General features: G+C 38.3%; 2 protein-coding genes, 1 non-coding gene and 1 pseudogene across 3 annotated transcripts; 2 read left to right on the top strand and 2 right to left on the bottom strand.

Annotated features, from left to right (window-relative positions):
* Nucleotides 1–31,132: 31,132 nt before the first annotated feature.
* Nucleotides 31,133–45,774, bottom strand: LOC134658494 (uncharacterized). The gene is made up of 2 exons (XM_063514181.1): nt 45,755–45,774; nt 31,133–31,550 (listed from the first exon to the last, which is right to left on the bottom strand). Exons 1-2 carry the CDS (start codon nt 45,772–45,774, stop codon nt 31,133–31,135), a joined length of 438 nt encoding a protein of 145 aa, XP_063370251.1.
* A 9,640-nt stretch (nt 45,775–55,414) lies between these two features.
* Nucleotides 55,415–62,577, top strand: LOC134658495 (uncharacterized; annotated as a pseudogene).
* A 3,421-nt stretch (nt 62,578–65,998) lies between these two features.
* On the bottom strand, nt 65,999–86,815 carry LOC134658496 (uncharacterized). Its single transcript, XM_063514182.1, has 12 exons — nt 86,580–86,815; nt 86,095–86,235; nt 84,238–84,291; nt 82,815–82,949; nt 81,817–81,897; nt 73,719–73,847; nt 72,395–72,449; nt 71,754–71,865; nt 70,265–70,350; nt 68,828–69,146; nt 67,586–68,468; nt 65,999–66,098 (listed from the first exon to the last, which is right to left on the bottom strand). The coding sequence occupies exons 1-12, from the start codon at nt 86,779–86,781 to the stop codon at nt 66,019–66,021; spliced, it is 2,277 nt and encodes a 758-aa protein (XP_063370252.1). The 5' UTR covers nt 86,782–86,815; the 3' UTR covers nt 65,999–66,018.
* Nucleotides 86,816–97,019: 10,204 nt separating this feature from the next.
* LOC134658555 (U6 spliceosomal RNA) lies at nt 97,020–97,123 on the top strand. Its single transcript, XR_010097706.1, has one exon. It is a non-coding gene; the product is annotated as a U6 spliceosomal RNA (small nuclear RNA).
* The last annotated feature ends 12,861 nt before the right edge of the window (nt 97,124–109,984 follow it).

The raw sequence follows: 109,984 nt of genomic DNA on the forward strand, positions 1-109,984 counted from the left end.
TCGACAAATTATATCGTAGTAGGCGGGAATCCACTATCGCACTTCTGAAGCTGTAAGGGTAAAAACACCAGAGCACCATTTATAACAATATTTATTAGGGAATCACAATAATAATCAGAGTTTTGGACTTAGGTAATACGCGACGCCGCCTAGGCGCAAAAACCGATCTTCTAGATGACAGACAACAGACGTCATAGTGTTGTCGCATTCCGGTTATTGTAATGATGTGAAGACCGCTAAATTACGATACCGCCTTTTAATAGTAATTATAAAAAAATATAATAGTACCTAATAAAATAAAAAACAAAACAAGCAACAAAGCACCTATGCATAGTGATCGCGAGTCTCTACCAATTCTTCATAATGTAGAGTCTATAGAAGTTCGTCTACGGTTTGTAATATACGCGTATGACTGACAGAAGGGTACCCGTAATGTACGCCACGTTTGAGGTGGTAATGTTATTCTACTGAAATAAAAGAAAGTTTAAGGCGTATGTTACCGTGAAGTATTCCTTTGAAGCCCTTGAGCGGTAAAAGAGCGAAAATTGATCAATAAAACACCCGAGACTTTATATGTAGGTACCTAATTGTATTAAGAGTCACACGAGCATAGCCAGTAAGCTGCAGAGATAACTGACCCCCCTGCATACAAGTTGCCATACAGGGAGGTCAGCTATCTCTGCAGCTTACTGTACACCCAAGAGATAGAAATTCAAATATGGAACGTCTATTGGAACACCATTCACACAAAGAGACCCAACGCACACCAACCCAAAAAGCCGCTCCCTCATACAATCGAGGTGACGCTCTCGGTATAGCAACATATAATTGTAAGGCCTGAGTGGACGCTCGAAGCGGAGCGTTCGGCGGGGCGTGCAGCGTGGCGTCGGGCTCACAAGTGATTTGAGCAGCGTGCACTAAGGCCGCTACTATACGCTTGCATTTGTTTAACATGCACGCCGCACGCCCCGCCCCGCTGCACGCCCAACTCGAGCGTCCACTCAGGCCTTACGCTAATGCTAACTTGGAGACTATTGATATCACAATGTACCTATTTGAATTGGTCTCACGGCACACTGTAGGTATAGTCCGTAGATTTGAAGCTGGCCCCGAAGAAATTGCAAATTATTTTTCCATTTGTTCATTTTGAATCTTATTCCAATTTCCATAGGATTTGTAATTCAATAACCAGTTAAAGAGACTGGACCATTTTTTATGCAGAGCCGGACACCGGGACCGGGCCGGAGCATCCGGCGCTTCGTTTTCTATGGACAGCATCACGTGCAGCCGTCACAGAAAATGACGTGTCGGACGCTTTGGCCCGGGCCCGGCCCGGTCTAGCGTGAGTCATCCTTAAGCCGTTCGGGGCCAGCTTAAAATCTACTGACTATACTGTATACATACATAGTTACCTAATGTTATTGCTCTTGTGTGTACATTAAACATCACGTTGGCATTCAGACTATTGTTGTTATGTGTGGAAGCAACCGAACATGTCCATTAGTGGAAGTGTTGCGAGTGTCTTATCGCGGCACTAGCGTAGGTAATATTAATAGAGCCATTCATATCGTGCTCGGTTGGGTAAAGGCGAGCGCTCACATGCGCCGATCGTTGCCGATACTTAGCTAATACTACTCGTAGAGTCCGTCCTAGTTAACTTTGCTTTGTTTTTTTAGTGTTTAGTTATATTTATAATATGTATGCTAGTTTTAAGGTATTTATGTATGGGCCACTAGTTGCCTGAAATAAAGATTTCATTTCATTTGCACCGACTTGATTAGAACAAAGTGAAAGGGTCCTTGTAAACGTCATATTTTTATATAAATAAACGACATTGTCACAATTTGTTATTGCAAATGGCATTTATTAGTTAGCCCGATCCGACTCTAACTTAATAAAAAATAACTAAGCAAAAACTGTTGTGTCGCCATAATGATTTTTAATTTTTATGATCCTATGTATGTTAGTCTGTAAGTTATGTCTACGGCCGTTTATTGCCCGACATTAAATGGTTTTTGGTTTAAACTGTCACGTCAAATACGGTACAGAGGAGACTCTTGGTCCGACAATATATAGTTCTCCATATCGTATCCAACAACGCACGGTGGTTCGGCTTGTATGGAGAGAGTGTCAAAAATCGATTTCTCCAAAAGTATCAAAGATATGTACAAAATAAAAATACGTATATATTTGTTGTTTTAGGGTCTAATAAAAAAACAGTAATAAGAAGTTTTACTTTGTATATAATATCATTTAAAAAAATCAAATGATAACAAAAAAATATGCAGAATACATACAATTTTAAAGCCTTATAAAAATACAATAAAAAAATATATTACAACGTATTCTTCAATAATATGATAAAACTAATACTTAATATTAATTATAATGTAAAAAACATATATTTAAAATTAAAACTTATATATTTACAGAGATACAAATATCGTACAAATTGTGCAACACAAAATTTTATCACGTCACGTCTCGGCCACCTTAAAAAACTAATTTAGACTAATCAATACTTCAAAATAATCTAAAATGTTATTTAAACAGCCAATAAACTAAGTACATATTGTGACAACGATTGTTTTTTCTTCTTAGGTGGTTTCCCAAGGCCCAATCATAGGGTCCGATAGGAGACGATTTAAAAGATCCGTATTCGTGTTGGTGCGTGACATCTTCCGAGTATTGTTAAGCTTGAACTGCTTAATATTTTTATTTGTGGACTCGGCAGCTTCTTCTGAAAGCTCTCTACTATTGGTAACATCACGTGGTTAATCACTGTAGCTCCATGAACGATTACTTTATGAACAGAAGCTGGCATATAGTACCATTCATATTCTTCTATACTTTTCCGGGCCATTTCTAACGCATAATCATTGTATTTCACAGAATTTATTTTGTACCCGGAATTAATACACTTTAAAATTGTACCAAATCTATCAATAGGCTCTTTTTAATGCCTTTTTAACTTATTATCTAACACTTTCTGTGGACGAGGTCGTACCTAAATGTAAGTCTAACTTTTTTGTTTTCGTTTAATATGGATAATTTCGGAAGATTCACACTTTCTTTTTCACTCAGCCACTTGGAATGTTTTTTTCAACACGGTGCTTTTTTTTTCGAAATGCAGATTTCCATAAAACGGTAAGTCGTTGGCAAATATACTTGATAACTTCTCCAAATTGGCAGTATCTATGTTTTCTGCATCCGGCACCATGTATATTAGCTGTTGTAACACTTGACGGCGTTTTTCTGCGTCTGAACCACTCGAAGACTGCCATAGTTCAAATATAAAACCCCTTGAAAAGGTTCCGATGTACTGCATATCTGAAAAAATAAAACAACATCAATAAACATAATCGTAAGGTTTGCGTAGCGTTGCTACACTTAGGCCTACGCAGGCGTAGAAGGCCTGTAACTAGACACTCTGCAAATTTCCGCAGACAATGAGTTATGGCCATTAGTCTAGACACATTTGACTTCTTAATTAAGAAAAAAATATCATTATTCATCATTAAGCACATAGTTAAAAGTTTGAGTAAATTACAATTTTGAATAATTTTTAAATAAAATAATGTCATGGCGTAGACCCATCGTTGTATCTATATTTTTAATAAAAATGACAAATAAGTAATATAATATAAAACAACATACCTGATTCTTGAAGCTCCATTATTATTAATGGTCACTTTTATCACAAACTTCTAAAGATAGCCGCTAATGAGCGGTCACTTAATGAGTCACTGATAGTAAACGAAAGTTGTGTTCACTTTAGAGTTTCCTTAAGGAATGAAAACAAATAGTTATGCGGGATCTATTTATAGTTAATTATAGTACATTTATGAGCCAATGACATGACGGCATTCTATATTTGAAAATGAAACCTGCATTTTTTTGAATTATGAATACTAGCCAGACCACCGTGCAACGGCGACATTTTACAACGTTCTCCGATAAAATCATAAGTATTTGGCTCGCAAAGCCGAACTTTGTTTTAAATGTCCATGCACCGTGCACAATAAAGCTGCCCTTGGTCGTTTAGGAAGATGATGTATGCGACAACCTTAATGCGGGGGGAGCCAGCTAATGTGATTGTCCAATCCGCCGCCGTATCTGCCCATAAATATCCCGACAACTTGCGGAAAGACGTCCAAATTGCGGATTTTGTTTATTTATGCGACAGCGGGAAATATGACTAATGTGTTTATGAATTAATCATTTTATTTCAAATAATTCAGCGATTTCTTTTCCTCGGCAGCGGCATAATGACGGGATGCGGGAATGTGAATCAAAGGTTATGCGAAAAACAGAAATCTTAAAGGGCCTAGCAACAAGCACTTATGAATCGTAACATATATAGAATAGTATAGAATAGAATATAATTTATTCGTAAGCACAGACAATACATAATATGAAAGAAAACACAAAATAAGATTAAAGTGCCACGAAATGGCCTCATCTCAGCATGTTGCTGGTGGCTTCCAGCGCTGGTCTTCCGATGAGACCATAATCTATACCTATAGGTATATTATCTTAAGCTAATTATCAGAGCAATTTATTGATGTTATTATTCCTTAATAATATTGGATTATTATACAAATCAAATTTAACACAAATTTAATTTAAACGTCATATTTTTATATAAATAAACGACATTGTCACAATTTGTTATTGCAAATGGCATTTATTAGTTAGCCCGATCCGACTCTAACTTAATAAAAAATAACTAAGCAAAAACTGTTGTGTCGCCATAATGATTTTTAATTTTTATGATCCTATGTATGTTAGTCTGTAAGTTATGTCTACGGCCGTTTATTGCCCGACATTAAATGGTTTTTGGTTTAAACTGTCACGTCAAATACGGTACAGAGGAGACTCTTGGTCCGACAATATATAGTTCTCCATATCGTATCCAACAACGGCGACATTTTACAACGTTCTCCGATAAAATCATAAGTATTTGGCTCGCAAAGCCGAACTTTGTTTTAAATGTCCATGCACCGTGCACAATAAAGCTGCCCTTGGTCGTTTAGGAAGATGATGTATGCGACAACCTTAAGTCGTGGGGAGCCAGCTAATGTGATTGTCCAATCCGCCGCCGTATCTGCCCATAAATATCCCGACAACTTGCGGAAAGACGTCCAAATTGCGGATTTTGTTTATTTATGCGACAGCGGGAAATATGACTAATGTGTTTATGAATTAATCATTTTATTTCAAATAATTCAGCGATTTCTTTTCCTCGGCAGCGGCATAATGACGGGATGCGGGAATGTGAATCAAAGGTTATGCGTAAAACAGAAATCTTAAAAGGCCTAGCAACAAGCACTTATGAATCGTAACATATATAGAATAGTATAGAATAGAATATAATTTATTCGTAAGCACAGACAATACATAATATGAAAGAAAACACAAAATAAGATTAAAGTGCCACGAAATGGCCTCATCTCAGCATGTTGCTGGTGGCTTCCAGCGCTGGTCTTCCGATGAGACCATAATCTATACCTATAGGTATATTATCTTAAGCTAATTATCAGAGCAATTTATTGATGTTATTATTCCTTAATAATATTGGATAAATAAAATCTTTATTAATATAAATTACTAAAAGACATAGAATATAAAACTAAAACTAACTACAATTAAAATAACTAAAACTAAAAATTAAAAATACCTATCAAAATTTGGTGCCCTCGGGAGGGTGCCCAATACGCAGGCAGCGTTCCCGCGCTGGATATTGGATTATTATACAAATCAAATTTAACACAAATTTAAGAATTTCACAAAAGGATCGTCAAACATGAAAAAAAATACAAAAAATACTAGTCTAGAATGTTTCTAGAATAAAATCTAAATGTCAAATAAATACATAAAAAAAAAACAAAGAATATCAATATTAATTTCCTCATCATTAATCAAATATATACTTGGTCAACCAGATCTTGACAGTAGAAAAAGGCGGCAAATTTGAAAAATGTAGGCGCGAAGGGATATCGTCCCATAGAAAATTTGAATTTCGCGCCTGTTTTTACTGACAAGATTTGATTGACCAGCTATACCTAATAAATAAATAATAATTTCGAATAACAATTAATCCCACGTTGTTTTAACATTCATGTAGTCTTACGAGTAAGATCCTTTTACTTGTGTTATAAACGAGATGGATAGAAACCTAAATCTATGGTAACGCAGTGGTATTTTCTTTAGGCAACCTATAGCTGGTCAACCAAATCTTATCAGTAAATAGGAACCAAAAAACTATACTCATCCTTTTCTTTTGGGTGCTAGTACTAGGGTAAGACAAAGATAGTATGAATCTCTCTGTCTATGTTTGAAATGGAACAGTCCTTTGACACACTATAGAAGACAAGTTATTCAAAATAATATCTTTATACCAGAAAAATTATATTTAGTAAAATCATGCTACTACTGCTTATTTAGAAAGTGCCGATTTTAATTTTCTCGTCGATTTTTCTTTCTCGTGAGATTTTGATAAAGATTGGTGGATAAACAGAGTTCCCTATTATGTACCTAATAGACAGAGTTTACTATTATGTACCTAATAGGTAATTTGGTGAATACCTACGCCAAAAAGTGAGAACCGATTATTTTTCTGATAGAAACCGAATTGCACAATTAAACTAAAGCTTCTAAAAGATGGTTTACATAATAAACAAACTTGTACGAGAACTCGTAATTAACTTTGCATTTTATTTCGCTTTTGTGCTAACATATGCGAAGAAACTTCCCGGAACAAGAAAAATATGTAAAATGCGGGGTTTTAGATGTTTTCTTTCAATTTAAATAATTAATTTTGTGTAAATATAACGTTTGTAATATTTTTCCGAGCGTGTGTTTTGGTTTCTTCGTAATGTGGTTCAACTACCTAGGTTTAATTGTGCGTTTTGGTGCCAAAAGGCACAATTATGCTACTGCCATAAAGATTCCATTAGAAATGTGCCTAATTGACACATGGTACCCATTGAATTATTATTACTATAGAGAATTAAGCCATACCATACAAGAATTTGTCGCAATCACAACCTAGGCTGTACCACGCGACCAAAACGTCGTAAGCGTCGAAAAATTCATGGCGCTTACGCGTTTAGGTCCCGTGATTCGCACAACGATTCTATGGTTTGTTGTAAGCATCAACTCATGGCACCAAAATACTGGTTCTGTGTGCCGGTTCCATACGTTAGTAGGTAATAAATGCTGGAACCTTAAGTATAATCTAGTAAAATCTAAAATGGTCACATTTAAAGTCAGCCATTGCAAAATCTTATAACACCGAGCCTACTAAGGACGCTTATTGAGAAGTGGAAGATTTCATTAAAGAATCAGTTTTGCTGCTCCGCTGCAAAATGGCGGCATTACCGGTTGCTGTTCGTAAAGATAACCCCTGCGTTACCGCACAAAAACCAACGTTGTAGTAGTAGAGTTATACCAGGCCTATGGATCTCTCCGCGCGAGTTCTGATTTATGCCTAAGAATCTCGTCCCGCCGGCGGTACAAAAGCCAGCCAGTTGGTTGTCAGTTGTCACACGCGCTCACGCACTCACGTCACCGCGCGCTCCGCGCGTATTTTTACGACAGCTAAATATTACTGAATCGCGATTAGAAAGGGATTGAGATAGCTGTCAATCCATATTGATTTTGACGTAAGTGTATGGAAATCTGTTATTTCTAATCCCTTTCTGATCGCGGCATGATAATACTAGCTACGTAGGTACTAATGAAAAAAAATAAGTTGTAGGAATTGTAGGTAATATTTTTTACGAGACATTTATAGTTAGATATCTAAGACACCAAAGTGTTTGAAATAAGCGTAGTCAAGAGTTGTGTCGGAGCTCGCGGTGCGGGGAGCAGCGCGTTGAAGGTCACTCCATTGTATTCTTGTGTACCTGTTGAGAGATAATTAGAACTATTATAATTATTATAATCTGTGTTTATACCAAGAAAAGTCTGCAACGACTTTGATAGCGCACGCAGTGCAAGTGTTATCTATATTATACGTCATAGGTAATTTGATAATTTCATAGAAGTTTGACGTTTAAATTCTCGTGTACAAGTCTTACCCCATTGACCTTACCTTACATATTTGTGGTTTCTACTAATCTCAATTTCAACTTACACTAGCGACGACTCGTAAGACGAATCTTCAAATTTGTGTATCGCCAAGGTGCCGCGCCCCGTGCATAACTGCGGCAGTTGCCTTTAACAACTTCATTCTTGGCCTTACGCTCATACATAACGTCGTAAGTACCTTGAAACACCTGTGACATACGTCCTTTAGACACAGAGGTAACTATAACCTAAGCTCAGTTGTATAAAGGCGAAAATGCCATGACGTTTATGAAGTATAAGACGTTTTGACATGATTGAGACAGTAACGGTCCTGGGGAGCACGTGAATCAGCTTTCAGCCGACTATGGCAAAAATGGGCGGTTATTGCGAAGGTGTAGCTTTAGCTTTATCTACATTAGGTAACAAATGTGGTGTCGATCTGTCATTATCAAATGATATGAATAGGTGATCTATAAATTCTTCATTTATTTTTTGGTGTTTATTTTTAGCAATGAATTATAAATAGCTACCGTATAACTCCCCACCTAATAGCCTAAAGGATGACTCACGCTAAACCGGGCCGTGCCCGGGCCGAGGCGTCCGACATGTCATTTTCTATGACGGCTGATCGGTGATCACGTGGTGCTTTTCCATAGAAAACGAAGCGTCGGTAGCTCCGGCCCGGTCCTTATAATTGCTCGAGTGGTTAGCCATCTTTGCCTACTCTTGGTTGTAGGTAATTTAGTAAATTTTTTTGTTATTGTAATTAGTAAAGTTTGTAAAATACATTGAAAAAATATTGTTTATTTATTATTAGTTAAGTAAGTAGGTTCTCTTATGTTCTGCGTATTACGAAAAGTTAAATATAAATACTAAGCCGATAAAAAATGAAACAAAACTGATGATGATGATGACGTTAGGTAATTAACTTTTTATGTATTATTATCATTCCAACTGCTCATGTTGTAGGCAAATTAGACGATCTTGAAGTTAGAAACACCGATAAAAGGCTACTAAGATAAAAAGCTTGCTTATTTAACAATATAGGACAAAGAGGGCATTCAGGACAGACAGGACAGGATTTAGCCGTCTTGCCCTTGACTTGGCTACAGAATAACAGATATATCAAGTAATATGGTCACAAACATGTGTTTACATCGCCCGAGCAAATACTCGGATTATATGCGAGACGCTTGGCAAACAGACAAATTTTGATTTTGAAAAAATAAAAAAAAATCGCATATTTAATGTTGCTATACTGTCTCAGGGTTCATGTTGAGACTTTAGTTAGCTTTAAGCTAGATATATAAGCATCAAATGTACACATGAAACGTAATAAAATATTTTGATTTTGAACAGGCAAATTTATTATAAGTTATCTATCTATCTAATCTAATACCTTTAAACGAGCAATTCTTGTATATTTATTTATATATACCTATATTTCGGGGATCTCGGAAACGGCTCTAACGATTTCGATGAAATTTGGTAGGTATATGGGGGTTTCTGGGGGCGAAAAATCGATCTAGCTATGTCTTATCTCTGGGAAAACGTTAATTTTTGAGATTTTATATGTTTTCCGAGCAAGGCTCGGTCTCCCAGATATTAATTTATAACGTTATACATTTGTACGAACCTGTCTTGCTATTTCAGTCAGTCTCGGTACAAAAGGTACTGAGGTTGACTGAAGTAGCATGACAAATACGAATGTTTCCGAGAAAGTGCGATGGAAAACAATTATGCACTACATCTGTATACCTCTCGCGTCGAATGATGGTATCTATGACAAATGTTTGTTGAAGTTTTTTTGTAAGTTTAGCACATTCGTTTGATTCAAAATGTAAGTTTAAGTACTAATGCAAAAGTCAGTCTCCAAACACCTACCTACCTATGGAAAAAAGCTACATAAAATTTCTCGAAACTTAATCAATATATCAAGCAACATGATTTACTTCGACAAGTTCGACGTGTACTTAAATCATTCGTTTAATGTCATAAACCGTATAGGTCGGATCATATTGCAATTAAGCTGTAGATAACCGATAAAGGTGTCGAAACACATGCAATGTCAGCTCGACTACATTCTGCTTTCTTAATAAATCATCATTTAATTCCAATCAAATCAGAACACACACACAACATTGAATTGAAAAAACAACTGAAACACGAATTACGCTCCAGAACTTGAGTTGTAGATGGAGTTGTAATGACTGCTTAAGCGGGACTGGGTTGGACATGTAGCTCGGAAAGGTGGACCAAAATGGTTGCCAACCCACGAAACACCATAAATGGTAAGGCCGGGGTTGAAGGAGACGAAAAGGGAGATGGCGGAACGACTTGGACGCATTTTATCCTGATTGGCGAGAAAGTACAATACAAATGACAGGGTAAAGTGGAAGAAACGAGGAGAGGCCTTTGCCCAGCAAATTACATATCATTGCACAGCCGGAGCATCCCATTTAAAAGACTTTTCGCACTGGATAAAAACTTCTTCGTGAACAAAGTTTACGATGTTTAAGTGGAGCACTTATTAACATAAAATAAAAACTAAACACAGTTTGAGGAGTACCTTTGGTGACAATTGTCACAGTATCAATGGAGTGGTTGGAGTATCAATGGTGGGGTATGCGGATTTCAATCAAATACTAAGATGTTGAAGTTTAATTTCAGAATCGGCCCCCAGGTCGATCTCGTCAATTGAGATTGATCGACCCTAATTGCTCCGGCTGATGTATTGCTTTCTTTATTATTTTATTTTATTCATCGCTGAAAGTTAAAAGGTTTTTTATTGAGACGGGTCGGTATTCAAGACCAAGACGGAGCTTTTTTTGAATAAAGCGTCGATTAAATACTTACTTAAGAGCAATAAAGCGAGTCAATACATACAATACATAAAAAAGTATCCATTTGGATCTTCACTGTATCCAAATGTTTAAACACATTTTAGTTTAGTTAGACGCGTTATCCCTTGTTGAAACAAAATTTCCTAGTTTATTCTACATAGTTAAAACTAGTTACTTAGCAAAACTAGTGACGAAAACGACACTCAAAATCTCAACAATAACTAGTTCTAAGAAATTGAATCGGAATAACTAAGTGAAAAAATATTTAAAATACAATATTTACCTACACGTAAAAATATTTAAGACGTGAGTAATAAGGATGCACACTGCGCAGGCAGGTACACTGCACATTATTTTTCAATTTCTTAGTAGCAAAAACAAATATTATCAAAACGATTTTCCATAAATTGAAAGGGAAAAGATACAATCAGGCCCGAAATCTTTATACACGGAGGAAAACAACACCCAAGAAATCATAAGCGAAACGCTAGGAAAGTTACCGTGAAAAGGACAGACGTCACCCAAACTACTCTAGTGATGTGACAAACCGGGAAGTTACGAGAATCTAGAGTTTAAGGCTCGAGTTTATTTATCAAAATTGTGGGTTTTTTATTATTATTATAAATGGGCTTACTCATGGCCAGAGACTAGCCGAGGCCTACGATGGAGCGAGCTCGCCCAGAAGGTGCCTGTTCACCCTTGATTTGAAGCTTGCCGGGTTATATGAGCTCGGAAATATAGACGCCCCGGCAAGGAATTCCATCCACAGAAAAGAAGAAGCAAAGCGCTTCGTGAGAATTGGTGGAATATCTACCAAGTAAGGATGGAAACCGACCGTGCGTCTAAAAGTCCGATGGTAGAATGGGGACGGTGGAATAAGCTCGTGTAGCTCTTGAGCACGAAGAATCGTGTCGCGGTGATCGACGCCTAAATACTTGAGTCGAGATAGCCTCGCGGTCGCAAAGTAAGACAGAATATGAGTAACAAAATAATATTTAGAAGGCTCAAGTGTCCTTTGCATCGTAGTTGTAAGTCTTAGGCTACTTTAAAGAGTATTTAGTGGTATTTATAAACGTCTGTCCAATCTAAAATGGTATTGAAATTCGATTATCCATATTGCAATAACGTTTATATTAACACTAAATAATAATCTGATTTAAACTTTCACGATTTTTACACATTATTAAATTGTACAACGCCACACCTTCTCCGAGACCACGGGGACAACGTCGTCCTCGAAACGTCGGAGGTAAATCTAAAAACTTAGATACGCGATTAAGTCCCGTTGTACAATTGAATAATGACTAAATAATACTCTTTAAAGTAGCCTAAGACTCGCTTTTTACTAGTATTTACACCTATTTGAATTTAAGGCTTAAATCAACAACGTATTTCCCTTGCGATACAGAGTGGTAACGCCGCCAGTGTCATGGGGTCCATGCCGCAGTCAGACTTGTTTGATGGGGTGTTCTTTTTATAATTGGTTTATAGGTAGGTAAGTTTATAGGTTGTTTGTGTTTTATTTTATTTTATAGGTAGGCGGTGATTTTTATTTTATTTCTAGTTTTAATTAAAATTTATTGTTTATAATTATAATGTAGAATAAAGTGAATAACAATTGAACAAGGCTAACATTTTCCCAGCACTAATCGCGTCAAGACCAGATATTTATCTGCCATAGTCATAAGTTCGGAGGTATCGTGCTATCGCATTACATAAATTGGAGGGAACGCTCCATTTCGTTGTTTGTCGGAATCGATGTTTTCGTTGGTGTCGCTTCTCAGATATCTTATTGTCATATCACGGTGACGGTGTGGATGTTTTTGTATCAAAATATGTCTACATGTTTCATAGCAACTACGCCCTATGGGCTATGTTACACATAATACAAAAAGATTACATCAGAAGAGATCAATAGTGAATGAAATATGTTTCTCTTGCACATAGCAAATCTCTTGCATTGATATATTTGATTTTAATTTATGTTAATGTAATATAGTTTAGTTTATATTTCATTTTAATGTAATATTAAATATAATATTATAATAATAATATTGATGTAATATTATAGGTAACAAAATGTATACACGTAACTTTCTGATTGTCCTACCTTCCAAACAGTGAAACAAATTGATGACTACTTGTCTTATCCGATAACACTAAATTAGAAATTGATGTTAAACCTATTTTCCAATCTTCTACGTACGTACCCTCTATATAACTTCACACAATACTGTTTGTTTTGAAGACTGGTAAATATAATTTAAATAGGTATGGTTCATAATTTCAAATTTCTTTTTCTTTCTACGGTTATTATGTATGTTAACATTATTTACTGATTAATGAACCTCCAGGTCTGTTTCTTAAGTATGTTAAGTACACTACATTGTACTATAAATCCATTTGCATTATGTGACTGTTTGTGTTCTAAATAAATTAAAAAAAAAAAAATATTATAATGTAATATGATCCTATGTTGGTCGAAATAAATGAATTATTATTATAGCTAATTGTTAATAGCAAAAATTAGGATTATTCTCATGGTTTAGAAACTCTCTTTTAGAAATTCGTTTAAAAATTTGAGCGTATAAGACTAAATGTACCTATTCGCTCCGTGCAAAGCGGGTGGTAGGGGAAGCTGAAACGATCGCAGCGCTTGATGTGGCCAATAATGACAAGATTGGTACCAGTGTTTCTGTCAATTCCCATACTTCTCAGTTATTTTAGCTTTATAATCATACTTACGATAAAAATGGGTCACGATAGCTATTGTGTGGTAAACTGCAATAATACTGGACGAAACAGTAATAGTAAATTTTATATAATATTTTCAACGCCGAGCTAGATATTAGCCTTTTATAACATATAGTACTATTCCAGGCTTAACAACGTAATGGCTAAACGTTTTATCTAGTCTATGTCAACACAGAGTTTTTATTGTAAGGTAATAAAATAGTATGGCTAATACAGTGTACCAACATTAGTGATTGTAATATTAGTTATTGAAAGCCCATCAAAAGCACACTTTTGGCATGTAAGGTTATCTGTCGTCTGTCACAAGTGTCACAACAGACATTGTGCCTATTAAGCGGGAGAACATACATTTTTAACATAAAATGTGTTGATTAAAACCTGTGAAAAAGGTCAAAGTTTTTATAATTGCAAGCATCGTACGTATCCCCAGGAAGAGGATCACTAAGTGAGTCGTCGAAACATAGTGAAACATTTCGTTTTTTCATTGAAACAACAACGAAGGAAATTGATTGAATAATATAAAATACACAGATAATTCTTACTGTTTCACTAAAGCAAAAACCAAGTGTATTTAACATAAAATACGAATAGATTCCGCACATTGTTAAGTACATTATAGTAAATATTTTTAAGGAATAATCTTTATTTTGTTGCGCTCGCTATTTGACAGCGCCGACCACGTTGCGAACGCTAGGCGGCGCTGCCATCGTGCACGGTCCCAATAAATAGACCGTTCGCGAGGTATCGTTTTATTTGAATGTCTGAAATAGAGAATATAGTAGTAGTATGTATTTGAAAACTGAGTTTAAAATTTCATGAGTACCTATGTCGCAGCCTCGCAGTGCAGTCAGTCAACAAGTACCTACTGTGATTTACGAGTATATTTTAAAGTAAAGATACCTCTCGGAGTAAAACTACGAAACCAAAGAAAAACACAAATGAGTAACCGTCGTGAACTTACATGGAATATTAACCTCTTTTTCCTTGAACTTAAGGTTGAAAATCCTGTAATCGAAATACTTAAAGGGCTTGGTCATTAGTATAAATTGTCGGCAAAAACGATATGGAGAAATTCATGGGGCGAGAGGGCCCGTTTGATGTGCTTACGCCTTTACGATGCCATTGAATTTTGATACGCCGCGTTTGCTCTGTGTTGCCATGTACAACGAAGGCCGCAAAAATATCTGACACGATCTTATTTGCGGAGCCATATGAGCGTGTCACATATTTTTGCGGCATTCGAAGAATAACATATTATTGCAGGTGACTGCACACAGGTATATTCAGATATTTTATCTATATGGATATATGTAGGTACTGCAAACCAAACGGAACTACCCCAAGTTCAGAGCCATTCTTCTTCTTCCTCGCGTTATCTCGGCATTTTGCCACGACTCATGGGAGCCTGGGGTTCGCTTGACAAGTAATTCCAAGAATTAACGTAGGCACTAGTTTTTACGAAAGCAACTGCCATCTGATCTTCCAACCCAGAGAGGAAACTAGGCCTTATTGGGATTAGTTCAGAAGCCATTATAAATTATAAACCGTATTGTAGTAATGAAACAAAGTTGATTTTTGTTGAATTATTTTTTTGCAATGAATTTGTTTTGGTTGTACCTAATTGATACTATCAGCATGTGACAGAATCAATACATGAGAGAAACGACATGTGATGTGAGAGAATAAGTATTGTGTTGATTTGACGTAGGGCGCGAAAGTTTTCGTGACCAATCACAACTTTTTATAATTGCCGGGAAACTTTTCCTGTAAGTACCTATCTAAAAAAAACAACGTGTTGCACTCAGGGAGTGCCGGCAGAAGTGAAAACTCAATGACTAGTGCAAAATGCACTATGTATAATTGAGGTTAACGCCATCTAGCGTTAGCGTTAATTACTTGAAACCCCTAAGCACATCACTGTTAGTACTCGAGTTATATTAATACCAGTTAGAGCGAAACAGTAACAGTTTTTCATGTAATGTCATCGGGTTTTTCTTTATTGATTTAAATGCCATCTAAATCTTACGGTCACGTGATCGTCTTACGCTGTCTCGAGTTAAACATTTTTTCCCCACCTCAAAAAGTGCACATCGCCGCTAAAGAAGAAAAATAATAAAAATAGAAAATGCCACATAGAGAAAATATTTTTGAAGATGTGTTTGTAAGAAATATTGATTCAGCATATTTGACACGACAACCCCGGTTGTTTGCCGCGCTAGTGGGTTATTAAATTTTATGCGCTCAAAATTATCATTAATCTTTTGATGTGTTATTTACGCTGGCTGTAAATATTGAGCGCAATTTGTATTCAAATGGTACGTCGGGTTTACGACAAGACGCTATTGGTCGTTTGTCTTCTTAGGGGTTAGCGACAAAATGGTAACGTAGGGGTATCATTTGATTAAAGGATGTTTCACGATAGAACGGTCCGGGTTGAGGCTTCCGACACTTCGTTTTCTATTAGTTCAGTCATTATAGATTTTGACCTGTGAATAAAGCGACAAATTCAAAATTTGATTCTCTACAAGTTTAGTCCTCTTCATTTATGCCGTAAAGTTGAAAATAAACGAGATGATGAAAATATTTTGAATTTGTCGCTTTTTTTCAAATTTAATTTCCAAAATATCGATGCTAGAAGAAAAATTGTGAGAGCCAAACTTGTAGAGAATCAAATTTCCTACAATTTTTGTCCTCACGGTTTTACTGTAAAATCAAAAATGGCCGAGTTATTCAAGAAAAACCGTTTTTCGAATATACACAGGAGCCTGATTCAGTCTACTTTTTGAATTTACACTCCCAGTGACCCCCCCGAGGGACCTACGAAAAAAAAACCAAGAACTGATTATTCACGGGTAGGGTCGGTTTTTTGGATATAATGACTGGACTATATGACGGGTGATTGGTGATCCCGTGATGCTTGCTGTATACTTAATCAAGCTAAAAACGTAGTCGGGCATCTCGGCCCGGACCCGGACACTAACTTTCAGATTTGCGATTGCAACAGCGTTACTTCTGCAGCGTTGCTGTTGCAGTGTTGCATCAATGGAAATTTTGCGTTGCTATCGTTCCCGCATTGCTGTCGCGATTAGAATATTTAAGGATGACTCGGTCCGGGCCCGGCCCGGTCTAGGGCGTCCGACACGTCATTTTCTATGACGGCTGATCGGTGATCACGGTGCTTTCCATAGAAAACGAAGCTTTAACTTTAAAAGGTTTAACTTTAAATAAAACAGAATACAAACAGTATATTCAAACTAGTTCGAAACATAAGGCTAATGATACAAATGGCTATTTTATTAGAGTGTTTACCGATAGTTCTAATTCCGGTCCAAATTTGCTGCATATATATAAAGTTGGTCTGTTTGTGCGTCATTTCCCGCCGGGTCGCAAACTTTTCCTATTTCCATTTGTTGCTAAATTTTTAAGTTCATTTGCAAGTCACAGCGTAGAAAAGCTGGTTTATTGACATTTTATATTTATTTCTCAATATTTATTTGGCTTAGGCCCACTTGCACCATTCCACTAACCCGGGGTTAACCGGTTAAACCTGGAGTTACCATGGTTACCAGTACAATTTGACACTAGGTTAACGGTTTAACCGCTTAACTCCGGGTTAGTGGGATGGTGGATGGTATGGTATTTGATGATGATTTTTATCTGTACTGACAATTAGTATACATATAATATCTGGGAGACCGAGCTTTGCTCGTAAAACTTATAAAAACCCAAAAACGCACATTTACCCAGAGATAAATCAAGCTAGATCGATTTTTCGCCCCCGAAAACCCCCATATACGACGAGAATGCCTTCATCGGCACAGCGGCGGTAGCACGGTCGCATTTTTATCGTTTGTCACCATGCCTGTCACGTTCTAACAAGTGTGTAAGTGACGGGCATAGTGACAGGCGATAAAAATGGAACCATGCTGCGACCGCAGGACATCGTATTTCGTGACCTCGCTGTCAAACATCAGTTTTGTAAGATAGTGACAATTCTGTACATAGTTATTCTGTGAGTCCTAACGAGCCGCATTGTGCGGCGCGACTCGCGACCTGCGACTAGCATTTGTTGAAAACCTAGGTATCACTTTGAAATTGTAGGTAGGTATAGATACAGTCAGCAGCAGAAGTAGCTAAGCGGGCGAGGTGTCCAAAATTACCTTGTATGAACACCTCGCCCGGCGCTTATCAACTTCTGCTGCTGACTGTATGTAGATACTTTGACGTATGACGCGTAGCCAACACGCCAATCGCTTACGCTCCGTAGCGATCGAAACGCAACTGTCACTGTCACACTAATATGGAAGAGTGATAGAGAGACACAAAGCGTTTCGTTGTCGAAGCGATAGCGATTGTAACCTTGGCTAGGCCGGCTGATCCGCTACTTTGATGCTGACTGTGAATCCATTATTATAAGTTACTTAGTTCGGACTGGTCAGCAGTCCAAACTCAGCAAGTTCGGCACTAGTGTAATAACCGTAAGTGACACTCCACGTAAGTATCCGCAGTTTGTCTCTTAACACTCGATTGTTATTATAATAGCTCAAGCCGTCCTGGTCCTGTAGACCAGTTTAAAGGCTGACTCGCGCTAGACCGGATCGTGTCCGGGCCGGATCTACCGGCGCTTACTTTCCTATGACAGATGACCGGTGATCACGTGATGCTTTCCATAGAAAACGAAGCTCCGGAAGCTCCGGTCCAGACACGGCCCGGTCTAACGTGAGTCATCCTTAAATGTGACCCAACCTGAAGACCACAAAAAATACGCACAAAGAGAATTTGTAAAAGTACTACACTGATTCGTGACGATCACAAAATATGTACGGACGTGTACAGACAACAACAACAGCAAGAAAAGATAAGTATGCATTTCGAAATGGACCCAAGCATAATATAAAGCCAGCGCTGGCCCTCCGTAGGGTCCGGTCTTTCGCAGGTAGCGGCACGTGTGGTTTTACTTAATACAATAGACAAAGGATTAGCCGTTCGGGGCCAGCTTCAAATCTACGGACTATAGCTACCGTACCAATGAGATTTTTGAAACTTATGTAAGATATATCATGCCATATTTAGCGCTGAGGATACCGGACTAATCCCTAAAAGTCGTGTCCCCTTTGTCCACAAACGAAAATGATTCATATGAATGCACCTATTCCCCTTTGTGCCCGTCGGAGTCAAATGGGAATACACCGCATTCCACGAAGGCCCACGGGCCTTGGGTAGCGATATCTCTTTAACTATGAGAATAACAACTGGAAGTTCTAGTCGACTCGTAACTTAGACACTGGAACTGTTGCGGCGTTTCTCATCATCATAATTTAGGAGCTTAGTTCTGTTGTTTTAGTAAACGCCATTTTGGTTTTCCTTTGCCACTTCTGGGCAGTCAAACTTTTGTATAGTCTAAGTACAGTCGACTAGAAAGAGATTTTAGATTATAGTTTTTGTATCTTTGTGTTTTTTTTTTTTTTCAATACTATTGTTATTGCGTTTTCTGTAATTCGACATTTAGAGGCTTTATACATCTCTATGTTAGTTTGATTTGATATTTACGGCTTAGTTGTATTTTATAATTATTGATGTGTTTTTTTTTTGCTGTATGTAAATTCCATATTGACGTGTAAAAGTGCCCTTGTGGCCTATTTGCTGAATAAATGTTGATATTTGATATTAGATATTTGATATTACAATGCAGTAATGTGAAAAAGTGGACAGTGGAAAGTGGAGTGAACATATTTATTTGTAGTCGACGGTATTACTATTAATACACAATTTACAAATAGTTCAAAAAACCTGTGGATAGAATAGGATAACAGTCAACTCTGAATGGCAATTTCAATGACAAAATGTAAAAAATTATCCATTTAAATAAAATTTCTATGAAAATATGACGTCCGTGCCTCCTACGCTTCGTTCTATTCAAATCAGTGCAAAGTTAACTTGGACGGTCTCTAGAAACTTAACTAAGTAGTTTAACTATGTGAATCTATTTCCATTTATGATTTATTTGTAGGTAGGAGCACTAGGGAGTAGAGAAACTTAAAAACACAAATCATAGTTATAATAAAATTCGGTTAATTCCCAAGTTAAGGATCCGGCCGTGTCCGGGCCGGAGCTTCCGGAGCTTCATTTTCTGTGGAAAGCGTCACATGATAACCTGTCATCTGTCATAGAAAAGTAAGCGCCGGAAGCTCCGACCCGGACACGGCCCGGTCTAACGTGAGCCATCCTTTAGGCGGACTTCATTTTGGAGCAATTGAAATAACCGCCCAAGAGCAACAATAGCCACATGTAAAGGAAGATGCCGCAGATCTCACAATAGTTCCACAAAATCCCACAATAGTTGACCGCTCCTCTAGCTAGCACAATGCTGCTATTGAACGGAGGGTTTTTACCGTGTAACACCGCAAATGTATCTCCTAAACTAAGACTATAGTAGCTCTGTAATCTGTAGACCTCGCAAACCCTATGGCTCCGCCATATTGAAGATTTTCAAATTTTTGGCGGCCTAGCCAAGGTGACAATCGCTATCGCTTCGCTATCGAACGCTTTGTGTCTCTATCACTCTTCCAGGATATTAGTGTAACAGTGACAGTGCGTTTCGTTCGCTACGGAGCGTTAGTCATTGGCATGCATTTGGCATGTTGTCTACGGGGCCTAAATCGACAAAAAATATATTAGTTAAATTATTGAACCTGCTCACAAAATTTCACGAGAATCGGTTGAGAAATGCGACATGTAGAAGAGAAAGCATTTTTGCCGAAGCTGAAACGGAGACCTTTGTCTTGCTCGTTGAATTACACTTTATCATCTTCCTTGCGTTGTCCCGACATTTTTTCACGGCTCATGGGAGCCTGGGGTCCGCTTGGCAACTAATCCCAGTAATTGGCGTAGGTTCTAGTTTAATTACACTTTATAGTTCCAGAAATTAAATTAAATTATCAATCAATGTTACTATCTCTTTCACTCCTGCTATGGCGATGCAAGTGTGAATGAGATAATTTACGACCACGGTCGTCAGATTGCTTTGCGGATAGAATAACAAAAACAATAAACCACAAAGACGAGTGCAATCTTTAAAGGCACGTCTTTCTTCTTGCAATACGACTTCCAACTATGTAAGAACTGAAATCATAGACTACTTACCTAATAGATGGAGCACTTAAGATGCCTCGCGGTAACAGCATTTATCGCGGTAACGGCCACCTAGCCTTGTCTGTAGCCATCTTAGTAATCCAGCCTATAATGCTGGAGGTACCGGGTACAAGGTAAAAAGCCAGTCAGATCAATCAAGCTAAAACTGCACACTTTGTTCTACACAAACTTCAAAATTAAAATTATGTTTATAATGACACTGCCACACTGCCAAAACCATGGCCACAACCACGGAATCCATGTGTGGCTAACTCGCGGTCTAAATGTGCTCAATCGCTTCGTATATATGAGTGTCACTCGATACCCTCCATTCTGGAGGGTATAAATAAGCGGCAGTGCCCGTCTTGCGACCTGGTCACGACATTGCGCGACTGGCTTCGGCTAAGGCGAAAAGTATAGGTGGGAACGAAAGTTTCGATCGCTGTGTCTTGCTCCAACCTATGGTTGTCGCCTTAGCCGAAGCCAATCGCGCAATGTCGTGGCCAGGCCAGGCCGTTACGACTCGACTGTGACAGCAGTGTCTCGTCACACCGCATCGTTGTGGGATGGCCAGAGTGTCGAGGCACAATCGCTTCGTGGAGTCTAATGGACGGCCGTCTATGACTAGAGCGGATTGGGAGGGGAGAGAAAACAATAGCACGCCGTACACTTGACCGACCGATTACAGTACAATCTCGTAATGGAAAGCATTCTAGTCTGGTCTGTTCCGATGGGCACTGGCTGATCACGAATGGCGTTATACATTAGTGCGCTACAAGCCTCATTCATTTGTCATTTAGACAAATTAATGAGGCTTGTAGCGTAAAATTTGTTTTATCTCTTTCTTATGTACTTATAAGAAAGGGATAAAAGAAATTAATTAATTGACGCTTGTAAATTTTTATGAATAAGGGGGTAAACATGTACTATATGAGTTTTGCCGTCTTTCATTGGGCCTGTTTCGCTGATTGGTGCGCGCAAAATTCACTAGGAGTTGCGTCATTAAAGTGGAGTCCAGACGAGACAATTTTTCGCCAATCTGATGAAATTGTCCGATCGAATCAGGCCGTGCGGACGCAAACACCAATTTGATTCCCCGATCAAATCAGCAGGTGCGGACAGAAAAATGTCAATTTTAGAAGTTAGTATCTATGGAATGTAAATTGGTGATTAAATTGTGTACGTGTGGACGCTAGATGAGATTGGCGCCAATTATTTTCCTGATCAAATCGGTCGATTTGCCCAGCTCGTCTGGATACGGCTTAAACCATCTCACGCGCATTAAGATAATTGCGATATGCATAGTTGTGTCAAAATCGTATCATACAAAAAAATTTAACTGTCGAACTTACGACCCCTAATCGGAACAACCTTCCACGCAGGACCTTACGTTCGCAGAAAGATGAAATTAATACAATCCCCTTTCAGACTAAAGCGAAATCAACACAAAATACCCACAAACCCCTTCAATCTCGACCTTACTGCTATAATAATAAAGCCTTAATCTGTATTAAGAGACCGAGTTGTCGTAACGGGAAATAAATCTTGGACATTTGAATAACAAAAGACGGACGGATGCTTTTTGATTCTGCGGGGAAGCAGAAATTATTTATATTCGGTGTTTATTGGACTTTAGCGGAATAACCTCGTCCAGCCACGGACAGAGTTTAGATTGCTGTAGACGCCATTTTGACTTTTAAGCTTACAATTAGTGTAGATCATAGACTAGGAATCCTCTAGATCTAGACGGAGTTTAGAGCAATTATTTCATGAAACCGATGCTGCCAAAAATACTGGGGTGCGGGGGACGAGGTGAGCGAGTCCCGTGCCGTGATTGGTCCGTTCAAAGACACGGACGTCACACAAAGACACATTGACTCGAAAATGGAGTAAAACTACCGTATATTCGTGGCAGAGGGGGTAGCGCTATCTGTGGTACATAGGCATTAAAACACTCGTATGATCTTATTATGAAACTCACTTCGTTCGTTTCATAAACTCGTGATTTGAGTCTCTGTTCTTTCTTCCCACACTCGTGATTTGAATCTCTTCATTGTGTAGCAGTTACATAAACTGGGCATGTACCCAGCTGTCTCATTTTGATTTTCGAAGTGCCCAAGTTAAACGTGTTTAGGTATTATCAGTAAGAAGTCAATTAATTAAGACTGTTAATTTCCGATCGACGCTGCGTGCCTCAATATTTTTAGGCACGTATTTAACCGGTCAACTAATTAATCGATTTTGGGTAGTTTAAAAAAATAGAAATGGCTACTAAAATTAATAGTTTGGCAACAAAAACGGAGTCTTAAAATATATCAAGCCGTTACAGCATTTGAATATTTTTAGGCAGGTACCAAGTATTTATTTGGCAACTGAATTAATATATTGGAGACTATTTATGAAGCACATTTTAAAGAGAAAACGGCTATCTATTAATTCAAAAATGAAGTTCTTTTAAAATATTTTGTTTGGTCAATACACGGTCAACCTAACACGCTCCTCCTCGCTTCGCTCGTCGTCGCACCTATCTGTTGGCTCTAGCAGAACACAGTGGTAACTATTGAAATTAGTAATTAAAAATTTAAAGATCTAATGGTATAATGGCCATTAGGCGTTTCATGATTAGAAATTTCGATATATAACCATTACTTACCATTGCGTATTAGTAAATTAATTTGAGGTGTTTTGTGTAAAAAGTGACCAATATTCATTATAACTGCTTTCGTGTTAAAATACTACCTAGCTGAAAACGATATGCTCAGTTATGATTAGTTGATTACTTAGGTGTGAACAACTAGATGACAACTAAATTTTATGATCGCTTTACAATATTAGTTGCCAATTTATTATTTTAGATGCCAACCTATCACTTTAAGTTGCCTATAATTTTTTTAGGTGGCTTGATTTTGCTGCCAGTTTTTTTAATAATATGATGCTTATATTAGAGGCTAAAATATTTTTTTTGGCGCCAAAATATTAATGCACAGCTAAATTATATTATTATATGCCCAATGAAAGTTCCTGTTTAATATTTTAGTTGCCCGGTTAATAATAAGCCATATTTTTATAAGTAGATGGCGTTCTTTATTAATTAGATTAGTAAATGCTGAAAGTTTTGCCTTGTGTTGTAATTAATAACTTCAAAACGGGAAGCCGCTGTTGCAGAAAGATACAATAAAAGTATAATAAACTACATATAAAGGCATCTTTATATTATTAAAGTTAAGCGTCATCTGCTTTTAACTTAACGGTGATATCCCATTTAGGTACATTGAAATAAGTACTACCTACAACATTTTAACTAGGTATAACACAATGATTATTTATATCATTGCTATCTATAACATAACAATCGCCAGCATTTCTCATTATCATGTGAACGCCATAGCTGTAACATTTGCGGTCACTGTTCGACAATAATCATCAAATACAAAAACTCTCGACTGTTGAGGTCGTTCCATTAAATCTGTGGAGATTTTACGGCTTGGCTGCTATCCAGGGCGTTCTAGGACAATCTAGCATAACATATTTATTGAAATTGAATTGGTGGGAGTCCAATAGCCACATCAATTCAAGCACCAATTCATGCACAGTACACAAGCCGATTTTTTATACGACGTCGGTGGCAAACGAGCATACGGTTTATCTGATGGTAAACAATCACCGTAACCTTATGGCCTTGGTGCACATACCAGTACATATATATATTCATTTTCTTTTCTTCGTCAGTCAGTTAAAAACTCTCTCTTCATTCTTTAAATTAGTTGTTGGCTTATTTTAGGATGCAAAGGGGAACACATTAAGCCAATATTTCCCAAACTATGGGTCGCGAGGTTTGCCATCCGGATCCGAAATGTATGAAATTATCCGGATCTAGATCCGGATCCGCGGATATTCCCATACATTTTGGATCCGTCGTGCAAACCCTTCGCGACCCAATGGTGGGACGCCAGTGAATATTGAGGGGGCCCTGAAATAGGGCGTTACCAATAATATTTTATGCCCCCTTTTTAAGACGGCCAAGAGGTGGGTCCCGAATTAGGCTGTTTTTGTTAGGTGGGGAGCCCAGTCAACTTTGGGAACCACTACACTAAGACACGGGAGGGCTACGAAACAATGCGGCGAGGGGAAACTTAGACGAACTCATTATGGAAAAGAAATAGGTCACTGAATCCATGGGAGTAGCGCCACAGAAGTGCTCACGGCAGAAAGTACACAGCAAACTTATCCCGCCTTATTAGATTAGAACATTGAGCTTTATTGCTTAATAAGTATAAAAAAGTTTGCTGAATAAAAACGAAACAGCAGGCTCAGCCATACATTTTCGCCGCGCGGTAGAAAGAGAGGGTTACGCCTTACGCCTTACGCCTTACGTTGTCTCGAGTTTAACATTTTTTCCCCACCTCAAAAAGTGCACAGCGCCGCTAAAGAAGTTTTCACTTCAAAAACCCCACCACCACCACACACCACCAGCACCACGTTAAAGATTTGAATCTACTAAGGGTCGGTTGCACCAAACCGTCCGTCACCGTTAAAGCGTTCGCTAAATTTGATTGTATAGGAAGTTTCATACTACACTGCGGATTGACGTTGATCAGGGGCCCATTTCACGAACGATATTAGACTAATATTATTCGTCCACGAACTGTCAAATCGTATAGGTTGTCATGACAACACACTAATAATATTAGACTAATATCATTCGAGAAATGGGCCCCAGTCCGCTAAATGTGGTTAGTGTGGTTGTGGTTTAACTGAGCTGTCATGGCTGCGTGTCTAACCTTCAATGGCCGCCGTTGCCATATCAAACTGGCCACAATTTTTGCCAGCTACTCTGTTGATATCTACGCTGCGGCGAGCACGAAGAAGTTAGTGAATAACTCTTATTGTAATGTTCGTCGCGCCCTATATACGACCCACCATGTAGATGTGGATATAGTAAGATTTCTCCACATGCAAAGCGTAAAAAAATATACAAAGCAACTTTTTTACTTAGCATCAATAAGAGATTATTTTTTTGCCCATAAAAACCTGAAGTATGTACAATTTAATTATATAATTTGGGTCGTACTCAGAGAAAATAACTCGATTCAACACAAGAGCAATAAAAGTCGACAGTGACTCATTTTCACTGTACTAGCTCATATCTTTGTCTTCTGGACTACAATATTCGTCTGAATTACTTCTAATACTCGTAAGTACTCTATTTAGCCTCATACCCGTACTTAAGATTATTGATTATCCTCGGCTTAACCCAGTTCGGCAGAAAAACTAATTTCGCTTACCATAAACCATAAGCGATATTCGGCATCGGCTTGTCATCACTCAAACGGGATCAGCAAGGATTAGGTACTGTGTTCACGTTTTTATCACTTACAGAGAAATAGTCTAAAGGACGACTCACGTTAAAACGGCACGGGTCCGGGCCGAGACGTCCGACGCTTGATTTCTATGATGGGTTATTGGTGGATCAGGCGGCCTGCCAAGGTGACGATCGCTTACGCTTCGCCATCGAATCGCTTTGCGTCTCACTATCAATCTTCCATATTGTGACAGTGACAGTTTCGTTCGCTACGTAGCGTTAACGATTGGCATGTTGTCGGGGCTGGTCACCCCGACGAAGCCATAAAGGGGCTGACTAGTATTTGTGTAGCCCTTGGAGGATATAATCAAACGGAGACGCCATGTCTGTAATTTTCTGTACAAAACAGTCTGCCGATTTTTGCGGGGGAGGGGAACGTCAAATGTATGCGTAACGTAAAAATAGCCATGTCAGATAAACGTCAGTCCATACATTGTGTATGACCGTTGGCCGCCTATTTTCGACAGAGGGGAAAGCCTGTTAATGGCTACTCCGTTTAGTTGTATCCTCCAAGGTGTAGCCATTTAAAATTACTAGTATACTGTGTACAGTATGTTGCCATACGAATAATAAATAAATAACTGGTAGCCTTGAGGCGAACGCTCGGAAAGTGATAGTAAATAGTAACGCATACGGCGCGCTTTCGATACGGGCTCCAGCATCTATCATCACTAGTTTATTCAGATGTTACACAGTTTTACGCAACTGCCAAAGGACGGGGTTGGATTTTATGTTTTTATATGTACTTATATGGTTTTTACGGCCTACAGTCTACCATTACCCATACCGGTAGCGTTTGCCAGATTACAAATAACTCTCTATCATTCGAATACGCAAGAGTGATAAAGAAGCAGATAAAAAAAATTATATTTTCGTTTTTGTGGTATGGCCTCAGATTCGTCTTAGATCTGGGAGTAACACAGGAGTCTGTGCAGAAACAGAAGAGTCGTGGTATGTATACAATACATTCCACGACTCTTCTCTTTCCGAACAGACTCCATATTAGAATTGCTTCCGAAGCCTAATCGCAGTTGGGTTTTTATTTCTTATATAAGTAGGTGGGTATAATTGAGATAGTTATACGTGTTGAATATTATAACAAAACCAAGATAAATAGATAGAAAATGCGCAAAATTCCAGTCTTAACTATAATTTAAAGAATGCATTATTAAGTTTTCTACCACAGCTCGCTCAATTTACCTAACGAAATGATGATAATATTCTAAAAGTTTTATTCGTCTTTGCACTCGTTAGCACGAGTGTACTATGGGAGACAAAATGTCCCGCGTTTGAACGTCAAAATGAGAGAAATTGTCTTCGAGGCTAGAGGGTCGCGACTAGGGTTTGCTCCCGGTACTGAGTTTGGCGACAAGCGCATTTGGTCGAAGTTTTGTTGACTTTTGTTCTAAAAGAAAGATAATTTTCCATATTTTATATTTATTTCATACTACAACACTTTTTTGTTTAAGTATAATTTGAATCTTGAGTTTCATGATCATGCCATTAATATCAAAATTATTATATTTTTTCACAATGACTTGTTTGTTCTCTTAAGTTAAACGAAAATCCGACAGAAAAAAATCTAAGCCTAAGATTGTACGATCACGACCACGCTTTGTAGGCGGGGTTTCGGGAACTCTATTGTAGACCTCCGATACCCCGTCGGCGATGCTCTTGCGAGCTCACCATATAGTTTATAGTTTATAGTTTATTTATTGTAGGTAATACACAAAAGCATTTACAGGGGTGCAAAGATTATCCTAATTATGTACAATTGACAAAGTGTAGGTACCTCAGCTAAAAAATATATATTGTGTCAGATTGCTCTGGTTCCTACACTAGGCTCAGCCTGTCTCGTAGGTAACCCAGACTCAAGAGAGTTTATACAATTGAAACTTAAAGCCAAGGAAGAGGAAATACTAACAGAAATTACTCTTACATTTTTACAATAAATTAAATTAAAAAAACAAATCTTGTGAAACTATCTTAAATTATAATAAAACTAAAATTTACCTAAAAAAATCTAAACTTATCCATCAGCGTGCGACTCAGTCAAGTTAATTGTTGCTAGTGAATGTGTGTTTGTGTTTGTGTATATATATAAATGTATGTGTGTGTGTGTATGTGAAAGGAAAAAGTAGTTATTTATCAACTTTTAGCAGTTCTTCTATGTCCTCGTAGGAAAAGGAGCTGAGCCATGAAGATATTTTTTTCTGAACTTCCCTAACCGTTAATTTTTTGATGAGGATTTTGCTGTTGACTTTGTTGTAGACAAACGGATGGATGAAATTAGGCAGACGTTGAGCGAAAGCTGAAACAGTCGGGGGAACTGGGACTTTGAACGTGCGTTTTTGTAGCATGCAGTCGTAGTTGGAGGACTTCAAGACTTCTCCGTGAATCCTGGACACCACACGGAGGATAAAAATACCACGAACACTGAGGACATCCAGATCGCTGTACACTAGTTTGGTAGGGTATCTAATTGGTTTTCGAAGGGATACCTTGATAACAGCACGTTGCGCCCTCTCCAGAGAAATCAAGTAGGTTTTGCATGCTCCGCCCCAAGCAGTTATGCAGTATGCTAGTACAGATTGGCAGATGCTAATGTAGACTGTTCTGAGCAATGCTTTGTTTGCGGAGTTACGTAAAATTTTAAAAACGTAAATAAGTTTGCGTACCCGATTTGCTGTGGTTTTTATGTGCTCTTTGAAATCCAGCTTCTCGTCAATTACTACCCCAAGATATTTTACGGAAGTAGCCCTGTCGATCGGCTGGCAAGAACAGGAAGACGTTGGTGATTGGGTTCGGTTACAAGTGTGAATTTTGATACTGGGTGAAATAGTAGGAGCTGAGGCTTTTGTTTTATGAAAACATATGAGTTTTGTTTTTGTAGTGTTTAGTGTGAGCAAGCTGCGTTTTAGCCAGTCAGCTATAGCACCCAGCCCTCTCTCTGCGGCTTCGGCAACATTTGTCCAGCTGCGATCGTGGAAAATAATTGCCGTGTCGTCGGCATAGCAAATTATATCAGCGTTGGGTATATTGCCTGAAGCTATGTCATTAATGTAAACATTAAATAATATAGGAGCCAATACACTACCCTGCGGGACTCCGAAACCGATTTCCATATGGTTACTTATGTCTTGGTCTATCTTGACTCGCTGTGTTCGGCCTGACAGATAGCTGCTAAACCATTTCAAGGCGATCCCTCTCACTCCTATGAGTTCTAGTTTTTTTAGTAGGATTGGGATTGAGACAGTGTCGAACGCCTTGGTTAGGTCCAGGAAGACACCGATGCAGCTTTCGTTATTGTCGAGGTATCCTGATATTAACTTTGTCATGAGTACCACTGCGTCTTCAGTCGACCTGTTTTCGCGAAAGCCAAACTGCCGATTTGAGATTATGTTATATTTTTCCAGGAAACTGACCAAGCGTTTACTGACCAATTTTTCTAGGATTTTTGAGAGAGCCCCGAGCAAGGAAATTGGTCTGTAATTGCTAGGGTTAGATTTGTCCCCTGCTTTGTATAGTGGTATGACCGCCGCCTCTTTCCAATCATCCGGAAAGATACCCTCGGCTAAACTAAGGTTGAAAATGTGTGCAAGGGGAGTGATAATGTAGCTTTTGATAGCCTTTAGCAGACGATTTGTGATCCCGTCTAGACCAGAAGAGCTATCTGGTTTCAGGCTATTTATTATCGACTCAACCTCTGATTCGCTGGTTGCAATTAGGAACAGAGATTGAGGCGGAGAAACATTTGATGACATTTCACGCGCAAGGTCCTCATGAGTTTTGTTAGTGGTTATAAGCACATCGTTGGCCAGTCTTTCACCAACTCTTGCGAAGAACTGATTACAGTAATCGAGAGATTCGCCAACTGTACTCTTAATTTGCGTTAGATCGGTTGGCTTTTGTACATTTTTCGTCGTGTAAGTGATATTCTTGATTGAATTCCAGAGTTTTTTTGGGTTATTCTTATTTTCATCAAGCTCGGCTGATTCGTAGTTATATTTTAGTTTCCGTAGAAGCCCGTTGTGAAATTTTTTGTAGCGGATGTAAATTTGTTTCAGGATTTGATCATTTGGATTTTTGCGGCATTTTTGATGGAGATGATCTCTATGCCTTGAGCACCGTATAAGCCCGGGGGTCATCCAGGGCTTAATCGTAAACTTGGACCGGCTAATGGCTACATGTGATGAGTGTTTGGAAATAACGTCAAGCAGCAGTCGATTGAAGGCATTAACGGCTTCTTGCATTGTGAGTGCGGAAGTAACTCTGGTCCAGTCGAAGTTTCGAAGTTCATTCTCAACTCCTTCAGTATCAATCTTCTTCACAAATCGTTTGTTTTGGATTTGTTTTGACGTTTTTGTGCTTATACCTGTCACAATCAGATCGTGGTCTGTGATGTCTGATTTACAAACGACCGTTGCCGCCTGCAATCTTGCAGTGACATGAACGTGGTCCAGACAAGAATCGCCACGGGTAGGCTTGGTCACCGTTTGCTTTAAGTCTAGTTCCGCTAACATACATAGGTAGTTCGCGCATGTGCCAAGTTGTGAGATATTATCTGACAGTGTGTTTATATTTATGTCTCCTGCAACTATCACGCAGGGGGAGCGTTTTATTGACTGTACTACAGTCATAAGCGAGTTGGAAAAATTTGTGGTGTCATTGAACGATGGTGACCGATATATGCCCAGAACATCAAATCGATTTTTGACTGCCACATGTAGGCAATCGGCATCACGAAAAGTAGGCTCAGAGACTTGTGGCATCCAAGAATTATTTACGTACATGACAACACCACCGGCTTTGTTTGTAGATTTGTGTGTTCGGAATCATATCGGTGTCATATGGGGCTGCTCTAGCAGCTTACTCCGCTGAAGACACCTCGGAACACTTGAGGGTCTTCCAGCTCGAAACCTCTTCAGGCGAGTGATGGAACTCCCGACCCATCACCCGCAGGTTCCCGTTAAGGCGGCATTAGCCTTGCTGCGAAGGCTCTTCTCCGCCTACCTGGCCTCCTTCGGCGCTGAGGGAGCGAGTTCGCGTCGTCCTCGCGCGATCGTTCTGCGGCTTCCTTTTGTGTCAGAACGGTGACGCTAAAGGAAGCCACTGCCGCCCATGCCTCTTCACTGCTAATCATTCGGCGTATTAGCGCCGGCAGTGAGAGGTCTCCTCCTACAGCCGCGGACAGGGCAGCGCGAGGCTCCGCCCACGCAGGGCATATCTCGCGTGTGTGTTGTGCCGTGTCCACGGCTCTTCCATCACAATGGTGGCACGCTGTCGTCGGCTCTCGTCCCACCCTCTCACACAGGTACCAGCCGAAGCAGCCGTGCCCCGTCAGGAGCTGTGTGAGGTGGAAGGAGGGTGCACATATTATGTCGCTCCTTAGGTGTTTCCATTCATTGTGGGATATAAACAACACAATCCCGACCTGAATATTGCGATCAACCTCACTTATAATAAGTAAATGCAAAAGTAAATCTGTACCTATGTACAGTCAGCAGCAATAGTTGCTAAGCGGGCGAGGTGTTCAAAATGATCTTGACGCGACTTTATTGTTAAGAGAATAAGAGCGCGTCAAGGTAATTTTGAACACCTCGCCCGCTTAGCAACTATTGCTGCTGACTATATGTTACCTCTTGACGCTTAATCCGCCGAACCGGTTTAGTGACGAAATTTTGTGAAACAACATTCCACAAAGAATGCAAATAATGAATCTGGCAGCTCAACTCAAACTCCACCTCACAGAAGACCACAGCCGTAATACTTACTTTGTAGTGTACGAGTTGGTACTAGCCTAATCCTTAAGTTACGATTCCCACCGACCGGCTGGAGTTGGGCCGCGCCGGAATGATTTTTCAGTGTACCTATTTACATAATGTGTGGCAGAAGCGATAGAATCCGTCCGGAGCCATCCGATCCGCAAGCAGCCGACCGGCTTTGGGCATACAAATATGAAATGCGCTCCGACTCCGACGAATCGTACTTAAATCTGAGTACCTATCTCAAAAAGGTCAAAGTAAATAAAATCATTTAAAGTTTTTGGTAGTATTTATTTAAAAGTCACATTATTTGAGAAGTGTTATCAACACTCGACTGTCCTTGCACGGAGTAGGTTCCCAACTTGAGCCCTTCTATGTCCTCCGTGATGGCAGGAGGGCTGCGGTTAGCAGCAGCATGCTTAGGTGTAGAGAATACCTCCGTGTTTGATGATAGGCTTGTGCATGATTGTCATTCAATCTATCTTCGAAGCCAGCAATGCAGCGGCTAGCCAGCCATAAGGGAGATATGTCGGGGATTAGCATAAGATATTTAGTCTGTAAATAAGATTTAAAAGGAATGTAATTTTTTTGCAAAAGACAACGGAAAAGAGCTTTATGAAGATTGAATTGTGTACGTAAGTACTTACAACTTGACTTCTTCGTAAAGATGGTATTTTGTTAGCCAAAACTTTTAACAAAACGCCAATTATTCGTAAGGAGTTGTATTTTAATGATTAGGTAGGTAATCTTTAGATAATTATAATAATATATTCCAACTTGTAACGACAAAGCGAATCAAATTTTGATTGACAGTATTGACACTGACATTTTCGACTTAAAAATAATATTTGCTATTTCTTATTCTTCATACTGCGAGAAAGAGACAAAGTTATCGTGACTAGGGACGCTCCGTTTCTAAGGCTGACTATTCATTACTTATCCGATTATTATTTTACCGATTCAGTGTTGCCACGAATGAAAAGTTTGTTCCATGTATAAATGGCCACATTGGCTAAGTCGCGCGCGGGATGGCTCTCTCTCGTGGAACTCTTTTTTCTCGATGTGCGAACTCATGCTGCCAAAATCGAGGAATTGACAGATAGAGATAGAAATTTGTGACGGGCGACTGCCGTCTCTCGCGGCGCGAGCTATCCCGCGGGTAATCATGTGCTAGCCGTGCTGGAGTTGGAATAAAAGTAGGCTATTATAGCATTTTTAATTTTATAATTCTCTACTCCCTCGAGCTCGAAATTCAGGCGAAAATTTTATGGACAGGCTAATATGTCTGAGTGAGACTTTCAGAGACGTTCTTCAATACCTTGTTTACCATAAGGGCACACGGGGCCCGTGCCCAGGGCCCCCATCCTCAGGGGGCCCCGAACGACAGACAGTAACAGTATATTTGATGACCCATAATTAATAGAAGATCATAGCAGGGCTTGTTAACGTTACCAATTCACATTATAAAGTAACGTTACTTAACGTTAAAATCATAAAAATACCTTATTACCGGTAGTAAATGGTAACGATACTTGATAACTTAACATTATTATAACGTTAGCTAGTTAACGTTAATTTTACCGGTAATTTTACTTTTTATTGCAGGGCTTGTTAACGTTACCTAATTCACATTATAAACTAACGTTACCAAACTAACGTTAACACTATCATTCTTTAAGCTGATATTTGCTTGTAATTTCATACACAATTTTAAGGCCAGTAGACCTTATTGACCATAAATACGGCAGGGCTTTTGTCAAATTGAAATAGAATCAGTCAAAATACATTAAAGATAATTATGTACGTTAGTAAAACTCAAATTTAATTCTAGTAGTTAGAGTTCATAGTCTTTTGTCATTATTCTTTATGTTTATCAAATGAAAGAGGTGGTATTCTACTTGTTTAAGATCTTTGTCCAATATGCATTGCGTCTCACTCTCTCATTAAGCAAAATGTGAGACGCAAATACACAATGGACCGAGATTGGACAGATAAAATACCACCCGGCTGTGTCGGAATATATTTGCCAAAATAAGAAGGTTGCAAAACGTCATAAATTAGTTTGTTAAATATGATGGTATAGCTAATTCGTTACTTGGTCGGTTTATATTAGGTACAGGCGTCTTTGATATAATATACGTCAAGATTATATAGGTTGGATAATGTCTTGATTTTTTTTGTGAAATATGGAGGTGTTGCTGAAATGTAATTTAGTCGGATTATATTAAATGAGACACCTATTTATTGATGTTACTGCTTGCTTGTAAAATAGTCTGGTCAGCACAGTTCATAATGTATGAGAGCTCTACATGAATTCTCACACCAGAGATTTTTTGAGATGTGATAACCTATGTTGCAAATACTATATTTAAAAAGAAATCTCCACAAAATATGTCACATTCTTTTAATAAATCCAAACTATTATTAAAATACAAAAAATATATCAAAACATGAATCCGACACTCGAGATTTTAATATCATTTTATTTTACATTTCCAATTCCCGTTTCATTTACACCCAATATTAAATCTTTTTCCGTAATAAAATGCGTATATAATTACTGTCATCATCTGTATTTATTTTATTTCTTTAACCCCTTATTCATAAACGCGCTACAAACTTCAATTAGCTAATAATAGTAATAATCGTTTGTCCTTATCTGTCACTTTAACTTATGTATTTGTAAGTAAGGGATAAACATAATTGAACTAAATCAGGCCCGTAAAGTTTATGAATAAAGTGGTTAATCTTTATTGCACAAAAGAAAAACCTTATAGTACAAGAGGCGGACTTAATGCCATAAGGCATTCTCTACCAGTTAACGATGGCTTGTCCTCCGGGCCATTTGATCGATGACCTCCTTTGATTATTTATTTTTAATGGACGCCAAAATCCAGACAGGAACTTCGATTTTGACATTTACCACAGTAATGCAGTCGGTAGCAATGTGGCGCTTCAAAATTGCTGCAGTCGACTGCATTGCTGTAGAAAACGTGAAAAAGGTCATTCAAAGGGTAATAGGGTTATATACACCGCGGTAATAATATTAAATATAAGATTTAAACCAACGATTTTAGATCCTAATTAGAGTATATAAAGTTATATAACACATAGTCCAAAAACCCTTAATTTAAGAGATATTAATTATTTAAAACAAATCACAAGTTAAAAAATCTCAATTCTAACACACCCTTATACGTGACGTAGCCACCAACTAATTTTACACGCAGACGCACTAACTGCATGGTTATTAGCCAAATTCGAACTTCTAACGAAATTTTGTTCTGTTCTCAATCACGAGAGTGCAAACTATTTACCTTCACGATAACTGGGTGATAGTTTGACGAAAATGACGAAATTGATGTCAAGATATGCGCAAGATAAAATCTTTAAATTTGATTGACTGTAATAAATAAAATTCGCCATGCCGCATTATCCTCCGGCTCATTTAGCGGATATTCACTTTGTGTACGGATTTGGAAACCCGAAGAACTATGTGCTTCCGGCACGACGGACCCACTTCAGCCTCGTTCCCAGTTCGTAAATTGGCTAGACGAACAATACCCTGAGAGGTGGATTGGCCGTGGAAGCAACGTCCTAACCTGGCCCGCCCGGTCACCCGACTTAACGCCATTGGTTTTTTTTCTATGGGGAACTCTGAAAGATAAGGAAGGAATACTCAACACCAGTGAAGTCTGGAGAAGAATTATTAATAAAAATTCGAACGGCTTCCGAAGAAATAAAGAACACTTTTGTAAACCTAAATAATGAAATCCGTTTAAAATTAAATCTTTGTGCTGAAAACGGTGGTACACACTTCGAAAACCTAATTCATTCTTCTTCTTCAACCTAGCGTTTTCCCGGTCTAGCGCCAGGGTCCGCTTTCCTGCTCAGCCTTCTCCACTTTGCCCGGTCTTCGGCATCCTCAGGTGTGAAAACCTAATTCATTAAATTAATAAAAAAGCGTAATTGTTTAACATAGTTGTTTATTTTACTTTACTCAGTATAAATCAACACATCGAGAATTTAAAATACGTACTGATAAGCATGATCGATATTTTAACAAAAGGTCATTCATTGATTTTAACAAAGTAATCATCCCTTTCCAGCTGTAGTATGAGTTAAAACAATAAGAGACATGATTTCTTTCGGATATAATCATGGTTAATGGCTTTGGTTATCTCACTCAAAGGAAAAGATTTTATCGCAAAGTTTCAACAATAATAACTGCACTGTACCTACTGTTGTAGTAATTAATAAAGTTTTGATACAATTTGTGGTATTTTGAGGTGCCAATCAATTGAAATAATTTCAACGTAAACATGATCCTAGACATAACTTGACACTTCTTGTCATGGAACACATGTCACTGCATTCGCCGTGCATCGTATGATATCGGAGTGATTCGTGAAATGTCATGCTCGCTCTCTGTTTCTCTACTTGAGATTAATTAAACTCGCTCACTCTCTGAATAAAGGTTTGTTCACAAAGAAGCGGTAAATTAATATGATTTAATTTGTACTGAAATAGTAGTTTAATTAAAATATATAATTGGACCCATGTTGATATAACATTATTTACTTGTACTGTCGTCAAAAATACGTGGTTTAAATCTTTCGGGTTATTAAATCCCGCGGTGTATAAGATGAAATGATGCATTAATAAAACTTTAGTTAACTAACAATATTATATTAAATCATTAACAACTTTGACAGCACGATCTCTTCGCAGGTAGGTGCTCTACACGGAGTTTATATTACAACATTATTTCCAAGAAATAATCTCTCATTATTAAATTATACAACGGGACTTAATCGCGTATCGTTGTATAATTTAATAATGTGTAAAAATCGTGAAAGTTTAAATCAGTGTAATCTCTCATTGTTACGAAAATGTTGGTAGGGTGGCTTTAGGTTACTTTTCGTTCATATCGTCTTGGATATGTGTGAACATGGTGTTAATACACTCAGTATCAATCAACCTGTAAAGATATTGTAGCCTGGCCTTTTCTCGAAAAGTCTTCTAGAAAAATTTACGCTCATGTCGTCTCGGATATGAGTATATTTGGTATCAGTGCATTCAGTATAACATCCTGAACACAAATATATGAGATGACAAGCGCGAAAGTGGTGAGGGTAGTTACTGTGATGCAAAGTTTTTACCATTTTTCTTTTAAACATACCATGTGGGGTACCAAATGAAAGGGCCTTGTGAGTAGATCACAAATATATAACATACTGTAACACTTTTACTACTTAATCCAACAAATTATTTGAAAACGTTCAAAAATTTCACAATGAGTTGATTTCCAACTGCTCTAAATTGACTAAGATAACTTGATCCCAAGTTTCCTTGCAATTATACGTAATCGAGGGCCAGGCTCATACTAGTTCTCATGTCGCGATGCGCTATCGCTAACAAAAACTAAGCGTTACGAATTGCTGACATTTGCTTCTTTTAGTTTCTCTACTCAAGCATCGGATGACAGGATCGTTGAAAAGGGACAAACATATCCTTTGACGTTACGTTACTCTTCTCGTGAATTGTCAAATTTTAAAATTCGAAATTAGCTTTGGAATTTGTCCGGGTGGCTATTCGACGTATAACTTGGTGGACGGTACTTACTAACCAAATAAGCTTGAGATCCAGTATCATAGATAGTTGTAAGACTTTAAGGGTCTATTTATATCTGACTGTGCATCCTGTATTCTAAACGTTTTGTGAATAGATATAAAAATTGACACCTATCATTTTTCACATAAACACAGACACTTTATGCATTGAATTATTAAACCTTAACGCAATGCCATAAGTCATAAGGAATATTTTCCTAATATACCTTGATGCTAATTCGAACTTTGTTATAAAAGATGTCATTTTATATCATTCGCGCGTGCATTTCACTCGTACTAGATGAAATATGTATTGGTGCGAGCGAGACGGTTGGGCGAATGATAACAAAATGATATCTTTTTGACATCTTAAACAAAGTTTGACTTGGCCTCTGTGGAAGCCTGGAAATACAGCATACTTCATTGACTTTTTATGCTGGAAATTGATTTAATTATTGCGAGAAAAATAAGTATGTAGTCTTCAATAACTTGTACAGTTATGTACTGCCAAAAAACTAGAAGTGTCCATTAATTGTGTAGAACATTATTTGCTGTTTGTTTCCAAAATCATGCTGCTATTCTGCGAATATAGCAGTTCCTCGGGCAGATAAATTAAACATGATCGAAACAAATACTATTAAATTAACCACAATAGTAAACTTTTCTCTCAGTGTGGGATATTCTCGGTCATGGAAAACTTACAAAATTATTGTTTTTTTCATTAAATCTATAATTAATATTATTGTCGGGAGAAATTCTGACCGTGTAGTCGTGTAAGCTTCATAGCCCATTCTTCAAAAAAATTCTAGTTAGAAATTACTGTTTAGGTAGTATAAAATATAAAATAAAAAAAAATGTTATTTCTAAAAAACGGGAACAGATATCAAGTTGTTAATTCGCAGACGGGTATTCAATATGTTATATAATTCACCCGTGTAGAAACATTTTACTGTGCAATTAATGTAACTTTAACTTTATATTGACTCCACTATTAGTAATTCGGTATTGTTAGATTACAAAGTAATCTGGGAATCGGTAATCAGATTACAAAGTAATTTCGAGTAATCGTGGAACCAGGAATCAATTACGAAATGCCCATCTCCATTTAAAATGTCTTTGTCTCACGGAAGTTTTGTTATTAAAATTGCCCATCTCTGCTTGAGAGTGAATGAACATTCGCTCGATTGTCAACGATGATGGCACCTATCAGTTAATCAAACGGTAAATAAGCAGCTGTTAACGTTACCTACTAACGTTAACAATGGTGTATCGATACCTTTGACTTAACGTTAGCTCAAATTGACAGCTGCTAACGTTACCATTTTGTTACCGGTAAAGAGTAGTATAACTAACGGTACCTGGTCTAACGTTAGTTACAACTTAACGTTAAATCTGTCACCTTGTGGTAACGATACCAACTTTTTAACGGTATTTAAAGCCCTGGATCATAGTAGAAACATTTAAGTTTAATTTCTTTACTTTCAATAGGGGCCCCAAATTCGTATATGCCCAAGGGCCCCAGCATAGGTTAAGACGGCCCTGGTCGTTCTTGCAAACTATTGCGAATCAGTTTAGACGAACCGTTTGTTTTATAATAACGTTTTATAGGAACCTACTTAATATTAAAAATGCAAAAGTAACTCTGTAAGTTAATCGCTAAACCAATTTAGATGTCCTATTAATCTGGTGTGAATATATGGTTTACTAGCGACCCGCCCCGGCTTCGCACGGGTTAACAAATTATACATAAACCTTCCTCTTGAATCACTCTATCTATTAAAAAATACCGCATCAAAATCCGTTTCGTAGTTTTAAAGATCTAAGCATACATAGGGACAGACAGCGGGAAGCGACTTTGTTTTATATTATGTATGTAGTGAAGTCAAAAGTTTCTTCAACCAGAAACGTCACTTTTGATTTTGACACAGACAGATCATATCCATAACAAACCCAGATCAAATTCAGAACCCGTTATTTCAATCACAATACGCCTCCAGTATTATTCGCCGCCGAGCAAAAATGCACGTGAAAAATCAGAAATTAAATTTAAACCCCGCTCTCCAGCTCATCAGTTAAAGTATCTCCATCCTTTAATACGTAGATCTCGAGTAACCTGATAACAGTTGCAATTACCGCGCCGCAATTAAAACTTACCCCCCCCCTCCTCCCACCACCAACCCCCTACCTGCACCCTCGACTCAAAAAACTTCCCGCAACTTTCTCTTTGAATTGCGACGATGAGCTGTTTCTCGACGTTTGAATTCATTATTACCGCAGACCGTAATTGAAGTAGATTATCCCGACTAGAACAATTACACACCCGGAAACAACGTTATACCGATAGCGCCGCGTTTCCAGAAACATAAAGGGGCCTACTGATTGCCAGTCCGCCGGACGATATTGGACTATCAGTTGTTCGGAACTGTCATCTTTTTGTTCTAACTGACAGGCCGATACCGTCCGGCGGACTGTGAATCAGTGGGCCCCTTAACACTATAAAAAAAAGAATTAATAAAATTGCACTAATGTTCGTGCTTTGCATGTTGTTTTTTATTGGCACAATGCGTTAAACGCCAGTGTGGCTACCACTAGTTTGGCAATTAATTAAACGCTATCGAGAACGTAACTTACTTTCTATGCATCTCGCTCATGCTCGCATATTAGTGCGAGCGAGATGTATAGAAAGTAAATTACGTAGACGTTAGCGTATATGTCAGTTTTGACACTGTTAGTTACTCATGGTACTGGTCGCTGCCAAGTTTTGTGCGTTGTCATTCAAATGTTCAAAAATCTATGTTTACCTTGGTTGTTATACTATTTGGGCCTTTGGGCTGCCACAATTCAGCTCAAATCAAGTGCTGTTTACAGTTCACGTCCCACGCGCATCGAAGAGTTTGCCACCATTTAGTTTCAGAAACATAAACTTGATATTGTCACACCGATTTTAAGCATCAGCGTCCTAGGGCCTAGACCTAAAAACAAAATTTGTTATCTGCCTCTTTTCGATTTTCGGTTTTCGCAGTAGGGCCTCAGTGCTGCCCCCTAGAATTGACGCACGCTTCCCATAGTAGTCTAGTGTAACAACGGTCCGCGACATCTCCCTACACCCGGTGGCGACTCGTCGACGTCTCCAGATGAATATTTATGATCCTGCTTATCAAATTAATGTTTTAAAAGTTCGCGCGTCCCATCAGATGGTTTTATCACCCTTTTTTATTTGACACTTCTTTCGCCTTCTGGCTTTTACATGAAAGTTACTTATTCTCTTTTTGTCGCGGGTGATGATTTACGTGAAGATTTTTCGTCACTTAATTTTTACTTGAATGTCCAACATTAATTTTCTTGTCGTAAATGCGGTCTATGAATTTGGTTTTTACAAGCACCTGCATGTGGTAACCCTGGAGTTTAAATTATCCAAGTATAAACCGTTATAAGTTAAGTAGTTGTATTTTATTGTATTGTATTGTACTCTGGCAAGCCAGCTTAGAAAAACGTAGGCAAAGGATCGGCTCCCATACCTACAAATTATCAATTTCGCACCTTTATTATTATTATTATTTGTATCTCCTTCGATTTCACGGGCCTTATTATTATTTATTATTAACATACTGTATTTACAGTTTGCCTGCAGGTAAGAGTCTCTACTTACACAATGACATATTATATTTTTAAGTACGTATATTATAGTTATTATATTTTATCTAAACACTTAAGTGACACTTGCACGTGTGCATTGTGCAATTATCACTTAAGTGTTTGCAGTAGGTACAGTTTTAATTTAGGTACTTTTAATTTTTTTCTTATTTGGCTCATGCTGTATATTCTCAGGTAGACTATTCAGGAAATACGGAAGTCTTTTCATTAGAGTTCTGTCACCAAAATAGTTACTAACCCGAGGAACTTCAAATTTTCGCGCGGTTACTGTCCTTGTTTTATGTTTATGTTTATGTTCTACTAATATTGAGCTATGTTCTTCATTGCCATGGTTGTTAACTGCTAAAAGGAATTTATGCTTTAAACTAACTGGTAGCAAATTTTGAATGATTTAGTATAATCGTTTTTACAACCGTTCCTTATTCTAGTTGTCAGTAGACTACCGATAAAAACGAAATCGAAATTTCGTTATCAGCTCTATCGCACGAATATGGAATAAAAGAGATAGAGGGACAGATAATGAAATTTAGATGTTCGCTTTTCGCGATAGGCTCTCTAGGTTATTAGAAAGAGACGCGAATAACATGTAACCCATCACTACACCTTATAAAACAAAGTCCTTCGCCACGTCTGTTGTTTGTTCGCTATAAACTCAAAAACCGGCCAAGTGCGAGTCGGACTCGCGCACGGAGGGTTCCGCACCATCAACAAAAAATAGAGCAAAACAAGCAAAAAAAAACAAACAAAAAAACGGTCACCCATCCAAGTACTGACCCCGCCCGACGTTGCTTAACTTCGGTCAAAAATCACGTTTGTTGTATGGGAGCCCCACTTAAATCTTTATTTTATTCTGTTTTTAGTATTTGTTATTATAGCGGCAACAGAAATACATCATCTGTGAAAATTTCAACTGTCTAGCTATCACGGTTCGTGAGATACAGCCTGGTGACAGACGGACGGACGGACGGACGGACGGACGGACAGCGGAGTCTTAGTAATAGGGTCCCGGTTTTACCCTTTGGGTACGGAACCCTAAAAACTACTGAACGGCTTTTCATGCGGTTTTCACCTATTAATAGCGTGATTCTTGAGGAAGGTTTAGGTGTATAATTTGTAAAGGTTTTGAGTAACCCGTGCGAAGCCGGGGCGGGTAGCTAGTCGCTAGTCACTACATAGTCTAACACAAAGTCGCTTCCCACTGTCTCTGTCCCTATGTATGCTTAGATCTTTAAAACTACGCAACTGATTTTGATGCGATTTTTTTCAATAGATAGAGTGATTCAAGAGAAAATTTATGTATAATTTGTTAACCCGTGCGAAGCCGGGGCGGGCCGCTAGTATTTAGCTTTATAAAACGCGAAGAGTTTTTTACAGTTTGCACATCCAATTGTGAGCCCGCGCCCGGTTCGTTAGTTAGTTTGTTTAGTCCCGCGTAACTCAGTAATCCACTAAATGCTAGATGTTTAAATAAAAATCCTCTTCATTAGTGCACAAAGCTGAACATGGGCGTAGGCAGGTACAGGCAGGGGCTGGAGCTCAAATTTTACATACAATGCATGCCCCTATGTGGCCTCTGCCCCCCCCCCCAGGCCTACCAACTCGCCACCCCCTAGTTCACAGGCTGGCTACGCCCTTAAGCTGAATTAAATAAATGACAGAAGCCGTAGCCAAAGTGACCATCAACAAACGCCAATAGAAATGTAAAAATATACCTATCAGGATGACCGAATTTAGTTTGCAGTAAAATCTTCATTGTCCGCCGGAATAGCGATGCTCGTAATCAATCAAATTGTTCCTAATTAGAATATAAGCAAAAAAAAAAATCTAGTCTAGCATGAGTTGCGTTCTCGCGCGCGACTCATACATCTTGCGCGACTTCAAGTATACTGAAGTATGGAGTCTCGTGCTAGACCGTCTGGTTGGCATATACGAATACTCGTAAGTAGCGTAGGAGGTGTTAATGTTTAATTTAATAGTTATTATATATTGCCACTCGGCTTGGCCCGCTGGGCAGATAGCGGGCCGGAAATCAAAGATATGCCTTTGTTTGTTTCATATATTTCCTGGCTTGCGGCCGCGGGTTATCATCGCTTTCCGTGTGGATGCAGTGGCTTGCACTTCCTTAGAATACAAAATATTTTTCACACCACCTATTCGGAAAAGAGCTTTTTCTTCTCTGCTAGGAGGGATCAAAGTGGCACTTTTCCTCCCTGCTAGGAGGGATCAAAGTAACACTTTTCTGTTCTAGCCACTATTTTTACATTTTTTTGCACATTATTTTTTTAGCTTAAATAATCTGTTTAAGCATGAGATTGTATCAACACTAAGATTTTTTTATTTTCCTCATAGTTGATGTGAAAAGCAGTATGTGTCAGTGTCACACGGTATCAAAATTATTTCGTCTTGGGCGTTAACACTTGAATCCCTCATTACGCTCAGGATTCTACTTTAGAATCCCGAACGTAGTGAGGACAATAACAACAAAAGTACCAAAACAAAGTTAGTTTCTACTTGAAAAACACCTTACAACTTTACCAATTGCCTGAATTATCTACCTTATACGCATATTCTCTTGTAAATCGCTTCGTATGGAAGGGCTAATGAGGAAGTTAGGGCATGTTGGTACCCACAAAGAGAAGAACGTCGCGATGCGGGCCCGGGGATGTTTGCGTCAATCAGTGTAGAACGTTCCCATTGGTTATTAGGTACGAGTTGATTCATGCCCAGTGTAGCGGAGTCTGGGTTCGATTTCAGGGTGTCTCTTCATAATCATGTAGTACTTACAATGGCCAATGGAAACGCTGGGAAGATGACATCAAAAAAGTGGCTGGCCCATGATGGATTAGACTTGCAAGAGATAGGGAGAAATGGCAATCTTTAGAGGAGGCCTTTGTCGAAAGACAAGCTGTTGTTACAAAACCCAATCGTCGGAAAAGAAATACCTAACATTATCATCACTTTAGAGCAGCAATAAAGGCTTATTTTATTTATTTATTAGTACTTATCTGCCACCCTGGAATACTTTTACAAATAGGTATAATCAAGGTATAATATTAATATTTACAGTTCGCGGTCCAAAGTTTCTGTCAAACTTGTCAAAGTCAACGCTGTCTTTATAAATAACACATTTCTTTTTGTTTCTTTGTGATCCGATACTTATGATGGCGTATGTACAATTGTACTTATATATTAGAGTTTGTGCGGAAAGAGAAGAGTCGTAGAATGTATTGGGTCCCATACATTTCACGACTCTTCTCTTTCCGCACAGACTATTATAGACTGGTACCTAGTAATGATCCTCTCGCCCGTGATCGGGAGGCGATTGTAATTTCACCGCCCTTATTTGCACCCGCGATGCCAAGTTATCATTAGTAACTCGCGAGCGTTTTCACAGCGATTTTCTAACGGATGGGTGAAAGATATCAAAATGGGCTATTTGGAAAAGCAAATCTTTTACGTTATTCTACTGACTTTCATACACTACAATTTTGTGCATACCGAATTGGCCCCAATATACTTTGACATTTTTGAAGTGAAAACTTCTTTAGCGGTGCTGGGCACTTTTTGAGGTGGGGAAAAAATTATAAACTCGAGACAGCGTAAGGTGATCACGTGACCGTAAGGGGCGTAAGGCGATCACGTGACCGTAAGCCCCGTAAGGTGGCCACTCACAATTTAAATGGCATTTAAATCAATAAAGAAAAACTCAATGTTATTGACATTTACAAATACAACATACAAATACAAATGCATTTATTTCATTACTTTTTACATCAGTTTTACATTTATGTTGCGGACTCCTTTTCAAGACTCTTTACCTATGTTCAAATAATTTGACGTTGTCATGGCAGTATGTAAATAAACATGTCAATGAATAAGTGTGATCTTATTTGAGAATGATAATAATATCATCATCTTCCTCGCGTTGTCCCGGCATTTTGCCACGGCTCATATGAGCCTGGGGTCCGCTTGGCAACTAATCCCAGTAATTGGCGTGGGCACTAGTTTTTACGAAAGCGACTGCCATCTGACCTTCCAACCCAGAGGGTAAACTAGGCCCGTATTGGGATTAGTCCGGTTTCCTCACGATGTTTTCCTTCACCGAAAAGCGACTGGTAAATATCAAATGATATGAGAATGATAATAATATATAATAAATAAATAGAATACCTCCGCTAAACGTATATATCGTGTTACCGGGCGTCGGTAACATAGTGAGGTGAGTTTTCACTTCTATCGGCACTCCCGGAGTGCAACCGTTGTTGCTTGTTTTAATATGATTTCTATGATTGTTGATCATTTTACCAATCTTTTGTTTTCGAATATCATAGCTAATGTAGAATATTTTAATATAATATTACCTACGTTTTGTTTTACTTTATGATTGTAGGTACATAGTTTTAAATTTTACGGACATTTTGAAAAAAAAAGGTGTCTGCAAGAAAAATATTTCTAACAATTTTTGTTAACTTATTTATGGGACATCCTTATCTATTCTTTGGCCATATGCCGTAATCTGCGCTCCGCTGCGGCGCGCCGCGCCGAGCCGCTCCGGCATACCTCTCGACCGGCGCCGCCATTACGTTCAACAAATACTTTCAAAAGAAAGCCCTTCTTTTGTTTACTTTTAAGCGCAAGGACTTAAAAAGACGAAGATAATGAGGAGCAGCACGGCTAGCACATGATGGGCGCGACAGTCGACAGGCGAGAAAATGCCGCGACATAGAGCTCTCTCGCGAATCGGTAGCATAAGAGCCGCGCGACAACCCGCTGTCTCGCGGACAAATGTCAAAGCGACATAATTTTGTGGTTTGACAGTTCCACGCGGGATACTCTCGAAAATCGTAGCACGAGTGTACTATGGGAGACAAAATGTCCCGCGTTTGAACGTCAAAATGAGAGAAATTGTCTTCGAGGCTAGAGGGTCGCGACTAGGGTTTGCTCCCGGTACTGAGTTTGGCGACAAGCGCATTTGGTCGAAGTTTTGTTGACTTTTGTTCTAAAAGAAAGATAATTTTCCATATTTTATATTTATTTCATACTACAACACTTTTTTGTTTAAGTATAATTTGAATCTTGAGTTTCATGATCATGCCATTAATATCAAAATTGTTATATTTTTTCACAATGACTTGTTTGTTCTCTTAAGTTAAACGAAAATCCGACAGAAAAAAATCTAAGCCTAAGATTGTACGATCACGACCACATCAACAAAGCAAACCTTTGGTGGCGAATTGACTGGGGGATAATTAATAGAAACATAAATAATTGATACAAAAATATTACATTGCTAATCCGGGAAACAATTACGTGCTATCAATCAGTGCTAACCCGTTATATTTACACGCGTATTTTTACATGCAATTATTGTTGACAACCTATATTATGTCGCTCCTTAGGTGTTTCCATTCATTGTGGGATATAAACAACACAATCCCGACCTGAATATTGCGATCAACCTCACTTATAATAAGTAAATGCAAAAGTAAATCTGTACCTATGTATAGTCAGCAGCAATAGTTGCTAAGCGGGCGAGGTGTTCAAAATGATCTTGACGCGACTTTATTGTTAAGAGAATAAGAGCGCGTCAAGGTAATTTTGAACACCTCGCCCGCTTAGCAACTATTGCTGCTGACTATATGTTACCTCTTGACGCTTAATCCGCCGAACCGATTTAGACGAAATTTTGTGAAACAACATTCCACAAAGAATGCAAATAATGAATCTGGCAGCTCAACTCAAACTCCACCTCACAGAAGACTACAGCCGTAATACTTACTTTGTAGTGTACGAGTTGGTACTAGCCTAATCCTTAAGTTACGATTCCCACCGACCGGCTGGAGTTGGGCCGCGCCGGAATGCTTTTTCAGTGTACCTATTTACATAATGTGTGGCAGAAGCGATAGAATCCGTTCGGAGCCATCCGATCCGCAAGCAGCCGACCGGCTTTGGGCATACAAATGTGAAATGCGCTCCGACTCCGACGAATCGTACTTAAATCTGAGTACCTATCTCAAAAAGGTCAAAGTAAATAAAATCATTTAAAGTTTTTGGTAGTATTTATTTAAAAGTCACATTATTTGAGAAGTGTTATCAACACTCGACTGTCCTTGCACGGAGTAGGTTCCCAACTTGAGCCCTTCTATGTCCTCCGTGATGGCAGGAGGGCTGCGGTTAGCAGCAGCATGCTTAGGTGTAGAGAATACCTCCGTGTTTGATGATAGGCTTGTGCATGATTGTCATTCAATCTATCTTCGAAGCCAGCAATGCAGCGGCTAGCCAGCCATAAGGGAGATATGTCGGGGATTAGCATAAGATATTTAGTCTGTAAATAAGATTTAAAAGGAATGTAATTTTTTTGCAAAAGACAACGGAAAAGAGCTTTATGAAGATTGAATTGTGTACGTAAGTACTTACAACTTGACTTCTTCGTAAAGATGGTATTTTGTTAGCCAAAACTTTTAACAAAACGCCAATTATTCGTAAGGAGTTGTATTTTAATGATTAGGTAGGTAATGTTTAGATAATTATAATAATATATTCCAACTTGTAACGACAAAGCGAATCAAATTTTGATTGACAGTATTGACACTGACATTTTCGACTTAAAAATAATATTTGCTATTTCTTATTCTTCATACTGCGAGAAAGAGACAAAGTTATCGTGACTAGGGACGCTCCGTTTCTAAGGCTGACTATTCATTACTTATCCGATTATTATTTTACCGATTCAGTGTTGCCACGAATGAAAAGTTTGTTCCATGTATAAATGGCCACATTGGCTAAGTCGCGCGCGGGATGGCTCTCTCTCGTGGAACTCTTTTCTCGATGTGCGAACTCATGCTGCCAAAATCGAGGAATTGACAGATAGAGATAGAAATTTGTGACGGGCGACTGCCGTCTCTCGCGGCGCGAGCTATCCCGCGGGTAATCATGTGCTAGCCGTGCTGAGCGAGGCACACGAGGCAGATAATATCAGAAACCAATAAATAATAAGGACTGGTGACCATAGGGAGTATTACTTCTTTTGATGATTTTTTAATAATTATTTTTTGCTATTTTTATAGATAACTTCTAACGTAATATTACTCGCCTGTATGTAATACATGTATAAATAAGCACATAGAGACAAGTGGAAGGTAGCTGCGTAGCTGGTACTTATAGCACAGGTTTTATAACTAATGTAAGTATCAGCAAAAGATCTTGAACAGAGAATCCTATGTAACATAACTTAAGAAATTATGTACCTATTCGCTAGGTGCACGACTGGTGCTGCCCTCATTTTGGCAGACTTTCTACTTTAAATCTTATGGAGTAAAATTAGTTCAAGCGGCTGCCGCTAGTACTAATGGCGGCCATTCCATAAGATTACCTGTGTTTGTGACGATCAGCGCCACTTTCCCCTCCACCGACTTCGCACCTTGCCAATAAGATGTAACCTTTTGAGCTTAATAAACTTTACTACTGCATTATTTTGCCGCCAAAGTGCAGCGCTAGCGCCTTTAGTAAACCCATGGTATAATAATATGAGTAAACCATAGAGTAACTTATACATACTGTATACCTTAAATTGATTTTTGACAAATTTTCACAGACAATAAAATATGACATTGGCACATCAAGGCGGTTTGTTTACAAAGGGCCTACCGGGAAACGCGAAATCGAAACTCAGTTATCTGCCTCTTTATCGCTCGAATATGCAAGAGTAACAGAGAGGTTAGATAACAAAATTTCGACTCTCTCGTTTGCGGTAGGCCCTTAGATTGTGAGTGATTTTGGGAGTGGCGCCCCCTACGCAGAGTTTCGCGTAATATTCCCTATTGGTGACACCATTTTATTTTTTCATTACCTAGGGCAGGGGCCGGCAAACCGTGGCTCGCGAGCTACACGTGGCGTGGCTCTTTAGACCTGCAATTGAGGCTCTTCCACAACAATTAACTATTAATAAAAATAAATAAATACATTATTTATTCAGGAAGCCAATTTTACAAATTATTATAGTACTATAGTCCCTCTGCCAACAAACTGTTTTGCAGTTTGGCAGAAATATAATTTGTAAAATTAAGTCGTAGTGCTTTATCCTGTCACTGTCACGTCAATAACCGCATCTTATCCGTACCGGATTATCTCCAGTGAAGATAGCCAGTCTTTATTATAGACATTATCTCTGTTAATATTTATTGTTGAGGCGCCCGCTCCTGTCTTCAGGAAATTGCCGCGCTCACAATTCGGATGCCTTTTTTGAGGCGTAATTGCATAAAAAGTGCAATCTCTGAATTCCGTGTAGTTCTTTTACTAAAAGTCTAGCCTCATTAAAGCCGGTACAGTTTCGAGTCACCGAAGTATAGGTTTACAAATTATTATAGTACTATAGTCCCTCTGCCAACAAACTGTTTTGCAGTTTGGCAGAAATATAATTTGTAAAATTAAGTCGTAGTGCTTTATCCTGTCACTGTCACGTCAATAACCGCATCTTATCCGTACCGGATTATCTCCAGTGAAGATAGCCAGTCTTTATTATAGACATTATCTCTGTTAATATTTATTGTTGAGGCGCCCGCTCCCGTCTTCAGGAAATTGCCGCGCTCACAATTCGGATGCCTTTTTTGAGGCGTAATTGCATAAAAAGTGCAATCTCTGAATTCCGTGTAGTTCTTTTACTAAAAGTCTAGCCTCATTAAAGCCGGTACAGTTTCGAGTCACCGAAGTACCTAAGGTTTGTAGAAAAAACATCTAGAACTTTTGATAACAGACGAAAATTGAGATACGTAAAAGAACTACCTACGTAACATAACGGGCATAGTCATTAGTCATGTTAGGTACTCTAATTAATTGTAATTCCAATCTACAATACTAATACAGTAAACAGATAAAACTGTAGGTAGGTACATTGTGTAGTGGATTTGACAGACGTACTTACTAGATGGCGCTGCACAGCCCGGTCGGTATTATAAGTTGGTCTCGGTTCCTCATTACCACCATCGCCACTTTCGAGGTATTAGCGAGGTAAGGCAAGTTTTAATTGTGAAACTTGACTCCGTCTTGCGCTAATTGCCCGGTGATGATCGGATCGAGGGCCACGCCGTGTATCCATATTTGTAAGTACCTATAGCTTCAGACAACAGATTTTCAGTTGCCCCCCAAGTGAGCCGACACAAAGGTACCCGTAGTTCTTTTTTCGAAATTTACCGCAAATTTCCCTCACTTCCCCCGGCTAGTTTGGGTTTCGTGACTCGCTGATTAAAAAAGTTCATCAACGCATCTCTTTTTAGTTTTTCCAGCAAACGCCTTTCTCCGCCGCAAACTTTGGTAATAAAAAGTTGATAAAAGTTATACACAGATTAGAGAATACCAACAAGATCAGATTCGCCATTATGAAGCATCGATCGCAGAGAAGTTTAAACGGCGTTGACGCAGTAGATACCTAAGTAGGTACCTAATTAAAAATATATTCAACACATTATTTAATCAGACTACATACCATCAGCTGTTGCACATTTGGTGATGCTAACTTAAGACATGCCTATATGTTTAGGTGTACATAGGTACTAAACACAATCACTACCAGCGACCCGCTAGGCAGGTTCTCTGATCGTAGGCGCTTTTCGCTACGTAGGTTATAGGTACCAATGCGCTTTATCAGTCACGCTCGTAGCGTGTAGCTCACGCTCGCCAGTGTTAATTAGGTACCTCACATCAGGTTGGACTAGGTACGTCTTGGACCTAATGTCTATTATTGATGTTTAATAAAATAAAATAAAACATGCATTTATTTCAGACGAATAAGGGTCCATAGTTTGTTAGTAACAAGATAATACTTAAGTAGCCGTTTTTCCCCTGTCCAACTTTATTTGAAATAGGTACTTTGACAAAAAATTGTATCTGTCTTTGATCACTTATCATTGTGCGTGCTGATAATAACGTACATACATATGTGATTTTTTTTTGGGAGTAGCATATCTTTTAGATTTTAATGTAATCTGTGTTTGAATGCTAGAGCGAAGCAAGACCGGAGGCTCCCGACACCCGCATACAATGTTATAATTACGTAATAAATAGGTATAACTTGGTCAACAGATCTTGACAGTAGAATAAGGCGGCAAAAAATGTAGGCGCGAACAAGGCGCGAAGGGATATCGTCCCATAGAAAATGTGAATATCGCGCTTTTTTATACTGACAAGATTTGGTTGACCAGCTTATATGTCAGGTTTACCCTGACAAACATTATTGAGGTAAAATGTGCAAAGCTTAACACAGATGACGCTAGGATGATTTACTTCCAAGTGAAGTATTTTTCGTGAGTTTCAATCAGGTTTCAATACTATTCTTAGTTTTCAATATTGGTGAATTTCAATATTGGTAGTTTTTAAATGAAAATACCACATTTTAGTAAAAAATACTTTAAAATTGTATACTTTTATTATACTTTTAAAGATATAAATTAAAGTTACTTTTATTATTCTACCTTCGCTTACTTTTATTTTATTTGGCGTCCCTAAGCCCCCATTCGCACGAGAGCTTTTTCAACGCGCGTTAAAAAAGCGCTTGAATCTGTCCGCACTCTAAATTCGATTTGACGTTTAAGGCTTAAAGTCGAAAATCCAAAAACGCTTGATAAAAAGCGCTACCGCTGTCGTGTGATACACATATATCCATTTGTGTCATTCAAACGCTTTTTTAATGCGCGTTGTGAAAGCGCACGTGGGAATGAGGGCTAACGGACGTAAGGCGGACCACCCTCCACACGATCGAACTGGCGTCACTCCACCCACTCACACACTCCTCACTGGACGGGATCAAGGTTGAGGTCCGGTACGCCCGTCTGTTATAGCTTTACGATCCGGCTGTGCACACTTTAGCTGTATATTGAAATTTGATCCATCAATGTGTCAAATCTAACGTCACTGTCAATGGCAACCCAACTGTCAATTTCATGTTCAATGCAGATGTTGTGCCGGATTATCCCGAAAATAAATAAAATAATCACCTTCACAAAGTTAATTAAACCAGAGTCAGGGGTAAGCTGAGCGAAAGGAACAAAAGCAACGTGATTTGGAATAAGTTTCAACGTTTTATGATGTGTCTCTATAGAGAATAATAAGCCTATAACAAAAGTAACTACCATTATATTTTCCGATTATTAACGTAATAACGCTTGTGGATATAGTCGATAGAGAACGAGTGTGGTAAGTACTTACCTGTCCACTGTTTACTTACATGACTACTAAAGAAAGCCTTATTGAGCTTTCTGCGAGAGGGCCTCCTTTTATACACCATACCCCTGTGGGTTTACCGCGAACCACGTTCGACATGTTGTTTCCTTGTCACACTTACGTACGCATTTACAAGTGCGACAGAGAGGCAACACTTCGAAAGTGGATCGCGGTAGGCCCTCTGTACGTTGTGTAAAGTTATCCCATATTCATATTAATATCTGGGTGACCGAGCTTCGCTCGGAAAACATATAAAAACTCGAAAATGCGCGTTTTCCCAGAGATAAGACCTAGCTAGATCGATTTTCGCCCCCGAAAACCCCCGTATAGCAAATTTCATCTAAATCGTTAGAGCCGTTTCCGAGATCCCCAAAATATATATATATATATTATTATATTATTTATATATATATATATAAATAAATAAATAAACAAGAATTGCTCGTTTAAAGGTATTAGTTAGATATTTGTTTCCGCTTCCTTTTTGAACGAACTTCGATTTCGTTCGATAGTATGAGTAGATGGGCACATAAGTAACAAATTTTTAAACAGAGGGCCTACTGCTAAATCGGCAGCTGAAATTTCGTTATCTGCCCCTCTATAGTTAATTCATTATTTGCATTTTGCTGGGCATTTTCCGCAAATTGAGCCATTGTGCCTACTTTGCGGGAAAAACGAGGTAGTGCTACTCTAAACCATTCCAGCTCCTCCATGAAACCCATGAAACCTAGCAATGTGTTCAGCTTGTTAATAATAATATAGCCATTTATTCCGAACAACATAAGTTACAATATACAAATGTTTTTTTTTTAATAATATATCTCTTAGTTCGGTGTGCCGTAAGGCATAGGCCTCCTCCAACTGTCTCCATTGGGCTCTGTCTGCAGCAACCCTCATCCAGTATGACATCTTGTAAATGGATGTGCTTGCTTTCTAGTACAGCCTCTAAGGTACCATAGAGTAACCTGTTTGCTCCATTTTTCTATTGGGCAGCATAGCATGTGGCCTGTCCATCCCCACTTTAGATGGTCAATGCGAGCAAGTATGTCGGTAATCTTTGTTTTCTTTCTTATTTCTGAGTTTCTGAAACTCAGCTTGTTAACTGCCTCCTATCTCCTATAGTGTTCATGGAGTCCCTAGCAGAGATCGGAACCGGGTTTTGCAAAAACTTCAAAATAACCATATTTTTCGAATTATTTTATACTCGAAATGTAGGACTCAGTTGTGAGTTTAGGTAACGACTTTGTATTATTAGATTGCCTAATTAAAAATTAAATAATTTGCAAAGAACGAAAAAATATCCCCAGGTATCTCCTATATACTTCTACCTGTAAACACACAGAAAACAACACACACAGACAAACAACAACACACAGACAAACACAACACACACAACAACACACAGACAACAGGTAGAACAGGACAAACACACACACACAGGTAAACAGGTTAAACAGGTAGAAGTATACAGTCTAGGAGAATATGTTTTATCTTACCTATTCAAATGATAGAGAGGCAGACAACGCAATTTCGATTTTTGTGGTAGATTAGATCCTCAGACACCAAGGAGTTATATGTTTGGAAATGCCTGTGAAATGTTGTTACCAAGATTGTGACAATACAAATGAAAACAAATCCATGTTTTCATTCCCTATCAATGATTATCCTCGCTTAAAGCTGTGGATACAACATGCAGGTGAGAATCAAACAGCATTATTACAATAGTGTTTTGAATGCAGAAGTTATAAGCTTAACAATATCTTTAAAACTGCATTTTTACTTTATGTTTCCTACTTTATTTCTGATACAACATGTTTGAATACTTTTTAGTAACTGTAAAGTCGGCATCTGAAAAATGTATGAATTCCTTGACATAACAACTTAGGGCCACTCGCACAATTCACTAACCTGAGGTTTACTCGTTAAACATGGTCAACATGGAGCTACCATGGTTATCAGTACAATTTGACACTGGGTTAACGTTTTAACCGCTTGACCTCGGGTTAGAGGGATGGTGCAAGTGGGCCTTAGTGATGGTAGTTTGCTGTCCAGAAATTACATTACATTATTATTAGCTACATAATTATTTAACTACTTTTGCATAAATAAATTGCATTATTTATCAAATAACAAGATGTTTAAAAATATTTAATTTAGGATTCTAGGAGCCAATATCACAATGAACATTATATACAAATTAAGCATCTTAAACTATGGTAGAAAACAGGCAGCATTATAATTTTCTTTAGTATTTAATTAAATAGTGTAGGTATACATATTTAGTTTTTAATATTTTAATTAATTAATGATAAATTTAAGTTTCAACTTCCAAGATTTAAATTTCAAAAACTTAAGTTTCATAATTTACATTTCAGGTAATAAAAACCTGACATCGTTGTCGCACCAAAAGTTGAAGTACCATTTCATTTGTGAAGATCATTTCAAACCTGAAGATGTATGTAAGAACTTGCTGAGATCTAGACTCGTACATACCGCTGTGCCTCTGCCGCCTAAACCTGTCACACCACCACGTGAGTTTCACTTACTAAAAGGCCCAGTTTCATTGGTCGATACAGCATACTGTAACTCGCCACAGGCAGTGCAACGACTCGTGAAACTTATTAGCATACTCCTAGTTTTGGGTCGGGAATGTTGAACACTAGCCAAAAAATAAGTAATAACTGTAAAATCTACTATGTGGAAATAACCACCTATTTTCATTGACTGAAGCGTTAGCGAAGGTCTTCGTTTTAATTCGGGCAAAATGTCACAATTATCAACCAATTCCTTACCCCGTTGAAATCCGATAAAACGGAATAGGTATACAAAATTACAAACGCCTCAGTAACACTTTTTGTTTGAGTATTTCTATATTTTAGCAGAACCCTAGCTTAAACTGAAATTTGAAGTAATAACCAATATAACCATAGCTCAGACAGATTATAGCAATAACAAATAGGTATGGATAGAGAAAAGCAAACTTTTGAACATTTGTGGTTCGTGACAATGAATATAATCGAGAAATTGATTAAAAAAATCACTGTAAATAACACCACTTTAAAACATCTTGTTCTACTTTCGAGACACAACTGTTTTACAATGATCTGTCCAAGTGTTTTACAATGGTTACTCCAATGTGATTTCGACACGCACTTAAGAGGAAAGGGGACGACTTGACGCTACCAGACAGAGACGCCGCGTTCCACCCTCTATCGGTCAATGGACGGCTATCTCTACTCGGCATAGAGCCCGCTTCATACGCCACTCTAACACCGCTTAACAGTAGTAGTAATCACTTTAATGTACACAACACAGGCAGTACAGTCTCGGATAAGTTCGCGTACCATGAAGGCACGTTCACAACAATGTTATGCGTCATCACCGTCGCCGTGTGATAAGCCGCTGTCTCCCCAATCCGCTTACAGTAGAAGAAACGCGTCACCGAACTCTTTTGAAAGACGCTCACCGCCTTTATCAAGTCCAGGACTAGACTTAAACGCTGCCTTATTAGCGAGAGAGGAGCAGCAAGCGGCTCAACAGCAGCAAGCACTCGATTACACAGGAGAAATCGACACTAAAGAGGTAGCTAAACGAATAAGTGACGATCTGAAACGCTACTCAATCCCTCAAGCGATCTTCGCTCAGAGAGTCATATGCAGGTCACAGGGGACTTTAAGCGCTCTTTTAAAAAACCCGAAGCCTTGGTGTAAGTTGAACGCGGGACGGGAGACGTTTCTGAGGATGTGGAGATGGCTGCAGGAGCCGGAGTACCAGAGAATGTCGGCGCTTAGGCTTGCAAGTAAGGATGCATGCTGCTTTACAAATACAAATAGATTATTTGGTTTAACACAAGATACACAAACCATAAAAGGCTGGAATCTCCCACACCGCTCTTCCATGGCGTTGACAAACCAACAAATTAATATTTACAATTTTAGATCAATTATAATTGTGGTTAGAATTAAAGATCTGTGCTTTTGTTGGGTAGATTAGTTAGTTGTCCAGGGATTTGATACTACACATAATGACATAAAGTATGAACATAGAATTCAAGTAGATTTAATGTATACTAAAACGTTTTTTTTTACCGTTCAAACTGTTAATTGCAAAGACAAGACTTATTCATGATCAGCCAAAGGTGTTAGAAATCAAAATCGATCAAAAAGTTTCCTTATTAATTTTCCTTGGTATTTCAGGTAGCCCCAAACTAATAAAATTGGACACCGAATGTCGTTATGTTAGTGAAGACCGTTCTGATCAATGCTATAAAAATAAAAACGACCAGCAAGCTGGGTTAGTCAAGACTGCAATTCCTAGACACAATGAGGGCAAAGAATTAAATGATATCGAAAGTGAAGATGAATCAAATGAGATTAAATGTAAAAAAGTATCAAATGATATTCACGGTGCAAATTATGAACATGAATCGGATTCTGTAGATCCAGCTCAAGGTATTTATTACAATTTGAGATCAGCTATTAATTATTTTTCAAATGCGAATTCTTTTGCATGACGACAACTTATGAATGAAAAATAATTATTAAATTATCATATGGAAAGTCATGGCATTGTAAAATCATTATTTTGGAGAGAATAAATACATACACAAATACACCTTTAAGTTTCTAGTTACAACCACATTCAAATATTATCCTGTATGAGTTATATGAATTTAATCTAGCAAATAATAAATGTCAAATAGAAAAAACAATATTATTTTAATTTTGTATACAAACAGTATAATTCGTTAATTACAAAATAAATTGAAATAATTGTCTTAATTGATGTTTTATTTCAAATATCCCCTACTTGACCAAAAATTATCTAGTTTTACAAAACCGTGTATTGATTTATATAGTTATAACCCATTTTTTTTAGATTATTTATTGTTGGAGATCATAAATGTTTACTGTTTAATTTATTATTTGTTATTTTTTATTTTCAGCTGTCGAAAATGTCCAAGTGGTGGAAATTCTGTGTATGGAGTGCGACAAACCAATCAATGGGTAAGCAATATATTAAGCATCTACTAATTTTTTTTTATACCCATAAACTAACCACTAGTTACCACAAACTCACTTTGGTGGTAAGTGTGGTAACTAACCTAATCTAACTCTAGCGGATGGTGTTTTTACCCGACCGAAAGAGGGTCATTGTTGTTCTAAAATGTGTGCAGAAAATGATACGTTTCTGCACTAGAGCATTTTACGTTCCATGTAGGTATTTTTTTTTGTTGTTTTATGATAAGCAATTGAAATTTGGGTTTAAATGGATTTGTTATACAACTTCCATTCTGATATTTTAAGTCCCCATTACATAAATAACGATACTTTTGCCTAAAAACTAGTACCCTAAAGAAATACTATCAAAATGTCATGTTTTTAAAAAAAGACATGTATTTTACTTTCTTCGTATTCGAAATGAAAAGTAGAGTGTTTAATTCGGGAGAAAGCGATCATTTCAGCCTCGGACTATTGGACTACCTCGGCAAAAATAAGTGCTTTTCATCCCTTGGTTAACAATCTACTATTGTTTCTAAATAGTGGGCTGATTTTAATAAATGAGATGAGCGTATCTTAAAACAGCATTAAAAAATAACAATATGGCGAAAATAAAGTAAATATACGTAACTTACTTACTATTTTTATCCTGCACTTGTATGGTCAGATATAGATAGATAAATCGTTTATTTGTTTGCTGCAACAACACACATTTTACAAATAGGTAGGTCGATTACAAACATATGTAAAAAATTAACCAATACAAAAAATAAAAAATACTTACACACGAAAAATGGGTTTACCTGCTATACCTGCCAATCCTGCCATACACTGTGTGTATTGCAGCAAAAACAAAAGGGCTCCGACTCAGCTATACGCTTCACTCTACTGAGCAAAGCACTAATATTCTGCCGGGACCCAGATGACGTACAGTTGAGTAAAAAGTGTGTAGTGTGTTATAAGTGTTCAGAAATAAAATACATAAATGAAACAAAAATAAGATATACAGTGGCCATAAAATAAAATAAAAGTGAGAAAGTGCGTAGGGTTTGACTCAATATTTCCTAGAGATTCTCCGAATTACCGATTAGATCCTAAAATCCGCAACCAAAAACCCGTATGGTATCCCTGTTTTTTGTTCATCAAGCAGTATCTTTTTAAACTGGTGTTTAAAAGTTAGCTTATTTTTGAGCCGTCTTACAGGTGGAGGGATATCATTCCAACATTTGGTCGCGAGATATCGGAAACAACCGGTAAATGCAATCGTTCTATGAGGGTACATTTCTAAGAGACAGCGGCGAGTTGACCTAGTGCCATGACGGTTGTGAAATCTTAATTTTGGAAAAGAGATATTCCGGAGTTTTATTATTTAAGACGCCAAAGAGGAGACATGCAAGATGTAGATGTCGCCGAGAGGACATATTCAGTATGGACGATTTGTTGAAATACGGGGTAATGTGGCTTCTAGGGGGTATTAAGTAACAGAATCTATAACACGCATTTTGTACTCTTTGTATTAAGCGACGAGTTTTATGTTGCAGGGTTGAATTCCAATGGTGGTGCCTGCAATGCGGCGGGCCCCGCTGCGGCCTGTGTGCCCTCCGAATGGTTCACAGATCCCACTTCTTGCTTCGGTCCCCACTCGACACCACTCCTGTGAGTACTCACTGAGTTCCAATAACTTTCATTGTTTGACCCTGGACTTTGCCAGGCTTAGGTTCCAAGTTTTTTGCATTTTGATATTATTTGCCATACTTTAGCGCGAGACTTCCAGGCAAATTTTTATTTTTATTGTATTAAGTATTAAGCTTGAAATAACCGTTAATTTAATTTTAATTTAATCGTAGTCCCACGCTCTATCCGTGAATATTCGGTAATAATTCATCTGACCCCAAATTTCCAATGTATTGTTTACAGGAACAGATTGAAATCTTGATCACAGCCATACAAAAGGAACTGCAGCTTGAGGACTTCTTTAACAGACGTGACGCAGACAAGCATGTGGACAATGCCGAGTCACCAGAGTTAGTATTTTACTTTTTTATATCTTATCAGCTTACCCGATCGCGGCGAATATTTTATCATACACTAGCGACCCGCCCCGGCTTCGCACGGGTTAACAAATTATACATAAACCTTCCTCTTGAAACACTATCTATTAAAAAACCGCATCATAATCCGTTGGGTAGCTTTAAAATCTAAGCATACATAGGGACAGACAGCGGGAAGCGACTTTGTTTTATACTATGTAGTGATATCCTCCTTTTTTTAATCAATTTTTCTCATTTTTAACATTAGGTACATTGTTTTTTTTTACCAACTCGATTATGCTATCTAGATTTATTATACTTACGTCATAACTGGGAAAATTGTTGTTTGTAGACATTAACACATTCATTGCCACCCAGCCAAACAAGACATCCGCACCAGGCCACAAAAATTTCGTCATATAAAGCTGTAGTACCACGATCCCGACTATCGGGTCGTCCGGCCTGGGAATGAAATCATAAAATACCCGATAGTCGGGTTTTCCGCACTGAATGTGTTAACATAAACACTCTTCATTCAGTTATTTTTCTCTGTGGCAGCTCAAATGTTTATATGTATTTAGAGTATTCAGACATTGTACCTCTTTTCAGTATGGATTTGGAGAGAACACTAGTAAAAGTGGAACCCCCTGAAGAACCAATAGTAAAAGCGGAACCCCCTGAAGATGCGGAGGACCCCCTGGCCGAATGCTCCAACAATTCCATTCTTAAACCCGACGGAACACCAACCAACAACTATTATTCTAAAGACCGCCAACCCAACTCACAAAACTGTAGACCTAATCATAAGCATGGTCTCCATGACCCACTAAATACCCAGGATGAAAACACAGACCTTCCACTACGAGGTCCAATGAGGTCCAAAACCATGTCTGTTTTGGGCCTTAGAGATACAGATTATCAACCTAGCGAAAAATCCTTAGGCTTGGTCAACCCTTTCGAATATGAGCGAAATCTGCAGTATTTAGGCCTTGACAAACCATTAGAGAATCAAGCAACCCAGTCTTTAGGCCTCGAAGACTCAATCGAATATAGACCAAGCAAGAAATCTGTATGTCTTGACGAAATCGATTGTCAAATAAGCCAGACATCTGAAAGCTCTTTAGACTCTCAAAATTACATCGATTATCAACCAAACAAGAAATCTGTATGCAAGTCAATCGATAGATCAAGCCAGACGTCTAAAGCCCTCGACAACTCAGAGCACCGACCAAAGTTTTTGGACTTCGATGATCTTTATTGTAACTTCGGCCTCTTTAAATACGATCAACGGGACATCGCCGATATTCGACACTCGGTCAGTCTCCAAGCAGCCCCAAAGGGCCCTGATAGGGCTCCAAGACCGGACCCTATTAGTATAGAATTATCTAGACCATGTACCCCTTCAGATAAAGTTCCAAATACGGATCCAACTAGCATGGAATTGTCTGGATCTTGTACGTTGGCTGGCAATAGAGTTCCAAATCTGGATCCAATTGGCATGGAATTGTCGGGATCTTGTTCGTTTGCTACAGACAATTTTTCAGACACAGATCCAACTGGCATGGAATTATCTGGATCTGGATATGAATCTGACGGATCGTCCGTACAGTTGGAAACCCTGGTTCCGAATGACCAAGATGTAAGTATATTAAGATTTTACAAAAACTATACTTGTGTCGTTTAGGGCTAAAGGGTAAGGGTAGTATGTATGTTGTCAATTTAATAGATTGTCATTGACGTACAAATTGAGTAGTTAACTTGTTAATAAGAATAATTCGTAATTGTGTTTTCAATTTCATTCCAGCTTTTATGCCCAATTAATTTGTTAAATAATACGTTCAGGTAAAGATTAAACATGTTTAACAGTGAGCATGTTTTGCTATTTATCTGTAACCCATATGCCCATAGCAATGTTTTTTTAAAGTAATAATCGTGCTGATTGTCTCTTCTGACCTTTGAAAGGGTTTAGGTTAGCGGTCAAATTCACACTACTGGGTAAAATTCCTGGTTCTTAAGGTACAAATTAGTTTTACGTAAACGTTTCTTTTTTAATTTTCAGCAGAGAGACCATGACTTTCGCCCACCGAGCAAAAAGCGAGTCCGTATTCAACCTTGTACAGAAAATGTTGAAAATTACTTAGTGAATACTACAACAGCCCAAGCAAAAAAGATCAAAAATATATACCAGCAACCCGCTCAAGTGATATTGACAGAAGATGAAATGGAATGTACGAAAAATAAAGAACCAAAAATGAGTAGCCCACAGCGACCGTTGTGTGGAGTATACTTAAGGGATAAAAATAAAAAGACTGATTATACTAAAACACAGCAGCCAGAAGTTCAAGTACACTCCACCCACAAAAAGCAAAGTTGTACAGTCATTATATTAGAAAAGAAAACTTATCTTAACAAACAAAAGTCAGTTAACAGTAAAGGAAAGCTTAAGAATACTAATAATAAAACGCAGCAACCACAAATCTACGCTACCTACACGAAACAAGGTTTTAAGAACAATGCAGTACAGACGGAAAAACAAAAACATAAATCTGTGAAAACTATAGAAGATCCTAACAATGATCCTCTTCAAACACAGCTACCAGAAATGATAGCAGACTCTACAGACAAAGACAAAAATTCTACAGACACCACCAAAGAACAGAATAATAAGAGTGAGACACAGCAACCACCTATTAAAGTATACTCAAAGAAACGAAGCTGTAGGAATACTGTAGAAGAAAAAGAAAACAAACTAAAGTCAATAAATACAATAGATCCTGAGAAAGATCCAAATAAAACGCAGGAACCGGAAATTAAATTATACACCACTCACAATAAACAAAATCGTAAGAACATTACTGAGCGTGAAGATGATATTGATAATAGTACTACACAGGAACCAAAAATGCAAGTATATTCCACTCACAAAAAGCGAAATTGTACAGACGGTACTGAACACAGAAATGTTCCCAAAACACATATATCAATAGAAATGAACTTAACCCACAAAGACATGAAATCTATGGAAACAACAGAACAAAATACAGATTCAAATAAAATACAGGAAACAAACATTCAAGTATATTCCACTCACAAAGCCAGAAACAGTAAACACTGCAGAAAGAGAAAATACTCTTGATTTATAGTTCGTTTTTTTTAGCATTAGAAAGAAGGTAAGCGATCTTGACATGTCTTTTAATTGAAAAACGCTTTTTAAAAATCAGTAACTTATACTTATGAAAGCAGAAGAATATAAATGATCGTATTAGATTCATAATTGTTACATATTTGCCGTGACTTATTTTTAAAACATGTTTTTCAATTAAAAGACACATCAAGATTGTTTACCTTTTTTCTAATGTTAAAAAAACGAACTATAGATAGAAAGACGGGTTCAGGACAAAAATCAAAATTGTATTCGGGTATTTCCGAATGAACGAATAGTGCGGATAATTCCGAAAGCTGACTCTTACTACAACGGAATATGAGTGATTTTACAATGATTTTCGGGATTACCCGATTTCCGGAATACCCGAATAAACCTTAAAAGAAAATCGCAAAGTTAAAGAAGCAGCGAAGGTAAAATATCAATACCGAGCGCATCCAAGATATCACTAATCTTAAATGGGACCAACGAATATTTGTTTGGATGTCAGGAAGTGTGAAAACAATGTCTACATAAAAAAAAAACATAAAAACTGTACTTTATTGTTACGGAACTGGATTTTTGCTAAGTCTTCATAATATTTATATCGTTGTAAGAAAAAAGGTTGTAAAGTAACATGTAAATATAAAGCTAAAATTGTAAAACTGATTTTTTTTTCTATACGCTCAATGATACCTATAGGTACTTTTTTGCCTTGCCTTGTTGTCAACATATTTAATTCACGTAGGTTAGTCACCTGGGTGACCCTACGTATTATACTACTCTTTGCCCTACGTACAAAGCAAAGAGTAGTATAATATATATGACGAGGAGAGATAAACGATCATGTTAATTAGAGATGCTCAATGTACGGCATAGGTAAAACGATAGATTTCATAAAATATTAATTATAGGAATGTAGTGAGGTTGACTGCGACACTTTTCCAATTCAAATCTGACTGACGGTTCCACTCAGGATGCCATCTCATTTCGGGCTGTCCGCAGAATCGGCCAGGAACCAATCCATTAAAGAAGCTGTTCAGGTCATTCAAATAAAAGTCACTGTATCGCAGTCAAACACACTCAAGCATAGACTATTTCAATACTTGACATTCCATCAAACGCAGCCGTCATAAATCATAATAGACGGTCTGCGACACGGCCATTCTGACCTTTCACACGTCCTCGTGGGAAGAGTACTATGCAAGTCAAAACTCCACAGGAACAACAAGTCCACTCGGCTATCCTGATCACAATCATAAGTGCAAACAGACTTTACATAAGTTCGCTCGATCAAGTTCAATCGAATTTTATTTAGGAATATAAGAATTTCAAAGCCGCAATGTTCAAGTACAAGTTCAAGTGCAAGTTCGCAATAACCTTATTTGCTTAGAGCTTTATTATCAGCAAAAATGGAACAGGTTGTTAGACTAGTAGTATTCTGTACATCCATAATTGCGTAACCCGCAATCCACATCATTGGCCAAACTCCTTTTATTTATAGGGTATAATCTTTTTTTTTGGCTCTGTCCTTATTGCGTAACCCGCAATCTGCATCATTGGCTAACCACCAATGAAAAACCACAGTACTCATTTGCGTAACCCGCAATCTGCATCATTGGCTAAACCACCAATGAAAAACCACAACTCATTGCGTAACCCGCAATCTGCATTATTGGCTAAACCACCAATGAAAAACCACAACTCATTGCGTAACCCGCAATCTGCATCATTGGCTAAACCACCAATGAAAAACCACAACTCATTGCGTAACCCGCAATCTGCATCATTGGCTAAACCACCAATGAAAAACCACAACTATGATGTCCTTTTAAAATTCTTTCTTTTTTGCCCCCAAATTTCTAATTAGGTCAACGGTAGCAATATTTATAAGGGCTGAAAGGGCTCATTTAGACGGTGCGAGAACTCGCATGCGATATTGATTACATTCCTCAATGTAAATTTGTATGCAAGTTGCGCGCCGTCTTTTTTAGGAACTACTTGTATTATCATGCCGCGATCAGAAAGGGATTAGAAATAACAGATTTCCATACACTTACGTCAAAATCAATATGAATTGACAGCTATCTCAATCCCTTTCTAATCGCGATTCAGTAATAAGGCCCTACGACAACTATCCGCATGGCCATAGAGAAAAAAATACATAGAGTGCTCACTCCATACATCTGTTCAGACTATTAATTTCAGTGTCTACATCTAGCATCGAGTAGCGGAACTATCAGTACTGCTACTTGACAATAGATGTAGCACCGACCGGAAAGTCTTATCTCAACAGCATAAGACTTTCCGGTCGGTGGCTACATCTATTGTCAAGTAGCAGTACTGATAGTTCCGCTACTCGATGCTAGATGCTAATAGTCTTTTTGGTACTAAAACTGATGTATGGAGTGAGCACTCTATGTATTTTTTTCTCTATGGCATGGCACAGCAAGGGATCCTTCAGTATATACTGAAGGATCCCTAATCCAATCCAATATTGCCGAGGCGTCAGGCTTTCACGGGCATACTCGGAGCACCTCGGCATCCCAATGTCAAGTACACCTTGACATGCTTGAGTACGCCTCGGCAATATACTGAAGGATCCTTTACCTTGCCATGCCGATTGTGGGGGTTATTCCCACTAGTTACCACCAAGTTGTTACCAGTGGTAACTACTGGGAATTTTTTTCCCATCTTTTACCACTGGTAACTACTGGGAATTTTTATTCCCAGTAGTTACCACCAAAATTTTGTTAGAGTTAAATACTAATAAAAACAGTATAAAATAGTATAGTATAAATATAGAGTGATTTAATAAACAATTATAAGTCGATTAGTGTTTTAGTAAACTGCCTTAAACGTGACCAAGAATATTGAATCAGTTTAACCGGTACTAGTACAAAAACTATAAAATATGTAAGATAAATTTAATAATCCATTTAGATTATTTTTCAAGTGATTTTATTAGGTAATTCAAAATCAGTATATATTTATACTATACTTTTTTTTTTTTTTTTTTTAACTAACAAAATTTTGGTGGTAACTACTGGGAATAATTTTTCCCAGTAGTTACCAGTGGTAAAAGGTGGGAAAAAAAATCCCAGTAGTTACCACTGATAACAACTTGGTGGTAACTAGTGGGAATAACCCGATTGTGGGCGCCAGGCCAGGCGTGGCTCACTCCGCAGTTTCGTCGCGTCGCTACAAGTACATGCGGCCTACACCAATTTTGGTGTCTAGCCATAGTAGTTGCTGCGCACCGCTACAGAACAGACGCCTGCTCGCGCATGCGCCACCTAGCAGTCATATCTGTCGTAATAGACGCGTTTTGTTAGAGAGTGAATCTTCTGTACCTAGTACTATTATTTATTATGTGGCCAGGGCCAGACCTAAAGGGTATAAAACAAAACAATTTTTTTAAATGTCTTAACGTTTATTTCAGTCTTTTCTTCGCGATTTACTGCGATCCGTCCAGTTTCTTATATCTAATGAGGTAAGGCGCTGCAACTCGACCACGGCTGGAACAAATATACTTCATTAAACGTGTGTAAGGTACCCAATATCACTACATAATATAAAACAAAGTCGCTTCCCGCTGTCTATCTGTCTGTCTGTATGCTTAGATCTTTAAAACTACGCAACGGATTTTGATGCGGTTTTTTTAAATAAATAAAAGTCTGGCTAATGAGAGTTGAGCCTGAGATAACGCGGGAATTTCAATAAAAACCGCACCTGGCAATAAAATTACTATGAAATTAAATGACGGCTTATTTGATAGGAAAAAAAGTTGCCATATAAAGTTTTAAATAAATCTCAGGCTCAACTTTCATTAGCCAGACCTAGAGTGATTCAAGAGGAAGGTTTATGTATAACTTGTTAACCCGTGCGAAGCCGGGGCGGGTCGCTAGTACCCTATAAAGTAAGGACGTTAAGCACAGAGAATGTCGTACATCGACCCGCCACTTCCTATCTCTATCGCACGCGCGTAAGTATATTGCTAACCCGCTCGCACCGTGGAATTGACCGCCGCATCATTGGAAATAATATTGTGCGCGTGCGATAAAGATAGGAACAAGTGGGTCAATGTGTGTGAAGTATTTTTCTCAAGCATGCTTCGAAATATTGTTAGGTTTGTTATAAGCTGCAAATCATTGGGCTACGGGCACTTTGTGGAGCTATACAAATGGGGGATTATATGGGGCATTATCTATGAAAAGGGACCTTATTGTCAATGGCGCTTACGCCGCACAGCGTCGCGCGGCATTGTATTTATATCGGAGCATCGTTAATAATGGCGTAACCGCCATCGACAATAAGGTCCCTTTTCATAGATAACGTCACATGGCCGATTTCACGTGAAACAACCGCATAAAAATCGGCCCGTCCGTTTGAGGCGCATGGCACACTGCATCCGATTCGCACGTCACTCCGATGTTTGAGCGAGACAACGCTATGCGTGTATTATAGCGACATCCCGCAAAATCGGATGCAGTGTGGTCAACCTTTGGTCTCAATAAAACAAGACTTAGACCACACCTCGGACACTGGCGATCATTTAATGTATGAAACACGCGTTCCTAATACGCACACAGCCTAAGCTCGTGTAGGTGAACGCTTACCATGCTTGTGTGAGTAAGACATTGTAGGGCACTGACAATCCAACCTCTAGACTGAGCTTAGGCCAATTATTTCATGAAACCTTTGCTGCCAAAAATACGGGGGTGCGGGGGGACGAGGTGAGCGAATCCCGTGCCGTGATTGGTCCGTTCAAATACACAGACCAATCACGGCACGGGATTGACTCGAAGATGGAGTAACGCTACCGTATGTGTGGCAGAGGGGGTAGCGCGACTATGCTATGTCTAGAGGTTGGATTGTCTGTGTTATAGGGTAACTGTGAGGTAACCGAGAGCGGGTCTCAGCGGGTGGGCGGCACTTTCAACGGGAGGCAGGGAGCGTCCATACTGTATGCTAGTACTCTTTATTATACTGTGTTTAGACTTACCTTCTGGTGTCAGCGTTCGAACCATTTTTCTTTGACTACCCGCAGTCGTATTTGTTGCGTGTCTTGTTCTCCTGCCAACACCTTTCTCAGAACAGTCTGTCTCATCCATGGAATCGTCTATTCGGTCTAGTTCATCTATTCTATAATCTTCATCTAAATCGTCGTCTATTTCACTTTCTTTGTCTTTACTAGAATCATCATCTATTTCACTGTCATCGCGATTTTCTTTATGTAATCTATCTATTCTATCTTCCAAATCGTCGTTCCCCAATTCGCTTTCTATATCTCCAACTAATTCTTCACCTATTCTATTTTCTTCCTGATTATCTTTATGTAATCTACTATCTACTACGTTTTCACTATCCAGTACTTCTTCATCCAAAAACTCGACATCATCATCTGAAGTTATGATCAGAGTTTCGTAACTTTGGGGTCCTGAAGTAACTTTCACTTCAGAAAGGCCAAATTTTTGTGGTACTAGGTGTGGTGACCTTTTGGGATTGATTTGTTGGGTCCTTATAAGAGGTGAACCTTTGGCAATGTTTTGAACGTTATCTAGCTTTAGGGGAGTTGATTTTCCGAGTTCTTTATTTGTTTTTGGTCTTCTGAGGATATTAGGTCCTTTATGCACATTTTGTGGCACTACAAGCTTGGCAGGGGAGGATTTTGAAAGAGTTTTCGACTTTATGAGATCGCTAAGTGTGGTATTCGGAGGAAGGACAGTTAGTGATACTAAGGTCGGTGGAATTCTTTTCATGGTTTGTTTTTGGGCATCGCTAACTTTTGGGCTGGTTGTGGGGTATAATTTGTCGCCCGGTCGGATTTCCATGAGCCGAGGACGCTTGGAAGGATGATGATGATCGACTGTTTCCTTGTAGACACGCTGTAAATTAAATAAAAAAAAATAGACTAAATCTTTTTTGAATAATGTACTAAAGTTAGTAAAATTTAACTGCTCTTGTAGTCTCTATTTAACTTGAAATAGTACATTACATACCTAGGCAGGTGAATTCGTAAATGCCATAAATATGCGATCTGGGGCTTTACGAATTACCGCCCGTGGTTTGTCTAAAGTTTTACGTCTTGCCTTGGCCAGGAAGTGAGATTTTCTTCTCGCGTAGCGATTGATTGGACGATTCTATTTCGAATTTAAGTATGATTTCAAAAATCTAAAATTTTGAGACGTGGCCATATGACAGGCACCTTATTATGTAATGTGTTGCCGGTGATCATCGCACTTACCTTTTCGGCTGTGGCGTCGGTTCGTGGACTTATGGTTTCATAAAACTGCACGTCCTCGGATTGTGTATCTACGCCTTCGACGTGCACGGCCTCAGAATGGGACTCGACGTCGTGTTCTAGATCCATATTAAACTGCACAGCCTCGGATTGGGGCTCCATGGACTCGCATTGGGACTCCCCGACCTCGGATTGATCCTCGGATTGATCCTCGGATTGATCCTCGGAACGGGGCTCTAAGGCGAGCGGGTCTTCCTGGTCGGGCAGCGGCGTGGGCGCTGGCGGAGGCTCATCCGGCTCCAGTTTTACTTCTACTTTCACACTGCAAATAAAACAGAGTTATTAATACTACATATTTACAATTTCTTTACCTATTAGATTAGATCTTACTAAACCTTTAGCTTACGAATAACGAATTCGGCTACCACGTGACAGGCATAGCCTAGTGTGGGGCCACAGGACATTGTTAATTGTTAATAAGGCTTTCTGTTAAATAAATATTCTTATTCTTATTCTTATATGTGACGTTCCATGGGAAAAGGTATCCAAAATTCTCATATTGCTATTTGTCCATATTAAATTGTCTTTCACCTGTTAGTGTTTGATCCTTTCGCATTTTCTCAAAGGTTAGCTGGAAGAGATCCCTTTTAGGGATAAGTTCGCCTTTGTACATAACATTCTTATTTTTGTTTTGTTTTTGTCCGTTTTATGTAAACCTGTTTATGTGCAATAAAGTGACATACATACATACATACATACAAAAGGTACCTGATGGCGGCTGGCGCTTACGTCGCAATAGCACCGCAATAGTATTGGACCGGCGTTAATAATAGCGTAGGCGTCAACCGCCATAAGGTACCTTCACCCGTGGGACGTCACATACAAAGAAGCCATACCAAACAATGAAATGGTCGCAATCGCAACCTGTAGGAGAGGGGAGCGGGGGGAACCACGCGACCAAAACGTCGTAAGAGCCGTGAAATTCATGGCGCTTACGCGTTTACGTCGCGAGATTCACGCTCCGCTTCCATATTTTGTTGTCGGCCGGCAACAACTCATGGCGCAAAATACTCGTTATCTGTGCCGGTTCTATACGTAGTAATAATAGTTCAATGAAATATAATAAATCTTGCTATATCTGCCCTAGTAGCACGGTCGCATTTTTATCGTTTATCACCATGCCTGTCACGTTCTAACAAGTATGTAAGTGCGAAAGTGACGGGCATGGTGATAGTCGATAAAAATGGAACTGGGCTGACCCCGCTGGTAGAATGTAAGACTGGCTGTATAGCGCTACACATCAGTAAAAGATAGCGTAGTTTCAGACTCAAAAAACTAGTCAAAGTCAAAAATCATTTATCTGGCAGACAACAAAGGCCCATGGAAGGACCTTACAGACTAACATACACACATTGTGAAAACCTATGTAGAAAAACATACCCATCAACATCGGTTCCATAGAGAGTTAGTAAGTTTTCTTTCTGCAACTGTTCTCGTATCACTAACAACACGGGCTGCGTTTGACTCTGTTGAAAAAAAAATTATATAAGGTAAGTCCGGGAGATGGTGTATTCCCATTTGTCACCGCCGGGCACAAATGGGCGGTACCGTCTATACCATAAGGGCACACGGGGCCCGTGCCCAGAGCCCCCATCCTTAGGGGGCCCCCAAGGACAGACAGTAACAGTATATTTGATTACCCATAATAAATAGAAGATCATAGTAGAAAAATCATCCATCATCTGGTCCATGAAAGCGCTAATGAAGGGCGACCTTCCCTTGTGTCTTAAACGCAAACTCCTTGACATGTGCATCCTGCCCATTCTAACCTACAGTGCACAAACTTGGTCATTAACTGAGGCTCTAAAATCGAAACTCAAGGTTTGCCAGCGTGCGATGGAGCGTAGTATATTAGGTGTTCGCAGAACTGATCGGATCAGAAACACGGAACTACGCTCCAGAACTAGAGTTGTAGATGTAGGCGTCAAGACCGCTAAGCTTAACCCTTAAATACATGATTTTTTCGTTTTGCCCGAAATTAATATATATATCACATAATTGTTTGCCGTTTCTAGGAAAAATAGTAAAAAAAAATATATCATCTATTTTCACTGGGAAATCAGTGTTAAAAGTTGCATAGTCTAAATCATATTTTTGGAAATATATAGCTATTAGTAAGGGGTATAGGAAAAATCTTAACTGCCAACAGAAAGGTACACTATTTGTGATGTTCCTATGATAAAATTTGTAAATATAAAATAATTACAAACCCCGAAAAATCTGCCCAAAATCACATACTAAAAATCATCAACTTCCAGGTTTTTCCAAGTTTTCCGACATTTCGTCTATAAACAAATGTAACTTTTATAAATTAAAATACTGCGTAAATTTATGTAATAATTCGGAAAATTTATTAGTTTTACTATTGAAATAATATACAAGAACAAATAGAATTTGTTTAATAATGCATAACATTTGATGTTTATGTTGTGTGTATAAATGCATCACTATGCATTTAAGAGTTAAGTGGGACTGGGCTGGACATGTCTGCCGCATGCACCCAGAAAGGTGGGCCAAAATGGTTACTGAGTGGGACCCACGGAACACAATAGACGGTGCAGGCCGGAGTTCAGGCAGACCGAAAAGACGATGGCGGGACGACTTGGACGCATTCTACCCCAAATGGTGGGAAAATGCCGATGACAGGGTCGAGTGGAAAAAACCAAAATAGGCTAGAGAAAAAAAAAGTAGAAAAATGTTAGTTTAATTAGCTTTCCTTACTTTACAAAAGGGCCCCAAATTCTTATGTGCCCAGCATAGACGGCCCTGCAAATGGGAATAGGTGCATTTATATGGATCATTCCTAAATGTCCCCACCTCATGTCACGTCAGGCGGGGACAATGGGTAAACATGATGAATGATACTTACGAGTGTGGCGCCCATTGGCGCGCGCAGCACGTAATGTATGTTGTGTGGTGACATCGATGCACACGCGCCGCACAGTACGCCGCATAAACACTGCACGCACCAGAACGTGAACCTGCACATAACAAATACAGAACTATACATTTAAATAGTTGTCATAAAAGCCACTCCACAGCACTATCGTCTTTTGAGCGTCGGCGTCCTGTCAGCGCTAAAGAAAATGCCACTACTAGTAGTGTAATCACTGTAAGTATGCCTGTTGAATTTGAGAAGTTCCTTTGATTTCTTTTGACTTGATCGGACTATCTAGAAATCATAATTTCAAACGAACAAAATATTTTTCGCAAGTCTCCAAGTAATCGGTAAAATGAGAAAATTTTGTCACCGCAACACAGAAGGGAATAGGTGCATTTATATTAATCATTCCCATCTACGTAGATCAGCATTTAAGGCCTGTGCACACCGGCTTGCGTGTGCGTGACGTGCACGTGCAAGTGCGCTAAAATGTTGGAGCCGCACACGCACACGTCACGCAAGCGGTGTGCTGTCTCTCATAAGGATCTGTATACTACAACGCTGCACGCGCACGTGCACGACACGCACACGCAGCCGGTGTGCACAGGCCTTTATACCGAGTTACTCACCCATCAACGACCACTGCACAATCCACACACCGGTAAACGACATCCTTGGGAACCTCTGGTGCAACAAAGAAAAACACAAATAAGAACTCTAACATCTCAAAAAAATTTGTAAATCATTCAAAAAATTCGCAAATCGACGTTTAAACCATTGATATATCTTAACATGCCTCTATTAGTTCATTTAGGTACGTTTTATCCCTTTCTTACAAATACATTAGTCAATTAGACAAATCATTCAGGTCAGGAATAATGCAATAAGTCTCATTCCCGTCATTGTTCCGGTAATATGATGTAATAACGATAATATATCAATAGATGAATAGATTAGTTCTGTGTATTCCCCTCTGTCTCCGCTCCTTGGTGGGATGAATTGGAAATAAATCAGTCCAATTCCGCTGGAGACAAACGGGGATGAAGATTCACTTCAATCTGTCCTCGGCTCAACAGATCAAAACAGACAACATAATAGGCTACATGACTAATTTTTTTTTATGGAATCAATCGATCGCGTTTGTTTTTAGGATCAAATGTCTATATGGGACCCACTGCATTAAAGTAACACAAAAGTCAGAAATTGTAGTCAAAGTCCGACAGTCGCACTTCACTCGCGAAACGCCCTATACAAAACGGACAGAGGCCGTGACGTCATCGCCCATCTGGACCGCATCGCCCGTATGGACAAAACAAGAAAATTGCGTTTTTGTCGGTGAAATATTGCGTTTATCTATATAGTTGCTATACAATATTTTTTTGGATGAAATGTAAGGAATCGGATGGTACCCTTACTTTTATCGTTTATGGAAGTTAAAAAAAACTTAAATTTCGAAACTTTCAGGTCCTGTAATTTTGTAATTTTTCAATATTTTATTTTAATATCCACATTATTGTGATAAATTGCTCGTTTGCTATCTATTTTACTAGATTTTGTTATAAAATTCAACATGTGTCATCATCCCTATTGAATTGACAAGAGAATTGGGTACTTTCCTCTACTTAAAATAAATTATTTCACACCGTGCACGAAATAAAGCACCAGATAATTATTAGAAAAACATAGATAGCAGTTATTTTTAAACACAATTTCTATTTAATAAATCGGAAGGAAGTATAAAAAGTAGGTGAGTTGACTGTGACGTCACTACACACGTTTTCATATCAATTCCATACTAGCAAATCGTTTTGACAGTTCTAAAAAAGAAGTTGATTTGACTAGTAGGAAAGTAGCCAATTGCAGGAATAGGAATACACAATGGGCAAAACCCATGCTGGCGCCATCTATGCAAACCTTTGACAGATGCCAACCCCATTCAGCTCCATCACTGACCTGCTTCTGGTTTACTTGGCGCTATTTCGACAGGTGGTTCATCAGGGTCTTCGCAGAACAAGGACAGCGTCGGGAGGTCTTCGGGTACCTTCGTTTCGGGCACCAGCACTGAGTCGTCTTCAGGGTCATCTGAAATTATTTCGCGGTTTAGCAAAGCAATATGTGGAATTCCATCAGAGAAAGGTCCTTAGGCACATGGAGCATAAGGATAAGGACCCTTGAAGCATGGAACGCCACATATTTTGGCGAAGTCCGCCTGATTTTTTTAATGATACAGGAGGCCGCCGAATCGCCAAGACCAGAGGGTTGCAAGTGCGGCCTTTAAGATGGGAGTATGCTCTTTTCTTGAAGGTATATAAATGCAACAGGAATAGGGATGTTGACATGAATCATGACGTGAATATATAAAAACATAAAATAATATGCTTTTACCATAGTAGGGAATATTAGAATGCTGAAAGTAATATTTTGTAAGTGAAAACATGCCTAATAATAAACTAATTAAAAATAATCAATAGCATTTAAAATAATGCCCAGTATCACGTGGCTGCAAACGTCAATTGGCCTGATGACAGTAACAAAGAATCATGGAAATAATGGTTACAAAGAAACATATATAGATGTATCCTCTTATCCTCTAGTATGTGAATCCTCACATTCGTCACATACTTCAAGCCCTGTAGTATCTTGTTCTCTGTCCGGTTGACATGCAAAGGGTCTAGCAGGCTAAGCGAACAAGAAGTGCCCCCAACGACGAATTTTGTCGATATTTCTGGTAGTGTACTGTTAGGTCCTAAGGACCCTCCATGCTTAACATCAGACCTCGATTCTCTTTTGTTTGCGAGTTATTCAGGATAACGTAAAATAATTAGGGTATCATTGAAAGTCTCATATTTTATAAACGATTCAAGTTACATGAACTAAACAAAATTATATTTGATAACAATAAAAAAAACTACAAAATGCATACTTTTTACCAGCATCCTGTCCTTAAACTTCATTGCAAAAAATAAAAATATTTTTTTCCTTCCAATTTTTTTTTTACTTTTCGCGGAGGTACACATCCAAAAAAAATATGCATGAGTAGCCACTAATTCCCACTACATACACATATAAAAATATTTGCACAAATGTTCGTGCTTCATGTCAAAAAAACGATTCTCCAATAAGTAGTCACTGGCATTATATGTACAGATAGAAGTACCAGTGCAGTTTGAAGATTAGTGTGTAGGTATACAAACTCTTCTAATAAACCTATTTGGAGTGCATCAACGATCATAATAGGGTCACTTTTGCCATAAATGGGACTCTCTTTAAAAAATAAGGTAACAGTACTCTTTTCTAATTATTTATTATATCAAACAGTGGACCTGTGCATAAACGGCAGTATAAATCAGCTAAAAGCTGGAATTGACTATTTACAGAGGCAAAGGATCTTTTACAGGTTTTGCATACACAATGTAAGAACATGCATTCATCTGGTAAATACACTTCGACCTCTTCCAAGGTTTCGAAGAAAAGGTCCGCTTGTATGTGTCTAGGTAGCTTTAAAGTCAACAGTGCCAGTTTGTAATTATTTAGCTGAAATGTAAAAGAACTTACTTTAGCCTTAATTAATAATAACTTGCAAACGGATACAATGTAATAAAAATTTGTATACCCACACACTAATCTTCAAACTGCACTGGTACTTCTATCTGTACATATAATGCCAGTGACTACTTATTGGAGAATCGTTTTTTTGACATGAAGCACGAACATTTGTGCAAATATTTTTATATGTGTATGTAGTGGGAATTAGTGGCTACTCCATGGACCTAGAATATTACGGACGGACTGTCACCTAAGACAAACTGTGACACTGCAATGGCGGACGGTTTGAATGTGTGCGTGTAGACGAGTGTTACCATGTAACACAAATTCTCCCCTAATGGTCTCATACGTCATAGTTATGAACAGAGACTACATACACTTTGCATATCCTCCCTTAAATCTCGTCGTCTCTTACATGACTTCTTATTCCTACACAAACTTCTTCATCATAATATTGACTCACCTAGCTTACTATCCCTGGTTACTTTCAATACCCCTCGATTCAGATCCCGTGCTCCTAAGACTTTCGCCCTTCAAGTCTACAAAAATAATATTTCTTTTTATAACCCAATTGTTAGAATGTGTCGTCAGTACAATGATTTAGCATCACAACATAGAGACATCGACATTTTCAACTCACGGCTAGCGGTTTTCAAGAGGCAAGTCGTTGAGGTTCTTGGCCACCATACTACACAACAACAATAGTAAGCAATTTAACATGTTAAGATCATTTATGTAATTTAATAATTAAGTCGGTTTAAAGATATTTTTATTTCTCAAAAAGAATAACAGTAGTAGTTAAGTAGTAGTGTTTTTTTTATAATTTTATAATTTTAGGATAGTTTTTGCTCGTTATTATTTATTGTTCTTGCTGTGCTCACTTATTTTGGGTGGCATTTCTATACAAAGCCTACCACTTTTATTGTATTCATGTATTGAATGTCGTCTGTAAAGTGTGCCTTATAAATAAAATAAAAAAAATAAAAAAATAAAAATGGTGAAACAATTATTTTTAATATCGTCCTTGTTTTCAAATAAAAAAATTAGGACAGTTTTACGTTAGACAATAAAAAACGGTGTGTACGTATCTGATTTTATAGGTCTTGAAAATGCGCAATATTGCACAATTACTTTGTGCAAACATTATTTTCAATACCTAATGATATTTAGCATCGTAATGAAATCAGTTCGTCATGTTTTTTAATTTATACATTTAACTTGAAACATATCTGGTTTTCAACAAAAAAATTATAATACATAACAAACAAACGTTAATTATCAAACATGCATGTAAGCGTCTAATCTCCTTAGTATCGGGAAATTACCATACCGACCTAGTTTGAAATGCACAATCAATAATTTAACCATTTACCTAAATGATCTCTTAATACATAATGATTTAATAAGAAGGGTATCAATTACCCTACTTTCGGGAAATTACCCTATTCATGTTACTGGTCACACTCCTGTTTTTCAGTTTGATAATTTATAAACAACAAATTATAGTGGTTTTACGTACTAATTGATAAACTTAAGTATGACAAGTTATTCCGTGACTTTTTTTCTTTCGATCGGTACAATTCTCGCAGGATTTAACTACGCATGCCGGCATATTTTATATTTTTCTTCGACATGTTTACTTCAATGACGTTTCGATTCGTCTGACGGCAAACTGGTGGATGTGGGTTGTCAATGTGTGTGTGTCACGCGTAAATACTATGAAACTGGTGGATGTTGGAATCACAGTTTTGTTGTAAGCGAAACTCTGTCCGTAATATTATAGGTTCATGGGCTACTCATGCATATTTTTTTGGAGGTGTACCTCCGCGAAAAGAAAAAAAAAATTGGAAGGAAAACAATATTTTTATTTTTTGCAATGAAGTTTAAGGACAGGATGCTGGTAAAAAATATGCATTTTGTACTTTTTTTATTGTTATCAAATATAATTTTGTTTGGTTCATGTAACTTGAATCGTTTATAAAATATGAGACTTTCAATGATACCCTAATTATTTTACGTTATCCTGAATAACTCGCAAACAAAAGAGAATCGAGGTCTGATGTTAAGCATGGAGGGTCCTTAGGACCTAACAGTACACTACCAGAAATATCGACAAAATCCGTCGTTGGGGGCGCTTCTTGTTCGCTTAGCCTGCTAGACCCTTTCGTGGGAATACATCCTGGTTTCAGGTTCACTTTTGGCACCGACCCCATTATATGATACTGCATGTAATTCTCCATTACATTTGACAACTGAAAAGAACAAACATGTACCAGTCCATTGAAAAGCTAGCTAAGGCCAAAACAGACATAACCTCAAAAATGGCTTATGAGTTCAAAGATTTTGAGTTATACGTCATCTCATTCAATAAACAAACCTTTCGAATCGAATCGACTCGACTCAAAACTTGGCGATAAATCAAAAGTAAAATTATTAGAATAATCAACGTAAAATATAATTCAGAAGTCATGCTTCACTTCTTCAAAAGAATTTTTCACCTCAGCAGCTCGAACAAGGGTACTTTGATTCTTAAAAACAGTGAGCAAAATGCGATTTTGCTCACTGAGTGAGACAAAATGACATTCAAGTGACCTTTATAGTCAAATGTCATTTCAACATGCGGGGTCTAATAAAACTTCGAAATACTTGGGTTCTATTATCTCCGTCCCTTTCACACTGTTAGCAAAAAGAAACAGACAAAAAAAAGTTAAAACGACATTCAACAGTATATTCACGGTTTATAATAGACCCCCGAAAAACTTCAGACCGCATCGTTCCAAACCACGTACGAGTATGAATTCTTAATAATTAATAAATAAAAATAAAGTTTAAGATTTGATAAAAACTGATAAAATACTATATTTTAGGTATTTTATTGTACAATTAAAATAACGAACTCAAAAAATACACAGATCATCACGCAAAATTAATTATTTTACTTTTAAGAATTTCTACCATAGTTGACAAATAGTACGTATCCGCAATTCGGACCGTATCTTACAAAGATTTTTTTTACAAAAAAAAGTTTGAAGTGTCAGTTAATGTTTGTTATTTCTATATTATTTTAATGGAATTTATTATTACGTTTTGTTTTTGTGTTCCATTGCGGTAATTAAACTTAATTGTTTGTATATCTTAAGAAAACATGAGTGCAGGTATTAAGTGATGAACAAGGATTACATTTTTCAAGTTGTCTAATAGGTATGTTCTCACTGTGCTGAGGTGAAAAATGTTGTGTACTACACGAGATCAAAGTTATTTACATCTCGTGCGCTTTTGAGTCCCTTACTACGCTCAAGATTCTAAATTAGATTCACTCGCTACGCTCGTGAATCTATTATAGAATCTTTCGCTTGCACGGGACTCAAAATAAGCACTCGAAGAAATATCAAACTTTGATCACTTGTTGTACAAATAACTATCGTTCCTTTATGCACATTTTTTTATTTTACAATCAACGTTAAGGCTTCGGCACACAGGCGCGTTTTCCGGGCGGGGCGTGAGCGTTTTGTATGTAAAAGCGGCGCGCCCCGCTCACGCCGCGCCCGGAAAACGCGCCTGTGTGACGAAGACTTTATTATATTTCGTAGGGCGTATAATCGATACATCAATCACGATAAATCGGTTGGTTATTTTTCATATTTCTTTCCTACATCAGTCTGCAATGGTGCTAAGGAGTGACGTCACAAACGGACGCCATGATACTGACGAACGTTTTCGCGCGAGATTTAAAGTAGGTGTAAAAAAGTGCAATTATTTATGTTAAAACTTATGAGTAAGTACCTATAGCTGAAATATTGTATTTTTCGGAACTAATACAAGTGTACCTACCGACTTACCGATAATATTAAAAGAAATTTCAAAATTTGTCATCAGGCCAATTGAAGCGCATTACGTCACGGTGTGTGAAACACCACACATACAAGTTGTCAAACCTGGCTAAAAGTGTCTACAGATTACCGCACCGGACCTTGACCTTGGTGCTTACGATATACTTATAGAAAAATATTTGATTTTCCTTCATACTTTTCGGGCTTTGGCGTGTCACGTCGTTCTTTGTCTCGTTCGCACTTGTGCTAGCGACATTGTGAACCGTTTCGTTCCGTCCGTTTTTCGTTTCACTCAGTCAAGCGCTCTCCAATCCCACTGAACTAAAGACCGATTAAGAGTGTGCAAAAAGATTTAGTTGCTTTCGGTCCTTCACGGGATTTCATTCTTAACAGTTCGGAGTTAGCGACCGACAAAAGCCTAAATGTTATTTTTGTGTTGCTGACAGTAACTTTGTAAACAATAATAATGTTGATATTATAACAGTTGAGTTTGATGAACAATATATAGTTTGTCAAAGGATTGTCTCATTTCAAACATAGACAACAGAATCATACTATCTTTGTCTTACACTATAAAAAATTCTTTCGGGTGCTAGTACTAGAAAAGGATGAGTATAGTTTTTTTTTGTTCTTGACAAATTGGTTTGACCAACTATACTGGGTCAACCAAATCTTGTCAGTAAATAGGAACAAAAAAAACTATACTCATCCTTTTCTTTTGGGTGCTAATACTAGTGTAAGACAAAGATAGTATGATTCTCTCTGTCTATGTTTGAAATCAAACAGACCTTTGAAACACTACATATCAATGTTATTGGAGTCTGTGGCATTCAAAAGGTTAAAAAAGTCAACTTATCACATACCTGAACTTGTACATGGACCACTAGGAACATCAATACATAAATTCTCACTGTTTTGAGGTTGCTCTATCTCTGCTATATTTTCATCTATTTCCTTTTTACATTCTTCAAACAAAGCATCTAATCTTCGCCTCTTTCCAGGGGTTTGTGGACAAAAACCAGAAGGGATACTATCTCTGTTGGGTTGACAGTCAAATTTTGTTGGTATACAACCAGGTCTCATCCGCATTTGAGATATAAAACCCATTGTATATTCCAAGTAGTTTTCCATGTCATTTGGAAGCTAAAATTGTATTGATATTGGAATTAAGTTGCCTAAATATGTTACACAATAAACTTTACAGTTTACACAATAAATATTTCTGATGTATGTAAATGAAGTGTCAACATAATCTTAAAGACTAACTTTTATTCACAAATATTAACTTTGTAGTTGCTACTTACATCGAAATGGTCCTCACAGAAATAACAGCTACTATTTAAAGATGCAGGATCTCTCCTTGCTAATGTTAACCATAGTTCCCTTATTTTTTTATTTTTGGTACCTAGGAATACGAATAACTTCTCTGGTGTTTTGATTGTAGTGCTTTTACACATAGGCACTGCACAGTACTTATAAAACTTGTTGTTCATTATTATAACTTACATTAATTATGCCACTAATCGTAGAAATTGAAAATTCTACTACGTATGAATGACTGACAGTTTGACAGCACTGACCACAGATCTACCAGTTTGTTTACCACATCGTTACGTTATTGGCCGTGTTGCCAATGCTCCATATAAAAAAAAACAAGGTCACGTGACAGCTTGAAACGTTTAGGCGCGAAATTTAAACTAAACAAATTCAACATGATATTTTTATTCAAAATTAATGAATAATGAATGATTTCTGTAATAATTACGTGCCATCTATAAAATTAAACAATTAATAAAATTGGTCAACATCCCTATTCTATCTGTTACCTCTTCACACTTGAACTCCTGAACCGATTTAGATAAAATTTCGTATGGGGAATTGGGGATATGGGGAAAGGATTGTTTTCATCCCGGAAACCTTCTCATTTCACGCAAATGAAAGAATATTTGGAACGAAATTTAACATAAGTCATGGTCAGATACGGAATAAGTCATCATCTTCCTCGCGTCATCTCGGCATTTTGCTACGGCTCATAGGAGCCTGGGGTCCGCTTGGCAACTAATCCCGAGAATTGGCGTAGGCACTAGTTTTTACGAAAGCGACTGCCATCTGACCTTCCAACTCAGAGGGTTAGACCTTATTGGGATTAGTCCGGTTTCTTCACGATGTTTTCCTTCGGGGTTTAAACCCGCGGGCCGCGACCTCCGGATTGAAAGTCGCACGCTCTTACCGCTAGGCCGATACCTAAGTAAAACTGTTTTACTAGAAAATCACTCCGCTTCTTTAGCAATCGTCTGAGATAATGGTAGACTTATAAGGGTTACATCAAACAAAATGTCGATGTTTAGACCCCGCCCTTGTCACACTTTTTCATAGGAAAGAGATAGGTCTTTAATACCTACTGTCACACATGGCATGACCACCCCCCTCTCCCTGTTGCTGTGCGGTAATATGTGGATGAACCCTAAGGTGCATTGGGGTAACTTTGAAAGCGGAGTAATTTTATAAATTTATTAGGCCCACTTGCACATCCCGGTTAACCCAGTGTCAACCCGTAAGCGGTTAACCCAGTGTCAAATTGTACTGGTAACCATGGTAACTCCAGGTTTAACCGATTAATCACACGGGTTAGTGTAATGCTAATGGCGCAAGCGGCGTTTAGTGTGTTACTTTACCTGCTTCTAACAATTCCGTTTTCTCCCAAGAGAATACTGTTTCCTTCTTTGGATCTTCAGGTTCAATCGTCTCGAAGATATCTGCAAAAAAAGTATTGATCATCAAAAATAACAACCAAGTATTTGTATAATAATATACTGAACACATTCGTGCAGTGCAGATATTCGTAGCTCTCCAACGGATGGGCTGATTAAGATGCGGTTTTTTTTACGTGAAAGCTAGTTTTGTTAGCTTATGTTTTAAAGAAATTGATCCCGCAGTTTGAAGAGTATTAGCTCTTTTCCAAACTGATGTAAGGCATTTTTGGCGTAAAATGGTTTTTTCACTTCTCATGCTCAAAAAGTGCACCTTTATGTCGTGCGTAGACGACATAAAATCGCATTTTATGCTCTAGAGCATAAAAGTAAAATTTTCTTTTAAGACTAAGGTAATCGGTCTCAACAGCCAAACAGTTAAAACATATTGCACAATTTTACTAAGCAATAAAATTGTGTAGATGACAAAACTTGTTATATTATTTTATTTTTGCTACAATTTATTAGAAATCCGTATTTTATGTCATTAAATTTAGTAAATCACATAAAATAGGAGTCGATTATCGTTCAAAAATGCTCCGAAATGTTTGACTTGGCAGAAAACCAAGCGTCTGAAACTCTGATCACATGTAGAAAATTAAAAAATTTTTTAAAAAGTTAGTTGGCGGGATTTGGTTATGTATTATGTTCTTTCGCTTTACGACAATTTCGTGGTGTAAATTGCCGTGAAAAATATAATTTATTTTCCTCGCAATCGAAGTGAAAAGCAGAGTGTACAACAAGGGCATAAATGTCCATTTTTACCCTCGTCTACTATTTTGGTCTTTGCTTCGCTCAGACCAAAAAATTGCCTCGGGTAAAAATGGGTCACTTTATGCCCATGTTGTACAATCTACTATTGTTTACTTAGGTTAGGGTTTTTTTATTGAATAGTTATTGGAAAAATAAATATATTGACATACCACGTCCAGGCGAGGCCGGGTGCTCAATTATGTAATCTATCATGACTTTGTCCTTTGGCAATCTCGAGTCACTTTCCGTCTGGTCGTTATCCTCTTCAGATGCTGGTAGGTCCTCTTGCAATGAAGATTGCGCGTCTGTTGGCAAATAAAACGCTCATTGACAAATTCAGTAGTGACTGAATTAAAAATCCATACTAATATTATAAATGGGAAAGTGTGTCTGTCTGTTACCTCTTCACGCTTACACCGCTGAACAGATTTAGTTGAAATTTGGTATAGAGATAGTTGGAGTCCTGGGAAGGACATAGGATAGTTTTTATGTCAGAAATCATCCCTGAAGAGAGTGCAAAGGGAGGTGGAATTGAAAGAGTTAATGAATTGCCTAATAATTGAAGTAAGCATTATCCAGGCGCTATATTACTTTAGCAGCTCTCACTAATTCCACGCAGACGAAGTCGCGGGAAAAAGCGAGTAAATAAATATTTGGGGACAAACTTACACAGATCGAACTACTTGGCCTAAACTTGTACAGTCGCCATCAGATATATCGGAGCGGCCAAGGTGTTCAAAATATCTGAACAAGCACTCTAACGCCTTGACAATAGAGGCGTGCTCAGATATTTGTGAGCACCTTGGCCGCTCCGATATATCTGATAGCGACTGTACTAATGGGTACTAGGCGACGATAACCAAACTTGTAGTTTGTATATATTATGTGGCGTTCCATGCCTAAAGGTTAGTGAGTTTGTGGTTAACACTGGAAATTATTTTTCTGACAGTCAGTTGTTACCACTGGCAGGCGTGGCTCACTCCGCGATTTCGCTACAAGTACATGCGGCCCACATCAATGTTGGTGTCTAGCCATAGGCATAGTAGTTGCCGCGCACTACGGAACGGATCGGATGCTTGATCGCGCTTGCGCCACCTAGTAGCGGTCATGTGTCGTAATAGATGCGTTATGTTAGAGAGTGAATCTTCTGTATAGTTTGTAGCTTTCTAATAGAGCCCGAAGGCTAATCCTATTGTGTATTATTAAGTAAAACCGCTCGTGCCACGTGCCACAACCACCTGCATAAAAAATCGGTACTTCGGTTACTGAGTGCCGGCGAGTCGAACGCTACAGAACCAGTCTAAAATGTGTCATCGAGATGCGTAACAAAGGCGCGTTATCGGAGAGCGCAGGTTTTTTGAGCGTTGGACTAGCCCGCGCTCAGGTGCCAAATAGAATAATTAGGACCCTTTTTTGCAGGTAAGTAGCACGTGCGGTTTTACTGAACAATAGACAATAGGATAAGCCTTCGGGCTCTACTAGAAAGCTACAAACTATACCTAGTACTATTATTTATTCTGTGCCACTGGGGACAGGTGAGTGAGAGGACTGGCAACTAGTTTAGTAGGAAAAACTAAAAAAAAAAAGTCTTACCTATAGAAGCAGCGGCATCGGCATCGGCATTAGAAGTAGAAGTGGGTAAGTTTCCTAAAAACGAAGCTGAATTAGATAGCAGTCAATGATAATACTTTGGGATAACTTCTAAAGAAGAGTAGGTAATTTTGAAAATTGCAAATATCTATCTATAATTGGTACTAAAAGCAAGAGAGATGTCCTGGTAGGCGTTGCAGATTGCAGACTTGCAGTAGCGTAAGTATTGGAAAAGTATGAAGTGCTTTGCATCTGCTTTAGTTGATATTAGATATTTTTAAAACTATCCCGCATCTGAAATTACCCCAATGAACTCCTGCCTTTATGTGACAACCGGTGTTTTGTAATTTGTACGCGACCAATGAACACACGGGATAAATGGCAAGACTTGTACCCGTTTATCCCCAATAGGAACAAATAGGAAGTTGCTGTTCCACCGGAAACAGATGAGTCAAAAATAATGAGACGTTATAAGGAAGCAAATTATTTGCCAGTCTTTTTGCTTATAGTCTAAAATTGAAACACGAGCGTAGCTAATAGTCCTACTAAACTAAAAGTGGAATCTTAAGCGTTGCAAGAGTTTGCAGTTCAGAAGAGGACTGAGAGGAACCGTGAAATCTCTCTTGTGACATGGATGGACATTTTAAAATTGGCTTAAATAATATAGTAGACGACAACTCTGAGCTATCTAAGGCCATGGTTTACCTAAACCGACTGGCAAAAAATACGAATGGTCAGAGTGGACCTCACCCTTGTTTAACTTAGGTTCATGCAGCGCGTGGGTCGTACCTGTGGACAATAGAAAATAGAATTAGATATGAATATGACTCAAAAGCCAATAAGTGCCACCACGTAAGTTAGAGAGAGAAGGCAACTGTAAATTTGTTACTTGGATCTCTAGAAAATTCAACTTTGGGAATAAATGAAACTATTTAGGTACTTAACACTAAGTTTTATAATGCATGTAGTTTAGTTTTATTGTTTCGTCTTCTTTTTATGTCCCAATAAATAAACATAGGTATAGTAAAATTCATATATGTGCAATTCATAATTCTAGGAAAGTGTATAAAAAGTACGTAACAAATTAATGAAGTTATTTTAGATATAAGATGAAATTCAATTAAATGATTTTTGAAGTGAAAACTTTTTAGCGGCGCTGTGCACTTTTTGTGGGGAAAAAAATGTTAAACTCGAGACAGCGTAAGACGATCACGTGACCGTAAGATTTAGATGGCATTTAAATCAATAAAGAAAAACTCAATGACATTACCTACATGAAAAACTGTTACATGTAATGTCATTGAGTTTTTCTTTAGATTTACATGCAATCTAGTGAGTTTCGCTCTAACTGGTATTAATATAACTCGAGTACTAACAGTGATGTGCTTAGGGGTTTCAAGTAATTAACGCTAACGCTAGATGGCGTTAACCTCAATTATACATAGTGCAATTTGCACTAGTCATTGAGTTTTCACTTCTGCCGGCTTCCTCCGACTCCGGCAGTTTAGGTTCCATCAATTATTAATTTTTAATAAATTGCCTTCATAAAATTAGGATGATAATAAAGGGTCACCAATAAAACATCAAATTATACACGGGTACATAATTTTATTCTTTTAATATCTGGTACAATGATTCTGATCTGTGCCCGGTGCGAACAAATGGGCATGAATCGTTCCAGTCTGTGCCCGCCTGTCTCGTTTAAGTCTCGCGGGGACAAATGGGAATACACCACCACACCACTTAGATTTTGCACCAAGTGTCTTGCCGCAGTGACCACTTGTTTCTTCAGCCAAGGAATCCACAGTTTTCGTGCCCGAACTATAACTGAAAATTTCAACGGGCGTTACTTATACAAACCTGATTTGGTTGGAAAGGGTACATGATCCATCCAAGCGTCTACATCCTCATCTATCTTTGAATATGTATGGTCAATATGGATTTTTTGAATAGTATAATACATGTGATCTATTGTTGCAATTCGGGTTGTCTCCTGAATGACTGAAATTCAATAAAAAAATATTGTTATGCATGTACTTAATATGCTATATTTTGTTGCTCTTTATTTAAGATGAGATAAATGAGTGGGTAAATCTAAATGGGTGCATACTCCACCGACAAGAGCCACACTCTAATTTAAGAGCGTGATGAAATCTAAATATTGTACTAATAAGGAAATCTGCTCTTTCGCCGGATACTTTCTATCTTGTTGCTAAAAAGAGGGACAGAGAAACAAAATATACTTTTCTCTGCCCTTCTCAGCAGAGAATGGCATGAAGAAGGATATATGTAGGATCCCCTATACTTATGGTTTGTTCATCAAGGGCTCTTACGAGTTAACTTACGAGTTTTAGGGTCCACATTGGGCACTCCTGTCGCTATTTCTCTCTCCGTAAATAGCGTCGGGAAACCGCCATTTCTAAGGCGCATTGTTCTGTTGACATACTTCTTTTCAAAATGCTTGTGGCAGACAAATTGCCGTTTACTAGATTTTAGCCTTTCCGATTCTTCAGTATTAATGTCAGGACAGTTTGACAGGATCGCCATTATCCACTTCTTGCGACTTCTTGTAGATACTTCGTGGAGCCGGATATGCTTTCTGTGACTTTTACACCTTGGTACGCAGCACGTGCGTGAAGTCATTCTGTCAAAATTTAGCAGGTAGCTAAAAATAAATAATTGATAATCGTTAGGATTTAACACTCATTCAGTTAACACATTTAACACATTTTATGATTTCATTCCCAGGCCGAACGACCCGACCCGATAGTCGGGATCGTGGTATTACAACTTTATATGACGAAATTGTTGTGGCCTGCTGCGGATGTCTTGTTTGGCTGGGTGGCAATGAATGTGTTAAAAAAATGGGCTAGTGTTCTGATATGACATCTATTTCAGTTTAGATTAAAGTATTTTTACCCTAATCTGAACAGAAAAAGCTGTCTTACAAATCGTCGCTATACTTACTCAACCTCATATCTGCAACAATCATTTGATGGAAATGTCGCTTTTCTTTCATTCGGAATACGGGTGTTTTTGTCATCAAATGAGTGTTGCAGATACGAGGTTGAGTAAGTATAGCGGCGAAATGTCACAAATGGGAATGAAACTATTCCCATCTGTCCCCGTCCATGACAGGTGACAATATATCACTGCCCATCTCTGTAATGTGGAGAATGTGGACAAATGGGAATTCACTACAAAAAACCGATCAATATAAAAGTAACATTCATAAACTAACCAGTGTCCCAATCCCAACCTGTGCTTTGGATTGGACGGATTACATTACAACATACTGAAATATCATACACAGTGTCTCCTGTAACACAAGCAAATAATTAAATCTCCCTCAATCTTGTAAGTCAATAAAATAAAATTAATCCATTGCATCAGTCGGGCAGTTCAGCGGGGTCACGTAACAAGCATCTTTGGGACCTTGCCGCAGGGGCCTATTTTAGATTTATTTTAGAATTGTTTGTATCTTGTAAGTAAAAATGTAATGTACAAACTAGGGGCGGTGCAGACTCTGTATGGAGGCAGAGGAGACGCCCTAGCACATCCTCACAGAGTACCCTTGCCTAATGCATACTCGTGACTTAATCCTGGGCAGACACATATTGCGCCTGGAGGAGGTAAAGTCTCTCGAGATCAAAAGGATCCTGCAGCTGTTTGAAGTTGCAGGTTTGGATCGAGAGTTGTAGTAGGTGGCGATTACAATAGATCAGCAATGGTCGCAGTGATACATAGGCTTTGGAGCCATATTATAGCCCCTAACAAGAAGAAGAATGTACAAACTAGTTTTAGTTACAAAACACAGTTATTTCAGCCCAGAATTCACTGCACAGCTTCTTTATCAACTGCCTGAGATAAATGTTAGTGAAAACTGCACAGAAAAGCTGATGTAATTTATACATTAAATAACTACAAGAAATTGTGGGTCCACCTAACTATGCATTTAACATATTCAGTGCCAGCACTTGCTACGCGCTACGAGTGTAGCCGATAACATGGGAAAAACCGTATGTCGCGAAAAGCGACTACGGATAGTGCATCCGCCTGGCGGGTTGCTGGCAGTGAATGTGTTAACTTAGATAATAAAATACTTACAAGCGAGTCTCCGAGAAAATTTTACAGTTGATTCATCTTTAAAATAGCTAATTTCTGAATAGCTCTTATTTACATTCTGGAACCATGGTTTTCAATTGCTGAAATGACAATACCTAATTATTTAATAAATCAAAGATGAATATTATAAAGATATTATTGTAAATTGGATATAGGAGTCTACAAATATCGTAAAATTTACAACACCTACCAATTAACCGGTTGCCGCATGAATGGAACAATTCATAGTTATTTGACTTAGTGAAAAACTTATCAAAATCTACATGACACACATTCCTCTCAATCTCAAGTCTCATACTAAGTATGTTTTTTATAAATTTTAACCTCACACCGTTCAACCACTCGATTAGTTTCTTATGACCAGTTACTGGAAAGTAACGTAACGTAATCTTGCTTATTATTACATACACAATACTTCGAGGTCCGCAAACACAAGCCGTACCGCTGAACCAAACCAAATACACTGGCTGACTGTCAGGCTGTCAGCTGTCATTGCATGGCAGTAGTGGCACACACGTGAGCCAAAAAACAAAAACAATAGTACCAATATAAAGTAGATAACACACTATCGCACTATGTGTCCTATGTGTTACGGCCCCTGTACACAATGGGCCAGCGCCAGCCATTCCAAGGGACACAGCCATGCGGTAAAATGAGATAGCAATATCACTTGCTCCCTCTAACGCAGTGGTTCCTAACCTGGGGGTAATTACCCCCATGGGGGTAAAACTGGTATTTTACGGGGGTAATAAGTTAACCTAATACAACAAACGTACACGTTTTATTTTTTATTACCATTGGGAGGAGGGGTAAAATCAGAACCCTATAGGGTAGGGAACCCTAGTTAGTCATAGGGGTGACCGGACTGAAAAGGTTAGGAACCACTGCTCTAACGCATAAATGCGTCCCCCAGACTGGCCCATTGTGTACAGGGGCCTTTAGCTACTTAACATACTAAAATAGTGTAGTATGCTATAATGCTTGCGTATTTTATCAAAATCGATAAGATAATACAATGGCACACAGAGCTGACTTCCCATAGAAAATTTTAATTACGCGCCGTTTTCTACTGACAAAGTGGGTGTGTTTGAGTACCTATAGGTTATGAACTTATGATGATTGAGTCCAGTATCGCGTACTAGGAATTTTAAAAAGCCAGCCAGTTTAGTCAGTACAAAAATGTGGCAAATTTGAATAATTTGGGGTCGTGGTGGTGGCTTGCCAGAGTATAGATCCCGGCGTTTTAAACCCTTTAAAGCATATATGGTCAAAAAAATATTGATATAAAGTTTGTGAAATGACTGTCTCATTTCAAACATAGAGAGAATCATACTATCTTTGTCTTACACTAGTACTAGCACCCAAAAGAAAAGGTTGAGTATAGTTTTTTTTGTCCTTATTTACTGACAATTTGGTTTGACCAACTTTAGTTATAATACAGACTCTGTGCAGAAAGAGAAGTGTTGTGGAATGTACTCTAGGCTCCGGATGGCAAGGGGGGCGCCAAAATGGCAAATGAGAAAAAAAAACCGGCCAAGTGCGAGTCGGACTCGCGCACGGAGGGTTCCGCACCATCAACACAAAATAAAGCAAAACAAGCAAAAAAACGGTCACCCATCCAAGTACTGACCCCGCCCGACGATGCTTAACTTCGGTCAAAAATCACGTTTGTTGTATGGGAGCCCCACTTAAATCTTTATTTTATTCTGTTTTTAGTATTTGTTGTTATAGCGGCAACAGAAATACATCATCTGTGAAAATTTCAACTGTCTAGCTATCACGGTTCGTGAGATACAGCCTGGTGACAGACGGACGGACAGCGGAGTCTTAGTAATAGGGTCCCGTTTTTACCCTTTGGGTACGGAACCCTAAAAATGTTTTAAAAGACGCGAGTTCGGCGAGGGGGGGGGGGGGGGGCGGTTGGAAAATACGCTTGAAAACTTCAACAAAGGGCGCCATAACCCGATTTCGCTCTACCCTGATCAAGGGCTCGGGCCGGCACTGGGAATGTATGGGGCCCAATACATTCCACGACTAATCTCTTTCCGAACAGACTCCAAAGACTAATATAACTAAAACCCTTCCAATAATGGCAATAATTATTCTATACTTGGTCACGTCAACGTCACTGAAAAGGTCTTGACGCTGCTCTTCCGTGGAGACCTGTCCAAGCAATCGCGTCAGCACTTAAACTTAACATTGACAAGATTCAAATCAATCACGAAGCAACCCCCACACTACAGTGTGAACCCTCCTTCATAGAAGTTTAGACTGTACAGTACAGTCGCCATCAGATATATCGGAGCGGTCAAGACGCTCACAAATATCTGAACACGCCTCTATTGTCAGGGCGTTAGAGCGCGTGTTCAGATATTTGTGAACACCTTGGCCGCTCCGATATATCTGGTGGCGACTGTACATATGCACCGCACTAGTACGGAATTTCCACTTCCGTGGCTATGTCAAAAATTTCAAGGGACATTATGTACTGTTGGACGGTACACGTGCGAATAGGTCATTCGCAACTCGTGTCGATTTAAAACACGACACTTGTATCGTAAATAACTATTGTTATCTTATTGTATGCTGCGAATAGTATCGCTGACCATACAAACGAAAATGTTATTATAAGGGATTAATAAAATACCGCTTTTTTTGTACGGAAATGGCTTGAGAAAATTATTTTTATTACCTTCGTCATATGGCCGATTTTCTTGAAACACATTTGCCGAGTTACTATTTAGTAAATAGTAAACAGTATTTACAAAATTTGGCAGGCAGTAATTGTGCTCTATTTCCACGATACAAGAAGGCAAATTGACACCTGAAAATCAATATTGATTTGTTTTACAAAGGGGCAAAGTTGTTGTTTAACCGCACGTGCATGGAATCTTGAGTATTGCGAGGGATAAACAAAATTTGCCCCCAAGTGAAACACAAAATTTTTCACCACACCAACCCGAAGAAAATATTAACTGTAAACTGTAAGTTGCTGTAAGATATCAACAAAATCAAACCAAATGAAATCCAAATGAATGTTATTGAATATTTATCATTCAAAATCATCACTTAAAAGTCAATTCTACCAGCAAACATAAGAAAACAACTCAAAATTATTTTTTTTAAACTACGTCGATGGCAAACAAGCATACGGCCCGCCTGAGGGTATATATTACAGTTGGGACTGAAAGCAACTTCTTTTTCAATATTGTTCGTTTATTTTATGTTACCCACCTTCTAAATTCACAGATGGTACAGCCTCATATATTAAACGATGACAGCTCACTTTTTGATCTGGTGTAAAGTGATGGTCACAAATCTTCTTATTTTTATAAATTTTCAGTGGGTCTGTCTCCTTTAATCTGTCACCAACAATTGACAACCAAGTTCTAAACAATTCCGGTTTTCTTACTGGATGAGGAAAAGCGTGCATGGGTGCACCTGCAACATACAATAACATAGACATAACATAATTCATATACAGAGCCTGGAATTCTCGTAGAATTTTTGAGCTGTCATAGGGACTTCCTATTATACATATGTATATCGATAAATACAGAATACATTATGTAAAATATGATTATGAGTAGAAGTAAACAACATGCGGTCTTATCGCGAGTGAGCAATCTCTTCGAGATAACTTTTGGATACCAACTTTTAGGAAATTATAAATAGAAATTAAAATAATAATCCAATCACACTAGTGCGACACGAAACGTACGATTACGAAACTATGTCGAAAATTTAAAGGGCCATATCAGCCATATGTACTGTAAAACTTGAGTATGATACATGTGCGATGTGCGAGAATACTGAATAGGTAATTCGACTCATATCAATTTAAAACACTCCCATCGGTCGTGTTTTATACCTCGTTTACATTCAGCCGAAGTGAGCAGGGAAGTGGGCAGGACGAGTGTGTAAACACGATACTTCTCATGCCACTGCCATTGCCACTCGCGCTGCCCGGCGCTCCCCAAAATGGCTGTTTTTTGTGCGGAAGTCAAAGGACCGGCAGCGCGAGCGGCAGTGCATGTTCACATTCTGCTCCGTCGCTCATTACTCGCCCAGCGCCTGGAGGAGCGCCGCGGCCGCTGTAATTATTTCGACGTCTGCCATTGCCCAAAGTTGAAAGCGAAGTGAGTGATAGGGCAGTATGTAAACACACACTCCTCTCAATCCTGCTGCAGCAGTATTTAGGGAATTATTGCCGGCAGCGCGAGGGGCAGCGGCAGGGGCTGAATTTTGTAAATGAGGTATTATTAACTTATCGCTACGTTGCGAATTTCCTATTTTTCGCACTAGTATCGCAATATACTATTATTCAAAGAAATGCAACACTACTTACCTAAATCCGCGCACATGAAGAGGCAGCATCGTTTTTTTCTTCCTATAGCATTCATTTTTAACAACTTTGAATATATTAAATTAGAGTAATGGCAGCCTCTAGGGCCTTTGCCAGAGTCAGTGAGAGGTAGAGAATATTAACAAAGTTAAATATATATTATTAGCAAGAAAAAACGCTGTACACCACCAACTTTTAATACACGAGTACGAGACTTGCGAGTATCTTTGAAAAATGTCAATTGTCAATGTCAATTTGACAGAATAATAATACCATTTTTTTTAATGTTTCGTTTTTGTCAAAGAGAATAATAAAGCTGTACCCAGACGGGCTGGGCAAATCGACCGATTTGATCAGGAAAATAATTGGCGACAATCTTCAATTTACTCACCAATTTAAGATTTAAGCTCGAAAACGAAAATACGTCACAAATTGGTATTCTTGCGTCCGCACCCCATTTTATCGGTAATATCGGTTATAATCGGCGGTCGAATTCGGCGAGCCAAATTGGCGTTTGCGTCCGCAAGTCCTGATTTGATCGGACAATTTCTTCATATTGGTGAAAAATTGTCTCGTCTGGACAAAGCTTTAATTTCTAAAAACTACTATAAGTAGAGTCCACACGAACTGGGCAAATCGGCCGATTTGATCAGGAAAATCATGGCGCCAATCTCATCTAGCGTCCATACGTACACAAATTTAATGGCTTCTTGATCGGTGCTTCTATAGTAATCAAGATTTTTTTAATGACGTAATCCCGCACTCTCCATAATCTCCATACAAACTTACAACCCTTATTTAACCCTTTTAAGGGATGAATTTTTAAAAACGCTGAAATCACTTTTCTTGTATTCTTATAATATACTATTATACAACGATTCAAGTCCCGCACTCAAAAAAATATTTGACGTGCATACAAACTTTCAACCCCTTTTTCACTACCTTGGGGGATGAATTTTCAAGAACGCTGAAATAACTTTTCTTGTATTCTAATAATATGACTTTATACAAAGATTCAAGTCCCGCACTCAAAAAAATGTTTGATCTCCATACAAACTTTCAACCCCTATTTAACCCTTTTAAGGGATGAAGTTTTAAAACGCTGAAATCACTTTTCTTGTATTCTTATAATATGCCCTTATACAAAGATTCAAGTCCCGCACTCAAAAAAAGATTTGATGTGCACACAAACTTTCAACCCCTTTTTCACCACCTTGGGGGATGAATATTCAAAAACACTGAAATTAGTTTCCTTCTCTTTTATTATAATACCTTTTTACGAAGTTTCAAGTTTCTAGCTTACAATAAAATTTAAACCCCAAGACAAACTTTCATCCCCTTTTTAACCCCCTTAGGGGTTGAATTTTTAATAATGTTCAATTAATGTTATTTTTTTATTTTATGTTACGCGTTTATAAGAAGTTTCAAAGAATTCGTAATGGATTCTATCTTTCAACCCCGTTTTAACACTGTTAGGGGATGAATTTTTAAAAACGCTGAAATTATTTTTCTTGTATTTTAATAATATGCCCATATACAAAGTTTCAAGTCCCGCACTCGAAAAAAAATTCGATCTCCATACAAACTTTCTACCCCTTTTTCACCACCTTAGGGAAAGAATTTTCAAAAACGCTGAAATTAGTTTTCTTGTATTTTAATTATTTATCTTTTAACGAAGTTTCAATTTCCTAGCTCAAAATAAAACTTGAACCCCATACAAACTTTGGACCCCCATTTCACCCCTTTAGGGGATGAATTTTGAAAAATCCTTTCTTAGTGGACCCCTAGACCTCATAAGGACGTAAGGATTTTAACGTTCACTAACCATGTATGGACCTTTAGTCTGAAATAAATGATTTTTATTTATTTATTTATTTATAAGGAACCTACTTGCCAAATTTGGACTTTCTAGTCCCAGCGGTTTGGGCTGTGCGTTGATTTAAGTCAGTCAGTCAGTCAGGTCTTTCACGTTTATATATATATAGAAGATAATGTTATTAGTAAAAGTTTAGCATAATTAGTATAGTGATTTAGGCTTGAAAACCGTCAGCCAGGCATACTGTGGCGGTTATAATGTTATTATTGACTTACCAAGTAGACGCAGCGTTGGTACTGCTGTTGCACTCAGTCTCTTAAAGCGATTTTTATGTTCCGCTGAAAAATGTAGATCACAAACCCTCTTCTTCTTATAAAAATCATAATCGGACGGGGTATCCAACTTGCCCCCAACAAGCTTAACCCAAACTTTAAAGCGATCAGGGTATTTGTCTGGATTAGGAAAGATATGTATCACCGCATCTGAAATAAGTTATATAAATTCTAATGGTGTAACATATGCGCGAGTTTTTCAACCTCTTATGTCACTTTATTGCACATAAACAAGTTTCCAAAAAACAGAAACAACAGAGTAAAAGATATAAGTTTATGTACAAAGGCGAACTTATCCCTAATAGATATCTCAGTAGGAGGAGGAGGAGGAGGAGGGGGAGAAGAAGGTCAGATGGCAGTAGCATTCGTAAAAGCTAGTGCCTTCGTTATTTCTTGGGATTAGTTGCCAAGCGGACCCTTAGGCTCCCATGAGCCGTGGCAAATGCCGGGACAACGCGAGATTAATGAAAAAAAAATCCTAGGCTTTGACGACGGTGCAGTCCTACCGCAGCCCTAGCCCAGAACTCCGCCAAACCTTTTGGCCGCCGGACCTAGTCCGCAAAGACGCTCACTCACACGCCAGAGCAAATCAGGGCTGCCAGTACATAAATCTTGATTATACGATCCAGTGCCCGCAATTATACGAAATTCGATTGCATTATACGAGTACAAAAAAAAAAACATTAATTTTAAATCATTTCTTTAAAAGCTAGTGAATTTCGGTATACGCGGTAAGCCCCAAATAGCGGGGATCTTTTTATTTAACTCCAAAAAAGGAGTAATAAGGGTGACAGAGAACGATGCCCGCAATTTGCGAACTTAAAATTTCGCGGTTATAGCCCACATTGACGAGTATTTAAGTAGTTGCCTTTCCATTAAATCGTATAAACCTTCGATCAACACGGGCTTCCGACAGGTCGGAAGGGATAGGCCCAAGCGATATCTTGACATTCAAATCATTCTGCCATTTTTCGCGGGGGGGGGGAACGTGCACACAATCGCACTTCTCACACACTTGCATACAAAATCCAATCTGTAATGACGACACAAATACATAGAAAATGACACCCTACACAGACAAATCTTGCACACCTCGATTTGTTTTTGTGTACGGACGAGTCACAAGTGTCACAACACGCACACTAACACATTTTTGTCAAGAGATGAGAAGTCGGATTTGTTGCTCGACCGGTCCGCAATTTGTACTGGGCGAGAAAAATCGATAAATCCAGCAATTACATGAGACTAAAATATAATAATTGTGTTTAAATATAATTAAACAACTGTACCGATATTCGGAACCTAAAGTAATATATTGAGAGTGGCAACACTGTAGTTAGTCGTATTGTCCTTTTCTAGCATATACGTCCATCTCTCTCCCACACCCCCACCACTTCAGGCAGTTGCGTTTGACAATTTTGACAGTTAGAAACAAACGCAAATTACCTCTTTGGCTTGCTGTTTTTCCATCTGGAAGGTCGTGAAGCTAAACTGCTGGTGAGTTTTTGAATTTGTACCCCAGTTTAGCTGACTATATTGAAAAACAGTTTCTAACGGCTTTTGCCGTTCGAAATAAATATTTAAATTTAGTTGTCCGTTAAACTATCTAGCAAATAAAAATGATCCGGAATAGTGATGTGCAAGTGTTTTCAAAGGCTGCCTGCGCGCACCGTGGCTATGCCAATGAAAATACTAGAACACATGGTAGAAAACACATCGAGCTGGTAAAGCGTGCACGTGTCACCATTATAATTTAATTTTATTAAGTCTCTTCCGAGTCTTGTTAGTTTAAATCTTTGTGTGTGTATAATAACGGTTGAAATTATATAATACTTAAATGGTGATGTGTGGAGGTATACCCTTTCAAGTGATTTGTGTTTTCGAATACGAATGGATCGGATAGTTAATACGTGTTACGTAGAACCTACGTATTAAGGTAGAAGCTTATAGACGTGTAGGTTTTTTATCTGTCCAAGTATCTATCAGCAATTTATCTTTTTATCCCGTTCCGGGTTAATATAATATTGCAAAATTAATTTTTTGGTAATAAACTTGCTGATAAATAACGTGTACCCGAATAGGAGTCGACGATATTTCCGCTCTAAGGGACACAAGGTAACGAACAAACCTACATCGCAAACATTGCATTTATTTTTGTGGAAAGTGAGTACTTCGGCAGTACATAAACTTAAATCTGACTAGACATAGAGAGAGATTAGCATGGCTCTGCGCAAGAATGACATGCGAATTCGTGAAGTATTTCACTCTGTATCTATCAACTTATATCTCTCCAACTAGATCTTTGATTTATGTAGGTAGGTACCTACTTAAATATATAACTTAGCAGGTACTTACAGCTTTAAAGGTTAAGGAAAAGAACTCTTGCATGTAGGTGCTATATGTGCTTGTGTTATTTTGAATTTGAATAACTTGATTATTAATTCTATACGTAACTACATACAAGAGGGTCAATTCTTAAGCCTACTTACCTACCTACATAAATAGTACACTTAAATTAAACGTTTCAAATAAAATCGGAAGCCTGTGACATGGAAGGGCATTAACGATACGGGAATCTTTAGATTGATTCAGTGACGAAGACGCATGGTTTGGTTCATATTGTCAAATTATATTAGTTAACTGTAGAGTTAAAGTTTAGTTTTGGCAAATCTGCGCGTCACCGTGAATGACACTTTCTAAAAGTGCCTGTTAAAGCCGGCGTAAAGCCTTTCACCTTGTCGAGCAAGGAACCCGCAACTTAGGGAATATTACCCATAAACTCAGGGTATTTGATTTGAATGATACTTATTCTTAAACTTACGTTTGTTATGGTTCCACCTGCTAAGGTGCGCCTAAGAGAATCTTTTATTCGTTCACAAACTAACGTCAAGTTATTTGTGATGAAACCAATATATTATGTACCTATCTAAACCTGCGCAAGGCTGCCATGTTTACACCTGCGTAAGGTGTGCCAAAAGAATCTTTGATTCGTTCACAAACTAACGTCAAGTTATTTGTGATGAAACCAATATATTATGTACCTATCTAAACCTGCGCAAGGCTGCCATGTTTACACCTGCGTAAGGTGTGCCAAAAGAATATTTGATTCGTTCACAAACTGACGTCAAGTTATTGATGATGATATTATAACCTATGTAAGCCTGCGCAAGGCACGTCAGACATATTCACAGAAATATAAATGATATGGTCATAACACAGGCGTGCGAGTAGACCACAATCACAAAAATATTACAAAGATTAAGTTGTAAATATCTCTTTTTAGAGAATGTAAAAATGGTTTAAAATAATGTTTTGGGTAAAAATCAGTCGAAATAGGCAAGGCTTCGTTATTAGAGTTTTCATTTTTGTTTACCAATCTATTTCAAGGGTCCCGAACACCCTATTGGCTAAACCCGAAATTGGGCTAATTAACTGTGGTAAAAGTGAAAACTGCTTTCCATTTACATAACATTTCTAAAATTATAATAGGTAAAATAAAAACCTAAGATTCCAGGCCTATCTCGACTCATTTTTATTTTAAAGATGGGAAAAAAAAAATCTTTGCACCCTAATATAAAATTGTGGTCTGGAGACGCTAAGCCTCATAACTTGGGTGGCATAGATAATACTAAGAGATTTAGTCACCTAATTTCGACTATAAGCCCAGGCAGAATATTGATAATTAGAATAAGGAGTGGTCAATCCTCCAAGGTCCATACAATCTGTGGACTCTAATTAAATCAGGCTCGGTAAGCTCACGACACGACAGAGCTTACGATTCCATTCTGAAATAAGCTATGTTTACAATATATATTACCCATGGTGTGAAACAAACAGCCTGCTCAAGGTGTACAAAGGGTCCGTTTACGGCCCTATAAACATCTACAAACCTTTGAAGTCTAGGCCTGCTACAATATGACAGACTAGAAATAAATACATATGATCCCAATGTAAGAGCAGCTCACAGTTGCATAAATTATATTTGGCTGGAGAGCACTTGTCTTTCAGTTAACATGTTTACGAGTACCTACCTATGTACACGACATGACCAAGGTTACCTACCTTTTTACATAATTATTATATCCCTGACTGCCATGGTATATTAGGAAAATTATCATGTGCTGGCGGTGCTGCTGCTGCACAAGCATGTTTGAAATAAAATATACAAAACTGGCCTAACGGGCGTTTATGAATTATGTATTTTACACCCTTGTGTCTGTATTGTGACCCTGGAAGTTTTAAACCACCTGTATCGTAAGTGCTCCTATGCACGGATTAAGTTTATAATAAACTACCCATGCCCTAACCTCAAGGGCAAGTGCTTCTATGCACGGACCAGATATTGTTGTCACTTATTTCACTTATCATGACTTGTCATAGTTTGATACTACACGTTTAATAAATTTAAGACCGTGGAATGTACCCACTACAAAAGGTTTTTAAAAATAGTGACTGAATGGTTTGTACGAACGGTTCTAGCACAGTTTCTGGGCGGTCACGTCTAGGGCATGACCCTCTAGTTCTCAATTTATACAAAATTATAGCATTGTGATACTGTTCGCTTTGCACAATAAAATAGGGGAACAGGAGCACGCCTTGCGAAAAGGCGAAGCTATTTTGAAACGCAAACCTTTCAATAATAGATTGAAATATATAAATAATTATGTTTTTGGTATGGAACATGTAATTGTACACCCAAACAAATGCAATCATTTATTATATGTTAGCAAAACTCTGCCAAAGTGTTAGTCTGTCTCTACAGTGTAACCTGAAGGCATGAATGCACATGAATCTCTTGAAACATGGTGGATTAACTAATTTACACCCCGTCTGTGTCTTGCTCCTACCAAATCCACAAGTTGAGGACCTCAACCTATCTAGGCATCCTTCTTGCTCGAGACCTGAAAAAATAATCTCATGCAGTCAAGTGTCGGAAAACCAGGTCCACACTCTTAGCACTACCGTGAATATATCTAAGAAGTCTGTATACTGCCTTCCAGGAGGCGGGATGTTAATAGACTAGCCTATATAGTAGGCCAGAGATATAGTATACAAAAGCACACTGGCCCAAATCCAGTAATATTATATGCACTTCAGAATACAAAATAATTGACTATTCTGCGTATATTTGATATCAAAAAGTTACAATTACCTACCCTTAGGTCATAAGGAGGATAAATATACATAAATATCAAATATATTCGACAAAGTGTTGACCCTAGCATTGGATAAAATAGAGGTTCCTCTTAAACGGCATCTGCGCTGTTGGCTTTGGGCCCACGGGTGCCCGGCAAAAGGTCGGGGACCCCATGGTTCCGCACAGTTATTGCAAATAATGTAAAATCACAAAATAAACACAAATTTTCATTTTGGTTAAAAACACATATGCGATGAGCTAAGGTTTCGAATTAAGTACCTTATTCTTAATCTGGAAAGAGAAGACTGAATATTCAGAATTAAGCTATGTCTATGAATGGTTTACATAAATTAAGCCACTTTAGCGTTCAGAAACAATCAAGTTTATGTCTACTAGTAGGCACCAGATAAGGTAAACTACTCATACTGCATATATAGACAATAATGAGTACAATTAAGGTCACTTGATGATAGCTAAACATGAACATAAGCAGAATGAGCTGCACCTATACAAATATCATTGATAAAGCTCTGTGGCAATTCTACATTTACCATTTGAACGCCAAGAGCACCAAAAAGCGTCGTAACTAGTGCCCACATGAGTATTATGATATGGCTTAAGCTCTCAAAGTAACCTTCACAATTTTAAGTAAGGTTTGTTTAGGTCCATTAGCTCGCGTTCGCGTTAGTAAAGCGTACAAACGATTAAATGCATTTTATAGCTATAACCAAATAAATAGCTCACACTGGCTCACAGTCATTAAAAGAATTCAGTAAAATCATTAAAAGTATTCCCTATGATATTTTATTAAGTACCTACCCAATATTAACTTTGTGGGTAGTGATAGTGATATAACGAATATTTAAAATATTCGTCTACTTAATCCTGAGGGATTCTGGAAATAAGAAAGGTCTTGTCCTTGTTATATCCTGCAACTGCTTACCTTACTAGATAATTATTATCAAATTTGTCAATAATTGGGAGTTATAAATAAAAACTACTCGAGTACTTTATGATTTTTATCTTTTCATATTTTAATTACATCACTCCATATCACAGATGTTGTATGCTCCCTGAAGAGTAGACTGACTTATCTTCTTTTACATAGTCTCACATACATATAATTAAGTACTATAGCACCCTTGTGGTGACTCACTTATTTTCGTTGAAAATTTATAAGTACCTACATTAAATACGTATATAAAATGGAAAGTTAGTATCATAATATAATGGTATATAAAATTGTATGCTTTACTAAATACCTCTCTCCTCACATGTATTAAAATAAAGGGTGTACTACATAATTAATTAATTAATTGAACACTCCTAATATAATAATATTACATATACATAATATGTAAGTACATGTATAATCACATTGGCTTGGCGTCTTCCCACCACCAGGCGATAACAAACACGTCTCAATATATTACTTTAGGTTCCGAATATCGGTACAGTTGTTTAATGACAGCGTTTTACACAAAAATAAAACGCTAATTAAATAACTTACCATATTCGGAACCTAAAGTTTTAATCCTGCCTGGTGTAAATATGTATAATTTTGAGACAATGAGGTAATTTGCGTTTGTTTCTAACTGTCAAAATTGTCAAACGCAACTGCCTGAAGTGGTGGGGGTGTGGGAGAGAGATGGACGTATATGCTAGAAAAGGACAATACGACTAACTACAGTGTTGCCACTCTCAATATATTACTTTAGGTTCCGAATATGGTAAGTTATTTAATTAGCGTTTTATTTTTGTGTAAAACGCTGTCATTAAACGTATGACATGTAAAAAAAATATTACGTGTGAAATGTAACACCTTCTTTTTGTGAATTTGATGTCCCCGACCTCTTTTTACAACAAAAAAGCGGCCAAGTGCGAGTCGGACTCGCCCATGAAGGGTTCCGTATTTAGGCGATTTATGACGTATAAAAAAAAAACTACTTACTAGATCTCGTTCAAACCAATTTTCGGTGGAAGTTTACATGGTAATGTACATCATATATTTTTTTTAGTTTTATCATTCTCTTATTTTAGAAGTTACAGGGGGGGGGGACACACATTTTACCACTTTGGAAGTGTCTCTCGCGCAAACTATTCAGTTTAGAAAAAAATGATATTAGAAACCTCAATATCATTTTTGAAGACCTATCCATAGATACCCCACACGTATGGGTTTGATGAAAAAAAATTTTTGAGTTTGTGTTCGAAGTATGGGGAACCCCAAAAATTTATTGTTTTTTTTCTATTTTTGTGTGAAAATCTTAATGCGGTTCACAGAATACATCTACTTACCAAGTTTCAACAGTATAGTTCTTATAGTTTCGGAGAAAAGTGGCTGTGACATACGGACGGACAGACGGACAGACGGACAGACAGACAGACATGACGAATCTATAAGGGTTCCGTTTTTTGCCATTTGGCTACGGAACCCTAAAAACCGAGCAATTAGGCATTTTTTCTGCTGCTGTGTTCACTCGCGCGTCTGGACTCGGTCTAGTTAAAAATCCGAGCGCAACTAGTTTTATTACCCGCGCTAGATCAGTTGATCTTGTACCTAGGCAGAGGGGAAATAGTGCGAATGCCGCATCCCTTCCGTGTTGATCGAAGGTATAAACAGTATTGGTATTTGGTACACTGTTTTTTAAAGCATGTCAGTAGTTTGACATCGGTGTTTTTTTTCGAATCCAATTATACCGACTGACCAACTATACGTAATGGATACGAAAAAAAATCGATTATACGAATTTCGTAGCCAATTCTACGATCTGGCAGCCCTGGAGCAAATTTTAAGTAAACAACTAATAAAAAGTTTAGGGATTGCAAATAGTGATATCGATATTTACAATTTATGGTAAAAATCTTCTCAATTTTGCTTTGTTCTTATCCAACTTTAATTTATTTCGAAAATGTCTAAACCTAACATATTTTTTATACACGACAATGTTAAAAATAAAGGTCTTTATCATTAACCAACTCTCTTTATGTTTTTCTTGTTTTAGTTTATAAACTTAATGTAATTTGCTGTTTAAATTAAAAATGTCTTCTACTGATTCTAGACAATAATAATTTACCTGTCTCAGAACACCCAAATGCACAACGATGCGGCATTGTAAAATCGACTAACTTGTGCTTGCGCGCCTTTCACGGTAGAAGTGAATGAAATTATGCTCAAACTGAAGAGCGTGAAAAAATAACAGTTTTGAATCGACAACATATATTTTTTTTATATCCGCATAATTCGTATTGTCGCTTAGTTAGGATTTAAAATTTAAAAGTGAAAAAATTTCGACAAACAATGCAAGTCGGCCTATTCAATTCGACACTTGACAGCTGCGTTCACTGCGACGGTTGCGTTCAGAAATTATGAATATATGCATGTTAGCTGGGTTATAACCGCGAACACCGAAGTTCGCAAATTATCTTTGTCATTCTAATTAAGTAATTACGCCTTAAGACATCGTAGGGATGATCAAATCGACCGAAAAGAAATTGGCGTCAATCCACGTAAATCTCATCTAGAGACTGTGCGGAAAGAGAAGAGTCGTGGAATATATGGGGCCCAATACAATCCACGACTCTTCTCTTTCCGCACAGACTCTAGCATCAATTTTGGTGACATTAAAGCGCTCTAAAGGAGAGTTTCCGAACGGAAGCTCTCAGTGTCAAATCACATGTTGAAATTCATACTTGAAAAATGAAATCTCAAGCCAGTTATTATACGATTTATAAGTGAAATAAATAGTTTAAAGTGTAAAAATTGTACAAATAACGATAAACAGTGATTTACATTACATTTTGTACTTACCGGCCTTTGTTAAGGCCGAAGTATTTAACGGACGGTATAATTTGGATTTAAACTGACGAGTAAGTATTTGTTTTATTATATTGTTACTTTATAAGACAATAGTTATCATTGTATTGCATATGTGAGACTCATTACATGTTATAAAGTTCATAGTTGCTTTCTGCATTAAGTGCAGCTTTCGACCCAAATATCGCCGTAAGCACTATCACTATAGCTTAATTTGCCGATAGCAAGGTCCCATCAAAATACATTGGTTATGTGCAATTTCTCTTTGTTTAACGTATGAGATAGTTTGAGAACAAAGATTGAGATGTACACATTTGCCACATACATTACCTTATAATCAGTATTATGTGTACACACATAATCCCATAGCCACACATTGATTTTACTCTAAATATGTATGTATGTATGTAAACACTTTATTGTACATAAGACATGTTAAGATACAATTAAAAGAAAGTATACAATGTACAAAGGCGAACTTATCCCTATAAGGGATCTCTTCCGGTCAACCTTTGAGCAATTGAGAGTAGACAAATGAAAATGACAGACAAATGAACACATGTACTGAAAAGCAAATTATGGTAAATATATTTGACAAATAAATAAAAATAAATATGATAGGGACAGTCTTACACAACTTGCTTTAGCCCCACGGTAAGCTCTTAAAGTACTCTCTCTTAACTTCTCTTTGGAAGTACTTAGATACATAGAAAACATCCATGACTCAGTAACAAATATCTCGGCTCATCACACAAATAAATTCCCTTTACCAGGATTCTAACCCAAGACCATTGGCTTCATAGACAAGATCACCCACTAGACCAGACGGGACAAAATTTTTATATTCAGTATACCTACTCAGTTGTATTTATATTTTCAGAATGGAAGGAAGAACCTTGAATCAGTGTGCTTGACAAACTAAAGTGAGATGAAAGTGAAGTTAAGTCACACCAGCTGACTCCACTCTGATTATATGGACAGTGTGAAACAGTGCGAACAACTACAGTGTATGGTGAACATATTTGATATTTGTGAATCGGAAAGTGAATTAAATGAAGCTAATTTATTAATAAGTAATCTCCGGAGACAATGTAAGTTGATTATAAGATTAAAAGATAATAAGATATATACATAGATAGTATATATAATAAGATATATTTTATGCTTATTCAAATAAAAGTGTAAATAACAACTTCAGAGTTTGACTTTAATAAATCGTCAGGTGACAACTAAAACAATATTAATTACTGCTACAATTTCAGAGTCATAGTGAAGCTCAGTACATAGTAAACAAGGTTGATTTTTAGGGTTCTGTACCCAAAGGGTAAAAGCGGGACCCATATTACCAAAATATGCGTTGGGACGATGACATCAAAAGGACTGCGGGGATGAGGTGGCTCCAGGTTGCACAGAACCGTGAAGAATGGCGTAAAATGAAGGAGGCCTACACCCGAAGGGTAGAAAAGGGCTAAAGAGAGAGATACCCAAAGGGTAAAAACGGGACCCTATTACTAAGACTCCGCTGTCTGTCTGTTCATCCGTCTGTCTGTCACCAGACTGTATCTCATGATCTCATGAACCGTGATAACTAGACAGTTGAAATTTTCACAAATGATGTATTTCTGTTGCCGCTATAACAACAAATACTAAAAACAAAATTAAATAAATATTTAAGTGGGGCCAATACTAGGCTGGATATGAGCGATGAAATGAGTAAGTTTTTATTAATATGTTATAAAATGCCATGTTGGTGGCAAACAAGCATACAAGGCTGTTAGTGCCGATGGTAAGTGGGACTTTAGACTATATCTCTGCATCTCCAAGGGACTCACATCTATACACTCTTATTAGGGTTCCGTACCCAGGGGTACCAAGGGTAAAACCGGGACCCTATTACTAAGACTCCTCTGTCCGTCTGTCTGTCATCAGGTTGTATCTTATGGACCGTGATAGCTAGACAGTTTAAATTTTCACAGATATTGTATTTCCGTTGCCGCTATAACAACAAATACTAAAAACAGAATAAAATAAATAAACTGGGGCTCCCATGCAACAAACGTGATTTTTTTGCCGTTTTGTGCGTAATGGTACGGAACCCTTCGTGCGCGAGTCCGACTCGCACTTGGCCGGTTTTTCTTAGTAGGTATATGACATTTATTTCAGTTTACTTCACTGTCCGTCTGTATGTCTGTCACCAGGCTGTATACCATGAACCGTGATAGGTAGAGGCAATTGAAATTTTCACAGATTATGTATTTTTGTTGCCGTTATAACAACAAATACTAAAAAGTACGGAACCCTTCGTGCGAGAGTCCGACTCGCACTTGGCCGGTTTTTCTTAGTATATGACATTTAAGGCTCCGTCACACAGGCGCGTTGTGCAGGCGGCGCGTGAGCGGGGCGCGCCGCTTTTTCATATAAAACGCTCACGCCCCGCCCGGAAAACGCGCCTGTGTGACGGAACCTTTATTTCATTTTACTCCACTGTCCGTCTGTCTGTCTGTCACCAGGCTGTATCTTATGAACCGTGATGGCTAGACTGTTGAAATTTTCATAGATGATGTTGTGGGTGTTGAACCTACGTGGATCGTAAATGATAAATGCACGCACTCGTAAACAATATGTAATTTCTATAATTACAGTGTTTATTATTTGTTAGGTAACGTTAGTATTCAAACAAGCGGTTAGCAAGAGCACACACAGTTCACTAAAACACTCGTTAGGTTCATGCACCACACCATTATATCATTAGTCGATGAGTCTTTGGTTAGTGTCACAGTATTTATAATAAGATGTCACAGTCGGTACACGGATAGGATTTCAGCGGGTAATGCGCGTGCGATAGTTCCCGTCAGCCCATCGACACCCCATACTATGATAACTTAGGAACGTACTTGTTACCAACGTTGAGGCATAGTAAATAATCTTATCGAATTAAAATGACTGCTGTTGCATTTTGGTAACACATACCATACTTGCTTTCAAACATAGACGTAGGTATAATACGTCTATGTTTGAAACTTTTCTTTAGGTTGGTATGATCGGTAAAACGTCTACCGTCATTCTAAATTGTGGTGAAAGCGGTTATGTTACGTGTTTATTTTTGTGTTTAGACCAAATAACTTTAGCTTTTATTTAAATGGGGGGCAAATCTTTAAGAAAATGTGAAGTTTGTGGGGTCAGGCGTGTAAGGAAACTTACTTCTGATATATTTTTAGCAAGATTTCCTCTTGATTCGAACAGGTCGGTAAACTGATGTTTTTGTGCGATATTTTCATTTTGAGTCGTTCCCAGATACTAATTTAATTAGTTTGGAGTAGTTTTTATCGTTTACCATCCTTGATTAAAACGAAAACATTCTGTGAATAGATTCTTCTTGTAAAAACTAGGTAACCTAAGACACGAATAGTGTGCGAACAACTTATCGATAATCCCTTTATTTCAGATATCGACTATGGGTAAAGGTAACAGGTAATGAGGATTTGGAATATTTACCTATACAAAGGCTGAATGAAACTCCAACCTCTGAATATCTACAAGTGAATGAGCCTGACAGCTTTTTCCCTTTGTGGGAAGTTGGAGTTCACAGCCTTCACAGGCAAGACTCAGTGTTTGCAGGAGTGCTCTAAAAGTAGATTGTAGCTTTAGTTACGTTCATAAGCGTATTGTAATATGCGTATACGTAAATATAAAACTATCTGTATCTTATCTTTATTATGTAAAATAAAATTATTTTTATATTTTGCATTTATTTTATTAATCCACCTGATTTTCAATATTTACTTTTACAGTAGTACAGTACAACAGCACGTATCGCACATTTATCGATATCGATAAACAGTAGGTACCGGAAGTGTCGAGCCCTAGCGTTGTTTTTTTTTGTGTTGGCAGTATTGACATGTATTTGGTGTGTTGGCACAATGTACGTTCTTAATTCGGTTTAAGGCTTGTTCGAGAGTGCCGACTCTTAAAACGTAGTGATTTAATACTCTTTGGTTCCCGTGACGTAGGTAACACTGACGGAGGGGCGCGGTGCGCGCGGCATCGGCGCGAGCGACGATCGTTGCCTAGCAACGGTTGCCGGCTCGCGCGCCGCCATGTTGTCGACTTTCGTTGTGGGTCCAAACGAAGAAGGTTTTGTAGATTTATTTAATCTGCGTAATTTTGATACTGATGTGGAGTAGGCCACAAATACTCCCCCGCCGAGACCGTTTCACGGGCGATAGTGATCTAGGTGAGCTGGAAATCGAACTACTCGGCCGCTTCTGGTCTGTTTATCGGGGACTCTATCTGGTTGTAGTTGTGGCTGATTGCAGGAGTTGCGAAGCAGGTAAGCTGGTTTTAATCTGTCTATTGTAACTGTTGACTCTTTGCCCTGTATATCTATTTTGAAAGTTTTCTGGCATCTCTCCAGGACTTTGTATGGACCAGAGTATGGAGCTTCCAGGGATCTTCGGCCGGGGCCCTGACGCAGGTAAACGTATTCCGAAGAGAGCAGATCCTTTGGTACATAAAACGTCTTTGTTGTATGCCACGATGCTGGAACTGGGCTCAGGTTAGCCATATGTCTACGCAGGCGAGAGGCGAAGTCAGTAACGTCGATGTCCAGGTTGGTGGATGGGTTGAAGAATTCACCTGGTAATCTGAGGGGTTCGCCGTAAACCAGTTCTGCTGCCGATGTTTTGAGGTCGTCCTTCCAGGCACTCCTTATTCCCAGGAGTACGAGTGGTAAGATCTCTGACCATTGTGGGTTATTATGGCACATGATTGCGGTTTTTAGCTGTCTATGCAGACGTTCGATCATGCCGTTGCACTCAGGGTGGTATGATGTTGTCGGGCAATGGTTGGAGCCGAGGAAACCTGCGATGCTTTTGAATAGTTGCGACTCGAACTGTCTTCCACGATCTGTCGTTATTTTGTTTGGGCAGCCAAAACGTGCCACCCAGCCGAAGACAAAGGCTTTTGCACACGTCTCTGCCGTCATGTCTGGTAGTGGGTACACCTCAGGCCATCTTGTGAACCGGTCGATGACGGTGAGGCAGTACCTGTTGCCTGAAGAGACGGGAAGGGGGCCGATGAGGTCCATATGTACATGGGAAAAGCGATCGGAAGGGGTTTGTATCGGAGTAAGTGGAGCTGAAGTGTGGCGATGTATTTTGAAGCGCTGGCAGTCTGGGCAACTCTGTGCCCAGGTCTTGCAATCGCGACGAACGCCGGGCCATACATATCTGTCAGCGATTAATTTGGCGGATGTTGCGGCGCCTGGGTGGCTTAAATTGTGAATGCTGTCAAACACCTGTTTGCGGAACGGCGGTGTCAAATAAGGTCTTGGTGCGCTTTGAGAGAGATCGCAGTATATGCTTGCGCCTTCGGTGTTCACTTTTTTCAATCGCAAGGAGGAACCATTAGTTAGGAGGTCCTGCAGTTCAGAATCTGAATCCTGATCTTCTGCAAGTGCCTTGTAGTCTATGGTTACTGCGATGGATGCTATACGTGACAGCGCGTCGGCAACTGAATTATCTATGCCAGAGATATGGCGAATATCTGTTGTGGACTGGGCGATGTAATCAAGGTAACGGTACTGCCTTGGCGAGCACTTGTCGCGTCTTGTGGTGAAAGCAAAAGTGATGGGCTTATGGTCGGTAAACACAGTAAAGTCTCTTGCCTCTAGCATGTGTCTGAAGTGGCGTACGGATTCGTAGATGGCAAGAAGTTCCCGGTCATAAGGAGAATATTTTTGCTGTGCTGTAGTTAATTTGCGCGAAAAGAATGCCAGAGGCTGCCATGCTCCATTTTTGTATTGATGTATGGCTGCGCCAATCGATGTGTCAGACGCATCTGTGACCAAAGAGAGCTGAACATTGCAGTCTGGATGTGCCAGGAGTGCTGCATCGCATACGCTTTGCTTGCAGTCCTCGAATGCTTTGAGTGCATCGCCCGATATGTCCACGGGGTGTGAGCCTTTTACGGAGCCAGTCAAGAAAGCGTTCAACGGCGCTTGGAGTTTGGCTGCATGTGGGATGAAGCGGCGGTAAAAATTAAGCATGCCCAAGAATCTTCTAAGCTCCTTTACCGTCTTGGGTACTGGGTAATCCTTAATGGCCTGAACCTTTGCTTCCAGAGGTTTGATGCCGTCTGCCGAAATGCTGTAACCGAGGAAAGTAACTTGCGACTTCCC

Source organism: Cydia amplana, chromosome 22 (assembly GCF_948474715.1).
Source record: "Cydia amplana chromosome 22, ilCydAmpl1.1, whole genome shotgun sequence".
NCBI lineage: Eukaryota > Metazoa > Arthropoda > Insecta > Lepidoptera > Tortricidae > Cydia > Cydia amplana.

Coding starts and splice junctions, on each gene's coding strand:
- LOC134658496 (XM_063514182.1), bottom strand. CDS start 86,781: ATGGCGATCCTGTCAAACTGTCCTGACATTAATACTGAAGAATCGGAA. Junction 81,898..82,814: donor CCCGGCCTCGCCTGGACGTG/GTATGTCAATAT, acceptor CTTTTTTTGCAG/ATATCTTCGAGACGATTGAA. Junction 70,351..71,753: donor CGCCAATGGGCGCCACACTC/GTAAGTATCATT, acceptor TTTTTTCAACAG/AGTCAAACGCAGCCCGTGTT.
- LOC134658494 (XM_063514181.1), bottom strand. CDS start 45,774: ATGGCGGCGCCGGTCGAGAG. Junction 31,551..45,754: donor ATGGCGGCGCCGGTCGAGAG/GTATGCCGGAGC, acceptor GAAACACCTAAG/GAGCGACATAATATGTGCAC.